This window comes from Chrysemys picta, chromosome 13 (genome assembly GCF_011386835.1).
Source record: "Chrysemys picta bellii isolate R12L10 chromosome 13, ASM1138683v2, whole genome shotgun sequence".
NCBI lineage: Eukaryota > Metazoa > Chordata > Testudines > Emydidae > Chrysemys > Chrysemys picta.
In genome coordinates this window covers 9,872,052-10,014,907 of record NC_088803.1, presented here as the reverse complement: position 1 = coordinate 10,014,907, position 142,856 = coordinate 9,872,052, and the positions used below count along the sequence as shown (strand labels likewise).

The following is a 142,856-nucleotide window of genomic DNA, read 5'->3' as shown; positions in this document are numbered from 1 at the left end:
TGAGGGTGCAATCCATGCCATCCTCCAGATCATTAATGAAGATGTTGAACAAAAAAAAGCTCCAGGACCAACCCCTGGGACACCCCACTTGATGCCGGCCCCCAACTAGACACTGAGCCATTGATCACTACCTGTTGAACCCAATGATCTAGCCACCTTATAGTCCGTTTATCCAATCCACACTTCTTTAACTTGCTTGCAAGAATAATGTTGAAGACTGTATCAAAATCTTTGCTAAAGTCAAGATATATCATGTCCACTGCTTTCCCCATATCCACAGAGCAAGTTGTCTCATCATAGAAGGCAATCATGTTGGTCAGGCATGACTTGGCCTTTGTAAATCCATGTTGACTGTTCCTGATCACCTTCCTCTCCTCCAAGTGCTTCAAAATGGATTCCTTGAGGACCTGCGTCATGATTTTTCCAGGCACTGAGATAAGGCTGTACCTTTCCGGTACCACTCCTTCTTCCCTTTTTAAAAGATGGGTACTATATTTGCGTTTTTCCAGTCGTCCAGGACATCCACCGATTGCCACGAGGTTTCAAAGATAATGGCCAATGGCTCTGCAATCACATCAGCCAACTCGCTCACCACCCTCGGATGCATTGCATCCGGCCCCATGGACTTGTACCTGTTCAGCTTTTCTAAATAGTCCTTAACCTGTTCTCTCACCACTGAGGGCTGCTCACCTCTTCCCCATACTGTGCTACCCAGTGCAGCAGTCTGGGGGCTGACCTTGTCTGTGAAGACCGAGGCAAAAAAGCATTGAGTACTTCAGCTATTTCTAAATCATCTGTCACTAGGTTGCCTCCCCCATTCAGGAAGGGTCACACACTTTTCCTGACCTTCTTCTTGCTAATATACCTGTAGAAACCCTTCTTGTTACCCTTCACATTCCTTGCAAGAGGCAACTCCAGTTCTGCTTTGGCCTTCCCGATTACACCCCTGCATGCTCGAGTAATATTTTTATACTCCTCCCCAGTCATCTGTCCAAGTTTCCATTTCTTGTAACTTCCTTTTGGTGTTTAAACTCACCAAAGATTTCTCTGTTAAGCCAAGCTGGTCGCCTGCCACATTTGCTACTCTTTCTGCACATCGGGATGTACTCACCAGTGCCAGGTAGATTGGGACAATTACCTCCGTGTCTTACATAGGACACTCCTATTAATACCCCCCAGAATGATACTAACCTTTTCCCCAACCACATCACACTGCTGACTCATATTCAATGTGTGATCCACTATAGCCTCCGGATCCTTTTCAGCACTACTAGCACCTAGCCAGAGATTCCCCATTTTGTAGCTCTGCATTTGATTTTTCCTTCCTAAGTGTAGCACTTTGCATCTGTCTTTATTGAATTTCATCTTATTGATTCCAGACCAATTCGCTAATCTGTCAACTTTGTTTCAATATCTAGTCCTGTAGTCGAAAGTATTTGTAGTCCCTCTCGACCTGATGTTATCTGCAAATATTATATTTATATTCTCTACTCCATAAGCTAAGCTATTAATGAAAATATTGCATAGTATGTGACTCAGGACTGACCCCTGCTGGACCCTACTAGAATCGTTCTCCCAGTTTGACACACTGACACCATTTCTCCCTGTAGTAATTCCCTTAGTTTATTCATGAGAATGTTTGGTGGCACTGTGTCAAAAGCCTGACTAAAATCAAGATACATCATGTCTACTGCGTCACCCCATCCACCATGCCAGTAACCGTGTTAGGGTATGTCTACACTATGAAATTAGGTCGAATTTATAGAAGCTGGTTTTATAGAAATCGGTTGTATACAGCCGATTGTGTGTGGCCGATGCTTTGTTATGCAATGATTCCAGACTACGTGCTACTGGCCTGGCGTGGTAAAGTGTCCTACCATGGCGGACGGGATAAGGAAGCCCTCCCCAGAAACCTTTTGCAAAGGCTTTGGGAGTACATGAAGGAGAGCTTCCTGGAGATGTCCCTGGAGGATTTCCGCTCCATCCCCATACACGTTAACAGACTTTTCCAGTAGCTCTACTAGCTGCGATTGCCCGTGCAAATTAATCGTTAATCATTAAACTCGTTTGCTTTTAAACCATGTGTGATATTTACAAAGGTACACTCACCAGAGGTCCCTTGTGTGCCCTCAGGGTCTGGGAGCACGCCTTGGGTGAGTTCGGGGGTTACTGGTTCCAGGTCCAGGGTGATAAACATATCCTGGCTGTTGGGGAAACCGGTTTCTCCGCTTCCTTGCTGTGAGCTATCTTCATTGTCTTCATCATCATCTTCCCCGTACCCCGAACCCGCTTCCCTGCTGCATGATTCTCCATTCATGGGGTCAAAGCACACGGTTGGGGTAGTGGTGGCTGCACCCCCTAGCATCGCATGCAGCTCCGCGTAGAAGCGGCATGTTTGCGGCTCTGCCCCAGACCTTCCGTCTGCCTCTCTGGCTTTGTGGTAGGCTTGCCTTAGATCCTTAATTTTCAGGCGGCACTGCTGTGCGTCCCTGTTATGGCCTCTGTCCTTCTTGGCCTTTGAGACTTTTTCTAATATTTTGCCATTTTGTTTACTGCTACAGAGTTTAGCTTGCACTGATTCATCTCCCCATATGGCGAGCAGATCCCACGTTCGGTCCTTGCGGGAGCTCTTTAGCAATCCCGGGACTCTATCATGCTTACCTGTGGTGATGAGCTCTGCGTGGTCACCTGTGCTCTCCACGCTGGGTAAACAGGAAATGAAATTCAAAAGTTTGCAGGGCTTTTCCTGTCTACCTGGTCAGTGCATCTGAGTTGAGAGTGCTGTCCAGAGCGGTCACAATGAAGCACTGTGGGATAGCTCCCAGAGGCCAATAACCTCGAATTCCATCCACACTACCCTAAATCTGACCCGCAAAGGCCGATTTCAGTGCTAATCCTCTCGTGGGGTAAAGAAACCGGTTTAAATGGCCCTTTAAGTCGAAAAAAAGGGCTTCGTCGTGTGGACGTGTCGAGGCTTAATTCGATTTAATGCTGCTAAATTCGACCTAAACTCGTAGTGTAGACCAGGCCATAAAGAAGGGGATTAGGTTGATTTGGCATGATTTGCTCTTGTCAAATCCATATTGGCTATTCCTTGTAACCCTATTATCCTCTAGGGGCTTCCTAAATGATTGTTTAATAATTTGATTCAGTATCTTTCCAAGTATCAAAGTTAGGCTGACTGGTTTACAATTCCCTGCATTCTCTTTGTTCCTCTTTTGAAAGATTAGTACAACTCTACCCCGATATAGCGCTGTCCTCGGGAACCAACAAATCTTACCGCATTATAGGTGAAACCGCGTTATATCAAACTTGCTTTGATCCGCCGGAGTGTGCAGCCCCGCCCCCCCGGAGCGCTGCTTTACTGCATTATATCCAAATTCATGTTATATTGGGTCGCGTTATATCACGGTACAGGTGTGGAATATTTTCCCTTCTCCAGTCCTCTGGGACCTCTCACCTGTCTCTTGCTAGGTCCCTTGAGAGATTAAACTCATTTTGTGCCCTAGCCTTTTCAATTTTGTTCCTACATGCTAGTCCTAGTCTTTTGGACTCCCCCTAAGTAATTTTTCAAATGTCCCATTTATGGATTTTCATGACATTAAAGAATTTCTGTTGCAGCCATATTGACCTCTTACTATTCTTCCCATCTTTGCTTTCAATAGGGATAGTTTGTAGTTGTGCCTTTAATATTGCCCCTTTCACAAACTGCCAGCTCTCCTGAACTACTTTAGCCCTTAGATTTTCTTCACATGGGACCTAACCTATTCTTTTCTGAACTGGTTAGTTTGTTTCTTGAAGTCCATTGTTCTGATTCTGCTGCTCTCACTCCTTCCTTTCCTTAGGATCAGGTATTTTATCATTTGAGGGTCACTTTAGCCTAAATTGCCTTGCACCTTCAGATTCACAACCAATTCCTCCCTGCTTGTCAGTTTCAAGTCTAAAATGCCCCTCCCTCTCGTTTTTTCCGGTTTTAATTTCACAGGCTGGCTTGTGTCCTCTGGAATCAACACAGAGTTTTATGGAATCCTGTCCCTGGGAGTGTTTCCTCCTCTCCCAGATCTCTGTCACCCAGGGCAGGGGAGCCCCAGTCACTGGCAGTCTGAGCTGCCTGTCTGACCAGAGCAGTTAGTTAAACAAATGACTAGGATCCAGCCACTCTCTATGCATTTCCTTCTGCTGTCAGTGGTGATGGGAAATGTGAGATGGGACCTTTTCTCTCTGAGGGGCACCAGCTCCGATCCCGCCCCAGGTCTGGACTGTGTGAACTGGTCTGTAGATGTGAATTGTAAAATGAGAAATTAGTGGTAATTTTTAGTGGTAATTTGTGTATGAATCATTTTTAAAGGCCATAATTACATTGGGATATGAGCTGCAGTGACCCAGTTTAACCCAGGAACATTTAGGTTTCGTAGCAGCGTTGGTGGAAAACATGACAGAGGCGGAGGAACCAGATAGAGCATTAGATGAAATCATCAAACTGACAGATACATGTTAGATAAGTTAGAGCGTGGTCTGGGAACAAAACAGGGCATATTGTACAAATAAAATGAATCATAGAATCATAGAATATCAGGATTGGAAGGGACCTCAGGAGGTTATCTAGTCAACCCCCCTGAAGATGCTTGTTGTAAATAAAATGTCAGTTGAAAATGTCAATGTGAAGAGTGTTTTTATGGAGCTCAAGGGTGGTGGTGGTTGTCAAAAGAGAAGTAGGTTGAACCCCTGGTATACTTGTAGTTAGGTTATAGTTTTTCAGCGACAAGAAATATATGGACGGCCTGTTCCTCTAACAAGGGCCCCTGGCTACTTGTGCATTTGGGATAGGCTGTTGGGGCATCTGGGCCATTGCAAAGTAGCTGCAGAAACCCTCTTAAACCATACCATCTTCTGCTTCAACTGTGCCATTTAATTTTCTTGCAGGCCCTCTGCATTAGAACTTTAGTGATCATGACACCTCTGTTTTCAGCAATGTCTCAGGTCTTTTATCTACTGGTGCATATTATTTAATGCTGTACAGCATCTAGGGTTACAGTTTGCATAAAAGCGTTTTATAAAAACATGACAAAAAATTCTCTAAGGTGTCGAGACAAGAAAATAATAATCACAATTGTAATTGTTGCTTTGCAGGCACCGCTACAATGTATCTTCAAGTATGTAATTCCTCTGTGTTTTTGTTAATATTATTTATGATCGGCTGTTGGACGGGGGAGATAATACCTCGTAGAGTGGGGAAGGGATTCTGAATGACAAATGCTCGCCTGTGCACAAGCATAACAACTCACCAAGAATGGCTGCCTACAAAACTGTGTCATTAAAAGAAATTTTTGTGAGTTACCAATATTCTCCTAAAACCTCAGGACAGCTCTCTTATCCCCATGCCCTGTTCTCTATGGCTGCGGCTTTTGTCTTTTTAATTGTTTTATTGTAAACCCTTCATTTGCCTGTGTGTGTGTGTGTGTGTGTGTGTGTGTGTGTGTGTGTGTGTGTGTGTGTGTGTGTGTGTTTGTGTGGATAGGCGGGAGGAGATTCTTAACCACACCCTTGACTTTTAAAGCTCTCTTTACAATTTACAAGTAGAGCGCTTTTTGTATTCTAAGCAATTTGTTTACCTAAAAGTTTTTAAAAAAACCTAAAACTATATTTTAAAGACTCTGCCTAACCATGTAGAAAGCTATAACATATCTTTACATTTTATTTTATTATTGTAAAACCCTTCTTTACATGAGGGTTTTGTATAATATTCCTGTCCCCCAGGAACTTATTTTTTCACAATTTACATTCCCGTATAACTTAATTTTACCAGACCGGGGGGAAGGGGGGGGGAAGAGAAGGAGAAAGGAGGTTTACCTTACCAGGTAAGTCGGTTGGACTAAGATCTTTGTTTTGCAGAGATTATCATTATTTATTTATGGAAATTGAGTAAACTTAGCATCTTTTTAGGCTTATGTTATTTAATTTTAAGCCTGTGTTTTTGCTGCAAAAGTTAAGAGCTTTTAAAAATATTTGCCACTTCAAATTGTCCTCACTGCATGCTAACTTCTTTTTTATTCAGTTGTTGTTTTGGTACTTTAAAAACGCTATTTTTCAACGGATAGGCTAGTGTAGTTTAAACTTTTTTGCATCACTGAACTTGTACAAAATATTCCTAAAAAAGACCTGGTCATGCTAGAGCTCATTCAATGCTGGGGTTTATGGTTTACTGAGGGCTTGTGTTTCTTCACATAACCAGCGTTAGTTGTTGTAAAATATAAGGTTTTCCTTTTTTATTTCAAAAAAGGAGATGATTTTTGTATAAGCTGCTTTCTTAGTGTCATTCACGGTAAGAACCTGCTAATATAGGTTCATTTGAACTTTTATTGTCCATGCTGGGAATAGGACTTTCAGACTTTACCAAGTTCACAGCTAAAGTCATTTTATGGCTTGGGGTCTTTCTGAGGGTTGGTGTTTTTAACCCTGGAGTTGTCGGTCATTGTCTTTATGTTAGATGAGGGGCCTCTGGTTGTAAAAGTTGTATAATTTCTTTAGAGAACTTTTCCTTGGGAAAAAGTTTAAAAAGCAAGCCAGTATTTTTTTGAGAGAAGGAGAACATGTTTTGTTAAAAGCTGTATCTTTGTATTCAGTGTTAGCCAAATAATTAAGATATGAGCTTATCTTCGTTAGAAGGGAGTTTTATCTACTTTCTCCAAACTGTTGTCTTCTAGGGAAATAAAGGAGGGGAGACCAGATGCTACATAATTTCTCTCCTTTCAACTTTATTGTCAGTGCTGGGGATAGGACATTCACTGTTTTGTATAAATCTAAAAGAAGTTGGTGTATTTCTTGAGGGAAGTTAAACAGGAAAAGAATTCCTGGACTTCACAAAAGTGTTAAATGAGCTTCATGTAGTTAACAGCTTCAAATATCAAGGGAGACTGTGGAGGTACTTAGTGTACTCCTTTACGCAGTTACACATTTCTTTTGAAATCTTCTTGGATATGACCTCCTCCCTTTATAAAGTTTAACAGCCGGGGGAGGATGGATGGATGGAGGGAGGGGGAGAACTCTTGCTTTAAAATCTTGTTAGGATATGATTGGTTCAGGAAGAATTCATGCTATGATATAGCTGTAGAACAGCTTGTGATTGGCAGCTAGTTGGCAGCCGGTATTAAGCGGAGTGCCACAAGGGTCGGTACTGGGGCCTGTTTTGTTCAATATCTTCATTAATGATCTGAAGGATGTCATGGATTGCTCCCTAAGCAAGTTTGCAGATGACACTAAACTGGGAGGAGTGCTAGATACGCTGCAGGGTAGGGATAGGGCACATAAGGACCTCGACAAATTACAGGATTGGGCCAAAATGAATCTGTTGAAGTTCAACAAGGACAAAGGCAGAGTCCTGCACTGAGGATGGAAGAATCCCATGCACTGCTACCAATTAGGGACCGAGTGGCTAGGCAGCAGTTCTGCAGAAAAGGACATAGGGGTCACAGTGGATGAAAAGCTGGATATGAGTCAACAGTTTGCCCTTGTTGCCAAGAAGACTAACAGCATTTTGATCTGTATAAGTAGGAGCATTGCCAGTAGATCGAGGGGCGTGATCATTCCCCTCTATTCAACATTGGTGAGGCCTCATCTGGAGTACTGTGTCCGGTCTTGTGCACCACACTACAAGAAGGATTTGGAAAAAATGGAAAGAGTACAGCAGAGGGCAAAAAAAATGATTAGGGGGCTGAGGCATATGATTTACGAGGAGAGGCTGAGGGAACTGGAATTATTTAGTCTGCAGAAGAGAAGAATGACGGGGGATTTGATAGCTGCTTTCAACTACCTGAAAGGGGGCTCCAAAGAGGATGGATCTAGACTGTTCTCAGTGCTACCAGATGAGAGAACAAGGAGTAATGGTCTCAAGTTGCAGTGGAGAAGGTTTAGGTTGGATATTAGGAAAAACTTTTTCACTTGGAGGGTGGTGTAGCACTGGAATGGATTACCTAGGGAGGTGGTGGAATCTCCTTCCTTAGAGGTTTTTAAGGTCAGGTTTGACAAAGCCCTGGCTGGGATGATTTAGTTGGGGGTTGGTCGTGCTTTGAGCAGGGGATTGGACTAGATGACCTCCTGAGGTCTCTTCCAACCCTGATATTCTAGGATTCTATGAGTGGTTAATCCAAGCGGCATGGTTTGCTCCTAAGGCTCCCTGCTCTAAAGAACTCTCATTTCACTATGGGCAGCCGGGGGTCAGGAGAAAGGCCGTGGGAAGCAGGACCAGGATCAAGAGCTGCATCGTCTGAACCATCCAGGGATATGAACGGAGACTATCCATCAGCCCTGGGGTTATATGGACCAGGCTGGGGGAAGGGAGGGAAGTCCTGCCAACTACAGGGGCACATATCCTGCTGCCTGGAAACTCCCATCCCAGTTGAGCCAGGAGCAGAGACACCCATTGGGAAATTGTCAGGTCACAGCCACACCCACAATGCGGGGGGAGGGTTTCCTCTCTGCTCTGTTGCCTAAATAAACTGGCTGGGGGCACTGGCTAATGATGCCCCCCCATACCCCTGGCTGAGGATGTGGTTAGCATTGCTCCCCCTCCAGCTACCAGTGCAAGGAAACCCCTGGACTATTCTGCACCTATATTCCCAGACCCATAGATTTCAAAGCCAGGAGGGGCAATGCTGACCTTCCAGATGTACCCACCTAGAAAACCCGTAGCCAGAACCCACCCAGTGTCTCTGCCCTCCAGCCCAGCACTGCAGGCAGAGCTAGGGCAGATCTCTAGAGAGCTGACATCTGGAGACCCTGCCTGGCAGGGAGAGCTCCAACGAGAGCAATCCCCTAAGACTATTGGAGGCAAAGAGGAGACTCAGCCCCTGTCTGTAGGAACCTCCATGGGGAGGGGGTTTCTAGAGCAGGGGCTCTTCAACCTCTCTGGACAAGGCAGGACAAGATGCAACACCCGGGAGCTGGGAGTCAGCAAAGACCTGGCAGGGCCAAAGGTGCAAACATAGGACACAGAGCCAGAGGAACAACTGACCTGGAGCCACATTGGTGGGTGGACTCTGGCTCTGGGGTGCCCAGAGATTCAGGTTGGAAGGTCACCATGGTGTCTCCTGACCTTGAAATATATGGGTCTGGTAATCTATGAGTAGAAAACCCAGGGGCATTTCTGACACTGGTAATAGGCAGGAGGAAGTATTAGTCATGTGACGTTGGCGGGCCAGATGGTAGCTCTTACCCAGGGTGCAGGCATTAGCTAAGAACTGACTACCCTGTAGCTGAAGACCAGACCATCTCATCTGTATGGTAGTTTTGTTCAAAATACATATGAGTTTTATAAGAATGTGTGTAGTGCTTTGACTCTCTGAAATGCTTGGAAATCTCATGTTCAGTGTTGGTATTTCAGGCTATAAGAACATATGTAAGTCTTGTTTTGTAACTTTGAAAATGTTGCCTAAAATTTGTGAACTCAGACCTGGGAATCATCCCTCGCCTCACCCATTCAGAAAGAATATCAAAATCAGATGGGCCATTAAAAATCATCTGAATACAAATCAGGTTAATGGCCCTATTGCACCTGGGAAATGCTACGAGCAAGGAAGCCGAACCTGTGGGCTTGGAAGCTGAATGGTGGAAATTAAACAAGGTCACAGGAAATTTTTCCATCTTTTTGGATGCTTGAATTCTTAAGGTCCAGAGATGCTCAACTGAAGCCAGAGAACCCCAGGTGCTATGTCCTGGGGCTGCCCTGAAAGATACCTTGAATGGACAGATCACTACAGCTCTGTCACTGTTTGGAGATAGATGGTAACTCACTGGTGTGTATATGTTTGCTCGCTTCAACCTGTAATTAACTGTCATTTCTTTTTCCTAGTTAATAAAACTTTGGAGAGGTGAGGTTTGCAAGCAGGTGGCTGAGAAATACAGGAGAGAATTGCTCCAAATAACTCATAATTGTCCATTCACAGGACCTTTTTGAGCGGAACGACCCTATGACAGGCAGCAACGGATTTTCTATTGGCCTCACATGTTCGATGCAGTAACAGATTCCTGTAAGAGTTGTGACTTAAGTCAGAAGCGTAAGGATTAAAGGGGCCCTGTAAAGAACCATTGCATCCTGTCCCCATTATTAAAGAGGTGTTTGCCAGAGTGTCTGTGGATACTCTGGGACCTCACACTAAACCTTCCGGGAAGGGAAAGAGACATTCTTGTTGTGTTGGATTCTGCCACAAGGACCCTGAAGCCACAGCATTATCTAATACTGAACAGTGGCTACAGCTTTATTCACCATTTACAGCAGAGTAGGTAGGAGAAATCTTGATGCAACATAGTGCAAATTTCATGGCTGTAGTCTTTTAAAAGTTATGTGAATTATAGTAAAGCTGTATTGGTCCCTCACTCTCAAGTGTTGAGGGAGGCCACTCTGCCTCTCTGTGTCAGGCAATAGCAGTGGGGTTTGGGTCCCACTGGTGGGGCCAAGCCATGAGGAGTCTATAGTTCTGTAGCCACCTAGCAGATGCAAACAAGCAGTAACAGTCTGATGCTCTAGCCCCCTCAGGAGGGGCAGAGCAGTGAGCAGTCTTTTGCCCACAGCCTCCTGCCTGGGGCTGGCAGTAATTAAGTCCAAGGCTCTGGCCCTTTGAGCAGGGCAGAGCAGGGAGCAGGTTTTAGCCTAAGCCTCCCGGCTAAGGCAGCCAGCAAACACTCAGTCTAGGGCTCTCTGTCTCCTGATGGGGGAAGCCACAAGCCAAGCACAGGCCTTCTGGCCTAGGGGTGCAAAGGCCACCACCCCAAGGTTGGGGTTGCCGGTAGGGGGACTTGGGCCCAACTGTCTACATTGGGTCCTAGCCCAAGGCCCTAACAATGGCAGAGTGTTTCACCACTGCATTTGTGGGGAATCCAACCACAACATGCTGAGCCCTTCTCTGGCAACCAAACCGCACTAAAGTCTGGCTTCCCTTGACTATTTCCAACCACAGTCTGGAGAGGGGGTTCCGTAGTCCAAGGGTCCTCTCTCTTCTCAGGGTACACTGCATACAGGACTCCCAGCAACTCTCCTCCAAGATCTGTCTCCACTCATTTTAAGGAGGATTTACAGTGTATGATGGATTTAGTGCAAAAGAACCTTAAAAGAAGTCAAGAAACCCAGAAGGGTCGGTGCTGCTGGCATAGAGTATTTGATATTGGTGATTCGGTGTTACTGCTGATCCGAGTGAGGAAAGACAGTATTCAGGATTATTGGGAAGGTCCTTTTGAGGGGATAGAAAGAGTGAATGAAGCCACATATGATGTAAGGAAAACCCCAGGGCAGGGGAGCTGTGCAGGCAGTGCATGTCAATAGGTTAAAAGCTTACCATGAAAGGGAGATGGCAGCGAATATGATTTGTTGTGCTGAGGAAGGAATGTTTAATGTTCCTTTGTTTGATTTGGTCAGGGAGAGCAAGGACAAAACTCCTCTGGAGAGCATTGAGTTTGGGGAGGGTTTGGATCCAACCCCAAAGCAGGAAATGCTGGCGCATTTCAAGCACCACAAACAGGTATTTTCCAACCCACCCAGTTAAACTGACATTCCATTGAAACTACAGGGCCCTGCCCTGCTCCTAGGAAGACACATTGGGCTAAAGTGGAAATCCAGAAGCAGATCCAGGTGGTGGTAGATAGCACGCTGGAGATGTGGTAATTATTAAATCAGAAAGCCCTGGGCATCTCCTATTGTGATGGTAACTAACAACGATAAAACCATGAAGTTTATGGGAACTTTAGGGAACTAAATGATAAGACCCAACCTCACTCATACCCCACGCTCTGAATAAATGACCTACTGGATCTATTGGGGGGGTGCAAAATTCATAAGCCCCATGGATTTGACTCGTGGATCCTGGAAATTCCCTTTGATACCGATGCCAAAGAAAAATCTTCTTTTGTAGTGGAATCGGCTTATATAAATTTAAGGTTCTGCCTTTTGAATTAATCAACGCAAGAGTTACCTTTCAGAGGCTTGTCAATGAGGTGCTGCAGGGGTTACCAACCTTTGCCAGGGCCTAACTAGATGACTTGGGCCATTTGAGTCATGTGAGAATTGTGTTATAAAGACTTAAAAAAGCCAACGTCACTGTCAAGGTCTCCAACTGCAGAATGGGAGCTGCAGAGGTATCTTATATAGAGCACAGGGAGGGCACTAGGTTTTTTTGCCCCAACTCTTTACATTAGAACCTAATAGGAGTTGTCCTGCTCCATGAACAAAGAAGCAGGTCCAATCCTTTATTGATCTTGCCAAGTACCACTGGAGGTTTGTGAAGGGGTTAGCAACATTGTGGCCCCCACAACAGATCTTACAAAAAAGGGAAACCAGGCCAGGTGATATTGACAGAGATCTGTGAAAAAGGCTTTCAGAATATAAAAGAAGGTGATGGGATTTCTAATATTGGGTTAGGTGCAGTGTTATAGTAGGATGGCAAAGGAAACAAAAGGGATCCCATTGTCTTCTTTAGTAAAAATGAACCGCGACTGACCTGAACCAAGCGGCCATCCAGTGCGAATTCTATGCCACCATCTGGGCTGTAAACCTTATTTGTGTAATAAAACAATTCAGGTTTTGACAGATCATTCTCCCCTTAGACAGCTGCACTGAGCTAAGGGGACAAGTTCTAAATTATTGCGTTGGGGTCTTACTCCACAAGAATTTCACATGGAAATAATTCATGTCAAGGGGGAGGAAAAGGTAGTGACTGGGGCCTTATCAAGAACAGGGTGACCCTCAGGCATGTTCCGGAGCACTGACAACAGCCCTTCCTACACCAGTTTTGCGTTGGGAGAGGGACGGTGGTAAGCCAAGTGCCAGCTCTGGAAAATGCCTAGGTGTCAGCTGAGAACTGACAAACTCACAGCTGGAAGCCAGACCAGCTCACTTGTGTGTTAGTATTGTTCTGAGTGGCAAGATAGACGGGAGCGTCTAAAGGAACTACCTGTGACTCCGTTACAAGACGACTGCAGTATTTTGGGAGTTAACATTTGTTACTGAGTTGGTGAAATCTAATTATCGAACATACCACCAGTCTGGGGTGGCTGCCCTGCTTTTGACAGTCTGCCCTGAGGTAGACACTCATGGTCGGGAGCCTCTCCAGACAGAGTGACACCATATATCCAGGCATCCATCCAAGTATGCATCCATCCATCCCAGCCAACTGTACGTTCATCCACCTCCATAGACATTCTTCTAGCCATATATCCATGCATCCATTCATGTATCCAACTGTCCATCCATCCTAGCTATCTGGACCTCCATCCAACCCCATACAAACTCCTTCATACAATCCATCCCCATACACACCCCTTATATCCCCACCCCTTTATCCCTCCATTCCTCCATCCACATACCCACCCCTGTAGCCACAATCACACACCCTTCTTCTATCCCGCCCTCCATCTCCATGCACCACCAGTCCCAGCTGGGGTCACGGTGAGCTCCATAGGCCAGAGAGTTGCTTATTTCCATTGCCAGTCTCCATGCAATTACACCTCATCCAGGTGACAATAGTTACACCTTGAAAGGGTTAATCAGCCCCTCCCGTCCCATGCTCTACCCTGAACCTGCTCAGCCTACTAGATGCAGCAACTGCTCCACATTTTGAGGCTCAGGGAGTTCATTACATCCCCCCAAAGCGACACATTCTCTTTTGGTTTTTGTCTTTGTAACTTCTTTTTTATTCATTGCAAGTCTAGACAGCAGAAAGCCAAATAAATGAGCTGGAGCAGGGGGATTGGGGTGGAGGAGAAATGACTGAGCATCTGAATGCCCAGCATTTGGTTCCAGTGCCTCGCTGGTTAATAGCTCAGTGCACAAGCAAGCTGGCAGCTCGGCAGGACACCAGCTATGGGAGCCTCTCTGTCCCTATCTAGGGGTGGATTATGTACAGAGCAGGCCTGCTTGTCCTTTTCTGACAAGCTGTCATTTCGAAAATAGGGCTGAATCAAAAATGGGGCTGGAAAACATCTAGCAAAATGGAAGGAAGTGAAAATTTGTGTTTGATTTCAACATGAAATTTTCATTTAGTTTCTAATTGAAAATTTTGTTTTGTTGCATTTCAAATTAAATTGGCCATTTCATATCGAGGTGAGGCTTTTGTTTATGGTTCGACCTGAAGTTTTCATTTCATGGTAGACTTGGATTTGAAAATGTAATTTAGGTCAAATTCTCATTTCATTTCTTATTGCAATATTGTTTCCTTTCTCAATGAAATTCCCATTTGGACTGTAATTGAAACAGTACGTGACGGGGTAAGAAACATAGTTGGTTTGAAGATGGGGATTATAATACATGATTGCTTGGCCTGGATTGGATGATGTTGTATGATTCTATATTGTATGAAATATTTGTTTAGTTTTGTATTGAAATGTTGTGTGTTTTCTAACGTAAATGTCATTTCCTTTCTAAATGAAGTACCACTTTGAATTCTCATTGGAAGTTTTCTTCAGTTTCTTATGGGAATTTCCATGTTTCTAATGTAAAGATCTAGGATGATGAAGAGTTGGACTCCAAGTGTCAAGAATGGGGCTATGACATGTTAGATCACAGAAACCCCCTTGGGAGCTGCCACCCAATGTGCCAAGACTACTTCTGCCCCCTGCTTTCCCTGCCAGCTCGGGACCCCAGCACCCTGTGTATGCTGAGCCAGATACTCCCGTCTACTTCAACAAAGACCCAGGGTCTGAATTACTTGCCCCAAAGCTGCAGGTTTACCTGAAAGCAGCTACCAGAAATGTGCTTGTCTTTAACTCCTGAATGCCCAACTCCCAATGGGGTCTAAACCGAAATAAATCCGTTTTACCCTGTATAAAGCTTATACAGCGTAAACTCATAAATTGTTCACCCACTATAACACTGAGAGAGACATATGCACAGTTGTTTTCTCCCCCAGGTATTAATACATACTCTGAGTTAATTAATAAGTAAAAAGTGATTTTATTAAAGACAGAAAATAGGATTTAAGTGGTTCCAAGTAGTAACAGACAGAACAAAGTAAGTCACCAAGCAAAATAAAATAAAATGCGCAAATCTATGTCTAATCAAACTGAATATAGATAACATCCTCACCAGTTCCGGAATGCTCCCTTTTACAGACTAATCTCCTTTTAGCCTGGGTCCAGCAATCACTCACACCTCTTGTTCCAGTTTCTTCCAAGTATCCTGTGGGGTGGGGAGGCTCTCTCTTTCATCAGCTGAAGACAAAATGGAGGGGTCTCCCACGGGTTTAAATAGACTTTCTCTTGTGGGTGGAGACCTCCCTCCTCACTCCTATGCAAAGTCCAACTCCAAGATGGAGTTCTGGAGTCATCTGGGCAAGTCACATGTCCATGCATGACTCACAGTCTTTACAGGCAGAAGCCATTGTCCACATGGTATCTTGTGTGTTTCCAGGAAGACTTCTTATGTGGATTGGAGCATTCCAAGATGCATTGTTCCCCAAGTGCTTCCTGATCGGGTATTTAACCTTGCAAATTCCTTCCTAAAGAAGCTGACCAAATGCCTCACAAAGCTTACTTAGAAATGAAGCAAGTATACAGGCAATATTCTTAACCTCAAGTACAGAATGATATATGTGTACAAATGGGATGACTAGACATAGTAGACCGTAACCTTTACAGAGATATGTTACATGGCACAGGCAGCACAAAACATATTCCAGTTATGTCATATTCCCATAAAGCATTATGGGGTACAGCATCACAGGGGCGATTCCAGGACATGAGGAGAATTCCAGCGGGTCCAAGGCTTGTAGATTTCACATTGTTGCCTTTTTCCAGGGGATGAGCTCAGAGATCTGTGTGTACATTTGAGGGGGTGAAGCATCAATAGGACCAAAGGAAACAATATCCTGGGCCACCCTCCCACACACCAGGAGCCCCCCAGAATTCCCCTGTGAAATGAAACCAGAAGTTAAATGAATCACATCTGTCAGGGTTCCCTCCCCACTCTGAACTCTGGGGTACAGATGTGGGGACCCGCATTAAAGACCCGCTATGCTTATTTCTACCAGCTTAGGTAAAATGGGACCCTAAATGCATAAAGCCCCCTGGCCTTCTCATGCGTTCCACTCCCTCAGGATGCCCTAATACAACAGAGACAGCACCCACAGAGCATGAGAACCCTCTATTCTCTCCCAGAGTACGTCCTCCAATACCCCACGAGCGGCTTCTTTATGGCTCATCTGAAGAGGGGGCAGCACTTCTGCCTGGGCCTAGAGGGGTTGCAGCCCCAGCTGGGTGGGGACAGGAAACCTCAGGGTCAGGGTCCCAGTGCGTAGGTGGGTGCCAGGCAGACCTGCGGCATGTACACCCAGCCACATGGCAGGGGGAATGGACAGGCCCCAAACATCTCGGCTTGCCCAGCACCTTGGGCCCTGCACAGTTGGGGCTGTGTCCGATCTGTGCCCTGGGATCAATTGATCCCTCCCATCTGTAGCAGGCTGTCAGCCCTGAGGCCTGACTGACAAGCTGAGCGTCTGAGCAGGGACATCTCCCCATCCCCCTGGCACTGAAAGGTGCATCCCCACGCATGGCCGTCTCACGACTGGAAACAGTTCTCAGAGCCAGACATTGGGGAGAACAAGCGGAGTTGTCTGAGGCTGTGAGTCCAGGAATGGGAAGGGGGGCGTTGGAGGTCAGGATTGAGAGTCACTGCCCCACTGCCTCCGGCCCACACTGGAACGACAATTAAAAGTCTACATCTTTGAGTGCAAATTTGTCATCTCTCCAGTCCTCATCTGCTGAATCGTTTCCTTTTACTCCTGGTTCTCAGAAACTTTTCAAGACCAGCTTTGTTTTCTCTGTGTGATATTTCATATCTGCCTGCCCCCCTGCCCAGCTGGGCTCCAGATAACAGGCAAGGGAGGGGAAGGAAGCTCAGAGGATTTAATCTCAGAAGACATTTCATAGAGTAGAATCATCGAAATATCAGGCTGGAAGGGGTCTCATGAGGACACCTGGTTCAGGCCCCTGTTCCGAGGCAGGAACATGTCAACCTAGACTAGGGACTGGCAACCTTTGGCACGCGGCTACAAGCTCACTCTCTTCTGGCTCCCAGGGCTGTTGTAGCCCCCTTGGCCTCTGCATCGGCCAGATTATTCCCTTTCCTTAGAGGTCCTGTTTTCTTGTGTGTCTTCACCTTTACCACATTGATCCGTGTAAACCGGTGACTGAGCTCCTCCACTCGCTTCCACCAGTTAGCACGCTTGATTGTGAAGCCGTCTGTTGCCCTGAAACGATTATCTGCCCCCCATCTCCGCATTAATGTGACCCCACGAAATACATAATCTGAATCTACCACCACACAACATTCTGGCTCAAATTTGGGATCCACTTCATTTAAAGCTGCTAGCAAGGCTGCCAGTTCTGCCTCCGGAGCTGACCTTGCTTCTAGTGAGAAACCAATGGTGCGGACTGTCTCATTTCCTCTGACTCCCACAACAGCTAAGCCTGCAGTTTTCTGTCCCCCCGATACCTACAACTTCCATCCAAAAAACATACCAGCGTCCCCTCCTTCACCGGATTGGGGTTAGCCGCCCGAAAGACCTGATGTTGGGTTTTACCTGGGCTGGCTTCACATTGGTATGTGGTGCCAGCCAGATGTAATCCGGCTACCCAGACTATGGGTTCCTTTAACACTTCTGCTTTCATGTTTTCTGCCTGTAGAGCCAGCATCCATTTGGCAATATGCTGCCCACTCACTTGTCCCTGTAAGAATGTATGTATATACTAACAAGGAGGAGGGATAGCTCAGTGGTTTGAGCATTGGCTTGCTGACGCCAGGGTTGTGAATTCAATCTTTGAGGAGGCCACTTAGGAATCTGGGGCAAAATCAGTACTTAGTCTTGCTAGTCAGGGGGCTGGACTCAATGACCTTTTGGGGTCCCTTCCAGTTCTATGAGATAGGTATATCTCCATATATTCATATTTAATAGCCACAAGGGGTCATGATGAGATTGGACTATTAGTTTCTGCATCCCCATGAGGTATTTGAATTTCCCTACCCCCCAGTAGGTGCACAACAGCACCTTTTCACACCATCCAGACATCAGTTCCACAGCACTCAAAAGTCGAATGGCAAAGGCCACAGGTCAGTCCTTTGCTTCATACTCCTGTGTTAATGCACCACTCATGGTGGTGTCAGATACCAAAGGGTACAGATAAAAGAGTTTCTCCCCATCCGGGGAGGCCAGCGCTGGAGCACTGGCCAGGTTTTCCTTTTGTACTTTCACTGCCTCAGTACACTCTTCTGATCATTCCCAAGTTGAGGCGCAGGTTAGGTCAAATAGAGGCTGGGCTATTTCTGCATAATTGGCCACAAATTGATATTGATAAGTGAGTTCTTACCAGGCAGAAAACTATCAAACTAAATCTCCTTTTACGTGTTCTGGGCTCTTTCCTTTTTCTGGAGATGATAGATTGGATCATCTTCCTAACAGCCCCAGATTGCCTTATTTCAATATGACGAAACAGGGCCTCAGACAGTCACAGTGAGAGAAGGCCATTATACCAGCAGACAGTGAATTTGATTCTTTCTTTTATACCTCTATCACTAGCATTCAGCCACTCTTGCTGTATCTGCCTCTGCTGTCAGTGGTGATGGGGAATGCGAGATGGTTCCTTTCCCCTCTGGGGGACACCAGTTCTGATGAGGACTCAGGTCTGGGGGACTGACTGGCTCAGGGGGGCAGGGAATGCTACTGCATCTCACCTGGGGCCTGGAATCCATAGACCCAGGCCTGCACTAATTCGCTCTTTGTAAATCCACATCTGCAACACCATCCTGAGCTGTGTCCGCTCCCCCTCGTGTGAATGAGGAGGCTGATGTGTCACCTGAACTGGAGAGCATTTGCCACATTGACCAACAGACCAGCGTGGGGGTGGAGGGACCTCCCATGGGCTGCAGAGCTGCCTGGGCTCAGATCTATGTAGGCTGGGCTCCAGCTGTGCATGGCTCCAGCTGTGCAGCACTCCAGGATCTGGGCCATTCCTCACCAAGTGGCCTTATCCCGGCATCTTGAATTTGAGAGATAAGGGGCCACAGCGCTTCCATGGTGAACCTGAGGTTTCTAAGTATCTCATGCAGAAGCCACATCTGTCTCGCACAGGCCTGTGCATGTCATCTGGGCTTTCTGAGGGGTGCAACCTCATATCACAGAATATCCGGGTTGGAAAGGACCTCAGGAGGTCATCTAGTCAAACCTGCTACTCAAAGCAGGACCAATCCCAAGACAGATTCTTGCCCCAGATCTCTAAATGGCCCACTCAAGGATTGAACTCACAACCCTGGGTTTAGCAGGCCAATGCTCAAGCTTCTGCCTAGAGAGGGGGAGGCATCACCCCAGATGGACCTGATTCAGCCCCACTGTGCAGGAGCTAATCTGTGACAAGCAGACCCAAATGCCGGGCCTCACATGATTCTGAGCAAGACACATCTGGGCCAAGCCAAGCCACTGCCCCTAGCTCTGGAGCTCCCAAGGCAGGCTCCGGGGCCAGGCCTGCCGCTGGGCACCTTTCCCAGGGTCATGGGATGCTGCACTCCAGCTGCCCTGGATCAGTGCTGCGACCTCAGCAAACACCTCCCATCACTGTTCAGGGTGTGCCAGGAGCTGCCATGAACCCAGCCTCCCATCTGGAAACAATTCAGGTCACCTGTCTGCAGGACAGAGGAATTGAGACCAGAGCAGATGCAGAGAAGGGCTGTGAGGGCGCTCAAGGGATCAGCAGGTCTGAAGAGAGGAGAGTGAATGTGCTGGGCTGGATTAGCCTAAAAGAGCAGCCTGAGAAGGGGTCTGATTAGTCTCTATGTTGCTGGGGTGGAGGGTGGACAGACTGTGGGGAGAGGGGGCTGTAGAGCTTGGATGGCCTTCACCTCAGGAGAAGGGGACCAATCTCCATGGGGACCGGCCAGCTAGAGGAGTCAAGGGAGGGATAAACTAATAGGCAAAGGGAAGGGTAAAAAGGGAGAAGAAATGAGCTCTCAGCAAAAATCAAGAACAAAATTAATCCAGGAACCCCAATTAAATGAAGAGAAGAAATTCTTGGCTTGCCCCTGCACCAGTGCGAGGAGTCTGGGGAACAAACACGAGGAATTGGAATTGCTCCTCTGGGAGCATCAGTTTGGTGTAGCAGGTGTGACTAGGACCTTCTGGGTTGATTCCCACGACTGGACAGTTAAAATCCCTGATTACCAGCTGGTCAGGAAGGATCAAGTGGACAAATGGGGAGGGGACGTGCACTCAGTGTCAAAAATGTGAAGTGTCCTAGGCCCCAGCCTAGCGCATTGACCACAAGCCCAACCTTCCCCTGTAGGAGTTAATTCCCTCCTGGCCCTGGCAGATGCAGCCGCTGCTCTGGATTTCACAGCTCGGGTTGATCGCTCAGTACCTGAAACACTTTTTTTTGTAACTTCATTTTTATTCATTGCTGGCAATGGAGCAGTGAGCGAAATGCAGCAGGCCGCGTGGCAGGGTGGGGCAGGGGAGGTGGGAAGGAGGGATCAGCATCGGGGATTGATCTGCAATCAGTTCAGTGCAGCCTTCACTGTGTTCCCTTCCCTCTGGCCTCACTGTCATTGGGAACAGGTGTGTTTGGAACGGGCGGTGGCCAGCCTGATAAACTAACCCAGGGGATAGGCCCAGTGAGGACAGGGCAGGCTGCAGTTTTCACAGGAGTTAGCAGGTCAGGTAACAATGAAGATCCCCAATAAATGATCACTCGATCAGCTGACATGGGGGAGAGCTACAAACCGCCGGGTCTTCCTCAAGGTTTGGCTCATGTCCGTTACCCCAGGGGAAATAAACCAGCTGTTTCCCTAGCTAAGAGGCAGCCTGAGGATCTGCGTTGGGATTGACAAGGGAGCCGATGGGAGCTGGTTTTAAACTTTGTTCCTAACTCCCCTAGGCCCAGTGCCTTGATGCTCATTGGTTGGGTGTTGCCTGAGTGGAGCAATGGGGGGGGCTATCCTGAGGAGAGGGGGGCTCAGCCAATCTGCAAAGCGGGCCCTACATCAGGGCATCACCAAAGGACAAAAGCGATGCAGCTCCGGCCCTGCAGCTATTCCCGGCTTGGCTCAGGGCTGCAGCCTCTTCATCGTCTCCCGTATCCAGGGGATGAAGGTGGAGACTTTCGTGTACACCCCGGGAGGGGCGCGAAGCCCCCAGGAGACGATGCCCTGGGCTGTTTTTCCGCACACTAAGGGGCCCCCAGAATCGCCCTGTGAAATAAAACAAGCCACAGATGGAGAACAGCTCAGTGAGTCATTCCCGCTGATGCACAGCTCAGTGACAGCCCCCTATGTCCACCTGGTCTCTGCTTCGCTCCCCCCGAGGCCCAGCTGGTATCAGTCCCCTCACCCCCACCCCTACCCCTAGAGCTGGCCTCTGCCTCCCGTGGGAGAAAACCAGATATTTTCCCATTCATTTGTACAGCACCAAGCACAGTGGGGCCAGATCGCTGTCCACCACTCGTATGCCGGACTGCAACACCAACAGCCTCATTAATAATAACGATTTATCAAGGATGCTTGAAGCCAGGAGGAGAATCACCTCCCAAGAGTCTTTCCCCGTCTTTGGATCCCCCACACACATCATGGTGGACGATTTATAGTCGCTGTATGGCCCATTAGGGTTCCTCGGACATGCAGCATCCGGCATCACCACCACGTCCACCTCCCGGAGCGTGTCCGGGGTTGATTCACTCTCTGTGCTAGTGCCTCCCCAGCCGGCGACACTGCAGATGGTCCCTGGCTTTACTCTCTCGCTGGCACTGGGCAGGGCGATGGTATCCACCCATCTGTTCAGCTTCGCTCTCTCTGCCAGCTGAGATACAAGAACGATGAAGATCAATGTGAGGGTTGCACTCAAGGACACAGAGACACACCCCAATACCCAGAAACACTCAAACCCATGCCTGAGAGGTCACTGGGGATCGGAGGATGGGATAGGGGCAGTACTTGAAGCTGTGTGAAGTCACTGGGGGTGGGGTGATGGAATGGGAGGGTACCTGCAGCAGCATGATGTCATTGTTGAAGGTTGTCTTGTTGTACTGCGGATGGGGGATCCGGTGGCGCACGGAGAGTTTCTGTTGGCTCTGTTCCCGTTCTCTAATGTTATGGGCTCCCAGCTGGACAGATATCTCACTGTGAAAGCCAAGAGGAATACATGGGGCATTAGGGGCAGGAGCATATGTGAGATGGGGGAGGGGCACATGGGGGTTTGACTTATGAGCAGTGATATGGGGAGGACAGGGCTCTTCTGTGCCGGGAAATAGCACAGGGGACTTTTCCCCTCTAGGAGGCCTGGCTGCAGCACAGAGACTTACCCAGTGGCATTGGGGTCCCAGCCTGTGTCTCTACCAGCCCTTTGTGTTGTTCCTCTGAGCTCCTTCACGCCCCGCAGTCCTCCTGCCCTCTGGGTATCAGCTCCTTCCCACCCCCGGCTAGATCCAGACAGGGGAATATGCCAGCTCCTCCCAGCCCAGAGACCAGCAGAGCTGTCCTGGGGCTGTGACTATCTCCCTGCCCCGATCAGGTCAAAGGGACAGACTCCAGCTGGTGTTGATGGTTGTAGCTCCATTGATTTACCCAGCGCTTGATCTGGACCATGGTTTGCAGAGGCCCCTAAAGACACACTGACACCCCCGACCAGATCATATCCCTGGGCTCTGCTCTCTCAGCCTGTAGCTCCTTTTCTGGAGCCTATGATGGCACCAGAGCTCCCGGCTCCCCCATCACCCACTATCCCCGACCTGCCCCAACATCCCCAGCACAGAGGCTCTTACTCTCCATTGCAGTGAGCGGCCGTCAGCACAAAGTTCTCCGACACCAGGAACCCTCCGCAGATACAGGTGTCCCCTTCGCATTGTATTTTCAGATATGCCATGTAGGGTCTGGAGTGGGGCTTGGCTTCCCAGCCCCCAATGATCTCACCTGGGGAGAGACCAGCGTCACAGAAAGAGCCCCATGATCTCCCTGGGATGGGCTGGGACCGAGCTCCTGATCCCAAAGGGGAATCCTCACAACCTCATCCCACCCGCTCTGATGCTCTCTGTGGGGGATCCCTGTTCCTGGAACTCTGCCACCTCCTCACCTCTCCCCCAGACTGGACACCCCATGGGGCCGGAGGGTAAATCTAAAGCTCTGTCCTCGCTGTGTGGAGAATCGGTGCCAAATGCACCAGGAGTAGGTCAGTAACTGCACTGCCCGGAGTTAAAAACTTTGGGGGTCAGTCTCACCCAGAATGCCACAGACACGTCCCCTGCTGAAGTTTCACCTTTTCAATCGACCCCCAGTGACAAGCCAGGGCTGCTTCAAAGCTGCCCCTCCAAACTGTATTTGTACAGAAAATCAGATTTTCTAGACAAGGAAAAGTTTCCCAGAAAGCGTCGCCTCACCTCAAACATTTTGGCTTTTTTCTTGGAAAACTGATTATTTCCCTGAAGTTTTCAGCACTTTTCAGCTGAAAATGTTTTACTCACCAAAACAATTTTAATTTTGGTCACACTACAGACTAAGATGGAGTGGCGAGGTATGCAAGGGAAACATGCCGCCCCCCATCTGTTTAGCACTGCTGCCTTCGCTGCCCTTCACTCATTACTGCTTTTGTTTCTGCAAATGTTACCCAGATTGCCAGGATCGATGGCAACATTATGCACAGCTGGCCAGCAAATTTGAACTAAACACTGATGCCCTAAAAAAGCATTGGGAGGAGAAACTAGGCCAATAATTTTCTGCTAACCAGATGGAAGCAAATTGTAGCCAGTTCTCTGAACTGCTCCTTGGACCTACATTTCAGATTAATTCCACAGGAATCATATGGAAGATGCATTGGACCCCTCTTCAATGTACAATGCAGGTGCTGCTAAGTCAGCTGTGACTAGCATGTGCTGACTTAACACATATGCTCATAGACCGGTCGGCTTTGGGCGGAATTGAAGGGGACAGTGGTTTTTTTCCCTATCAAATAAAATTAACCATGTAATTTTCAACCTAGTGGGTGTTAACTGGAAGCAGAATAAATCAGAAATACTTTGGCTAAGCAGAGCACTAACATCAGTGGAAAGACAAGTACCACCAAAACGGAAATCCAAAAAGCAACAAACAATCGAAGATTAGAGCATAGACATCCCAAGCTTGGCTACCAGGAAAGAGCTTCCCAAGAAAAGTTGTTAGAGATGTGAGATGCTCTCCTGGAAGTATCTGATGATCCTATCAAATGCATGAGTCCACCTTAACCCCTCTCTTCCCTAGCCACTTCCTTCCGCTCCCTGTATCTATCCCTCTCATTTGAATTTTGCTTCTAGACTTTATCTTACTTATAATTTTTATTTAACTAACTGGATTTTTATAAAGCATATTTTGTTTGTAAATTGTGGAATACAATAAGGGATTGATATTCTAACCATTCACACTACAGATAACTAAATGTTTCAAGCCTAGCTACGGTGAGGTCGCAAATACTTAATATCTTATGAGGTGTTTATGCATTATGAGTAGTTTATGTATATTTTGCTGTTTGTTTTCTCACTCTCTATGTATCTTTTAAAAATTAATAAAAAGTTATTAGAAAAACAAATTACTTTGGGGGTTTTCAATGAAAAGTCGAAATTTCCCAGGGAAAAACTTTTCAAACCAACTCTGAACACGTCTCAGCTCAGGTGGATGAAGTCAAAGCCAGACAATCAGTGTAAAGACATCAGGGTGGAGGGGACAGGATGGGGAAGAGCTGGTGAAGCTGAAGGACAATGTAGGCAAAAGAACAAATGGGAATAAACTGGGCAGGGATAGATGGAGGTGGAAGTGAAAAGGTCTCTAACCATCAGAGAGATGTAGGACTTAGGAATTGCTAGACTGCATGGTTTGTTTTAAGCCTGTGCAAATGCATGTTTGAGGCACTTGTATGGGTTGAAGGCTGGTTCTCTGAAGTTAACTGGCCCCTGGCATTGGCCAGGTTTAAATCAATATCAGGGCAGCCACAGGCAGAGCTGAACCAGTTGAACTACAGATGTGGTTTAAAATCAGGATAATTAAAGCAATACAAGTTTGTGCGCAGCTCACATCTGTATGTTTTAACAGACGACTCATGGCTGTTAGTTTGACGTCCATATGAACGAGGCTTTTTTAACAGTCTGGTGCTGTTATTTGCATATGGTGCCACCAACCCAGATGAGAGCCCCGTTGTGCCGGGTGCTGCACAGACCCTCAGGGAAAGTCAGTCCCTTCCCTAAAGAGCGTCAATTTAAAATGACATCACACACAAAGGAAGAAGGAGCTAGAACGCAGGAGTCCTGACTACCATCCCCGAGCTCCACTCTAATCACTAGACACCACTCCCAAGCAGGGAATAGAACCCAGGAGTCTTGGCTTCTAGCTTCTAGTTAAGATACGCTCTGTCTCTCTCCTGCTCTCAAGCTCTCTATGTATCTCTCGGGGGCTTTATTTCAACACCAGCTCCACCACCCAACTCCTTCACCGCCACCTCCAAACTCTTCCCTAGCTGCGTCCTGGGAGCCAGAAATCACCCTGGGAGACGCATCTTACTCTGGGGAGGATCCAGGATTTGCAAACAGCCCAGTGAGCTCCTGGCTCCACTCCCCAGGATCCCTCATCCCCCCACACTCACCAGCCCCAGCCCCGGGGGGCAGGAGAAAGGCCACAGGTACCAGGATCAGGATCAGCATCGTCACCGTCTGGGGAAAGTGACAGTGCTTGTGCCTCAGTACTGGGGGATTTATAGAGTCAGCAGGAAACCACAGATCACGTTCGCTCTCCCCTCGTGGGGAGCTGGGACCACACAGGCGCCCTCAGAAACGTCAGCATCACGCCGCTCACACATGGGGGGCACGAGGGAGGGAGCTGGTGGCTGGAAAAAACCTCTCTCTGGAGGAAGGAGCTCAGGGGAAAGTCCCTCTGGGACGGGGCATCTCTCCTCCCCTCCCCCCAGATCATCTGGGAGCAGGGCCCCTTGGGGCCTGCCTGGAGCCCAGCACACCTGGCACTGGGCTCATCTGGAGCTCACCCGTCTCCTCTGCTCCAGCAGCTCATCTGGTGGGGAGTGCGGCCGACGCTGAGTCACTGGCTGGCTTGGCTCAGCTCCCTGCTTCTGCCCCAGTGTGCATCTCAGAGCAGTAAGAAGGGGATGGGGGCCCTGCTGTGACTTCCTGTAGCACAGCCACAGAGCCCACGACAGAAATTCTCCCAGAAGATGGGGAGCACGTAGACCACGTTGGACGTGGAGGAGCACTGATACCATGGTGATGGGTGATGGGGAAGGCCCTAAACAGACGGTGCTGGAGCCGTGTTCCTCTGGGCCTGCCCCATGGCTGGCATGGTTGAGTAAAGAGCAAACGTCCCCACACAATAGGTGTGACCACTTGGAAATGTGACCCTGGCTGTCCAGCCACTTGAACATCTCACGCGCCCAAAATTCTGGGCCCCCAAAAGTGGCTCCAGCATCAGGAGTCATGGGATCACCTGCAAATATTGGCTTCTCTTGTGGTAAATGGGATGTTTTCAGCCCATGAAGTTCTGGAGAAGCGCTTGAAGACATGAACCATAAATGCATAAATCTCCCTGGTCTTCTCCTCATCTGTGCCACTCCTTCAGGGTGCCCTAATACGACTGAGACAGCACCCACAGAGCATGAGAACCCCGTATTCATTCCCAGCTGACGTCTTCCCATCCCCATGAGCGTCATCTTCATGGACTGTCTGAGGAGCGGGCAGCCCTTCTGACTGGGACCACAGGGGCTACAGCCCCAAATTGGTGGGGTCAGGAAACCTCAGTGTCAGGTTCCCAGTGCGTAGGTGGGTGCTAGACTTTACTCGGGCATGTACACCCAGCCACATGGCAGGGAGAAAGGATGGGCCCCCAACATGTGCAGACACTCAGCATCTTGGGCTCTGCACAGCTGGGGCTGTGTCCAGTCTGGTGCGTACCCAGGGATCAATTGACTCGGCCTCTGAAACTGGCTGCAGTGGGGTTTTTTTGTGGTGTTGATGAACCACCAGTGTTCAGGGCCTGGACGGTAAAACCCTCCCATCTGTAGCAGGCTATCATCCCTGAGGCCTGACTGTCAAGCTGAACATCTGAGCAGGGACATCTCCCCATCCCCCTGGCAGTGAAAGTGCATGCCCACACACAGCCGTGTCACGAACGGAAACATTGGGGAGCACAAATGAAGCTCTGACGTTTTTGTCTTATCTGGGTTTAAAAACCTTCAGTGACCGGGATTCCACAACCTCCCTTGGGATCCTATTCCAGAGATTTACTTCATTTAGGGGTAGAAAGTTTTTTCCTATGACTAACCACAATCTCCCTTTCTGCAGATGAAGCCCATTACTTGTTGTCGTAGCGTCAGCGGACATGGAGAACAGTTGACCCTCATACTTTTTAGAACAGCTCTTTGTATACAGGAAGACTGTTTTCAGGTTCCCCCTTAGCCTCCTCTTCTTTAGACTAAACATACCCTGTTTTTTTCACCTTTCCTACTAGATCAGGTTTTCTAAACCTTTGACTATTTTTGTGGCTTTCCTCAGGACGCTCTCCAGTTTTTCTGCCTCTCTCATAAAGTGTGGCATCCAGAACTGGATACAGAAGAATCATAGAATCATAGAAGATTAAGGTTGGAAGAGACCTCAGGAGGTCATCTAGTCCAACTCCCTGCTCAAAGAAGAATCAACACCAACTAAATCATCCCAGCCAGGGCTTTGTCAAGCCAGGCCTTAAAAACCTCTAAGGAAGGAGATTCCACCACCTCCCTAGGGAACCCATTCCAGTGCTTCACCACCCTCCTAGTGAAATAGTTTTCCCTAATATCCAACCTATACTTCCCCCACATCAATTTGAGAGTCTTTCTTCTTGTTCTGGCATCTGCCACCACTGAGAACAGCCGGTCTCCTTCCTCTTTGGAACCCCCTTCAGGGAGTTGAAGGCTGCTATCAAATCCCCTCTCACTCTTCTCTTCTGCAGACTAAATAAGCCCAGTTCCATCAGTCTCCTCTCATAAGTGCCCCAGTCTCCTAATAATTTTTTTACCCTCCGCTGGACTCTCTCCAATTTGTCCACATGCTTTCTGTAGTGTGCGGCACAAAACTGGACACAATATTCCAGATGTGGCCTCACCAATGCCAAAGAGAGGGGAATAATCACTTCCCTCGATCTGCTGGCAATGCTCCTTCTAATGCAGTTCAATATTCCATTAGCCTTCTTGGCAACAAGGGCACACTGTTGACTCATATCCAGCTTTTTATCCACAGTAATCCCCAGGTCCTTTTCTGCACAACTGCCGCTTAGTCTGATGGTCCCCAGCCTGTAACGGTGAATGGGATTCTTCCATCCTAAGTGCAGGACTCTGCACTTCTCCTTGTCAAACCTCATCAGATTTCTTTTGGCCCAATTCTTCAATTTGTTTAGGTCACTGTGGACCCTATCCCTACCTTCCAGCATATATACCTCTCCCCCAAGCTTAGTGTCATCCGCGAACTTGCTGAGGGTGCAATCCATGCCATCCTCCAGATCATTAATGAAGATGTTGAAAAAAACCAGCTCCAGGACCAACCCCTGGGACACCCCACTTGATGCCGGCTGCCAACTAGAGACTGAGCCGTTGATCACTACCTGTTGAACCCAATGATCTAGCCACCTTATAGTCCGTTTATCCAATCCACACTTCTTTAACTTGCTTGCAAGAATAATGTTGAAGACTGTATCAAAATCTTTGCTAAAGTCAAGATATATCATGTCCACTGCTTTCCCCATATCCACAGAGCAAGTTGTCTCATCATAGAAGGCAATCATGTTGGTCAGGCATGACTTGGCCCTTGTAAATTCATATTGACTGTTCCTGATCACCTTTCTCTCCGCCAAGTGCTTCAAAATGGATTCCTTGAGGACCTGCGTCATGATTTTTCCAGGCACTGAGATAAGGCTATACCTTTCCGGTACCACTCCTTCTTCCCTTTATAAAAGATGGGTACTATATTTGCGTTTTTCCAGTCGTCCAGGACATCCACCGATTGCCGCGAGGTTTCAAAGATAATGGCCAATGGCTCTGCAATCACATCAGCCAACTCCCTCACCACCCTCGGATGCATTTCATCCGGCCCCATGGACTTGTACCTGTTCAGCTTTTCTAAATAGTCCTTAACCTGTTCTCTCACCACTGAGGGCTGCTCACCTCCTCCCCATACTGTGCTACCCAGTGCAGCAGTCTGGGGGCTGACTTTGTCTGTGAAGACCGAGGCAAAAAAGCATTGAGTACTTCAGCTAATTCTAAATCATCTGTCACTAGGTTGCCTCCCCCATTCAGTAAGGGTCACACACTTTTCCTGACCTTCTTCTCCTTGCTAACATGCCTGTAGAAACCCTTCTTGTTACCCTTCACATCCCTTGCAAGAGACAACTCCAGTTCTGCTTTGGCCTTCCCGATTACACCCCTACATGCTCGAGCAATATTTTTATACTCCTCCCCAGTCATCTGTCCAAGTTTCCACTTCTTGTAAGCTTCCTTTTGGTGTTTAAACTAACCAAAGATTTCTCCGTTAAGCCAAGCTGGTCGCCTGCCACATTTGCTAATCTTTCTGCACATTGGGATGTACTCACCAGTGCCAGGTAGAGTGGGACAATTACCTCCGTGTCTTACATAGGACACTCCTATTAATACCCCCCAGAATGATACTAACCTTTTCCCCAACCGCATCACACTGCCGACTCATATTCAATGTGTGATCCACTATAGCCTCCGGATCCTTTTCAGCACTACTAGCACCTAGCCAGAGATTCCCCATTTTGTAGCTGTGCATTTGATTTTTCCTTCCTAAGTGTAGCACTTTGCATTTGTCCTTATTGAATTTCATCTTATTGATTCCAGATCAAGTTGCTAATTTGTCAACTTTGTTTCAATATCTAGTCCTGTATTTGAAAGTATTTGTAGTTCCTCTCAACCTGATGTCATCTGCAAATATTATATTTATATTCTCCACTCCATAAGCTAAGCCATTAATGAAAATATTGCATAGTACGTGACTCAGGACTCACCCCTGCTGGACCCCACTAGAATCGTTCTCCCAGTTTGACACACAACCATTGATAGTTTTTGAGTAGTCTTTTGACCATTTCTTCCTGTAGTAATTCCCTTAGTTTATTCATGAAAATGTTTGGTGGCACTGTGTCAAAAGCCTGACTAAAATCAAGATACATCATGTCTACTGTGTCACCCCATCCACCATGCCAGTAACCGTGTTAGGGTATGTCTACACTATGAAATTAGGTCGAATTTATAGAAGCCGGTTTTATAGAAATCCGTTTTATAAAGTCGATTGTGTGTGTCCCCACATAAAATGCTCTAAGTGGATTAAGTCGGTGGACCGCGTCCACAGTACCGAGGCTAGCGTCGACTTCCGGAGCGTTGCACTATCGGTAGCTATCCCACAGTTCCCTCAGTATCCGCCGGCCATTGGAATTCTGGGTTGAGATCCCAATGCCTGATGATGCAAAAACAGTATCGTGGGGGGTTCTGGGTACATGTTGTCAGGCCCCTCCCGCTCCATCAGAGCAATAGCAGAGAGTTGATTCGCTCCTTTTTACCTGGGTTACCTGTGCAGACAACATACCACGGCAAGCATGGAGCCCGCTCATCTCAGCTCACCATCACCATATGTCATCTGGGTGCCGGCAGACGTGGTACTGCATTGCTACACAGCAGCACCTAATTGACTTTTGGAAGTAGACGGTGCAGTATGACTGGTAGCCGTCATCGGCGATCTGGGTGCTGGCAGACGTGGGGCTGCATTGCTATACAGCAGCAGCTCCTTGCCTTTTAGCAGTAGAGGGTGTATTAGAATTGGTATCCATCATCGTCGTACTCCTCGGTGAGTTTGGTCAGAGGCACCTCGACAGACATGTTTTGTCTCCTGGAGACTCAGTCCTGCCGGCAGTCCTATTGAACCGGCTTGACGATGATGGCTAGCAATTGTAATACAGCATCTTCTGCCAACCACCCAGAAGATGCCAATGGCTATCAGTCATTCTACACCGTCTGCTGCCAGCCTAAGATGTAAAAGATAGATGGACCAGATTTGTTCTGTATTCATTTGCTTCCCCCTCCCTCCGTGAAATCAACAGCCTGCTAAACCCAGGGTTTTGAGTTCAATCTTTGGGGGGGGCATTCTGTGTGACAGTTGTTTGTGTTTCTCCCTGATGCACAGCCACATTTGTTGATTTTAATTCCCTGTAAGCCATGTCATCACTCTCCCCTCCCTCCCTCCGTCAGACAATAGTTTCGCGCCTTTTTTCAGCCCAGACGCCATAGCACTGGGATCATGGAGCCCACTCAGATCACCGCGGCAATTATGAGCACTATGAACACCACGGACATGGTCCTGAAGAGAGCCAGAACATGGCAAAGTAAAACCAGGTGAGGAGGCGATTGCAGCGATTGCAGTGTGGCTACGAGAGTGATGAGGAAATTGACATGGACATAGACCTCTCACAAAGTACAGGCCCCAGCAATGTGCAAATCATAGTGTTACTGGGGGAGGTTCATGCCGTGGAACGCCGATTCTGGGCCCGGGAAACAAGCACAGACTGCTGGGACCGCATTGTGTTGCAGGTGTGGGACGATTCCCAGTGGCTGCAAAACTTTCGCATGCATAAGGGCACTTTCATGGAACTTTGTGACTTGCTTTCCCCTGCCCTGAAGTGCCAGAATACCAGGATGAGAGCAGCCCTCACAGTTGAGAAGCGAGTGGCAATAGCCCTGTGGAAGCTTGCAACGCCAGACAGCTACCGGTTAGTCGGGAATCAATTTAGAGCGGGCAAATCTACTGTGGGGGCTGCTGTGATCCAAGTAGCCAATGCAATCAAAGACCTGCTGATATCAAGGGTAGTGACTCTGGGAAATGTGCAGGTCATAGTGGATGGCTTTGCTGCAATGGGATTACCAAACTGTGGTAGGGCGATAGACGGAACCCATATCCCTATCTTGGCACTGGAGAACCAAGCCACCAAGTACATAAACCGCAAGGGATACTTTTCAATGCTGCTGCAAGCCCTGGTGGATCACAAGGGACATTTCGCTAACGTCAACATGGGACGGCCGGGAAAGGTACATGATGCTCGCGTCTTCAGGGATGTTGAAATGCCTATAGTTATTCTTGGGGACCCAGCCTACACCTTAATGCCATGGCTCATGAAGCCGTACACAGGCAGCCTGGACAGTAGTCAGGACCTGTTCAACCAGAGGCTGAGCAAGTGCAGAATGGTGGTGGAATGTGCATTTGGACGTTTAAAAGCGCGCTGGCGCAGTTTACTGACTCAGAGAGACCTCAGTGAAGCCAATATTCCAATTGTTATTGCTGCTTGCTGTGCGCTCCACAATATCTGTGAGAGTAAGGGGGAGACATTTATGGCGGGGTGGGAGGTTTAGGCAAATCACCTGGCCGCTGATTAGGTGCAGCCAGACACCAGGGCGGTTAGAAGAGTACAGCAGGGCGCGGTGCGCATCAGAGAAGCTTTGAAAATGAGTTTTGTGACTGGCCAGGCTACGGTGTGAAACTTCTGTTTGTTTCTCCTTGATGAACCCCCCCTGCCCCCGATTCACTCTACTTTCCTGTAAACTAACAACCCTCCCCTCCCGCCTTCAAGCACCACTTGCAGAGTCAATAAAGTCATTGTTACTTCACATTCATGTATTCTTTATTAATTCATCACACAACTAGGGGGATAACTGCCAAGGTAGCCCAGGAGGGGTGGGGGAGGAGGGAATGAAAAGGACATACTGCAGTTTAAAACTTTAAAACTTTAACACTTATTGAAGGCCAGCCTTCTGATGCTTGGGCAATCATCTGGGGTGGAGTGACTGGGTGGCCGGAGGCCCCCCCACCGTGTTCTTGGGCGTCTGGGTGAGGAGGCTATGGGACTTGGGGAGGGGGGCTGTTGGTTACACAGGGGCTGTAGCGGCAGTCTCTGCTCCTGATGCCTTTCCTGCAGCTCAACCATATGCTGGAGCATATCAGTTTGATGCTCCAGCAGCCAGAGCATCGACTCTAGCCTTCTGTCTGCAAGCTGACACCACCTATCCTCTTCAGCCCACCACTTGCTGTCTTCAGCCCGCGATTCAGCCCGCCACCTCTCCTCTCGTTCATACTGTGCTTTTTTGCACTCTGACATTGATTGCCTCCACGCATTCTGCTGTGCTCTGTCAGCATTTGAAGACATCTGGAGCTCCAAGAACATATCTTCCCAAGTCCGCTGTTTTCTCCTTCTAATCTTCACTAGCCTCTGCAAAGGAGAAACCTTTGCAGCTGGTGGAGGACAAGGGAGAGGTGGTTAAAAAAGACACATTTTAGAGAACAATGGGTACACTCTTTCACGTTAAATTTTGCTTTTCACATTACACAGCACTTGTGCTTTTGTTACAAGGTCACATTTTTCCTCTTATATTGAGGGCCTGCCGGTTTGGTGTGAGAGAGATCACTCACGCAGTGCCAGGCAACAGAATTTGGCTTGCAGGCAGACACGATAAGCCACAGTCTTTTGGCTTTTTTAACCTTCATAACACGTGGGAATGGTTTCAAACAGCAGTGCCCTTATTTCCCGTACCAAGCACCCGTTAGGTTGGCAATTTAAAATGGGTTAGCAGTGTAAAAGGAGGGGCTGCGGTTTCTGTGTTAACATGCAGCACAAACCCAACTACCCCCTCCCACACACACACACTCAATTCTCTGGGATGATCACTTCACCCCTCCTCCCCACTGCGTGGCTAACAGCGGGGAACATTTCTGTTCAGCCGAGCAGGAACGGGCACCTCTGAATGTCCCCTTAATAAAATCACCCCATTTCAACTAGGTGACCGTGAATGATATCACTCTCCTGAGGATAAGAAAGAGAGATAAGGAATGGATGTTGTCTGCATGCCAGCAAACACTGGGACCATACGTGGCCATGGTTTGTTATGCAATGATTCCAGACTACATGCTACTGGCCTGGCGTGGTAAAGTGTCCTACCATGGCGGACGGGATAAGGCAGCCCTCCCCAGAAACCTTTTGCAAAGGCTTTGGGAGTACATGAAGGAGAGCTTTCTGGAGATGTCCCTGGAGGATTTCCGCTCCATCCCCATACACGTTAACAGACTTTTCCAGTAGCTCTACTGGCTGCGATTGCCTGGGCAAATTAATCATTATTCTTTAAACTCACTTGCTTTTAAACCATGTGTGATATTTACAAAGGTACACTCACCGGAGGTCCCTTGTGTGCCCTCAGGGTCTGGAAGCACGCCTTGGGTGAGTTCGGGGGTTACTGGTTCCAGGTCCAGGGTGATAAACATATCCTGGCTGTTGGGGAAACCGGTTTCTCCGCTTTCTTGCTGTGAGCTATCTTCATCATCATCTTCCCCGTACCCCGAACCCGCTTCCCTGCTGCATGATTCTCCATTCATGGGGTCAAAGCACACGGTTGGGGTAGTGGTGGCTGCACCCCCTAGCATGGCATGCAGCTCCGCGTAGAAGCGGCATGTTTGCGGCTCTGCCCCAGACCTTCCGTTTGCTTCTCTGGCTTTGTGGTAGTCTTGCCTTAGCTCCTTAATTTTCACGCGGCACTGCTGTGCGTCCCTTTTATGGCCTCTGTCCTTCTTGGCCTTTGAGACTTTTTCTAATATTTTGCCATTTTGTTTACTGCTACAGAGTTTAGCCTGCAGTGATTCATCTCCCCATATGGCGAGCAGATCCCACGTTCGGTCCTTGCGGGAGCTCTTTAGCAATCCCAGGACTCTATCATGGTTACCTGTGCTGACGAGCTCAGTGTGGTCACTTGTGCTCTCCACTCTGGGTAAACAGGAAATGAAATTCAAAAGTTCGCAGGGCTTTTCCTGTCTACCTGGTCAGTGCATCTGAGTTGAGAGTGCTGTCCAGAGCGGTCACAATGAAGCACTGTGGGATAGCTACCGGAGGCCAATAACATCGAATTCCATCCACACTACCCCAAATCTAACCCGCAAAGGCCGATTTCAGCGCTAATCCCCTCTTGGAGTAAAGAAACCGGTTTAAATGGCCCTTTAAGTAAAAAAAAAGGGCTTCGTCGTGTGGACGTGTCAAGGCTTAATTCGATTTAATGCTGCTAAATTCGACCTAAACTCGTAGTGTAGACCAGGCCATAAAGAAGGGGATTAGGTTGATTTGGCATGATTTGCTCTTGTCAAATCCATATTGGCTATTCCTTGTAACCCTATTATCCTCTAGGGGCTTCCTAAATGATTGTTTAATAATTTGATCCAGTATCTTTCCAGGTATCAAAGTTAGGCTGACTGGTTTACAATTCCCTGCATTCTCTTTGTTCCTCTTTTGAAAGATAAGTACAACTCTACCCCGATATAGCGCTGTTCTCGGGAGCCAACAAATCTTACCGCATTATAGGTGAAACCGCATTATATCAAACTTGCTTTGATCTCCCGGAGTGTGCAGCCCCACCCCCCCGGAGTGCTGCTTTATTGCGTTATATCCGAATTCGTGTTCTATTGGGTCGCGTTATATCAGGGTAGAGGTGTGGTATATTTTCCCTTCTCCAGTCCTCTGGGACCTCTCACCTGTCCCTTGCTAGGTCCCTTGAGAGATGAAACTCATTTTTTGCCCTAGCCTTTCCAATTTTGTACCTACATGTTAGTCCTAGTCTTTTGGACTCCCCCTAAGTAATTTTTCAAATGTCCCCTTTATGGATTTTCACAACATTAAAGAATTTCTGTTGCAGCCATATTGACCTCTTACTATTCTTCCCATCTTTGCTTTCAATAGGGATAGTTTGTAGTTGTGCCTTTAATATTGCCCCTTTCACAAACTGCCAGCTCTCCTGAACTACTTTAGCCCTTAGATTTTCTTCACATGGGACCTAACCTATCCTTTTCTGAACTGGTTAGTCTGTTTTTGGAAGTCCATTGTTCTGATTCTGCTGCTCTCACTCCTTCCTTTCCTTAGGATCAGGTATTTTATCATTTGAGGGTCACTTTAGACTAAATTGCCTTGCACCTTCAGATTCACAACCAATTCCTCCCTGCTTGTCAGATTCAAGTCTAAAATGCCCCTCCCTCTCGGTTTTTCCGCCACCTTCTGAAACAAAAAGTTGTCCCCAAGACTTTCCAGGCACTTATGGGAAATCTTGTGTCTTGTTGTATTACTTTTCCAGGAAATCACTGGGTAGTTAAAGTCCCCTTCCCTCCCCGCCATCTGCCCTCTTTACTTGTTAGTTTCACAGGCTGGCTTGTGTCCTCTGGAATCAACACAGAGTTTTATGGAATCCTGTCCCTGGGAGTGTTTCCTTCTCTCCCGGATCTCTGTCACCCAGGGCAGGGGAGCCCCAGTCACTGGCAGTCTGAGCTGCCTGTCTGACCAGAGCAGTTAGTTAAACAAATGACTAGGATCCAGCCACTCTCTATGCATTTCCTTCTGCTGTCAATGGTGATGGGAAATGGGAGATGGGACCTTTTCTCTCTGCGGGGCACCAGCTCCGATCCCGCCCCAGGTCTGGTCTGTGTGAACTGGTCTCTAGATGTGAATTGTAAAATGAGAAATTAGTGGTAATTTTTAGTGGTAATTTGTGTATGAATTGTTTTTTAAATGCCATAATTACATTGGGATATGAGCTGCAGTGACCCAGTTTAACCCAGGAACATTTAGGTTTCGTAGCAGCGTTGGTGGAAAACATGACAGAGGCGGAGGAACCAGATAGAGCGTTAGATGAAATCATCAAACTGACAGATACATGTTAGATAAGTTAGAGCGTGGTCTGGGAACAAAACAGGGCATATTGTACAAATAAAATGAATCATAGAATCATAGAATATCAGGATTGGAAGGGACCTCAGGAGGTAATCTAGTCAACCCCCCTGAAGATGCTTGTTGTAAATAAAATGTCAGTTGAAAATGTCAATGTGAAGAGTGTTTTTATGGAGCTCAAGGGTGGTGGTGGTTGTCAAAAGAGAAGTAGGTTGAACTCCGGGTATACTTGTAGTTAGGTTATAGTTTTTCAACGACAAGAAATATATGGACAGCCTGTTCCTCTAACAAGGGCTCCGGGCTACTTGTGCATGAGGGATAGGCTGTTGGGGCATCTGGGCCATTGGAAAGTAGCTGCAGAAACCCTCTTAAACCATACCATCTTCTGCTTCAACTGTGCCTTTTAATTTTCTTGCAGGCCCTCTGCATTAGGAGTTTGGTGATCATGACACCTCTGTTTTCAGCAATGTCTCAGATCTTTCATCTACTGGTGCATATTATTTAATGCTGTACAACATCTAGGGTTACAGTTTGCATAAAAGTGTTTTATAAAAACATGACAAAAAATTCTCTAAGGTGTCGAGACAAGAAAATAATAATCAAAATTGTAATTGTTGCTTTGCAGGCACCGCTACAATGTATCTTCAAGTATGTAATTCCTCTGTGTTTTTGTTAATATTATTTATGATCGGCTGTTGGACGGGGAAGATAATACCTCGTAGAGTGGGGAAGGGATTCTGAATGACAAATGCTCGCCTGTGCAAAAGTATAACAACTCACCAAGAATGGCTGCCTACAAAACTGTGTCATTAAAAGAGATTTTTGTGAGTTATCCATATTCTCCTAAAACCTCAGGACAGCTCTCTTATCCCCATGCCCTGTTCTCTATGGCTGTGGCTTTTGCCTTTTTAATTATTTTATCGTAAACCCTTCATTTGCCTCTGTGTGTGTGTGTGTGTGTGTGTGTGTGTGTGTGTGTGTGTGTGTGTGTGTGTGTGTGTGTGTGTGTGTGTGTGTGTGTGTGTGTGTGTGTGGTGTTGGGGGATAGGTAGGGTGACCAGACAGCAAATGTGAAAAATCGGGATGAGGGTGGGGGGTAATAGGAGCCTATGGAAGAAAAAGACCCCAAAATCGGGACTGTCCCTATAAAATCAGGACATCTGGTCACCCTAGGGATAGACGGGAGGAGATTCTTAACCACGCCCTTGACTTTTAAAGCTCTCTTTACAATTTACAAGTAGAGCGCTTTCTGTATTCTAGGCAATTTGTTTACACAAAAGTTTAAAAAAAACCCTAAAATTATATTTTAAAGACCCTGCCTAACCATGTAGAAAGCTATAACATATCTTTAGATTTTATTTTATTATTGTAAAACCCTTCTTTACATGAGGGTTTTGTATAATATTCCTGTCCCCCAGGAATTTATTTTTTTCACAATTTACATTCCAGTATAACCTAATTTTACCAGGCCGGGGGCGGGGGGGGGGGGGGGAGAGAAAGAGAAGGAGATTTACCTTACCAGGTAAGTCATTTGGACTAAGATCTTTGTGTTGCAGAGATGATCATTATTTAGTTATGGAAATTGAGTAAAATTAGCATCTTTTTAGGCTTATGTTATTTAATTTTAAGCCAGTGGTTTTGCTGCAAAATTTAAGAGCTTTTAAAAATATTTGCCACTTCAAAATGTCCTCACTGCATGCTAACTTCTTTTTTTATTGAAATACCTATGTAAACTCCCCTTACTTGTGACAGTTCTTATATTCTATTCAGTTGTTGTTTTGGTATTTTAAAAACGCTATTTTTCAAAGGATGGGCTAGTGTAGCTTAAACTTTTTTGTATCACTGAACTTGTACAAAATATTCCTAAAAAAGACCTTGTTATGTTAGAGCTCATTCAATGCTGGGGTTTATGGTTTACTGAGGGCTTGTGTTTCTTCAGATAACCAGCGTTATTTGTTGTAAGGTTTTACTTTTTTATTTGAAAAAAGGAACTGATTTTTGTATAAGGTGCTTTCTTAGTGTCATCCACTGTAAGAACCTGCTAATATAGGTTCATTTGAACTTTTATTGTCCATGCTGGGAATAGGACTTTCAGACTTTACAAAGCTTACAGCTAAAGTCATTTTATGGCTTGGGGTCTTTCTGAGGGTTGGTGTTTTTAACCCTGGAGTTGTCGGTCATTGTCTTTATGTTAGATGAGGGGCCTCTGGTTGTAAAAGTTGTATAATTTCTTTAGAGAACTTTTCCTTTGGGAAAAAGTTTAAAAAGCAAGCCAGTGTTTTTTTGAGAGAAGGAGAACATGTTTTGTTAAAAGATGTATCTTTGTATTCAGTGTTAGCCAAATAATTAAGATATGAGCTTATCTTCGTTAGAAGGGAGTTTTATCTACTTTCTCCTAACTGTTGTCTTCTAGGGAAATAAAGGAGGGAAGACCAGATGCTACATAATTTCTCTCCTTTCAACTTTATTGTCAGTGCTGGGGATAGGACATTCACTGTTTTGTATAAATCTAAAAAAAGTTGGTGTATTTCTTGAGGGAAGTTAAACAGGAAAAGAATTCCTGGACTTCACAAAAGTGTTAAATGGAGGAAGGGGCCTGGGGTGCTTCAGATAGACAATCTCTGAGCTTCATGTAGTGAACAGCTTCAAATACCAAGGGAGAATGTGGGGGTACTTAGCGTACTCCTTCACGCAGTTACACATTTCTTTTGAAATCTTCTTGGATATGACATCCTCCCTTTATAAAGTTTAACAGCCGGGGGAGGATGGATGGATGGAGGGAGGGAGGGGGAGAGCTCTTGTTTTAAAATCTTGTTAGGATATGATTGGTTCAGGAAGAATTCATGCTATGATGTAGCTGTGGAACAGCTTGGATTGGCAGCTAGTTGGCAGCCGGTATTAAGCAGAGTGCCACAAGGGTTGGTCCTGGGGCCTGTTTTGTTCAATATCTTCATTAATGATCTGGAGGATGTCGTGGATTGCTCCCTAAGCAAGTTTGCGGATGACACTAAACTGGGAGGAGTGGTAGATACGCTGCAGGGTAGGGATAGGGCACATAAGGACCTAGACAAATTACAGGATTGGGCCAAAATGAATCTGATGAAGTTCAACAAGGACAAAGGCAGAGTCCTGCACTGAGGATGGAAGAATCCCATGCACTGCTACCAAGTAGGGACCGAGTGGCTAGGCAGCAGCTCTGCAGAAAAGGACATAGGGGTCACAGTGGATGAAAAGCTGGATATGAGTCAACAGTTTGCCCTTGTTGCCAAGAAGACTAACAGCATTTTGGTCTGTATAAGTAGGAGCATTGCCAGCAGATCGAGGGGCGTGATCATTCCCCTCTATTCAACATTGGTGAGGCCTCATCTGGAGTATTGTGTCCGGTCTTGGGCACCACACTACAAGAAGGATGTGGAAAAAATGGAAAGAGTACAGCAGAGGGCAAAAAAAATGATTAGGGGGCTGGGGCATATGATTTACGAGGAAAGGCTGAGGGAACTGGAATTATTTAGTCTGCAGAAGAGAAGAGTGAGGGGGGATTTGATAGCTGCTTTCAACTATCTGAAAGGGGGTTCCAAAGAGGATGGATCAAGACTGTTCTCAGTGCTACCAGATGACAGAACAAGGAGTAATGGTCTCAAGTTGCAGTGGGGAAGGTTTAGGTTGGATATTAGGAAAAACTTTTTCACTAGGAGCGTGGTGAAGCACTGGAATGGGTTGCCTACGGAGGTGGAGGAATCTCCTTCCTTGGAGGTTTTCAAAGGTCAGGCTTGACAAAGCCCTGGCTGGGATGATTTAGTTGGGATTGGTCCTGCTTTGAGCAGGGGGTTGGACTAGATACCTCCTGAGGTCTCTTCCAACCCTGATATTCTAGGATTCTATGAGTGGTTGATCCAAGAGGCATGGTTTGCTCCTAAGGCTCCCTGCTCTAAACAACTCTCATTTCACTATGGGCAGCCGGGGGATAGGAGAAAGGCCATGGGAAGGAGGACCAGGATCAAGAGCTGCATCGTCTGAACCATCCAGGGATATGAACGGAGACTCTCCATCAGCCCTGGGGTTATATGGACCAGGCTGGGGGAAGGGAGGGAAGTCTTGCCAACTACAGGGGCACATATCCTGCTGCCTGGAAACTCCCATCCCAGTTGAGCCAGGAGCAGACACACCCATTGGGAAATTTTGAGGTCACAGCCACACCCACAATGTGGGGGGGAGGGTTTCCTCTCTGCTCCGTTGCCTAAATAAACTGGTTGGGGGCAGTGGCTAATGATGCCCCCCCATACCCGTGGCTGAGGATGTGGCTAACACTGCTCCCCCTCCAGCTACCAGTGAAAGGACCCCCCTGGACTATTCTGCACCTAGATTCCCAGACCCATAGATTTCAAACCCAGGAGGGGCAATGGTAACTCACTGGTGTGTATAGGTTTGCTTGCTTCAACCTGTAATTAACTGTCATTTCTTTTTCCTAGTTAATAAAACTTTGGGGAGGCGAGGTTTGCAAGCAGGTGGCTGAGAAATACAGGAGAGAATTGCTCCAAATAACTCATGATTGTCCATTCACAGGAGTTTTTTGAGCGGAAAGACCCTGTGACAGGCAACGGATTTTCTATTGGACTCACATGTTCGATGCAGTAACAGATTCCTCAAAAAGAAGAACAGGAGTACTTGTGGCACCTTAGAGACTAACAAATTTATTAGAGCATAAGCTTTCGTGGACTACAGCCCAGGGAGCCCAAAAACGAATTTTAGGTATACTGCCTCCGCCATGGTCAGTGTCCAAGTCTCTGGCAGTAAGTTCAGGAGGAGGGTGTGACGTTGTGCAGTCTATATGGTTTTATAAAAACTTGATAATAAGTCAATATAATGTAACTGAGATAGTTTTAGAGAAAATACGGTAATAAGTGAATGTAACGTAACTGGGATATGCTTCATGCAAAAGGTCTCTTGTAAGGTATCATTACAAAGCTTATAATCTACTGAGTATGATCATCTGATTTGTATAAATGTACCACTCTTGTATCTAAAACTAGAAATATAAAATGTAACTCTGAGGGCCTATTGTAATTGTGTAAAGTGTGGACCATTAATGATGGTTTGGAATCTTGATGACTCCCATTGTCTGCAGATGGCTGTATTTACCTGTGAGTCTTCCTGTATATGTGTGTGCTGGCAAGTGAGTAATGAAGTCTTGCAGTGACATGTGATCATGTCACCTGAACTGGAATCCATCTTTAACCTGGTGCTTTTCCAGTGAGGGGGGGTGGAAACCCAGAGAGACAAAGGGTTCCCGTCTTATGCAAAAGATATATAAAGGGGGGAAGAGAACAGAGAGAGAGAGGAGCCATCATGAAGAATCCCCTAGCTACCACCTGAGCTGTAACAAGAGCTGTACCAGGGGAAAGAATTGTGCCCAGGCCTGGAAGGTGTCCACTCTGAGAAAAAACTTACTGAAGCATCTCTGAGGGTGAGATTATCTGTATTCAGTTTGATTAGGCATAGATTTGCGCATTTTATTTTATTTTGCTTGGTGACTTACTTTGTTCTGTCTGTTACTACTTGGAACCACTTAAATCCTTCTGTCTGTATTTAATAAAATCACTTTCTATTTAGTAATTCACTCAGAGTATGTATTAAAACCTGGGGGAGCAAACAACTGTGCATATCTCTCTATCAGTGTTATAGAGGGTGAACAATTTATGAGTTTGCCCTGCATAAGCTTTATGCAGGGTAAAACGGATTTATTTGGGTTTAGACTCCATTGGGAGTTGAGCATCTGAGTGCTAAAGACAAGCTCACTTCTGTAAGCTGTTTTCAGGTAACTTGCAGCTTTGGGACAGGAGATTCAGACCCTGGATCTGTGTCTGGAGCCAGACAGGAGTGTCTGGCTCAGCAAGACAGGGTGCTGGAGTCCTGAGCTGGCAGGGAAAACAGAACCAGGGGTAGTCTTTTCACATTGGGTGGCAGCTCCCAAGGGGGTTTCTGTGATCTAACCCGTCACAGTGCTACTCTGAAACCTAACAGATTCCTGTAAGAGTTGTGATTTAAGTCAGAAGCGTAAGGATTAAAGGGACCCTGTAAAGAACCATTGCATCCTGTCCCCATTATTAAAGAGGTGTTTGCCAGAGATACCCTGGGACCTCACACTAAACCTTCCGGGAAGGGAAAGAGACATTCTTGTTGTGTTGGATTCTGCCACAGGGACCCTGAAGCCACAGCATTATCTAATACTGAACAGTGGCTACAGCTTTATTCACTGTTTACAGCAGAATAGGTAGGAGAAATCTTGATGCAACATAGTGAAAATTTCATGGCTGTAGTCTTTTAAAAGTTATGTGAATTATAGTAAAGCTGTAGTGGTCCCTCACTCTCAAGTGTTGAGGGAGGCCACTCTGCCTCTCTGTGTCAGGCAATAGCAGTGGGGTTTGGGTCCCAATGGTGGGGCCAAGCCATAAGGAGTCTATAGTTCTGTAGCCACCTAGCAGATGCAAACCAGCAGTAACAGTCTGATGCTGTAGTCCCCTCAGGCAGGGCAGAGCAGTGACCAGTCTTTTGCCCACAGCCTCCTGCCTGGGGCTGGCAGTAATTAAGTCCAAGGCTCTGGCCCTTTGAGCAGGGCAGAGCAGGGAGCAGGCTTTAGTCTAAGCCAGCCAGCAAACACTCAGTCTAGGGCTCTCTGTCTCCTGATGGGGGAAGCCACAAGCCAAGCACAGGCCTTCTGGCCTAGGGGTGCAAAGGCCACCACCCCAAGGTTGGGGTTGCCGATAGGGGGACTTGGGCCCAACTGTCTACATTGGGTCCTAGCCCAAGGCCCTAACAATGGCAGAGTGTTTCACCACTGCATTTGTGGGGAATCCAACCAGAGCCCTTCTCTGGCAACCAAACCGGACTAAAGTCTGGCTTCCCTTGACTATTTCCAACCACAGTCTGGAGAGGGGGTTCTGTAGTCCAAGGGTCCTCTCTCTTCTCAGGGTACACTGCATACAGGACTCCCCGGAACTCTCCTCCAAGGTCTGTCTCCACTCATTTTAAGGAGGATTTACAGTGTATGATGGATTTAGTGCAAAAGAACCTTAAAAGACGTCAAGAAACCCTGAAGGGTTGGTGCTTCTGGCATAGAGTATTTGATATTGGTGATATGGTGTTAGTGCTGATCCGAGTGAGGAAAGACAGTATTCAGGATTATTGGGAAGGTCCTTTTGAGGGGATAGAAAGAGTGAATGAAGCCACATATGATGTAAGGAAAACCCCAGGGCTGGGGAGCTGTGCAGACAGTGCCTGTCAATAGGTTAAAAGCTTACCATGAAAGGAAGATGGCAACGGATATGATAAAAATGAACCTCGACTGACCTGAACCAAGCGGCCATCCAGTGTGAATTCTATGCCACCATCTGGGCTGTAAAGCAACTTAAACCTTATCTGTGTAATAAAACAATTCAGTTTTTGACAGATCATTCTCCCCTTAGACAGCTGCACTGAGGTAAGGGGACAAGTTTTAAATTATTGTCTTGAGGTCTTACTCCACAAGAACTTCACATGGAAATAATTCATGTCAAGGGGGAGGAAAAGGTAGTGACTGGGGCCTTATCAAGAACAGGTGACCCTGAGGCATGTTCCGGAGCACTGACAACAGCCCTTCCTGCACCAGTTTTGCGTTGGGAGAGGGACGGTGGTAAGCCAAGTGCCAGCTCTGGCCAAGGCCTAGGTGTCAGCTGAGAACTGACAAACTCACAGCTGGAAGCCAGACCAGCTCACTTGTGTGTTAGTATTGTTCTGGGTGGCAAGATAAACGGGAGCGTCTAAAGGAACTGCCTGTGACTCCGTTACAAGACGACTGCAGTATTTTGGGAGTTAACATTTGTTACTGAGTTGGTGAAATCTAATGATAGAACATACCACCAGTCTGGGGTGGCTGCCCTGCTTTTGACAGTCTGCCCTGAGGTAGACACTCATGGTCGGGAGCCTCTCCAGACAGAGTGACACCATATATCCAGGCATCCATCTAAGTATGCATCCACACAGCCCAGTCAACTGTACGTTCATCCACCTCCATAGACATTCTTCTAGCAATATATCCATGCAACCATCCATGCATCCAACTGTCCATCCATCCTAGAAATCTGGACCTCCATCCAACCCCATACAAACTCCTCCATACAATCCATCCCCATACACACCCCTTATATCCCCACCCTTTTTATCCCTCCATTCCTCCATCCACAGACCCACCCCTGTATCCACAAACACACACCCTTCTTCTATCCCGCCCTCCATCTCCATGCACCACCAGTCCCAGCTGGGATCACGGTGAGCTCCATAGGCCAGAGAGTTGCTTATTTCCATTGCCAGTCTCCATGCAATTACACCTCATCCAGGTCACAATAGTTACACGTTGAAAGGGTTAATCAGCCCCTCCCATCCCATGCTCTACCCTGCACCTGCTCAGCCTACTAGATGCAGCAACTGCTCCACATTTTGAGGCTCAGGGAGTTCATTACATTCCCCCAAAGCGACACATTCTCTTTTGGTTTTTGTCTTTGTAACTTCTTTTTTATTCATTGCAAGTCTAGACAGCAGAAAGCCAAATAAATGAGCTGGAGCCGGGGGATTGGGGTGGAGGAGAAATGACTGAACATCTGAATGCCCAGCATTTGGTTCCAGCGCCTCGCTGGTTAATAGCTCAGTGCACAAGCAAGCTGGCAGCTCGGCAGGACACCAGCTATGGGAGCCTCTCTGTCCCTATCTAGGGGTGGATTATGGACAGAGCAGGCCTGCTTGTCCTTTTCTGACAATCTGTCATTTCGAAAATAGGGCTGAATCAAAAATGGGGCTGGAAAACATCTAGCAAAATGAAAGGAAGTGAAAATTTGTGTTTGATTTCAACATGAAATTTTCATTTAGTTTCTAATTGAAAATTTTGTTTTGTTGCATTTCAAATTAAATTGGCCATTTCATATCGAGGTGATGCTTTTGTTTATGGTTCGACCTGAAATTTTCATTTTGTACCAACTTGAGATTTTCACTTCGCTTCTAATTAAAACTCCCCTTTTGTCTCACAGTGAAAGCTTTGTTTCTTTTCCTTCTGGAATTCCAATTTTCCTTTGAAATTCAATTTTATTTTCTTTCATTTCAAACTGATATTTTCAATTTTTAGCCAATGTAATTGTTCATTTTCTATCTGACTGAAATTTTGGTACACTTGGATTTGAAAATGTAATTTAGGTCAAATTCTCATTTCATTTCTTATTGCAATATTGTTTCCTTTCTCAATGAAATTCCCATTTGGATTGTAATTGAAACAATACATGAGGGGGTAAGAAACCTAGCTGGTTTGAAGATGGGGATTATAATACATGATTGCATGGCCTGGATTGGATGATGTTGTATGATTCTATATTGTATGAAATATTTGTTTAGTTTTGTATTGAAATGTTGTGTGTTTTCTAACGTAAATGTCATTTCCTTTCTAAATGAAGTACCACTTTGAATTCTCATTGGAAGTTTTCTTCAGTTTCTTATGGGAATTTCCATGTTTCTAATGTAAAGGTGTAGGATGATGAAGAGTTGGACTCCAAGTGTCAAGAATGGGGCTATGACATGTTAGATCACAGAAACCCCCTTGGGAGCTGCCACCCAATGTGCCAAGACTACTTCTGCCCCCTGCTTTCCCTGCCAGCTCGGGACCCCAGCACCCTGTGTATGCTGAGCCAGACACTCCCGTCTACTCCAACAAAGACCCAGGGTCTGAATTACTTGCCCCAAAGCTGCAGATTTACCTGAAAGCAGCTACCAGAAATGTGCTTGTCTTTAACTCCTGAATGTCCAAATCCCAATGGGGTCTAAACCCAAATAAATCCGTTTTACCCTGTATAAAGCTTATACAGCGTAAACTCATAAATTGTTCACCCACTATAACACTGAGAGAGACATATGCATAGTTGTTTGCTCCCCCAGGTATTAATACATACTCTGAGTTAATTAATAAGTAAAAAGTGATTTTATTAAAGACAGAAAATAGGATTTAAGTGGTTCCAAGTAGTAACAGACAGAACAAAGTAAGTCACCAAGCAAAATAAAATAAAATGCGCAAATCTATGTCTAATCAAACTGAATATAGATAAGATCCTCACCAGTTCCGGAATGCTCCCTTTTACAGACTAATCTCCTTTTAGCCTGGGTCCAGCAATCACTCACATCTCCTGTTCCAGTTTCTTCCAAGTATCCTGTGGGGTGGGGAGGCTCTCTCTTTCGTCAGCTGAAGACAAAATGGAGGGGTCTCCCACGGGTTTAAATAGACTTTCTCTTGTGGGTGAAGACCCCCCTCCTCACTCCTATGCAAAGTCCAACTCCAAGATGGAGTTCTGGAGTCATCTGGGCAAGTCAATGTCCATGCATGACTCACAGTCTTTACAGGCAGAAGCCATTGTCCACATGGTATCTTGTGTGTCTCTAGGAAGACTTCTTATGTGGATTGGAGCATTCCAAGATGCATTGTTCCCCAAGTGCTTCCTGATCGGGTATTTAACCTTGCAAATTCCTTCCTAAAGAAGCTGACCAAATGCCTCACAAGGCTTACTTAGAAATTAAGCAAGTATACAACCAATATTCTTAACCTCAAGTACAGAATGATATATGTGTACAAATAGGATGACTAGACATAGTAGACCGTAACCTTTACAGAGATATGTTACATGGCACAGGCAGCACAAAACATATTCCAGTTATGTCATATTCCCATAAAGCATTATGGGGTACAGCATCACAGGGGCGATTCCAGGACATGAGGAGAATTCCAGCGGGTCCAAGGCTTGTAGATTTCACATTGTTGCCTTTTTCCAGGGGATGAGCTCAGAGATCTGTGTGTACATTTGAGGGGGTGAAGCATCAATAGGACCAAAGGAGACAATATCCTGGGCCACCCTCCCACATACCAGGAGCCCCCCAGAATTGCCCTGTGAAATGAAACCAGAAGTGAAATGAATCGCATCTGTCAGGGTTCCCTCCCTACTCTGAACTCTGGGGTACAGATGTTGGGACCCACATTAAAGACTCACTACGCTTATTTCTACCAGCTTAGGTAAAATGGGACCCCTAAATGCATAAAGCCCCCTGGCCTTCTCATCCATTCCACTCCCTCAGGATGCCCTAATACAACAGAGACAGCACCCACAGAGCATGAGAACCCTCTCTTCTCTCCCAAAGGACGTCCTCCAACCCCCATGAGCGGCTTCTTTATGGCTCATCTGAGGAGGGGGCAGCACTTCTGCCTGGGCCTAGAGGGGTTGCAGCCCCAGCTGGGTGGGGACAGGAAACCTCAGGGTCAGGTTCCCAGTGCGTAGGTGGGTGCCAGGCAGACCTGCGGCATGTACACCCAGCCACATGGCAGGGGGAATGGACGGGCCCCAAACATCTCGGCTTGCCCAGCATCTTGGGCCCTGCACAGCTGGGCCTGTGTCCGAGCTGTGCCCTGGGATCAATTGACTTAGCCTCTGAAACTTGCTGCCATGGTGTTTTTTTGGAGTTGTTAACTCCCATGGAGTGACCATGGCCTGGAGGGTAAGACCTTCCCATCTGTAGCAGGCTGTCAGCCCTGAGGCCTGACTGACAAGCTGAGCGTCTGAGCAGGGACATCTCCCCATCCCCCTGTCATGAAAGGTGCATCCCCATGCACGGCCGTGTCACGAATGGAAACAGTTCTCAGAGCCAGACACTGGGGAGAACAAGGGGAGCTGTCTGAGGGTCTGAGTCCAGGAATGGGAAGGGAGGTGCTGCAGGTCAGGATTGAGAGTCACCGGCAGAGATGACCCATGCCCAACAATAATAGGAGAGCAGAGTGAGGGCAGCTGGCTTCAGACATGTTACTGAGCATGCTCAGTCCATGTGAGCATGCCCAGTAAAAGCCATGCAGGAAATTGGCGCGGGGGGGAGCATCTGACCCCATATGCCCCCCGCCACACCGCCTCTGGCCCACACTGGAAAGACTATTAAAAGTCTACATCTTTGAATGCAAATTTGTCATGTCTCCAGTCCCCATCTGCTAAGTCATTTCCTTTCCCTCCTGGTTCTCAGAAACTTTTCAAGACCTGCTTTGTTTTCTCTGTGTGATATTTCATATCTGCCTGGCCCCCCGCCCAGCTGGGCTCCAGATAACGGGCAATGCAGGGAAGGAAGCTCAGAGGATTTAATCTCAGAAGACATTTCATAGAGTAGAATCATTGAAATATCAGGCTGGAAGGGACCTCATGAGGTCACCTGGTTCAGGCCCCTGTTCTGAGGCAGGAACATGTCAACCTAGACCAGGGATCAGCAACCTTTGGCACACGGCTACAGACACACTCTCTTCTGGCTCCCAGGGCCATGGGGGTGCATGTTGCAGCCTGCTTGGCCTCTGCATCAGCCAAATTATTCCCTTTGCTTAGGGGTCCTGTTTTCTTGTGTGCCTTTACCTTTACCACATTGATCCGTGTAAACCGGTGACTGAGCTCCTCCACTCGCTTCCACCAGTTAGCATGCTTGATTGTGAAGCCGTCTGTTGCCCTGAAAGGATTATCTGCCCCCCATCTCCGCATTAATGTGGCCCCACGAAATACATAATCTGAATCTACCACCACACAACATTCTAGCTCAAATTTGGGATCCACTTCATTTCAAGCTGCTAGCAAGGCTGCCAGTTCTGCCTCCGGAGCTGACCTTGCTTCTAGTGAGAAACCAATGGTACGGACTGTCCCATTTCCTCTGACTCCCACAACAGCTAAGCCTGCAGTTTTCTGTCCCCCCTGATACCTACAACTTCCATCCAAAATCCATACCAGTGTCCCCTCCTTCACCGGATTGGGGTTAGCCGCCTGAAACACCTGATGTTGGGTTTTACCTGGGCTGGCTTCACATTGGTGTGGGGTGCCAGCCAGATGTAATCCGGCTACCCAGACTATGGGTTCCTTTAACACTTCCTGCTTTCATGTTTTCTGCCTGTAGAGCCAGCATCCATTTGGCAATATGCTGCCCACTCACTTGTCCCTGTAAGATAGTATGCATGTTTAACAGCCGCAGGGGGTCATGATGAGATCGGACTATTAGTTTCTGCATCCCCATGAGGTATTTGAATTTCCCTACCCCCCAGTAGGTGCACAACAGCATCTTTTCACACCATCCAGACTTCAGTTCCACAGCACTCAAAAGTCTAGAGGCAAAGGCAACAGGTTGGTCTTTTGCTCCATACTCCTGTGTTAAGGCACAACCAATGGTAGTGTCAGATACCAAAGGGTACAGATAAAAGAGTTTCTCCCCATCCAGGGGGCCAACACTGGAGCACTGGCCAGGTTTTCCTTTAGTACTCTCACTGCCTCTGTACACTTTTCTGACCATTCCCCAAGTTGAGGCTCAGGTTAGGTCAAATAGAGGTTGGGCTATTTCTGTATAATTGGCCACAAAATCCCTGCAAAATCCAGTTAGACCCAGAAAACTTTGCAGGCTTTAAACATCCGTAGGCAGTGGCAGGGACTGGATCAGTTGCACCTGTTCCTTATCGATTTCCCTTCCAGTCTATGACACTTCCACTCCTAAGTAGGTCATTCTTGTCTGCCCCATCTGAGCCTTTTTCCCATTCACCTTCAACCCTGCTCTTGCCAAACCTTGCAGGACCTGCTCAGTTAGTTCCCTGTCTTCCTCCTCTGTCTGTGACATTAGCAACAGGTCGTCTACATATTGTACACACCTTGCTGAATCCACCCCTCCAGAGCCTGTCTCATGTATCTGTGAAAAATTACAGGGGAGTCCCGATATCCCTGGAGTAGGACTGTCTAGCAGAATTGTCTGCTCTCCCATGTGAATGCAGTTTTATACTGACATGAGGTAGCTAGTGGCAGAGACCAAAATCCATTCGCTATGTCCAAAACAGTGAACATTCGGAATTGGGGTCCAATACGGGCTAGCATTTCAGGGTATGCTGCCACTACTGACGCTGGTGAATTGGCCAGAGCATTTAGTGCCCTGTAATTCAAAGTGAGCTGCCAGGTAGCATTTGGCTTTCTCAATGGCCACATAGCAGCATTACAAGGGGAGGCAACCGCTCTAATCAGTCCCCTCTGTTCCAGTTCCCCAATAGTTGCCCCCACCTCTGCCAATGCCTCCCGAGGAATAGAATGCCGCTTCTGTGGGAGAGGGTCCCCACCTTCTAACAGTACCTCAATACTGCCTCTACCACAATCCAGGTTATCCTTAGCCCCCACAGGAATGTGTTCCCTCCCTGCCGGGGGTGGTGGAGGGCACGTGCTGCTTTAATGGTCATGGTGGCTATCCCCATAGGAATAGTATAGCCCTGATCGTCCTGTGTCTGCCCAATAAACACACCCAATTGGCTAAATCCAGTACAAGTCCCAGTTTGTGTAAATCTCCTGCCTCCAATAGATTAAGCATATCATTACAACCCCACATAATCTCCCCTTCCCCCCACATTCCTTTGCTCTGTCCCCGCCTCAGGGTTAACTGTGTCTCCCCTCCCGTTGCCCCTACAATTGTCACAGTTATTTCTGAGGGCCTCCCCTGCCCCCGTGTCATTAAGCTGATGGCTGCTCCAGTGTCTATCAAAAAATCCCTCATGGGACTCCCTTCAATCGCCCCCTGGAGCATGGGGCGACCAGTTGCGTGCTATCCTAAACTGAGAACATGGACGCCTCAGGGCACCCCTAAGTCACAGCACTCACCTCTGGCCCTCCCACTGGTTCACGGGGGTGGGGGAGTCCTGGCACCGAACACATTTCTGTCTCCAAAAAAATTGTGTCTGTCATTTTAGTCAGTTCCAGTCCCCTGGCCTCTGGGGCCACGTTCCCCCTGATCTGGTAAGATCCTGGGTAGTCAGTTTAGCCTGCAGTCTCTGGATCTGTTGCTCTATAGTTGCCTGCTCATCCCTGACTACGCCCCCAAATGCACGACCTCGCCCCCTACCTTCTCCCCTCCGGGCTGACCCACTCCTTTCCACCTTGTACTGATCCCCTTCAGTAATAACATGGACCGGCTCTCCCGCCCGATGCATCTGCCTCCACACATCTGCCTGTTCCAGAAACTGGGGTAGCTGATTGGGAGCAAGTTCAGGGTGCTGCAACCGTAAATGCCCCACGAACTGAGTATTGCTCAGCTCCAACTATTTCTCCAGCAATTCCACACCCCTACCATGCTCCACACCCCCACCAGGTCCTGGTGCCCCAGTCTGGGGTATCACCCATGGACCGTTCAGGGGATCCACCCAGCACCGTGCCCATGCCTGTATGCAATTAAGTGCATCCCGCCCTGTTTTCCCAGGGATTCGCTTTATCTTATTCATCCCCGCAGTACGAGAGTACACCCCAAACAACTGCTTTGCCTCCTGTCCAGGGATTAGAAATGGGTGTGCCACTCCCGCCACATCAATTCCCAAGGTGCCCCATCCCAGAAGACTAAACCATATGATCACCTGGTCCTCACGAGTTAGACCCTCCATCTCCCTGCCCACCTCCACTAGCCACAGCACAAACTGATCCCAATCCTCCCTGGGTACCTTTCCCAAACGGCCCAGTACTGCCTCCCGGTCCTTCAGGGACAAGGGGCGGATTTCTGCCTGTTCTACTACTTGTGGGGCATGATCCCCCCACCCTGCAACCGGGGCCACTATTCCTGCCTCCTGTAGTTCCTCCTGGGTAGCCTCTCTCGCAGGGGCTGTAACTGTGGATCGCCGGCTTACAACATCCACTGGCAGTGGTGGGTACATTGTTTTTTCAGGGTAGGGTGGTGGAGGTGTCTCCTTCAGCTCCATTAGTGGGGCGGATGGTCTGGGGTCCCCAAGTCCATTGCTCCCATGTTTACACTGATACAATTCCTCCTCTAAATCTCCTACTCTCCCCAGCAGTTCATCCCTCTCTCCGGATTGCCTCACAAGACTCCTCTGTCCGTGCAGCATCCCGTGCCTTCAAATCCGCTACCTCTACCGCTAACACGGATTTTTCTGTTCAAATCCGTTGCTGATCCACAATCCCCTCCAAATCCTTAATGTGTTGGAGGAGATCGGCTTCCCTTTTTACCCAGTATGCCATCACAGCACACAAACCTTGTAATACCAGTCCTTTTTTCCTACATTCCTTTCCCTTCGGGTCTCCCAAAACCTCCCCCATCTCCTTCTCAATCTCATCCCAGGTGGATCCCTGCACCTGGTATGGGCCCTGATTCTTCTTTATCCATTTGTTCAAAAAATACGTTACCCAAGCTTGCCAGAACCCGCAACTACCATCACGAGAGTTCGCCAGACCCCCTCCAAGCAGCTGCGCGGACTGTTGGGGAGGGTGACTTACAGGCTGCCACTCACCTATCCCATGCGATGTATCTGAGTTACGGCACCAAGATGTTAGAGAGCTTATTCCTTCACTCTCCCACTTCCCAGATCCTTCTCGCATGAACAGAGAGCAACAATACCCGAAGTCCGAAGGTGCGAACAATTCGATGTTTATTGGGGTGAACTTCCAGCAAGCTTAAATCCAAGTTCCTTTTTCCTTATTTTCAAATCCCATCTTACTTCCTGTTTGCCCCTAATTTATATAGGAATATTCTTAGCTATACCTTAACCAATCATTCTACTAAAATTTACCTAACCGATCCTAACATATTGTAACATGATTAGCTAACCAATTATATCCCACCACCTTAATTAGTTTACACCCAGCAAAATTAATTATACAGCAGACAGAAACAATCACAGAACCAGCCAGAGACCAGGCAAATATACATACAAAACTATACAGAAGTGATGATTGCACAACTACATCTATACAGACAAGGGTTTTCCAGCTGTGTCTATTGATAAGTGAGTTCTTACCAGACAGAAAACTATCAAACTAAATTTCCTTTTACATGTTCTGGGCTCTTTCCTTTCTCTGGAGGTGATAGATCGGATCACCTTCCTAACAGCCCCAGATTGCCTTATTTCAATATGACTGAACAGGGCCTCAGACTGTCACAGTGAGAGAAGGCCCTTACACCAGCAGACAGTGATTTTGATTCTTTCTTTTATACCTCTATAACTAGCTAAGTGATAAGAATACACCTAGATTCTTAAAGTACAGGCCTTTGCAGGCAGGCTTGAATATCTATATCCTAATATTATGATCCACTACAGCCTCCAGATCCTTTTTGCAGTGCTACCACCTAGCCAGTTATTCCCCATTTTGTAGTTGTGCATTTGATTTTTCCTTCCTGTTGCCAGCACAGAGTGCCCGAGGCAAAGCAACAGCGGGTTCGTTGCCCGGTGTGCTTCGCGCCAATAAACACACCAGGGGGAGAAGCAAACAAAGTTTATTTGGGATCCCAAAGCGGTGCTAGGAGACAGGCACACTAACAGAAACAGTTTTTCTTCTTTTATACATTTTGCAGTTAAGCCTCACCCCCCCCCCCTTTCCCCTCTAGCCCTCCCTTTCTCCCCCCCCCATTCCTCCCTTTACCCCTCCCATCCCTGGTAATAGTTACTAAGCAAATAACGATTACATTTAAGCAGTTAAGTCATTCTTGGCAGCTATAAGCCTAGCTTGTTAGTAACTTCTTTAAACCGTTATCTTGTCCTTTTTCCTTCAGCCAGAAACATGCAGGCCTCATTATTACCGCTTGAGCAGGAGGTTGCACACAGATAACTGGTTGCTTACATATTCCAATTGCACCTGGCTTTTGAGGTTGATTAGAGTTTAAACATGGAAGGATAGAGTTTGGTTCACTTAGGCCTAGTGCAGGAAGGCTTCATTGACACTTAGTGGCCTTCCACCCTCCCGAGTTACCTAGGGTGAGGCCTAGTGACGTCAACATTCCTAAGTGAAGTACTTTGCACATACCTTTATTAAATTTCATGTTGGTGATTCCAGACCAAACCTCTAATTTATCAAATATATTTCAAAACCTAATGTTGTTCTTCAAAGTGTTTACAGCCCCTCTCAGATTGGTGTCATCTTCGCTTCATCATCCAAGCCATTAATGAAAAGATTGCAAAATACCAGACCCAGGATTGATCCCTGCGGGACTCAACTAGAATCATTTTCCCAGTTTGACACACAACCAATGATAGTTTTTGAGTACCGTCTTTCAACCCATTCTGCCATCAACTTATGCTAATTTCCCTAGTTTACTTATGAGAATGTCTTGTGGCACAGTGTCAAAAGCCTTCCTAAAATCAAGATATGTCATGTCTACTGCTCCCCCCGCCCCATCCACTAGGCCAGGATCCCAATTTAAGAAGGAAATTCGGTTGATTTGGCATGATTTGTTCTTGCTGGCCATTCCTGTAATTCTATTATCCTCTAGGCACTTCCAAATTGATTGTTTATAATGTGCTCCAATATCTTTCCAGGTATCAAAGTTAGGCGGACTGGTCTACAATTCCTTGCATTCTCTTTGTTCCTCTTTTTAAAGATAAGTACTATGTTTGCCCTTCTCCAGGTCTCTGGGACTTCACCTGTCCTCCAGAGGTTCTCAAAGACACGTCCTAATAGTTCCGTGATTGCTTCAGCCAATTCCGTATGTATCCAATTATTAATTTAATCAGGCTCTGCTAACTTGAATACATCTAACCTAACTAAATGTTCTGTAACCTGTTCTTTCCCAATTTTGGCTTGTGTTCCTTCCCCCTCGCTAGTATTAATTGTGAAGAGTATCTGTTCACCATTAACCTTTTTAGTAAGTCTGAGGCAAAAACGACATTAAACACCTTTTTTAATTTTGTTTGTTAGTTCTCCTTCCCGGCTATGTAGTGAACCTACACTTTCCTGAATCTTTCTCTTGCTCCTAATGCATTTCAAGGACCTCTTCTTTTATGTCCCTTGCTAAGTGAAACTCTTTTGTGCCTTAGCCTCTCTGATTGTGTTCCTACATGCTAGTCCTGTTCTTTTATACCCCTCCTTAGCAATTTTTCCAAGTTTCCCCTTTTTTTAGGATTCTTCTTTGATTATCAGGTCATTAAAGAACTTCTGTGGAGCCATATTGGGCTCTTACTATCCCTTGTGTCTTTCCTTTGCATAGGAATAGTTTGCAGTTGTGCCTTTAATATTGTCCTCTTCAGAAACTGACAGCTCTTCTGAACTCTTTTGCCCTTAGACCTTCCTCACATGGGAGCTGACCAATAATTTTCTGAATGGGTTAGTCTGCTTTTATGAAGTCCATTGTCCTTATTCTATTGCTCTCCCTCCTTCCTTTTGTTCGGATTGGGAATTCTATCATTTCAGGATAACTTTCACATAAATTGCCTTTAGAATTGCAACCAATTCCTTCTTGTTGGTCAGAATCAAGTCCAAAATGCCCCCCTGGTTTCTTCCTCCACCTTCTGACACAAAAAGTTATCCCCAAGACATTCCAGGCACTTAGGGTGACAAGATCACTGACCGGAAATATCGGGACGCGGGGGCGGGGGGGTTGGGATATCGGGACGCACGGGGGGGCGGAGCAAAAAAAAAAACCACCAAAAAAAAAAAGGACAAAAAAAACCAACCTGTTATGCAGGTGCCGGGGGAATTAGCAGGCCCCGGCCGCGCCGTGGCCGCTGCCACACCACCCCCAGGACCCCAGGCACATGCGGCACGTCCCGCCGCCCCGCGGGGAAGGAGCCACTGGAGTGAGAGGCGTGGGGCTCTGGACCCCGGCAGTGGCAGGGGAGAGCAGCTTAGGGCCGCGCGTGTGGGCACATAAAGTTTATCGGCTGGGGGGGAACCCCGGCCAGCTCCTCGCCCTGCCCTGTAGGGGGGTAGCATCCCCGACCCACGCCAGCATGTCTCGCCGGCCGCCGCAGGCCAGGTAAGGAGCCGAGTCCCTCCTCCCCCCTCGTCCTGGCTCCTCAGCTGAGCGGCATTCCTCCTCCCTCCCAGGCTTGCAGCTGGAATGCCGGCGCAAGCCTGGAGGGAGGGGGTGGTGGTCGGCTTCCAGTTCCTGCGGCTTGTGAGTACGGGCACCGTACGGGCAAAGGGGGCTGGCCAGGGGGCTGCTCCCCCAGGAGGGCGATGGGGGGGGGGGCTCAGCTGTGGAGCCAGGATGAGGGAGGAGGGGGCGACTCAGATCCTTACCTGGCCTGCAGCGGCCGGCACAACATGCTGGCACGGGGCGGGGACACTACCCCCCTACAGGGGTGAGGAGCCGGCCGGGTTCCCCTCCAAGCCGATAAACTTTACATGGCCACTTGTGCGGCCCCGAGCCGCTCTCCCTCGCTCCTGCCAGGGTCCGGAGCCCCCCCATCTACCTCCTGGGGGAGCAGCCCCCTTGCCAGCCCCCCTTGCCCGCCTGGTGCCCGTACTCAACAGCTCCAGGAACTGGAAGCCGGCCACCACCCACTCCCTCCAGGCTTGCCTCGCCATTACAGCAGCAAGCCTTGGAGGGAGGAGGAATGCCACATGCTTGGGGAAGAGGCGGGGCCAGGGCAGGGATTTGGGGAGGGAGCCAATGGGGGAAGGAGGGGGGCGAGAGCCCTTCCGGAAGGGCAAAATTGCTTGTTTGTCCAGTGTCCCAACCGCACATCTGTCGGGACGCAGGACAAACAAGCAAAAATCGGGACAGTCCCGATAAAATTGGGACGTCTGGTCACCCTACAGGCACTGATGGGAAATGTTGTGTCTTGCCGTATAACTTTTCCAGCAGATGTCTGGGTAGTTAAAGTCCCCTTCCCTCCCCACCATCTGCCCTTCGAACTTGTTAATTTCACAGGCTGATTTGTGTCCTCTGGAATCAACACAGAATTTATGAAATCCCATCCCTCTGAGTGTTTCCTTCCCTGCTGGATCTCTGTCATCCTGCTGAGGGGAGCCCCAGCCACGCAGCGGTTAAACCCGGCAGTCTGAGCTGTCTGTCAGACCAGGGCAAGAGGAAAAATAAATCACTAGCATTCAACCACTCTAGAAGCATCTCCCTCTGCTGTCAGTGGTGATGGGGAATGTGAGATGGTTCCTTTCCCCTCTGGGGGACACTGGCTCTGATGAGGACTCAGGTCTGGGGGACTGACTGGCTCAGGGGGGCAGGGAATGCTACTGCATCTCACCTGAGGCCTGGAATCCATAGGCCCAGGCCTGCACTAACTCGCTCTTTGTAAATGCCCACTGTATCTCCAGCCTGAGCTCTGTCCCCTCCCGCTCCAGTGAATGAGGGGGCTGATGTGCCACCTGAACTGGAGAGCATTTGCCACATTGACCAGCGTGGGGGTGGAGGGACCTCCCATGGGCTGCAGAGCTGCCTGAGCTCAGATCTATGTAGGCCGGGCTCCAGCTGTGCATGTCCCCAGCTCTGCAGCACTCCAGGCTGTGGGCCATTCCTCACCAAGTAGCCTTATCCCGGCATCTTGAATTTGAGAGAAAAGGAACCACAGTGCTTGCATGATGACCCTGAGGTTTCTGAGTGTCTCATGCAGAAGCCACATCTGTCCCCCACAGGCCTGTGCATGTCATCTGGGCTTTCTGAGGGGTGCAACCTCATATCCTAGAATATCAGCGTTGGAAGGGACCTCATCTAGTCAAACCTGCTGCTCAAAGCAGGACCAATCCCAAGACAGATTTTTGCCCCAGATCCCTAAATGGCACCCTCAAGGACTGAACTTACAACCCTGGATTTAGCAGGCCAATGCTCAAGCCTCTGCCTATAAAGGGGGAGGCATCAGCCTAGATGGACCTGATTCAGACCCACCGTGCAGGAACTAATCTGTGGTAAGCAGACCCAAATGCCGGCCTCACATGATTCTGAGCGAGACACATCTGGGCCAAGCCAAGCCACTGCCCCTAGATCTGGGGCTCCCAAGGCAGGCTCCGGGGCCAGGCCTGCCACTGGGCACCTTTCCCAGGGTCATGGGATGCTGCACTCCAGCTGCCCTGGACCAGTGCTGTGACCTCAGTAAACACCTCCCATCACTGTTCAGGGTGAGCCATGGGCTGCCATGAACCCAGCCTCCCATCTGGAACCAATTCAGGTCACCCATGTGCAGGACAGAGGAATTGAGACCAGAGCAGATGCAGAGAAGGTCTGTGAGGGCACTCAAGGGACCGGAGAGCAGGTCTAATGAGAGGAAAGTGAAAGAGCTGGGCTGGATTAGCCTAAAACACAGCCTGAGATGGGGGCTGATTACTCTCTATGTTGGTGTGGTGGAGGGTGGACAGATTGTGGGGAGAGGGGGCTGTAGAGTTTGGATGGCCTCCACCTCAGGAGAAGGGGACCAATCTCCATGGGGACCAGCCGGCTAGAGGAGTCAAGGGAGGGATAAACTAATCGGCAAAGGGAGGGTAAAGAGGGGAAAGAAATGAGCTCTCAACAAAAATCAAGAACAAAATTAATCCAGGAACCCCAATTAAATGAAGAGAAGAAATTCTTGACTTGCCCCTGCACCAGTGCGAGGAGTCTGGGGAACAAACACGAGGAATTGGAATTGCTCTTCTAGGAGCATCAGTTTGCTGTAGCAGGTGTGACTGGAACCTGCTGGGATGATTCCCATGAGTGGACGGTTAAAATCCATGGTTACCAGCTGGTCAGGAAGGATCAAGTGGACAAATAGGGAGGGGACGTGCACTCAGTGTCAAAAATGTGATGTGTCCTAGGTCCCAGCCTAGCGCATTAACCACAAGCCCTAACTTCCCCTATAGGGGTTAATTCCCTCCTGGCCCTGGTAGATGCAGCCGCTGCTCTGGATGTCACAGCTCGGGTTGATCGCTCAGTACCCGAAACACATTTTTTTGTAATTTCATTTTTATTCATTGCTGGAAGCGGAGCAGTGAGCGAAATGCAGCAGGGCGTGCGGCAGGGGAGGTGGGAAGGAGGCGATCAGCGCCGGGGATCGATCTGCAATCAGTTCAGTGCAGCCTTCACTGCGTTCCCTTCCCACTGGCCTCACCAGCACTGGGAACAGGTGTGTTTGGAACGGGCGGTGGCAGCCCAATGAACTAACACAGGGGATAGGCCCAGTGAGGACAGGGCAGGCTGCAGTTTTCACAGGCGTTAGCAGGTCAGGTAACAATGAAGATCCCCCAATAAATGATCACTGGACCAGATGACATGGGGGAGAGCTACAACCGCTAGGTCTGCCCCAAGGTTTGTCTTGTGTCCGTTACCCAGGGGAAATAAACCAGCTGTTTCCCTAGCAAAGAGGCAGCCTGAGGATCTGGGTTGGGATTGCCAAGGGAGCCGATGGGAGCCGGTCTTGAACCTGGTTCCTAACTCCTCTAGGCTCTGTGCTTTGATGCTCATTGGTTGGGCGTTGCCTGGGTGGAGCGATGGGTGGGGGGCTTAGCCAATCTGCAAAGCAGGCCCCACATCTGGGCATCACCAAAGGACAGAAGCGACACAGCTCCAGCCCCCACAGCTATTTCCGTCTCGGCTCAGGGTTGCAGCCTCCTCATCATTGCCCGTATCCAGGGGATGAAGGTGGAGACTTTCGTGTACACCCCGGGAGGGGTGGGAGACCCCCAGGAGACGATGCCCTGGGCTGTTTTCCCACACACTAGGGGGCCTCCAGAATCGCCCTGTGAAATAAAACAAGCCATAAATGGAGAACAGCTCAGTGAGTCATTCCCACTGATGCACAGCTCAGTGACAGCCCCCTACGTCAAGCTAGTCTCTGCTCGGCTCCCCCAAGGCCCAGCTGGTATCAGTCCCCTGCCCCCAGAGGTGGTCTCTGCCTCCCCGTGGAAGAAGACCCGATATTTTCCCTTTCATTTGTACAGCACCAAGCACAATTGGGCCTGATTGCTGACCACTGCTCGTAGGCCTGACTGCAACACCAACAGCCTCATTAATAATAAGGACTTATCAAGGATGCTTGAAGACAGGAGGAGAATCACCTTCCAAGAGTCTTTGCCCGTGTTTGGATCCCCCACACACATCATGCTGGAGGTGTTATAGGCACGATACGGCCCGTTAGGTTTCCTTGCACATGTGGCATCACCACCACATCTACCTCCTGGAGCATGGCCAGGGTCAGTTCACAATCTGTGCTAGTGCCGCCCCAGCCGGCAACACTGCACATGGCGCCTGCCTCTACTTTCTCGCTGGTGCGGGGCAGGGCGATGGTATCCACCCATCTGTTCAGCTTCGCTCTCTCTGCCAGCTGAGACACAAGAACAATGAACATCAATGTGAGGGTCGCACTCAAGGACACAGAGACACACCCCATACCTAGAAACATGCAAACCCATGCCTGTGAGGTCACTGGGGATTGGGGAATGGGTTAGGAGCAGTACCTGCAGCAGTGTGAGGTCACTGGGGGCGGGCTGATGGGATGGGGGCCTGTAATTAGACCCCTGCGGCGCCTCCTCCTAGTTGTCTTGGGAATTAGCTCACCAGTCATCAGAGCACCCTCTGCAGGCCAGGTGTCCTGTCTGTCATTGGCCCCATGTCCCTCCCGGACCCCGATGCCCCTTGGCTTGGGTGCTGCCCCCCGGCAGTACCCCACTCTCTCTCTCTGGGTGTCCCCACCCAGGGGAACCCCCACCCCTTATCCTAATGTCACCTCAGTCATGGCTACTGCCAGTCACCATCTAGCCCCCACACCCTGGGGCAGACTGCAGTCTATCAGCCAATCATCATAGGCAACAAGGGGTTTGGACTGACTGCCTTTACCCACCCTTAGGCTGCCCCTCTGCAACCCCAATACCTATGTGGGCCTAGAACTAGGCCCTGCAGCCTGGGGAGTTGCTGGCCTAGGGCTTCCCAGTCCCAAAGGCAGGCAGGCAGGCAGGCAGGCAGGCAGGCCTGCCTGCCTGCCTGCCTGCCTGCCTGCCTGCCTGCCTGCCTGCCTGCCTGCCTGCCTGCCTGCCTGCCTGCCTGCCTGCCTGCCTGCCTGCCTGCCTGCCTGCCTGCCTGCCTGCCTGCCTGCCTGCCTGCCTGCCTGCCTGCCTCTCCAGTCAGAGGGAGACTCCCAAGCGTCTCGCTACCCTGGCCTTCTTATAAGGCCTAGGTGCTCTGTTTGGGGCGTGTCCCCAGCTGCAGCCACTTCCCCAGTCAGCCGGGGTTTTGCTCCTTTACACAGACCCAGCCCTCTGCAGAGCTTTTCCAACCCCTTCAGGGCTGGAGTGGGCGTTCACCCCGCTACAGGGCCTTACCTGCAGAAGCATGATGTCATTGTTTGTTGTCTCTTTGTTGTACTGTTGGTGGGGGATCCGGTGGCACACGGAGATTTTCTGTTGGCTCTGTTCCTGTTCTCTAATGTTATGGGCTCCCAGCATGACAGAGATCTCGCTATGAAAGCCAAGAGCAATACATGGGGCGTTAGGGGCAGAAGCGTATGTGAGGAGGCGAAGGGGCACATGTGGGTCTGACTCATGAACAGTGATATGGGGAGGACAGGGCTCTTCAGGGCTGGGAAATAGCACAGGGGACTTTTCTCCTCTAGGAGGCCCTGGCTGCAGCACACAGACCCTGCCCAGTGGCGTTGGAGTCCCAGCCTGTGTCTCTACCAGCCCCTTGTGTTGTTCCTCTGAGCTCCTTCACGCCCCACAGTCCTCCTGCCCTCTGGGTCTCATCTCCTCCCCACCCCTGGCTAGATCCAGACAGGGGAATATGCCAGCTCCTCCGAGCCCAGAGCCCAGCAGAGCTGTCCTGGGGCTGTGACTTTCTCTCTGCCCTGATCAGGGCAATGTGTCAGACCCCAGCTGGTGTCAACGGCTGTAGCTCCATTGATTTACCCAGGGTTTGAACTGGACCATGGTTTGCAGAGGCCCCTAGAGACACGCCGACACCCCCGGAGCAGATCATATCCCTGGGTTCTGCTCTCCCAGCCTGTTGCACTCACTGCTCCTTCCCTGCAACCTACAACGGCGCCAGAGCTACCGTCTCTCCCATCACCTGCTAGTGCCCGACCTGCCCCAACATCCGCAGCACAGAGGCGCTTACTCTCCATTGCAGTGAGCGGCCGTCAGCATGAAGTTCTCTGACACCAGGAACCCTCCGCAGATACTGGTCTTCCCTTTGCGTTGTATTTTCAGATAGTTCATGTAGGGTCTGGAGTGGGGCTTGGCTTCCCAGCCCCCGATGATCTCACCTGGGGAGAGACCAGGTTCATAGAAAGAACCCCATCATCTCCCTGGGCTGGGCTGGGACCGAGCTCCCCATCCCAAAGGGGAGTCCCCACAACCTCATCCCACCCCCTCTCTCCCTGGGGGATTCCTGTGCCTGGAACTCTGCTCCCTCCTCACCTCTCCCCCAGACTGGACACCCCATGGGGCTGGAGGGTAAATCTAAAGCTCTGACTTCGCTGTGTGGAGAATCGGTGCCAAATGCACCAGGAGTGGGTCAGTAATTGCACTGCCTGGAGTTAACAGCTTTGGGGCTGAAGTCACCCCAGATTAAGCCAGGCAGCCCCTGGAAGGGCACAGACAGGTCCCTCCTGGATGCTGCTTCTCCATCAGCCCACAGTCACCAGCCAGGGCTACTCCCAGACTGACCCACCAAACTTTTTAGGAATGTCATTTTTTCTCAGAAAGCCTCGTCTCAAACCTGTCTGAATTATTGTGGTGAAACTGATTATTTCTCCCCAGTGTTGGGTGATATTTAGGTGAAAATTTAAAAGTACCACTTTTTTTCCCCTATGGAAAATAAAAAACGTTTTGTGATCACCTCTGAAGAAGTTTCCATCGGGGTGTGTTGGAAAAACAAATTGCTGTTATTTGCATGAGGGTGGCACATAGACCGAGATCCAGGCCCCTATTATACCAGGGGCTCTGCAGAAACTAACTGAGATCAGGGGCTCCCTTGCTCCAGGCCTTTCACTGACCCAGGCAGCGTCCTGACACAAGCTGAATTATTCTTCACTTTGTACAGATAGGGAATCTGAGGCCCAGGGAGATTGTTTGTAAACCTGCCTAAGGGATTTCAGTGACCATCCCCAATCCATACAAATCCCTGACCAAAGAGATCCTGGGCAGATCTGGAAAGTGGTCCCAGATTTCTTGGGTCCCAGCCCAGTGGCCTAGTCTCATGGCCAACCTCCCTGTCTGGGACACGGATTAACAGTGGGGTCATAGAATCATAGAATATCAGGGTTGGAAGGGACCTCAGGAGGTCATCTAGTCCCACCCCCTGCTCAAAGCAGGACCAACCCCCAACTAAATCATCCCAGCCAGGGCTTTGTCAAGCCTGACCTTAAAAACCTCTAAGGAAGGAGATTCCACCATCTCCCTAGGTAACCCATTCCAGTGCTTCACCACCCTCCTAGTAAAAAAGTTTTTCCTAATATCCAACCTTAACCTCCCCCACTGCAACTGGAGACCATTACTCCTTGTTCTGTCATCTGCTGCCACTGAGAACAGTCTAGATCCATCCTCTTTGGAACCCCCCTTCAGGTAGTTGAAAGCAGCTATCAAATCCCCCCTCACTCTTCTCTTCTGCAGACTAAACAATCTCAGTTCCCTCAGCCTCTCCTCATAAGTCATGTGCCCCAAGCACCCTAATCATTTTTGTTGCCTTTCCCTGGACTCTTTCCAAATCCTTCTTGTAGTGTGGGGCCCAAAACTGGACACAGTACTCCAGATGAGGCCTCACCAATGCCAAATAGAGGGGAATGATCACGTCCCTCGATCTGCTGGCAATGGTCTTACTTATGCAGCTCAAAATGCCGTTAGCCTTCTTGGCAACAAGGACATACTGTTGACTCATATTCAGCTTCTCATCCACTGTGACCCCTAGGCAGGGGCGGCTCTCGGCACCAGCAAAGCAAGCACGTGCTTGGGGCAGCCCATTTGCAGGGGCGGCAGGGATCCAGCCTGGGAGCTGAGAACCAACAGGGGGCCCTGGGAGCTGTAGTTCCTTGGTTAGCTCCCTGCCTATAGAGCCAGCCCTGGAGCAGAGAAAGAACTACAGTTCCCAGCATTCCCTTGGCCACTACCAACAGGAAAGAGGGGGAGGGAGTGAAGTAGCTGAGACCTCATGCTGCAGCGTGCTATGAATGGAGAGCTGCACTCTGAAGGTCAGCGATACCATATTTTAACATTCAAAAAATAGGACACTCCACAGGGAGGGAGGGTAGCCCCACCCTGCCCCCATCCACTCCCTCCGACTGCCCCCCACAGAAACCCCAACCCATCCAACCCCCCCTGCACCCTGTCCCCTGATCACCCCCTTCTGGGACCCCTGCCCCCCAGGACCCCACCGCCTATCTAAGCCTCCCTTCTCCTTGTCCCCAACTGCCCCCTCCTGAGACCGCCCCAACTTCCCCCCTAGGACCCCACCCCCTACCTGTCCCCTGACAAATCCCCGGGACTCCCATGCCTATCCAACCGCTGCCTGTCCCCTGACTGCCCCCCCAACCCTGACCCATCTAATCCCCCCTTCTCCCTGCCCCTGACTGCCCCCCTGAACCTCCGCCCCATCCAACCCCCCAACCCCCTTACCGTGCCACTCAGACCAGCATGTCTGGCTCCGCACAGCGCCAGACACGCTGCTGCATACATGCTGCCGTGCTCCCCTGTGGAGCCACAGCCCCCCCCCACCCCCCAGCACCTGCCTTCCAGATTTGAACACCTCAAAATTCAGGAGTGCTCAAGCTCAGTTTGGGCAGCTGTTACTTCCTTTCTCCCAAATCAAATCTACTGATCCACTGTAACTTGCTGTAGAAAAAGTAGAATAAATTGAGCAAGAAATGCTTCCCAGTGGTGATTAGGACTGGAATTGCTATTTTCAACAGCCATTGCCTTTTTGTTTGTTTGTTTGTTTGTTTAAAAGGAAGACAGTGATATTGCATTGGCAAATTCCCCATAGAAAGAAAGAGTGGAACAAGAGAATAATAAAGGCACCTCAACTTTTCCTCATTTATGTAGGACAATCTTATAATATGCATCCAGATATCCTCCAATCACACAAGCTGAAAATTGTTCCACTTTACTGCAGTTCTGTAACCATATGGGAACCAATCCTGTCTGTGTTCTGTGCACCTCTAAAATTCATGCTGAATGACCTGCCGTGGGAGCGAGTTACCGGTGACCCAGGGCTGCTGCGGACGGAGGGTGCAGGTGGGGGAGGGGGGAGAGAGCCCAGGGCTGGGGCGGCAGGAGATGTTTGTGGGGGGCAATGGTGGGGGGGAATGAGGGAGCCCAGAGCTGGGGCGGCAGGGGGCGTGGGTGGGTGGGTGGGGAGAGCCCAAGGCTGGGGCAGCACGGGGGTGCGGCGAGGAGCCCAGGGCTGGGCCAGGGGGCAGCCAACATTTTTTTTGCTTGGGGCAGCAAAAAACCTAGAGCCGGCCCTGCCCCTAGGTCCTTTTCTGCAGAACTGCTGCCTAGCCACTCGGTCCCTAGTCTGTAGCAGTGCATGGGATTCTTCCCTCCTATGTGCAGGACTCTGCATTTGTCCTTGTTGAACCTCATCAGATTTCTTATGGCCCAATCCTCTAATTTGTCTAGATCCATCTGTATCCTATCCCTACCCTGCAGTGTATCTACCACTGCTCCCAGTTTAGTGTTATCTGCAAACTTGCTGAGGGTGGAATCCATGCTATCCTCCAGATCATTAATGAAGATGTTGAACAAACTGGCCCCAGGACCGACCCTTGGGGCACTCCACTTGATACCAGCTGCCAACTAGACATGGAACCATTGATCACTATGTATTGAGCTTGATGATCTAGCCAGCTTTTTAGCCACCTTATAGTCCATTCATCCAGCCCATACTTTGCTAAAGCTTTGCTAAAGTCAAGGAATAACATGTCCACTGCTTTCCCCTCATCCACAGAGCCAGTTATCTCATCATAGAAGGGAATTTGGTTTGTCAGGCATGACTTGCCTTTGGTGAATACATGCTGACTGTTCCTGATCGCTTTCCCTTTCTGTAAGTGCTTCAGAATTGATTCCTTGAGGACCTGCTCCATGATTTTTCCAGGGTCCCAAAGGAGCCTTTGGGAGCTTTGCCACCCAACCCCTTGCGCTGCTGGGAGAGCCCCAGCCACACTCAGGAGAGGATACAGGGTTCAATACAGGTGCTTGGCCCCATCAGGAGCAAGGGGGAGACCCTAAATGCTGCCCACAGGTCCCCATATGGGGCAAGGGTCCCGCTCCCCGCAGGCCCTGATCCCACCCCAAATTTTCCAGCCTGAGACCCAGGGGGAAGGAGAAAGGCTACGGGAAGCAGGACCAAGATTAAGAGCTGCATCATCAGAGACATCCAGGGATGGGCACGGAGCCTCTTCCTGAGCCCCAGTGCTTATATGGACAAGACAGCGGGAGGGGTGGTCAGGGACTGGCAATCACAGGGATGTGTACCCTCCTGCCCGGAAACACCCACCCCGGATGGCCCAGGAGTGGAGTTGCTGATTGGCAAAGCCTCAAGCCACAGCTGTGACCACATCAGGGTGGGGGGTTTCCTCCCTGCTCTGGTGCCCGCTTGGCCTGGCTGCGGATGTGGTTAACCCTGCCCCCTTCCTACTACAGGTGTAAGATACACCCCTGGGCTTCTCTGCACCAAGATACCCTGACCCATAGATTTCAAGGGCAGGAGAGACCATTGTGACCTTCCAAGCTGACCCCCTGGTGGACACCCAGAGCCAGCAACTCCTGCCTCCACCACGGCCCTGGGTCAGTTGTTCCCATGGCTCCATGTTTAATGTTTGCATATTAGTCTCAACCAGACCTTTTCTGACTCCAGCTGCTGGCCATCGTGTCTTATCCTGCCTTGGCCAGAGAGGATGAAGACCCCCCCCTGCTCTCAGAAACCCCCTCCCCATGGAGGTTACTACAGAGGGGGCTGAATCCCCTTTTCGCATCCAAAACCCTCAGGGGGTCACTCTCCTTGGAGCTCTCCCCACAAAGCAGGGTCTCCAGATCTCAGCTTGTTCTTGTAGCTCTTTCCAATTTCACAACATCCAGCTGGAAGTATGGACACCAGAGCTGGACATAATCTCCAGTCATGGTCCCATAGGTGCCGTATCCAGAGGTGACCCCACCTCCTTGCTGCTACTCAATATCCCCTGGTTTATACACCCAAGGATGGTATCTGCCTGCTTAGCTCCTGCATTCCACTGAAATCTCTTATTTGGATTGGTTCCACCATGTTCCCTTTCAGAGTCCCTGCTCTCCAGGTCCTGCCAGCGTGAACAACATCCCTTGTCCCTCGATGTTTAACCTGGCATTTGGCTGGATTCATGTGCAGGTCTAATTGAGCCGAACTCACGAGGTGACCCTGGCAGCTCTGTAGCTTGGAGGCATCCCCTATCCCACTTTTCCTTGTGTTCTCTGCAGATTTTACCAGCAACAATTTTACATGAACTTCCAGATCATTGATACAGATACTGAATAACCTCAGGCCCAGAACAGATCTTTTCTGGGGCCACCAGAAACACAGATGTGGATGCTGATTCCCCTCTGAAGATCACATTTTGAAGAGGATCAGTTAGCCCATTTTGGAGCCATGTTGAGTTTTTTGAGAGCTAATTTCTCAATTCAAATGTTGTGTGGTACTTGGAAAAACTCCCCACGGGAATCCACATATATATTGCATTAGAACAGTCACCTTAAAGAACCACACTTTTAACGTTGCTCAGAAATGACAGAGTGGTTATTGGTTTCAGAGTGGTAGCCGTGTTAGTCTGTATCAGCAAAAACAACGAGGAGTCCTTGTGGCAGCTTAGAGACTAACTAATTTATTTGGGCATAAGCTTTTGTGGGCTAAAACCCACTTCATCAGATGCATGGCGTGGAAAATAGAGTAGGCAGGTATAAATACACAGCAATTGAAAAGATGGGAGTTGCCTTACCAAGTTAGGGGGTCAGTGCTAACAAGCCAATTCATTAAGGTAAAAGTGGCCTATTCTCAACAGTTGACAAGAAGGGTTGAATACCAAGGGAGGGAAAATCACTTTTGGAGTGCTAATGAGGTCAATGCAATCAACATAGCCTGGGGCTCAGCCTCTTTGGGGGCTGATAAACTCAGTGGGGCAGCAGGAGCAGGGGAGTTGTCTCTGACAATCTGTTGGGGTGGGGTCAGAGACACTTTGGGCATCAGATATAGAATGTCTGGGGTGGGGCGCTGGTATCAGGATGATCAGAGCCACCCGCCTCTATCTCACACACAGGGGGACAGGGGTGTGTTTTCTCACCCAGCACCGATACCGATCAGTGTTACCCACAGCCCACGCACACAGGAGAGCTGGGGAAGGGCAGAACTTGGTGCTTGGAACAGTGACAGCAGCACAGGGATGCCCTAGAGGGAAAATGCCCCACGTCTGATTAGGAACCCTCTCAACCAGCTAGTCCCCTGCTATGGGGCTGGCTCAGAGCAGGCACCCCCTATAGAGGAAGGGCCCCATGTTTATTCCCCACCCCCCTGAGCCAGTTTATCCCTAATCCTGGGGCTGGTATCAGTCTCACCAATGTTGCTTAGAGAGACAAAATCCCCTCCCTGCTCCTATTCTCCTGGTTTTACAGCCCAGGCTCTGGTCGGTTTTGCCCCAGCATTGCGTGGGGAACTCATGGCATTGCTTGTTCACTGTAAGCCCACCTAGATCCTTTGTAGAGCCCCAGTTCTCCAGTCCCAGCTCCGAGGAGGTGGCCAGGTCTCTTGGGCCGAGATGGAGAACATTGCATTGGCTGGATTCACACCCCTGGTGTATGACTGGGCTCAGCTCACCAAGCGCCCCAGCTTGATCCCTGTATCTTTCCCAACCTAGTCAGCATTTACCGCACTGCCCAGAGCTGTGACACCTGCAGATCTGATCGCAGCTTAAGCTGGTTTTGGGTGTCCAACCTGAGACTTCAGCGTGGCCGGGACTGTCAGAGTAGCAGGGCCCCATTGTGCTGGGTGCTGTACTGTGTTTATTATGTTTATCATGGTAGCGTCTAGAAGACAGGGGCTGTACATTATTTATTAGGTGCACTAGGGTAGCACCTATGTGCACCAGCCATGGCTCAGGACAGCAAATGGCAGGACAGGCAAACAGTGGGAGTTTGCCTGGGATTCTGCCTGGTGGGAGTTCCCACGGAGTTGTTTGCCTTTCAGGCTTCCGTGAGTAGTAAACACAACATCGGAAGAGGCTCTTAGAAGGAAGATAATATGGATAGTGAGTGATCAGCTGTTGTGACCTGCACAGGATGTTCCAAATTTGTCTTTCTCCCAGAAGATAGAAGTGACTTTGTCTGTACGGAGTGCCAGCTGGTCCCCATATTGGAAGAGAAGGTTAAAGGACTGGAGACCCAAGTATTAACCCAAGTATTAACTCTATTTGGTTTCTCCACAAGTCACGGGGGAGGTGCCTGGCGCTCGGGGTACAAGGACTTTCATGGGGAGACAAAGCTGATTGCTGGGGGCTCTTCAACCCTGCAGGGAAAGGCAGAACAAGATCCAACTGGAGAAACTGAAACCTGACCAAATCCAGCAGGAATAGAAGGCCCAGTGTGGGACAGTGCAGGGGATTGACCATGGGAACCAGCTCCCCAGAGCAGGGGGGTTTCTCCATCTCCGTGTTGTGTCAGACCCAGCCTGGCTGCCTTGCTGGGAGAGGCATTCACAGAACTCCAGTGATCAGGTTCAGTCCGGGGGAGCTGGGTGGGGCTCTCCGGCCGGGGTCACTCAGGAGGGCAGACAGGTCGGTTGAACGGACCCTGCTGGCCTGAACATCTGGGGATCCAGGTATCCAGGGGCAGAACAGACATGGGGGGATTCTGCCATCTGTAGCTGGGAGGCCTCAGCACTGGCCATGTCCGCAGCTGGGGGCAGGGAGGGCACCAGTGCAGGAAGGAAACTTCCCCCTCCCTCCCCGGGATGCGGGAGCAGATGTGGCTCAAGGTTTCCTCCCAGGGAATCCCCACCCCTGACACATCGCTGATGGGAAATTTCTTGGTAGCCGGCTACGTGACCCTGCACTTCCCGGGTCACCTCTTCCCAGCCTCCCCTCCCCGCTGCCCGCTGTATGTAAACCCCGGGGGCTGAGACAGAGCCACCAGCCCCAGCTCCTGGATGTGCACCAATGATGATGCTGCTGCTCCTGCTCTCCACGGTCTTTATCCCACTTCATAATGGTGAGTAGAGCCGAGCGACTGGTTATTTCCCGGCCCCGGGGGACTCACACTGGGAGTGGGGCTGAGCGAGTCACTGAGTTTTTGGTTCAGGGGCCGAATCGTAAAAACTGGGAAAAAGCTGGGTCCCTCCCCAAATTAGTTTGTTTATTTTTTCTCGCAGATGCCCTAAAAAGACATTGTTTCAAAACAAATGGGGGGGGGGATTGTTTGCTTTGTGGTGTCTCCTTCAACCTGAAGCATTTTTTTTTATTTTTGGCTTTATTATGGGACCTGTTTTTCACCCTTATTTTTAATTAGCTGAGTTTTGAACTGAAATGCAATTTTGAAACAAAAATGGATTGCTTTTGTTTTTACTTTTTCATTTGCTTTCAACTCAAAACAATTTTCGGGGGGTACTTTTTCATTTGATTTCAGGTCGCTTTAGAGGGGGTTTAATCACTTTTAACAAAATTAGTTTAAAAGAAGCCAATTTGCTCCATTTCTAAAGGAAGCACCATTTCAAACAGAAATTCAAGATGTTTCATTCCCCATTGCTTATAACAAAACTTTTCTACTGTTTCCTGGAAAAAAATAATCATTCCTTTGTAGCCAAAACAATCCACTGAATTCTACCTGAATTCACAGGTACTTTTTTTAAAGCAAATTTGCCAATTCCTTATAAATTTTTGCCCGGCTCTAGTGGTGAGAACGGGGAGATTGGGGCTGTGGGCAGCGCAACCCACACCAAGGGCAGGGGGATAGAATTAGCCATCGGGCTCAGTCAGGTGTCAGGAGATGGGACAATGAAGCTGAGGGGTGATAAGGAATTCCTGACCTAGTTCTCTGAGAGGGGAGATGGCTAGGGGGTGGCTCCACTTCCAGAATATGGATGGGCGTATATGGGATAAAGAATGGATGGAAGGATGGACAGGTCCACGTGGGAATAGGTAGATGTGCAGTGGGTACGTGTATGTATGGGATTTACCAGGCCGGTTGGGGAGAGGGGGTGACTTAGGGGCAGGCTGGGCTGGGGGGGGCCTAAGGTGCTGATCCAGGCCAAGAGGGGGCTGAGCTAAGGGATGAGGATCTGGGTTGCATTGGGCTCTTAGCAGGGCCGGTGCAACCCATTAGACGACCTAGGCGGTCGCCTAGGGCACTAGCATTTGCGGGGCGGCATTTTCTTCGGCGGCGGCCGGATCTTTGGCCGCCCCAGTCCTCGTCGGCATTTCGGCAGAGGGGGCTGGGGCATGGGGGCGCAGGGAGGGCTGCCTGCAGCAAGTAAAGGGGGGCGGCATACAGGGGAACCGCTCCCCGCCCCAGCTCACCTCTGCTCCACCTCCTCCCCTGAGCACACCGCCCCACTCTGCTTCCCTCCCTCCCAGGCTTGCGGTGCCAAACAGCTGATTGGTGCCGCAAGCCTGGGAGGTGGGAGAAGTGGAGCAGTGACGGCGTGCTCGGGGAGGAGGCGGAGCAGAGGTGAGCTGGGGCAGGGAGCTGCCACACGGCTCCCCGGGCCGGGGGGAGCTGCCGCAGAGGGGGGGGGCTACCGTAGGGGGGCGCCTCCAGGTGGAGGGGTGGAGAGCTGCCACGGGGGGCACCCTAGGGTGGGGGGGATGGAGAGCTGCCACGGGGCTCGGGGGGGGGGAGCACAAGGTGGAAGTTTCGCCTAGGGCGTGAAACATCCTTGCACCCACCCTGGCTCTTAGTCCCACTCTCCCGCTCCCTTTTGAACCCCTCCCTGTCTCCCTGCAGCTCGGGTCATCGGGGGCCAGGAACCCCCACTTGGCTCCAGACCCTACATGGCCTATGTGCAAATCGGGTCAACGGGAAGCTGTGGAGGGTTCCTGATCCAAGAGGATGTGGTGGTGACGGCGGCTCATTGTAACTGCAACCTGGGGTAAGAAATGCACCACCCCCCACACCTGAGCCAGACAGCCCCCCACCCTGGGGCTGGATCAGGGCTGGCGCTCCTGGAGGAGAAAGGCCCCTTGTCCCATTTCCCACTCCCTGAGCCAGCCAGTCTCCATCTCTGGGACGGGATTGGAGCTGGCAATATGTTGCCCCAAAGACTAGAAGCGTTTATGGGATGTGAAAATTATGAATATCTCTGGGTGCTTGCTAGATTTTAAAGCCCAAACCCACCAAACTAGACCTGCCCCACAGGGCAAACATCCTAGCTGATAAACGCAACAGAGGGTCCTGTGTCACCTTTAAGACTAACAGAAGTATTGGAGCATAAGCTTTCATGGGTGAATGCCCACTTCATCAGATGCAAGTCACGCACGAAAGCTTATGCTCCAATACTTCTGTTAGTCTTAAAGGTGCCACAGGACCCTCTGTTGCATTTTACAGATTCAGACTAACACGTCTACCCCTCTGATACTTGATCCCATCTGATGATTTTAGTCAGTTCAATAAGGACAACCCCCGTCACAGAGTTACTTCACTCAGTTGAAACCTAGCCTCTTTTCAAGCTTTTCCCTTGGCCATCGCTTCTCAAACCCAGACACTTGGCTGCTCTTAACCAATCAAGAAACCCTCCCATTGCCTTTGGGGATCTGAGCCCTACTGAAGAGAACAACCTTGTAGGCAATGGACATAGATCAGCGCTGGGGCTCAGCTGTTGTACCAGAGACTGATCCAATCCCCAGGATTTCCTACGACATTCATTTTCGATCATCAGCCATCAGTTCTTTCATGTTTGTAGCATGTTTCTTGGGGTCAAAAGAGGAACACCCAGACAGAGATTAAAGAAAGATGAGGAGATTCAATCTCTGCCATGAAGTCTCACCACTTTTTCTCATGTCCTGCTAACCCTGGAGGAGGGAAAGGCCTGTCCAGAGGGGCTGGACCAAGCATCCTGGTTCCCTTCTGCACTTCAACATCTTCTCTGATGGACTCAGCAGCCACTTATGTCCCACATTGTGATTTCTGTCCCCAGGGTCATTTCACAGGCAGATCTGGGCTTCCTGCTACTGCTGTCCATATCCAGTAGATGGCACCGGTGCATAACAAACTCTTTGATCATTTCTTATTTGCATGTTTCATTCATTCCAGCGACCTTATTTCTGTGTCGGCCCAGCCTAGGCATCTGGGATTTCCCCGCTTTAAACAAATTCTTTTAATATTTCAAAGTTGCGCCCAGGTTAGGGCCTTACACCTTCCCAAATAATTCCTTTGGATCTACAGCAGATCTTTTAAAAAAATCCAATCTTGATTAAAAATTGCCAATGTTGAAGAATCCACAATTAACTTTGGTAAGTGGTTCCAACATTAGTTAAAGTTCCTGCTAAAAACTCATACCACAAAACAATCACTGAAAAATAAATCAAACAGAATCCTTTATATTCCCTCTGAATTTGAAACCAATTGAGCTTGAGTTTCTCAGTATATGGTGTGTTTTCCAATCTTTTGAACATTCTTGTGGCTCTTCTCTGACCCCTCTCCAATTTATCAACATCTTTCTTGAACTGTGCAGACAAGAACTAGACAATGGGTCACCCTGCATAAGAGAACAGTCCATTGCTCAGTCTTTTGGTTCTCTTTAGCCAACCAGAATGGAGAAGGAGGAAGTCCATCCACATGTAGGTGCATAAGATGGTCTTTGTTACTCAGTCACACAACTGAAAAAATCTGCACAGGCCAGGATCTGGACTGATGTCCCTTCCGGAGGGTCTGTGATGGCCACACCCCACTATCCAATGGGCACTAATGCCCACATATTTTCCCCTTGGCTTTTCCAGAAACATCTATGTCTACCTGGGAGTCCAGGACTTCATGAAGCCGGGACAGAACTGGCAACGGATCCGGGCCCGTCGCTGGATCCAGCACCCCGACTTCAACAATGAGAACTTTCACAATGACATCATGCTGCTCAAGGTACTGCCCCCATCCCATCACCTGCCCCCAGTGACCCCACACTCACTTCCCGGACTTACATCCATGCTTTGGACAGGTGGTGCTGCCCCTTGCCACCTCCGATAACTGTGCTGATCTGGGTCCATTCTCTCTCCTTCCCATGGCAGCTGTGGCACAGTGTGGAGCTGACCGAATGGGTGGGGCTTGTCCCCCTGCCGGAGGCTGATCACCTCGTCAGCCCAGGCTCCGAGTGCAGCGTGGCCGGGTGGGGTCGGACCGGACTGAACACCACCACTGACAAGCTGCAGGAGGCAGAGCAGGAGGTGGTGTCGGATGGCCTGTGCAGAGAGCGGTACCGTCATTATGACCCTATCACCATGCTCTGCGCCGGCAGCCCCCACACCAAGAAATCAGCCTTCCAGGTAAATATCTCCCTGCCCAAAGCCACTGGGGGTACAGGAAGCTGCTCCAGAGGAAGGAGCCGATAGAAACCACCATGGATATGCCCCTCCCATGCTCCATTGCCACAAGACGGGAGCCCATCGTGCACCATGGGAGATGCATCCCAGCTGGGGAGCCCAGCACATAGGATAACTGCAGAGTGGTATCTTCAGTGTTACTGCCCTTGTGCAAAGTGCTGGTGGAAACGGGCTGAAATTTAACATGGGCTCATGCACATAGTGACAAGAAAAAAGAATTTCTTCTCTGAGCCAGGGGATCATCAGCTGGAAGTGTCAGATGGGGAGGGAGAAATGGGTGTGTCAACCAATCACAAGATGACCATGGGCCACCATCGGGATGTGGCCAGAAGAAAGGCCCATGTGGTCCTGGGATGAAGCAGCCCAGGTGTCTCCAGTAGAGAGGGGGGGTTTAATGCCAGCAGAGAAGGTTCTGGGCATTACTCAGCTGGAATCCGGTGCAGACTTCTGGGCAGCCCTGTCCCAGAAAGAGGAATCTCAGCTGGAGCAGGTGTTGCGAAGGGGTGATGGGGACGATCAGGGGAATGGAAAGCCGCTCTGATGAGAAAGGAATAAAATACCTGGGCTAGCTTAGCATAGAACACAGGCTGAGAGGGGTCTGATTGCTCTATAAATACATCGGGGGGGGGAGGACATTAGGGAGGGAGACGAGCTGTTGAAGCTAAAGGACTAATCAAATGGGGATAAAAGTGGCAGGGATCAATGAGGCTGGAGACGAGGATGTTTCTAACCATCAGAGGGAGGAGGTTCTGGAACAACATCCAACAGGAGCATGGGGGGGAGGGGAGAACAACCTAACAAAGATAAAGACAGAGCTTGATAAGTTTATGGATGGGATGATATGACAGGGCTGCCTGTAATAGCAGAAATTGGACTTTATGACCCAGTAGGGCCCTTCCAGTCCTGTGTTCTCATAAGAGCATGAGGCACCTGAAATACAACTCCTATGATTACACATAGTTAGGCCTTGAGTTTTAACAAAATGTTCCAGGAAAAGTGTTGATGGAAAAAGGGAAACCCGCTCCCCCTTCCCTACCACATGTTCTGACCATCTCTACTCTTCACCTTCATTGGAGGATCTACTGGTTAACTCAACCCTGAGGCTATCCAACAGATAGGACCCTGGGTGAAATCCTGACCCCATACATGTGAATGGGAGCTTTGCTGATGATGTCCATAGGACCAGGTTGGCATTGGAGCTGAGGGAGAATCAGCATTCCCGTCTAACAGGAAATGGCAACATTCCAATCTTAGTTTTCTAAGAAAAGTTGAGATGTCAACATTTTTGGCAGAATGGAAATTGCAAAAGCAGGTTTGACTCAGAAATTTCAAAATGTTTCATTGAAACATTTTCAATCAAAATGAAACATGGTGAGATGTGAACAGATTTAAATGTTTCCTTCCATGTGAACAAACTGGAGATAGTCCTTTGGAGAGAAACAAGAACAAAAAAATATGATCAGAGATTTAGAAAACCTTATGTAGGAGGAAAGACTAAAAGAATTGGGCATGTTTAGGCAGAGAAGATGAGGCTGAAGGGGCTGCAGTTCCTTATCAGGCCTCTATTTTCCCTTATGTAGCCCCTGCCTGCACTACATCTCCCACAATGCACTTTGACATGTGATTCCCATGATGCCCCAAACAGCTCAGTCAGAAGCAAATCCGAGTTGCATTATGGGAGATGTACTGCTCCAGGGAGCCAAGTCCTTAGGAGAGAATGAAGACCTGAAGGACAACTCCCATAAACCAATGCATGGTTAGGAGAAAAGCAGTTTAACATCTTTTGAACTGATTCCAAATTAAATGTTTCAGGACATTTTAAAAAAGTAAAATATTCTGATTCAGGTGGAACTGACCCAAAATGAAGTATTTCCTTTCAATTTTCCTAAAGCAAAAATTGAAAATTGATTGTTTTCTGTGGAAAATTTCAATTTTGTAGAAACTGCTTTTTCTACATTCTGTGCAGCTCTAGATTTCTCTCTCTGCCGACCCATTTCCAGGCTGGTTCTGTTTGGCAGGAGGGGCTCATCCTTCAGCTGCAGAGAACACCTGTCCTACATGAAATCTGAGATCTCCAGAGAACAGGCCGGGCTGAGTTATGTCAGTCACTGACATTATTCTCCTTATTGGCAGGGCGATTCCGGCGGGCCCCTGGTGTGCGACGGGATGGTCCAGGGCATCATCTCCAATGGAGATCCAGATGGGCGCCCCCCCAGCGTATACACGAGAATCTCCAAATTCATCCCCTGGATCAACGAAACTCTGCAGAAGCTGAGTTAAAGGAGACACCACCCTTTAAAGGGCCAATTTGGCCATACTGGGCAATGTGCCTGTGTGGAATCCCCAGGTGCTTTAGATCAGAGTATTTCTTTCTAGTGATAGAGAAATTCTTCGAGTGGCTCAGTCCTGAAATCCTTTTGTGGCTAGAAATACCCCATCGATGTTTGAAATTTTGTTATATTGTCTCCCCAAGTGTCTAGTCAATGTTTGGGACCCTACGCGTGTTCCGGTTGGGAGCAGAAATTGACAATGGAGTCTGGTATTTCCTGTGATGTGATCTAATTTACAAGGAACATCCAAAGTCCTGTTTCCCTGAACACAGTCAGAATCAAACAGCAGCAGACAGCAACTCTGTTCTGTGTACAGAGCCTGCCTTTCCAGCCAAGACTGTGTGCCCAAAATGGTGCTCTTAGCTTTTTCTCAGGGCCTGTCATAACTATAAAGGGAAGGGCAACAGCCCTCCTGTGTACAATACTATAAAATCCCTCCTGGCCAGAGACTCCAAAATCCTTTTACCTGTAAAGGGTTAAGAAGCTCAGGTAACCTGGCTGACACCTGACCCAAAGGACCAATAAGGGGACAAGATACTTTCAAATCTTGGTGGGGGGAAGGCTTTTGTTTGTGCTTTTTGTTTTGGTGGTTGTTCGCTCTTGGGACTAAGAGGGACCAGACATCAATCCAGGCTCTCCACATCTTTCTGAACAAGTCTCTCGTATTTCAAACTTGTAAGTACAGCCAGGCAAGGCATGTTAGTTTTATCTTTGTTTTCTCAACTTGTAAATGTACCTTTTACTAGGGTGTTTACCTCTGTTTGCTGTAACTTTGAACCTAAGGCTAGAGGGGGGTCCTCTGGGCTCTTTAAGTTTGATTACCCTGTAGAGTTATTTTCCATCCTGATTTTACAGAGATGATTTTTACCTTTTCCTTTAATTAAAAGCCTTCTTTTTAAGAACCTGATTGATTTTCCCTGTTTTTTAGATCCAAGGGGGTTGGATCTTGATCCACCAGGAGTTGGTGGGAGAGAGGGGGGGGTGGTTAATTTCTCCTTGTTTTAAGATCCAAGGGGTTTGAATCTGTATTCACCAGGGAATTGGTGAAACGTCTCTCAAGGCTACCCAGGGAAGGGAATTAGCACATTTGGGAGTGGTGGCAGCGGACCAGATCTAAGCTGGTAGTTAAGCTTAGAAGTTTTCATGCAGGCCCCCACATCTGTACCCTAAAGTTCAGAGTGGAGAAGGAGCCTTGACAGGGCCGCATTCCTGTGTTTCCAGGTTTTGTCTGCCTGGCTTTTACTTTGCGTCTTACTCGCTTCTGTCCCCAGAGCTCTCTGTTTATGTTGTGTCTGTCTGATCCACATGCCCCTTTACCCCAGAACAATATTCGGTGATGACCTTTCCTCCTGAGTCGTTAGAATTCCCACATGTGCACAGGGTTTTACATCAGCCTAGGGGATTCTGGAGCAAGGGTAGGATTTTCTCTGTTGAATTCTATAGGACCTCTACACATGCTGAACATTTTTATACCTAATCCATTCCTCAAGGGTTTTCCACCATCAAAATTCCTAGCTGCAGCGTGTCTCTGGCTGGCTTAAAAACATTCTTTCCCCCAACCGAAGAGCAGGAACGGGGCCATGTGGCTTTGGTGGCCAACCTATGACCACAAAGCGTGGCTAGTCAAATTAAACAGCCCATGACAATAGCACACTGAAATGATTGTGTGAAAAAAATTGAAATTTCAATGATTTTGTTTCACACATTTTGAGCCAGACCCAAATTTGTTTGTTTTCAGTATTTTCTTTTCTTTTTCCCTCTCCCACCCCACAAGTATTTAATTATTTATTATTTATTATTGTGATACTGACCGGAGGTTGGAAAAACCCAAAGGAAGGGAACCCAGAAAGCATCAGTGAGATACATTGGGGGGAAAAAAAGAATTGTCTATTTCCAAATATTTGGAAAATATTGAAAACGGACGCTTGTTTGAAAAACAAAAGGCACTTGAAGGGAAAAAAGCCATTTTTCTAAATAAAAAATGTTTTCTCGGAACAATTTGCGCTGCCTTTTCCATCACTGGCCTGTAGACTGGGCATTGCGTGTGTGGATGATGCAGGGTTGGGGGAGAATAATGGGGCGGTGAGCAGGATGCAGGTGATGGGCTGAGCCATAAACAAAATTGGTGCTAAACAAAAACATCGAGGCCCAGATCCTCAGAGGTGTCTGGGTGCCTAACTCCCATTGAAATCACCAGGAGCCTGAATAACTTTGGGGATCTGGGCTCCTAGCTCTTCCCTCCAGGAGATCTCAAAGTGCTTTACAAAGGGTGTTCAGGATCATTAGCCCCAAATGGGCAAACTGAGGCACAGAAAGGGGCCGGGACTTGCTGAAGGTCATGCAACAGCAAAGCCAGGAACAGAACACAGGGATCCTGAGGGGCAGACCTTTGCTCTGGCTACTTGGCCACACAGCTTCCCGTCTGACAACAGCTCAGTCAGGCCGTCCCATGCACCATGGCCCCACAGCCCATCAACCACACTGTTTGTTAATTTCAATTCCCATCTTGTGTTCTCTGGAATCAGTACAGATCTGATACAAACTTCTCCAGCTCTGAATTCCCGCCTGACCCATGTCGTCTGGGGCAGGCTCTAGGTCCACCAGGGCAGGGGAGGTCTCAGGTTACAGGGTGTGAGGATGTAATATCTGCAGGGCTGGAATTATGCCCACCCACAAATCCAGTGGCTGTGGAGCAAACACAGACAGTATCGATCTGTGTGTCTCCACACTCTCCTCATAGAATCATAGAATATCAGGGTTGGAAGGGACCTCAGGAGGTATCTAGTCCAATCCCTTGCTCAAAGCAGGACCAATCCCCAACTAAATCATCCCAGCCAGGACTTTGTCAAGCCTGACCTTAAAAACCTCTAAGGAAGGAGATTCCACCACCCCCCTAGGTAACCCAGTCCAGTGCTTCACCACCCTCCTAGTGAAATAGTGTTTCCTAATATCCAACTTAGACCTCCCCCCCCACAACCTGAGACTATTGCTTCTTGTCCCTCCATCTGGCTCTCTCTGTCTGGGGTGGTTTGGCCAGCGCTCCCCAGTACCGGGAGACGCCGCACTGTATGTGGGGTGGGGGCAAAGGAGATGGTCTGATGGTCTCTGCTGGCCGTCACCTCTCCAGCTCTACGAACAGCTCAGCATTGATGTGACAGAAACCTTCCTACCTTCACGGTGTTTCCTTCTCTGTATTCAGGGCAATTCCTGTTAAACAGAGTCTGTCTCTGGTCGTGTAACAAACACCGTGGGGTTCTCCCACCACTTGGGAGGGGCGACCCCTAACCGCTGACAGTTACACTGCGAGTTATTGCACTGCTATGCCCCACTGACCCCAGCTGGGATCTGGCCCCATTGACTCCAATGGAGCTATGTCCCATTGACCCCAGCTGGTATCTGGCCCCATTGACCCCAATGGAGCTATGTCCCATTGACCCCAGCTGGGATCTGGCCCCATTGACACCAATCGAGTCATGGCTGATTGATAATAGCTGGGGATCTGCCCTATTGACTCCAGTGTAGCTGCAGCCCATTGACCCTAGCTTGGTGACCGGCCAGGGAATGGGACATAAGGCCTTTCCCCTCTAGAGGACACTGGGTCCCATGTGGCCCAAGGGAAGAGAACTGGCTGGCTCAGTGGGTTGTATTTTCCCAGCCTCAGCACGGTAAGTGTGAGAGGCCCTTCTATCACCATCGCCTTGAAGTGCAGCATTTGGTCTCTCTGACCTCAGCCCCTCCCCCTGTCTCTCTCATGGTGCAAGGAGACGTGAGAAGGATCAAAGGCTTGGGTTCCCATCTGCAGCTGAGATGAGTTCAGATTAACCACAGCCCCCACTACAATAGGGAGGGAGAGACTCTAGTGTCTCTACTGTTAGCAGTGAACTCACATCCCCCAGCTCAGCATCAGATGTGCATGGAGACAGAGGCTGCAGGACCCCAGCTGGGCAAAATGGGGCATGGGCCAGCCCCAGCTGTGCAGGGCTCCAGGCACTCAGCATCCCCAGAAGATGCCCAGCTGTGCAGACTCAGCAGTGCCTGACCCTCCCCCCAGCCTACGTGATTTATGGGACGGGTGTTGCAAGGACAGGCAGGGTCTGGAAAGACCAAAACCCCCATGACCAGGGGGCAGATCTGACCTGAGACATGTGGGGAGGGTTTCAAGAGAGCTCCACAACCACCTGCCTCAATGGGATTCTCTATGAACTCAATGTGGTGGGAGGAGATTGTCAGTGATCTCCACTTTAGCTGGGTCACAGCGGTAAGGAGGCGGGGCTACGAGCTGCAGCCGAGCAGCGGGAGCTCAGGTCCCGCTGGAGCCATGGTGCTGCAGTGCTGTCCAGGGCCACTCCTGGACGCAGCACGCTGAGGCTCCAGGAGAGGCAGGAGGTGGGGATAAGCGGCATGGTAAGGGGTCTGGGGAGGTTGGATAAGGGGCAGGGAGTCCCGGGGACAGTCAGGGGACAGAGAGGGGGCAGAGGTTCTGGGGGGGCAGTCAGGGGACAGGGAATGGGGGGTTGGATCGTGGGCATTCCATGGGTCTGTCAGGACTCGGCGAGGGGGTGGATAGGGGTCGGGCAGTCAGCAGACAGGGAGCAGGGGAGGTTCGTGGGGGGTGCAGTCCTGGGGTGGTGGTTGGGAGGGTCTCGGGGGGGGCAATCAGGGGACAAGGAGCAGGATGGGTTGGGGATTCTGAGGGGGGCAGTCGGGGGGCAGGAAGTGGGTGGGGGTCAGATAGGGGGCAGGACCAGGCTGTTCGGGGAGGCACAGCCTTCCCTACCCTAAAGCTCATTCAGCAGTTTGAGGCTTGCAGACAGCTATTTAACACAAAGAGCCAAGCTGTTATCTTTTCCCTTAGGGCTACCATCCCTTTCACTTCTCAAATGCCAAATTATAGTCTACATTTCATTTCAGTGCCATAGGGAGATTCATGTCAGGGGAGGGGAGCTTCATTTCAAATTAGCCACTTTAGATTAACAGTGATAGAGCCAAGAGAGCCATGGGGGAGGGATCACATGAGAAGAGCAATATCCTACACCACCTACCTCCTTCCCAACCCTACCAAGGGAGACCCCCCCCCTGCATTCCCCGAGGCTCCAGAGGGGTTAATTCAGTGGTTCTCAAACTTTTGTACTGGTGACCCCTTTCACATAGCAAACCTCTGAGTGTGACCCCCCCCCTTATAAATTAAAAACACTTTTTTATATATTTAACACTATTATATATGCTGGAGGCAAAGCAGGGTTTGAGGTGGAGGCTGACAGCTCGCGACCCCAAGTAATAATCTCGTTACCCCCTGAGGGGTCCTGACCCCCAGTTTGAGACCCCCCTGGGTTAATTTAATTTTAGCACCCTGTGTCCATTCACATGCATGTGCTATTTCACAACATAGGCTCATCCCAGATTCTGGAACAAGCTCAAATGCTCAGTTCATGGAGTATGTACATAAGCTATACTAAAGACAAACCCACAGTAACCGTCTCCCGTTTGTGAGGGACCCCATGGAACCAGTCTCTAGGAAACAGATAAATTCATGGAGGTTAAGTCCAATAATGGCTATTAGCCAGGATGGGTAAGGAATGGTGTCCCTAGCCTCTGTCAGAGGGTGGATGGAGATGGATGGCAGGAGAGAGATCACTTGATCATTACCTGTTAGGTTCACTCCCTCTGGGGCACCTGGCATTAGCTACTGTCAGAAGACAGGATACTGGGCTGGTTGGACCTTTGGTCTGACCCGGTATGGCCGTTCTTATGTTCTAACCTAAATGAACCAAAAATTGTGGAGACAGATACGAGTCAAGGAAGCCAGCAGAGTATCAGAAACCTGGAAAAATCTCTGACTGGATGGGCTCAGGCGTTCGGTCACAAGCTGAGGTGGTTCAAAAGTTTTGGATTTTTTTTAAGCAGAATTTTTGTATTGTTTCTTTAAACAATCAAACACAGCAAGCAGCAAATATTTGGCCACACACTTCTGAAACCCCAAACTACGTTCAGGTTTTGGCAGACTAATTTCAGCTTTTCAATTAAAAAAAAACACAACAAATTTTGAAGGAAAGCAGACATTGTCCGTGATTTTTTCTGCTTTTTCAAAACCCCTAGTTTTTGATCAAAAAAAAGTTTTGATGGAAAATATTTGTCCAACTCTTTTAATGAGCTTTAGTGCCTTTTAGCACTAGCTGATGCTGAGAACCAGTGATACCTTGTAAAGGTGACTTGAAAATAAGTTTTCTCAAAACTGGGTTTGTGCCGAGATGCAGAAGGTTTTTAAATGTTTATTTTTCCCAGGGCCGCCCGGGGGGGGGGGGGGGGGGAGGGGGGGGCAAGTGGGGCAATTTGCCCCAGGCCCCACAGGGGCCCCCACAAGAATATAGTATTGTATAGTATTGCAACTTTTTTTTATGGAAGAAGCCCCTGAAATTGCTTTGCCCAGGCCCCCTGAATCCTCTGGGAGGCCCTGTCAATGCAGATGTGTGAATACCTGACTAACTCTATTTACATTCATTCTAGATTCATTTAAGTTGATGCAATTCCATTCTAGATCTATCCAATCCGAATAGCTACATGTGGGTCCATTTTAGATCCATCCACACTCATACAGATCTCTTCTAGTTTCATTTAGAGCCCCGTACATCCATTCTAGACCCATCTCCCCACCCTGCCAGTGCTCGACCCACCTGACTTGGATACAAGGCTATTGGGGATGTTGGCTGGAAGCATCCGGGACTGGCCCTGGGGGAGGCGGGATGCAGGAATGGCTTGACCAGTGATGCTCCTGGCTCTGTGTGTGTGAATACCCCCAGGTAGATGGCACCTCCCCAGACAGGGCAGGGACCCCACAGACAGAGGACAGGGCTGAGCCCCCTTTGTGGATTGATAGACCCAATGGGGCAGCAGAAGCCGAGGAGGTGTCTGGCTCTGACAATGTGTTTATGCAGGAGGAAGTCAAAGACACTCTGTGCATCATGTACACACTGTCCGGTGGGAGCTGGCATCAGGGTGATCAGAACCGCACCCTTGTCTATCTCACACACAGGGAGGATCAGGGCATGTTGTTTCACCCAGCACTGATAGCAATCAGTGTAACCCACAGACTACACCCAGGGCTCCTTGGTCCGAGTGGTGCAATAGCTGGAAAAAAACCTGTAGCCCCTGGCGTTGGCAGATGAAGGCAGCTCTATCGTTTCCTGGCTGTTCTTTGTGTGTTTCTAATGGGATTGGGCTGGAGGGCCCAGGGCGCCTTTCCCAGCTCTGTCTTTGGTGTTTCCAGCCGGGCGCTGCCCACGATAACAGTTATAGCACCCAGCTCTTTGGGACTGTCCGTCGTGCATAGGCCTGACAGCACAGGTGTCATTCTTCCCATGGGGCACGGGAGAAACTGAGACACAAGAAGGGATAGGAGATGCTCACAGCCCCCCAGCAGGCCAGGGTCAGAGTCTTTTCAACAGGCTCTTTGGCGCCACCCTACGACCCTTAGCAGGGAGTACTCAGCTGGGTCCACAAGCCCTACAAAAGGTTTTCAGGTTTGCAGATTTCTCTCCATGCAGGGGAGGAATGTGGAGATCCTTGTGTGTAGATCCCATTGGTATCTCCTATGGAGACGATGCCCTGGGCCGCACCGTCACACACGAGAATTGCCCTTTCAGTAACCAGAGCCAGGAGGCTATTGACCATTTCTTCACTGCAGCCTTTTCACCAAAGATCTCAGGTTACTTGGTTTATGAATTCAGGCCGGACGTTTTCCAGACTGTTCCCTGTAGTGCTCACACGTCCATGGCTGGGCCACCTGTGCCCTGCATCTGCAGGCTCTGCTAGGCTGGATCAATCACCCCTGCTCAGCACCACGCAGGGGCACTGCCATGGTCAATAATTAGTCTCAGGCTGAATTTTACCCTGCCTGGGGCTTTACCTGTGGTGGCCCATGGGTGGCCTGGGACAGGGAGTCCTGGGTGGTGCTGGGGGCCAGTGCTCTCCAGCAGATCAGCTTAGATGACCTACTGGTCCCTTCCAATTGATGGTGTTACACATCTGGGGGGAAGGGGCAGGAAATTGACCATTCCTCCATCTTCAGCTGCAGCAAACTCTGCCATGAAGCATGTCCCTGTGGCAGTCTGTACCACTATAGTCACCCCTTTCATAGAGTTATGATAAATCTCGTACAAAGTAGACCTTGTGAGGAATCATTTGAAAACTCATAATTTGCTGATCATTATTGTCCTTGTAAAATATGTGTGGCAACACTGTATGTGGAGTTATAAGATTCTACAGTGTGATAATTGGGGATTGGTCCTACTTTGAGCAGGGAGTTGGACTAGATGACCTCCTGAGGTCCCTTCCAACCCTGATATTCTATGATTCTGTGATAATACTGGGACATGTTCCAACATGTTCTGGAGGGTGGTCACAAACCAGTTCCCCAGAGCTGAAAGGCTAGCCAATGCCTCAGCCAAGTGTCAACAAGATTAAATGGATTGTCACCTGGTTAAGTGGCCATTCTTTGGAGGGGGTGGGAGGTATGGACAAAGTATCTACATTTTGACAAAGCAGCAGCTTGAGGTTCCTGGCCACACAGACTTTCTGTGTCTCGTTGACAGCAGCTGGAGATGGTCCTTGCGCAAGAGAAAGGGTTCTAAGAGGAGAAAGCAAGAGCCCCAGATCTCTCCCTCCCTTTCTTTATACCAACAGCATCAACGACACTTGAAGAAGAAAGGAAGCAACACGGGGCTGGGGGAAGATCCTGACTGAAGCATGCAGCCAGTAACACTGTTGGATGCATGGTGAGAGAGACCGTTGCTTTGAATTCACTTAGCTTGTTAAGTTAGGTATTAGCTGTGTTTTACCTCTTCTTTCTTTGTAACCAAATCTGACTTTTATGTCACATTACTTGGAATCACTTAAAATTGCTCTTTCTATAGTCAATACACTTGTTTTATTGTTGTATCTAAATCAGTGTGTTTGGATTCACATTGTTTGTAAAGCTCCATTTGAGATCACGGGATTTGTGCAGATCATTTTCAATTAATGAAATGACAGACTTTCAATGAACTTGTAAGGTCCAGAAGGAGGTGCTGGGCAGTACAAGATGCACATTTCTGGGGGCAAGTCTGGGACTGGGAGTTTGCTGGTGTTGCCCTGCAGTGTAAGTGAGGAGTGGCTGCCCATAGGACTCACACACCAGAGCTGGGAGTAACTAACATGCTGGAGGCTGGGTGTGAGCAGGCCGGGAGTGGTGACTCTCAGAGTGAAGCAGTGTAAATGGCACCCCAGGTTGCAGAATTGAGGGAACACACTGTCCAACAGGCCAGATTGTAGCCTGGGGAATGTCACAGGCCCATCCCCCACAGCAGTGGGGTCCTCCCCGGCCTGAGCTCTGGGCTTGTCTGCCATAGGAGACCAGGCCCAGGAGGTACCAGCTTTTCCCCCAGGCAGTCAGAGTCTGTCCCAGCCCCTCTGGCCCCTCTGCCCTGGTCCGTTATTAACACCTCTGGGCTCAAAGCCTGTCCAGCACATCTGGGGCTCCACACTCTGAGCGATGCCAGTATCAACTCAGCCCCCGTCACAGGGGCAGGCTGGGGCTGAGGGGCCAGGCTGGTCGTTGATGTCAACTCCCCTGCCATAGGTGCCCTCCAGGTTGTTTATTCTCCTCCCCACTGAATTGCCACCTGCTCCATCCCCTCCCCTGTTTGCCTCTTGGGGATCTTATCTGTGGGGTCCATCTCCCCGTGGTGCTCCCCCCGAGCTAGGCTGGGGCTTCTGGCCACCGAGCAGCATGTTGGCAAGAGGATCTGCCAGAGGGAAGCGCTGCTCTAGGGCTGGGTAGAAATGGAGCAGACCCTGCCCAACGAGGGGCTCAACGCCAACCCAGGACACTAAGAAACTGGGGGTGATGTCGGGTGCAGAAGGGAGTAGGGGGAAGGGCAGACTAGGCCTAAGGGCAGACTAGGGGAATCGTGGGAAGGCATTGGAGAAGCACCAGCCCTGAGTGATCCAGCCTGGCTCCAAAGTCGGTGAGTTAGAGCCCAAGATCAAGCAGAGGGGTTCTAGCTGACACCACCAGTCAGGACACCTAGCCCTGGTCCAAAGCACCTCCAGGGGTTTGTGTGTGGACTGTAGCAACTTAGGGCTCAGCCTATCTATCTATCTATCTATCTATCTATCTATCTATCTATCTATCTTATTTGTCTTCTGATTTAGCAAGGTGCATAATCAGGTGTCTGACTTTAAGCACTTGCATATTCTGATTGGATGCAAAGGGGCTACTCATGGGCTGCAATGTCGGAATGTGCTCAGTGCCTGGCTGAATTGGGGCCTTTCTCCCTTCTCCCCACAAGTCCCCTTTAACTGTAGTTTCACACCCCACAACCCCCACACCCAAACCACCACTCAGAGGGACACTGGGCTGTGTGAGGGGGTCGGGCAGCCCACCTCTCACAATCAGCAAAACACTCAGGAGTCCAGATACCAACAGCAGCTGCTGCAAAAAGCCATTTAGTGCATCACAAGCTGTATCTGTGACCCACAGAGCAGGGAACGTTGCATATTTTCCTCAGTGCTTTAAAGAGACTATCCAGGATACAAGCTGAAAGGAACGTGGTATGTGGTCTCTCTAGGGGGTGGCAGCTCCAGTCCGGCCCCAGGGTGGAGGACTGGCTGGCTCAAAGGGGTGGGGAATGGGACCCGGGCCTTTCCCCATTACAGGGCACCATCTCTGATCTGGCCACAAGGACTATGTTGACCATAAATCAATGAGCAGCTGGGCCCAGACTAACGGGGAAGTCTGATCACATGTTTCCAGGAGCAGGTTGCGTAGCAGAAGGCTGTGGCTGGCCATGGGCTCTGTGTTGCTAGATTCCTCTCATGGTGTCAGTGATCCAAGGCATGAAGTGGGAAATCCGCGTGTACACAGCAGGAGGAGCGGTGCTGTTCTTGATGACCTTGGAGACGATGCCCTCGGCTACTCCACAGCACACAAGCGGGCCTCCAGAATCGCCCTGCCCCAGAATAAACAAGGAGATGAGTTTTAATGCACTGATCATACCCAGGACTCCAGGGCTGTTTGGGTCATTAAAGCCAGAGCATCCTCAAAAAAGAAATGAATTAACACTGAAAAGCCCAAGATGGGGGATTCATAGAATCTAAGACCAGAAGCACCATTGTGATTATCTAGTCTGACCTCCTGTGTGATGCTGTATAAAAAGAAAGATGATTAGTTGCAATAATTCAGTCGCCATTGTTACAAAATTGCAATCAATCTTGTATGGAGCATGTCGTGTAAGGTATCCTTGTAAAGGTTATAATCTGTTAAGTGTGATTATCCTGTTTACATTCACGTATCATGGTTGTGTCTGAAGTTATGAATACTGACTAGGTGTATCTCAAATACGTTTTGCTCTTGGGTGACACACACCAGGCAGATTTACATCAGGACTAGCCAGCCATGTGTTGATGGCCCATTAAGATATCAATGGACCCCTTCAGAGGGCTCCCGAAAGGGCATATGGACAATGGAGTCCCAGTGACTCAGCAAGGCATGTAAGGACATAGGATAAAGACTTATGACCTAAGACTCCATCTTTTACCAGTAACTTTCCATGTGCTTGGGCTGAAAGGATAAAAGTGGTGTAGGTGGTGGGGGTTGGTCTGAAACCTGCAAAGTGGCCAGGGCTGAGGATTGGACGCTGGCTGGTGCTCTGAGGTGATGGAGAGGATTCTGCCTTTCAGGAGCTTGCTCACAGGCCAGGGTTTGAGTGATGGACACGTTGTGGGCTGGGAAGGAATCTTCCCCCCAGGTCAGAGTGGTGGGGACCTTGCGGGGGGTCACCTTCCTCTGGGGCATGAGTCACCTGTTGCAACCACCTGGGCACATCTCTCCTAATCCATTTCCTGCCATTGTGGGGTCTCGGGCATTGGTTGCCCCTCAATCCCTCCTGTTCTCTGCCTGTCTCCAGTGAGCAGCGCTTAATTTGTGCCAGGGCCGAGCCCCAGCATCGCTAGACTTGGCGGTTCATAGCCCCGGCACCTCTGGTCTTGCTGCATCAGGTGTGAATGTAATAAATTGCTTGAGCCCCGGCAACTAATTGCTGAAGTCCTGACACCTCTTTTATTAAAAGTGAAGCCCTGCCTGGGGGCCGTGATGCCTTGGTCACATTTTGGCTGTTGGTTCTAGTGTGCGGATGCTGGGCAGAGTTGGTGGCCTATGAGCTACAGATTTTCAGACTGGATGATCTGGTCTGTTCTGGCCATGCCATGACTCCTAGGAGGGGCTCGTCTAGGATTTGAAAGATTGAAAGAGCCAGCTTGGGGTTGTCACCAGCTGTAGTGCACAGGAATTGGGTGGTGTCCCTGTCAACAGCGTGGGAGCCCTCCAGTGGGGCTCACAGTGTCCTATGTCCCCTACATTACCAGAACCCGAGCACAGCAGCCGTGGGCTGGGAGCCAGGCCTCATGGGTTGTGCATGATTAATGAATGTCATTATTTGGACCCTGCCACCCTGTGTCATTCTTTCCACACTCCCGCGGCATGTAAATCGGGCAGGGAGCTGCTGCATGATACCCCTAGCCAATGTGTGACAATAAGGAGGTGAAGGTGTCAGTGTACGACCTGGGTGGAAGGCTCTGCAGTAGGCTAGGCATGGTACCATGGTCTAGTCATTTAGGGCTAGATAATCAGCAGGGTTCAGGTCCCACTGCACTTGCCAGGCCCCTGTCAGCCCTGGCTGACCCCACAAAGCGGCTGAGAAAGGACAACCAGCAGCAGGAGCCCAAGCCAATCAGCCACTTACAGAATAAATTGACTTCTGGTCGTCAGGGTCCCCTGCACACAGCATGCTGGAGGGGTAATAGTAATGGTACCGGTTGTAACAGGTCTTATCGCTTATCACTGACAGGTTCACTTCCTGAAGGGTGTTGGTTGTATCGGTCAAGCTGGTCTTCCCCCAGCCAGCCACGCTGCACATGGTCCCTGGGCTCACTCTGCGATGAGCAGAAGTCAAATCAATCAATCCCACCTCCTTGGTCAGACGGGCCTTGTGATGCAGCTGTTGGGGCAAAGAGGGGAGGGGAATGACACAGCCCATGAAGTGCAGTCAGAGGGTGTGTGTGTGTGATGAAAAGAACTCAAAAACTCAAGACTCAAGGGACGGGGTGATGGGATGGGGGTGGTACCTGCAGCAGTGTGAGGTCACTGGGGGCAGGGTGATGGGATGGGGGCAGTACCTGTAGCAGTGTGATGTCACTGGGGGTGGAATGATGAGATGGGGGCGGTACCTGCAGCAGTGTGAGGTCACTGGGGGCAGGGTGATGGGATGGGGGCAGTACCTGTAGCAGTGTGAGGTCAGTGGGGGTGGAATGATGGGATGGGGGCGGTACCTGCAGCAGTGTGAGGTCACTGGAGGTATGGTGATGGGAGGGGGGCTAGGTTCCCTCTAAATTGCATGCCTGTGCGGCCATGCAGGAGGCCACCAAGGGCCGCACAGGTGTGCACACGGCACTCACGGGCATGGGGTGAGGTGGAGGTGGTGATGGAGGAGCTTGGGGCCTGCGGGGCTGCAGTGACCCCCCCCAGCACCAGGGCTGTGGTGTGTCCGGGAGAGACGCCTCTCCCCTCTGCCCAATCCTGGGGGTGCCACAGGGGGAGAGGACTCCCCCAGCCCTGGAGCTGCTGCAGCTGGGAGAGACACTCTCCCCCAGCCCAGGTGCTTCCTCAGGGAAAGAGGGCTGGGGGGAGTCCTCTCTCTCCACTGCAGCCCTGGGGCAGCCGGCACCCCAAACCCCTCATCCCTGGCCCCACCTCAGAGCCCCCTCCCCCAGCTGGAGCCCTCACTCCCACGCCTCAACCCTCTGCCCCAGCCCTGAGCCCCCTCCCACGCTCCGAACCCCTCAGCCCCACCCCCGCCACACATCACCTCCATATTGGTGCACATAACAATATTCATTCTGCACATGGATGGTAATAATCAGAGAGAACATTGGGTGGGGCCAGTAACTGCAGCAGTGTGAGGTCACTGGGGGCAGCGTGATGGGATGGAGGCCGTACCTGCAGCAGCATGATGTCATTGCTAATGCTCTCTCTGTTGTACCGCGGGTGCCGGATCTGCCGCCTCACAGGTATTTTCTGTTGGCTCCGTTCCTGTTCACTAATGCGATGGGCTCCCAGCGTGACAGTGATCTCACTGTAAAACCCAGGAGCAATACATGGGGTGTTAGGGGCAGGAGCGTATGTCAGGTGCAGACGGGCATATGAGGGTCTGACTCATGAACAGTGATACGGAGGGGACAGGGCAGCCTGGAGCTCTCAGGCCGAGATCTCAGACTCAGCTTCTGCCAGCAAAAAAGTCCATACCACTGTACACATTGCCAGCTCCGATCCAGCTCCGTTGCTGGGGATTGGCTGGCTCGGAGGTGGGGGGGGGGGGAGCAGATCTGGGCAATGGGTCAGACCCCAGCTGGTGTCAATGGCCCTATCCCCATTGGTTTACCCAGTGCTGGATCTAGACCATGGTTTGCAGAGGCCCCTAGAGACACGCCGAGGCCCCCTGATAAGATCAGACCCCTGGGCTCTGCTCTCCCAGCCTGTCCTACTAACTGCTCCTTCCCTGCAACCTACAACGGAACCAGAGCTCCCGGCTCCCCCATCACCAGCTAAAGCCCGACCTGCCCCGACATCCCCAGCACAGAGGCGCTTACTCTCCATTGCAGTGAGCAGCCGTCAGCACGAAGTTCTCCGCCACCAGGAACCCTCCGCAGCGAGACCTCTTGTTTCCGCGTTGTATTTTCAGATAGGCCATGTAGGGTCTGGAGTGGGGCTTGGCTTCCTGTCCCCCGATGATCTCCCCTGGGGAGAGACCAGGTTCATAGAAAGAGCCCCATCATCTCCCTGGGACGGGCTGGGACCCAGCTCCCCATCCCAAAGAGGAGTCTCCACAACATCATCCCATCCCCTCTGATACTCTCCTTGGAGGATCCCTGTGCCTGGAACTCTGCCCCCCCTCATCTCTCCCCCAGACTGGACACCCCATGGGGCTGGAGGGTAAATCTAAAGCTCTGTCCTCGCTGTGTGGACAATCGGTGCCAAACGCACCAGGAGTGGGTCAGTAACTGCACTGCCTGGAGTTAACAGCTTTGGGGGCCGAAGTCACCCCAGATTAAGCCAGGCAGCACCTGGAAGGGCACAAACAGGTCCCTTGTGGATGCTTTTTCTCCACCATCCCACAGTGACCAGCCAGGGCTGCTCCCAGACTGACCCACCAAACATTTTAGGAACATCATTTTTTTCTCAGAAAGCCTCGTCTCAAAAATGTCTGAATTATTGTGGTGAAACAGATTCTTTCCCCCCAGTGTTGCATAATATTTAGGTGAAAAATTAAAAGTTCCACTTTGGGGTTTTTTTCCCATGGAAAATAAAAAATGTTTTGTGATCACCTCTGAAGAAGTTTCCACTGGGGTGGGTGGGTGTGTTGGAAAATCTCACCGTAAACAAATTGCTGTTATTTGCATGAGGGTGGCAGATAGACCGAGAACCAAGCCCCTATTATGCCAGGGGTTGCGCAGAAACTAACTGAGATCAGGGGCTCCCTTGCTCCAGGCCTTTCACTGACCCAGGCAGCATCCTGACACAAGCTGAATTATTCTTCACATTGTACAGAGAGGGAAACTGAGGCCCAGGGAAATTGTTTGTAAACCTGCCTAAGGGATTACAGTGACCATCCTCAATCCATATAAATCCCTGTCCACAGAGATCCTGGGCAGATCTGAGAATGGTCCCAGATTTGTTGGGTCCCAGCCCAGTGGCCTAGCCCCATGGCCAATCTCCCTGTCTGGGACATGGATTGGCAGTGGGGTCCCAAAGGAGCCTGTGGGGGCTTGGCCACCCGACCCCTAGTGCTGCTGAGAGAGCCCCAGCCACACTCAGGAGAGGATGCAGGGTTCAATACAGGCGCTTGTCCCCAGCAGGAGCAAGGGGGAGACCCTAAACACTGCCCACAGCTCCCCATATGGGAGGGTCACGCTCCCCACGTCACCAGCCTGAGACCCAGAGAGAAGGAGAAAGGCCACGGGAAGCAGGACGAGGATCAAGAGCTGCATTGTCAGAGACATCCAGCGATGGGCTCGGAGCCTCTGCCTGAGCCCCGGGGCTTATATGGATCAGGCGTGGGGAGCGGAGGGGAGGGGAGGGCAGGGCCTGGCAACCACAGGACCTGTACCCTGCTGCCCGGAAACTCCCACCCCGGATGGCCCAGAGGTGGAGACGCCAATTGGAGAAGCCTCCAGCCACAGCTGTGCCCACATCAGGGTGGGGGGTTTCCTCCCTGCTCTGGTGCCGACCCAGCCTGGCTGCAGATGTGGTTAACCCTCCCCCCTCCCTACTACAGTTGTAAGAAACACCCCTGGGCTTCTCTGCACATAGATACTCAGACTCATATATTTCAAGGGCAGGAGGGACCATTGTGACCTTCCAACCTGACCCCCTGTTGGACACCCAGAGCCAGAACCCACCCAGCAACTCCTGTCTCCACCACGGCCCTGGGTCAGTTGTTCCCATGGCTCCATGTTTAATATTTGCATATTAGTCTCAGCCAGACCTTTTCTAACTCCAGCTCCTGGACATTGGGTCTTGTCCTGCCTTGGCCACATAGGCTGAAGAGACCCTGCTGTCAAAACCCCCACCCCATGGAGTTTCCTACAGAGGGGCCAAGTCCCCTCTTCACCTCCCAAACCCTCAGGAGATCACTCTCCTTGAAGCGCTCCCCGCCAGCTTGTTGTTGTAGCTCTTTTCAATTTGTCAAAGTCCTGCTAGAGGAGTGGACATTAGAGCTGGACAAAATCTCCAGTCATGGTCCCACAAGGGCGCCTAATCCAGAGGTGACCCCAACTCCTTCCTGCTACTGAATATCCCCTGGTTTATACACCCAAGGATGGTATCTGCCTGCTTAGCTCCAGCATTCCACTGAAATCTCCTGTTTAGATGGGTTCCGCCATTGTCATAACTATAAAGGGAAGGGTAACAGCCCTCCTGTGTACAATACCATAAAATCTCTCCTGGCCAGAGACTCCAAAATCCTTTTACCTGTAAAGGGTTAAGAAGCTCAGGTAACCTGGCTGACACCTGACCCAAAGGACCAATAAGGGGACAAGATACTCTCAAATCTTGGGGGGGGAAGGCTTTTGTTTGTGTTCTTTGTTTTTTTTGGTGGTTGTTCGCTCTCGGGACTAAGAGGGACCAGACATCAATCCAGGCTCTCCACATCTTTCTGAACAAGTCTCTCGTATTTCAAACTTGTAAGTAAACAGCCCGGCAAAGTGTGTTAGTTTTATCTTTGTTTTCTCACTTGCAAATGTACCTTTTACTAGGGTGTTTACCTCTGTTTGCTGTAACTTTGAACCTGAGGCTAGAGGGGATTCCTCTGGGCTCTTTAAGTTTGATTACCCTGTAAAGTTATTTTCCATCCTGATTTTATAGAGATGATTTTTACCTTTTTCTTTAATTAAAAGCCTTCTTTTTAAGAACCTGATTGATTTTTCCTTGTTTTTAAATCCAAGGGGATTGGATCTTGATCCACCAGGAGTTGGTGTGAGAAAGGAGGGGGGATGGTTAATTTCTCCTTGTTTTAAGATCCAAGGGGTTTGGATCTGTATTCACCAGGGAATTGGTGAAGAGTCTCTCAAGGCTACCCAGGGAAGGGAATTAGCACATTGGGAGTGGTGGCAGTGGACTAGATCTAAACTGGTAGTTAAGCTTAGAAGTTTTCATGCAGGCCCCCACATTTGTACCCTAAAGTTCAGAGTGGGGAAGTAGCCTTGACAGCCGTGCTCCCTTTCAGAGCCCCTGCTCTCCAAGACACAGCTCCTGTCCTGCCAGCATGAACGACATCCCTTGTCCCTCGATGTTTGACCTTGCATTTGGCTGGATTCATGTGCAGGTCTAATTGCGCCTAACTCACCAGGTGACCCAGGTAGCTCTGTAGCTTGGAGACATCCTTCACGCCACCAATCTTTGTGTTCTCTGCAGACTTTCCCAACAACAATTTACATGAACTTCCAGATGATTGATACAGATACCGAATAACCTCAGGCCCAGAACAGGTCTTCGTCGGGCCCACCAGCAACACCCCAGTGGATGCTGATTCCCCAGTGAGAATCATATTTTGAGGAGAATCAGTTAGCCCATTTTGGAACCATGTTGAGTGTTTAGAGAGCTAATTTCTCAATATGAATGTTGTGTGGTAGTTGGGCACACTCCCTACGGGAATCCACGTATATATCACAACAGCACAGTCACCTTAAAGAACCAGACTTTTAAGCTTGCTCAGAAATGACAGCATGGTCATTGAACATGGACTGTTCTCCATGAACTCACGCTGACTGGCATTAACTCTGTTTCCATCCGTTAGTAGCTGCCTATTGGTAGATCCAATCTCAGCCCTTCCATTATTTGGCTCTGGATCCCTCTCTTGGAATTGCCACGTCTGATGAATGAGGGGTGGGATCTGTCCATCCAGATATCAGTGTCACTGTCGAACAGAGGTGGGCAAACTACGGCCCAGGGGCCACATCCAGCCCTCCAGACATTTTAATCCGGCCCTCGAGCTCCTGCCGGGAAGCGGGGTCTGGGGCTTGTCCCACTCCGGTTCTGCAGTCGGGGAGTGGGATCAGGGTCTTGCTCCACTCTGGACGGCTCCCGGGAGCAGCCTCCTGACTCCACTCCGGTCCTACGCATGGGGCAGCCAAGGGGCTCCGCATGCTGCCCTCACCCCAAGCGCCGCCCCTGCGGTTCCCATTGGCCAGGAACCACAGCCAATGGGAGCTGCAGGGGTGATGCCTACGCACAGGGCAGCGCACAGAGCCACCTGGCCGCGCTTCTGCATAGGAGCTGGAGGGGGGACATGCCTCTGTTTCTGGGAGCTGCTTGAGGTAAGTGCCACCTGGAGCCTGCCTCCCCGACCCCCTCCCATGCCCCAACCCCCCTGCCCCATCCCTGATCCCCCTCCTGCCCTCCAAACCCCTCGGTCCCAGCCTGGAGCATCCTCCTGCACCCCAAACGCCTCATCCCCAGCCTAACCCCAGAGCCCGCGCCCCCAGCCAGAGCCCTCACGCCCACCTGCACACCAACCACCAATTTCATGAGCATTCATGGCCCACCATACAATTTCCATACCCAGATGTGGCCCTTGGGCCAAAAATTTTGCCCACACCTGATCTAAAACAATTCCAGAACCTCTCTGAATCCATTCAACATCAATATACATGCATGAATACCAAACTCACTCCATTTAAATTCTTGCTAGATTCACTTCAATTGATGCTGTTCAGTCTAGATCTATCCATACCCACATAGCTACCTGTAGATCCCGTCTAGATTGGTGCACATCCCTATACATCCATTCTAGACCCATCATTTCACCCTACCAGTGCTGGACCGACCTGCTGTCTGGACCCTGCTGGTAGCTACAGGTGCTTGGAACAGTGACAGCAGCACAGATATGTCCAAGAGGGGAAAGGCCCCACATTTCACTGTGTACCCCTAGAACCAGCCAGTCCCCTCCTATGAGGTTGTATCGTAGCTGGCACCCCCTATAGGGGAAAGACCCGAAGTCCATTCCCCACTCCCCCAAACCAGCCTGTCCCCCATCCCAGGGCTGCTCTTACTCTCACCAGTGCTGCATAGAGAGGCAAAATCCCTTCCCTGATTTTACAGCCCAGGCTCTGGTCAGTTTTGTCCCAGAGGTGTGTGGGGAGCTCATGGCACTGCTTGTTCACTGTAAGCCCCCCTAGATCCTTTGTGGAGCATCAGTTCTCCAGGACTCAGTCCCGGACGTGGGGAGGTGTCTGCGTCCCTGGGGCTGGAGGGAGAACACTGCATCAGCTGGATTCTCACCACGGGGGTGTGACTGGGCCCAGCTCACCAAGCGCCCCAGCTTGCTCCCTGCACCTGCCCTGGCTCAGTCAGCATTGACCGCTCTGCCCGGTGCTGTGACACCTGCAGGTCTGATGGCAGCTTGAGCTGGGACCCTGGGGTGACTCTGGTTCCTGGCGTCCAACCTGAGACATGGAGCATGTCCGGGGCTCTCAGATGACCAGGGCTGCATTGTGCTGGCAGCTGTACGGTGTTTATTAGGTGTATTATGGTAGCACCTAGAAGACCCAGTCATGGCAAAGGATCCCATTGCCGCTGTACATGACTTGTTAGGTGTATCACTGTAGTACCTAGGTGGACTCCCAGCTATGGCCCAGGACCCCACTGTGCCAGGTGCTGTACAAACAAAAACACAGTGATGGGCCCTGTCCCCAGTAGCTCACAGTCTAGTTATCGGACAGGAGAAAACAAGTGGATACAGACAGGCTGATGGGGAAGAACCAGGGGAACAATGAGATGACACTAACAGGCATCAGTGGATGGTGCCATGTCCCAGTCTGAGATGTCTCTTCCCAGAGCATCAGAGCCGTGTCTGGTCCATTAATCCCTGCAGCACTGGGCTAGATTTGACATGTATTTTCTTTGCCCCCTGCCTGAATAGCCCCTGATTAGTGTCAGGCAGGCAGGGGGGACACACAAAGGCTGTTTGGGATCAGGCCTTGACATCTGGGCTGAGATGTCTGATGGAGGGGACTGGCCAGCCTGCTGTTTGTGACCCCTCTGTCCCCAGACAGATGCAGAGTGGAAGAGGAATGACGTATAAGGGAAACTAAGAATACCCTGGTACTGATTTCTCTTCCAGTGGGCCTAAAGTGCACTCCTGTTGTAAGCGAGCTGGACTAGGTGTCGGCGGTGGGATACCAGAGTCAGGAGAGCTGACAACAGACACAGTGATTTGCTTTTTCACCTGTGATTTCCCTTGTATTTTTAGCAGATCCAGCATGAATTACTCAAACCCAGGGGGTGAATTCCCCACGGGGCCCAAAACCCTGGTTACACCTGCTAGGTACAAGTTAGCTGGGAGTCCGAGGCTGGGGGCATTCATTCAATTCCCAGGAAGGCACCACTTCATTGTTTTGCAACTTCATTTTTATTCATTGCTGGGTAAGAGGCAGCAAGCGAAATGCACTAGGCCCTGCGGCAGGTCAGGTCAGGTCAGGTCAAGGGGGGGTTAGAAGGAGGTACTCAGAGCTGTCATTTCAGCTGAAATCAGTTCACTGCATAATTTTCTAATTTCTCTTCCCATGAACAAACACCCGCTCTCCTTGTCGGCACGGGGAACAGGTGTCTTTGGAAGGGGCAGTGGCTACCCCTGGGGAAATAGCAGGTGGAAAAGGCCCAGTGAGGACAGGGCAGGCTGCAGTTTTAATGAGAGTTAGCAGGTCAGATAATGACGAGGATCTCCACTAAAGGGTCACTCGATCGGCTGACATGGGGGACAGCTACAAACTGCCAGGTCTGCCCCAGGGTTTGGCCCGTGTCCGTTACCCCAGGGGAAATAAACCAGCTGTTTCCCTAGCAAAGATGCAGCCTAGGGGCCAGGGTTGGGATTGCCAAGGGAGCCGATGGGAGTTGGAATTGAACATGGCTCCTAACTCCCCCAGGTTCCCTGCCTTGATGCTCATGGGTTGGTCACTGCCTGAGAGCAGCGATGTCTGGGGTGAGGGAGATCAGCCTGGGACGCTCAGGCAGTGATCTCAGACTCCTTCATTTCCCTTGACCCCTGGCCCTCAGCTCCCCTCAGCCAGCTGACCCCTCCCAGCTAGATCCAGATGGGTCTATGCCCAGCTACCCCCTGTCCGGAGCCCTGCAGAGAAGTCCTGGGGATCTGAGCCCCTCCATTCCCCATGTCGGCAATGGGCCAGACCCCAGCTGGTGTCAATGGCCATAGCCACATTGATTTACCCAGCGTTGGATCTGGACCATGGTTTGCAGAGGCCCCTGGAGACATGCGACGCCCCCTGAGCAGATCAGACCCCTGGGCTCTGCTCTCCCAGCCTCTCCTACTAACTGCTCCTTCCCTGCAATCTATGATGGCGTCAGAGCTCCCGACTCCCCCATCACCTGCTAACCCCAATCTGCCCTGATGTCCCCAGCACAGAAGCACTTACTCTCCATTGCAGTGAGCGGCTGCCAACACAAAGTTTGTCTTCACCAGGAACTCTGCACATCGTATACACAGATAGGCCATGTAGGGTCTGGATTGGGGCTGGGCTTCCTGTTCCCCGATGATCTCACCTGGGGGCAGGGCCAGGGCCAGCCCCAGGCACCAGCGGAGGAAGCACGTGCCTGGGGCGGCACATGCTAAGGGGCGGCACAGTAAGGGCTTCTTTTTTTTTTTTTTGCTTGGGGTGGCAAAAATGGTAGAGTCGGCCCTGCCCGGGGGCAGACCAGGTTCATATTAAGAGCCCCATCATCTCCCTGGGCCAGGCAGGAACCGAGCTCCCCATCCCGAAGGGGAGTCTCCACAGTCTCAACCCATTCTCTCCTTGGGGGATCCCTGTGCCTGGAACCCTGCCCCCTCCTCAGCTCTGCCCCACACTGGATACCCCATGGGGCCGACAGGTAAATCTAAAGCTCTGACCTCACTGGGTGGAGAATCAGTGCCAAATGCACTGCCCGGAGTTAACAGCTTTGGGGTCAGTCTCACCCTGAACGACACTGACACGTCCCCTGCTGAAGTTTCACCTCTTCCATCAACCCCCAGTGACAAGCCAGGACTGCTCCAAAGCTGCCCCTCCAAACTGTTTTTGTACAGAAAATCGGATTTTTTAGACAATGAAAAGTTTCCCAGAAGGCGTCTTCTTGCCTCAAACATTTTGGCATTTTTCTTGTAAAACTGATTATTTCCCCCCAGTTTTCAGCACTTTTCAGCTGAAAATGTGTAAGTTTTTAGTCACCAAAACAATTTTAATTTTGGTCACACTACAGACTAAGATGGAGTGGCGAGGTATGCAAGGGAAACATGCCGCCCCCCATCTATTTAGCCCTGCTGCCTTCGCTGCCCTTCACTCATTTCTGCTTTTGCTTCTCTAAATGTGACCCAGATTGCCAGGATCGATGGCAACGTTATGCACAGCTGGCCAGCAAATTTGAACTAAACACTGATCCCCTAAAAAAGCATTGGGAGGAGAAACTAGACAATAATTTTCTGCTAACTAAATGGAAACAAATTGTAGCCAGTTCTCTGAACTGCTCCTTGGAGCTACATTTAACATTAATTCCACAGGAATCATATGGAAGATGCATTGGACCCCTCTTCAATGTACAATGCAGGCGCTGCTAAGTCAGCTGTGACTAGCATGTGCTGACTTAACCCATATGCTCATAGACCAGTCGGCTTTGGGCGGAATTGAAGGGGACAGTGGGTTTTTTCCCCATCAAATAAAATTAACCATGTCATTTTCAACCTAGTGAGTGTTATCTGGAAGCAGAATAAATCAGAAAGACTTTGGCTAAGCAGAGCACTAACACCATTGAAAAGACAAGTACCACCAAAACGGAAATCCAAAAAGCAACCAGCAGTCGAAGATTAGAGCATAGACATCCCAAGCTTGGCTACCATGGAAAGAGCTTCCCAAGAAAAGTTGTTAGAGATGTGAGATGCTCTCCTGGAAGTATCTGATGATCCTATCAAATGCATGTTCCCACCTCAACCCCCCTCTTCCCTAGCCACTTCCTTCCGCTCCCTGTATCTATCCCTCTCATTTGAATTTTGCTTCTAGCCATTATCTTACTTTAATAATTTTTCTTTAACTAGCTGGATTTTTATAAAGCATATTTTGTTTGTAAATTGTGGAATACAATAAGGGATTGATATTCTAACCATTCACATTTCAGATAACTAAATGTTTCAAGCCTAGCTAAGGTGAAGTAGCAAATACTTAATATCTTATGAGGTATTTATGCATTATGAGAAGTTTATGTATATTTTGCTCTTTGTTTTCTCACTCTCTCTATATATCTTTTAAAAATTAATAAAAAATTACTAGAAAACAAATTACTTTGGGGGTTTTCAATGAAAAGTTGAAATTTCCTAGGGAAAAACTTTTTAGACCAACTCTGAAACTTCTCAGCCCAGGTGGATGAAGTCAAAGCTAGACAATCAGTGTAAAGACATCAGGGTGGAGGGGACAGGAAGGGGGAAAGAGCTGGGGAAGCTGAAGGACAATGTAGATAGAAGAACAAATGGAGATAAACCGGGCAGGGATAGATGGAGGTGGAAGTGAGAAGGTCTCTAACCATCAGAGAGATGCAGGAATTAGGAATTGCCAGACTGCATGGTTTGTTTTAACCCTGTGCAAATGCACTTCTTGAGGCACTTCTATGGGATGAAGGCTGGTTCTCTGAGGTTAACTGGCCCCTGGGAAGTTTCCGACACTTTGGCCAAGTTTAAATCAATATCAGGGCAGCCACAGGCAGAGCTGAACCAGTTGAACTACAGATGAGATTTAAAATCAGGATAATTAAAGCAATACAAGTTTGTGTGCAGCTCACATCTGAATTTAACAGACGACTCATCGATGTTAGTTTGACGTCCATATGAACGAGGCTGTTTTAACAGTCTGGTGCTGTTATTTGCATATGGTGCCACCAACCCAGGTGAGATCCCCGTTGTGCCGAGTGCTGCACAGACCCTCAGGGAAAGTCAGTCCCTTCCCTAAAGAGCTTCAATTTAAAATGACACCACAGACAAAGGAAGAAGGAGCTAGAACCCAGGAGTCCTGACTACCATACCCGAGCTCCACTCTGATCACTACACACCACTCCCAAGCAGGGAATAGAACCCAGGAGTCTTGGCTCCTAGCTCCTAGTTAAGGTACCCCTGTGTCTCTCTCCTGTTCTCAGGCTCTCTATGTATCTCTCGGGAGCTTTATCTCAACACCAGCTCCACCACCCAACTCCTTCACCCCCACCTCCAAACTCTTCCCTAGCTGCGTCCTGGGAGCCAGAAATCACCCTGGTAGATGCATCTTACTCTGGGGAGGATCCAGAATTTGCAAACAGCCCAGCGAGCTCCTGGCTCCATTCCCCAGGATCCCTGACCCCTTCCCCCCACATACTCACCAGCCCCAGCCCCGGGGGGCAAGAGAAAGGCCATGGGCAACAGGATCAGGATCAGCATCGTCACCATCTGGGGAAAGTGACAGTGCTCGTGCCTCAGTACTGGGGGATTTATAGAGTCAGCAGGAAACCACAGATCACGTTTGCTCTCCCCTCGTGGGGAGCTGCAACCATGCAGGCGCCCTCAGAAACCTCAGCATTTCTCCACTGACACATGGGGGGCAAGAGGGAGGGATCTGGTGGCTGGAAAACAACCTCTCTCTGAAGGAAGGAGCTCAGGGGAAAATCCCTCTGGAACAGGACATCTCTTTCCCCCCCGCCCAACAACATCTGGGAGCAGGGCCCCCTGGGGCCTGCCTGGAGCCCAGCACACCTGGCGCTGGGCTCATCTGGAGCTCACCCGTCTCCTCTGCTGCAGCAGCTCCTTTGGCGGGGAGTGCGGCCGACGCTGAGTCACCCGCTGGCTTGGCTCAGCTCCCTGCTTCTGTCCCAGTGTGCGTCTCAGAGCAGTAAGAAGGGGATGGGGGCCCTGCTGTGACTTCCTGTAGCCCAGCCACAGAGCCCATGGCAGAAATTCTCCCAGAAGATGGGGAGCACGTAGACCACGTTGGACATGGAGGAGCACTGATACCATGGTGATGGGTGATGGGGAAGGCCTTAAACAGACGGTGCTGGAGCCGTGTTCCTCTGGGCCTGCCCCATGGCTGGCATGGTTGAGATAAGAGCAAACGTCCCCACACAACAGGGGTGTCCACTTGGAAATGTGACCCTGGCTGTCCAGACATTTGAACGTCTCACACGCCCACAATTCTGGGCCGCAGAAAGTGGCTTAAAATTGCACTGAGGCCCCGGCCCCATTTCTCCATCAAGGTCCAAACTCTCCTGAAATACCTTGGTATTTCGTAAAGCCCCAGCATCAGGAATCATGGGATCACCTGCAAATTTTACCTTCTCTTGTGGTAAATTAGGCGTTTTGAGCCCACAAAGCTGTGGAGAAGAGTTTGAAGACATGACCCATAAATGCATAAAACTCCCTGGTCTTCTCATCCGTGCCACTCCCTCAGGGTACCCTAATACGACTCAGACAGCACCCACAGAGCATGAGAACCCCTTATTCATTCCCAGATGATGTCTTCCCATCCCCCATGAGCAGCATCTTCATGGCCTGTCTGAGGAGGGGGCAGCCCTTCTGCCTGGGCCCAGAGGGGTTACAGCCCCAGCTGGGTGGGGATAGGCAACCTCAGGGTCAGGTTCCCAATGCGTAGGTGGGTGCTAGGCTGTCCTGGCGCATGTACACCCCACCACATGGCTTGGAGAAAGGACGGGCCCCCAACACGTGCAGACACTCAGCATCTTGGGCTCTGCACAGCTGGGGCTGTGTCCAGTCTGGTCCGCACCCAGGGATCAATTGACTCGGCCTCTGAAACTGGCTGCAGTGGGGTTTTTTTGTGGTGTTGATGAACCCCCAGTGTCCATGGCCTGAATGGTAAAACCCTTCCATCTGTAGCAGGCTATCATCCCTGAGGCCTGACTGTCAAGCTGAACATCTGAGCAGGGATATCTCCTTGTCTCCGTGGCAGTGAAAGGTGCATCCCCACGCACGGCCGTGTCATGAATGGAAACAGTTCTCAGAGTCAGACATTGGGGAGCACAAATGGAGCTCTCTGAGAGTCAGAGTTCTGGACTGGGATGGTGGGTCTACAGGTCGGGATTGATGGTCCCCGACAGAGATGACCCATGCCTGCCCATAGTGGGGGCGCAGAATGAGGGCAGCCGGTTTCAGCAGTACTACCCAGCATGCTCAGTCCATGTTAGCATGGTCAGTATAAGCTAAGTAGCTAATCTGGGGAGGGGCATTTGTGGTTGCAAACCGCCCACCCCCCACCGCACCGCCTGTGGCCTGCACCAGCAAGACTATTAAATGTCTACATCTTTCTCTGCAAATTTGTTATTTCTCCATTCCCCATGAGCTAAGTAATTTCCTTCTTCTCCTGGTTCTTAGAAAGCTTTCAAGACCAGCTTTATTTTCTCGGTGTAATGTTTCAGAACTCCCTGGACTCTGGCTAGCTGGTCGCCAGATAATGGACAATGGAGGGGAACAAAGCACAGGGGATTTCATCTCAGAAGACATTTCATAGAGTAGAATCATAGAAATATCACCCTGGAAGGGATATCAAGCAGTCACCTGGTCTATCCTCCTCTTGTGAGGCAGGACCATGTCAACTTAGAACATCCCTGACAGGTTTTTGTCTAATCTGGCTTTAAAAACCTTCAGTGATGGGGATTCTACAACCTCTCTTGCGATCCTATTCCAGAGATTAACTCCATTTAGGGTTAGAAAGTTTTTTCCTATGACTAACCACAATCTCCCTTGCTGCAGATGAAGCTCATTACTTGTTTTCCTAGCGTCAGCGGACATGGAGAACAATTGACCCCCATACTTTTTAGAACAGCTCTTAATATATTGGGAGATTGTTCTCAGGTTCCCCCTTAGCCTCCTCTTCTCTAGACTAAACATACCCTGTTTTTTTCACCTTTCCTTCTAGGTCAGGTTTTCCAAACCCTTAACTATTTTTGTGGCTGTCCTCCGGACCCTCTCCAGTTTTTCTACATCTCTCCTAAAGTGTGGCACCCAGAACTGGACACAGTAGAATCATAGAAGCATAGAATATTAGGGTTGGAAGAGACCTCAGGAGGTCATCTAGTCCAACCCTCTGCTCAAAGAAGGATCAACACCAACTAAATCATCCCAGCCAGGGTTTTGTCAAGCCGGGCCTTAAAAACCTCTAAGGAAGGAGATTTCACCACCTTCCTAGGTAACCCATTCCAGTGCTTCACCACCCTCCTAGTGAAATAGTTTTTCCTAATATCCAACCTAAACCTCCCCCACTGCAACTTGAGTCCATTGCTCCTTGTTCTGTCATCTGCCACCACTGAGAACAGGCGAGCTCCATCTTCTTTGGAACCCCCCTTCAGGTAGTTGAAAGCTGCTATCAAATCCCCCCTCACTCTTCTCTTCTGAAGACTAAATAAGCCCAGTTCCCCCATTCTCCCCTCATAAGTGCCCCAGCACCCTAATCATTTTTGTACCCTCCGCTGGACTCTCTCCAATTTGTCCACATCCTTTCTGTAGTGTGCGGCACAAAACTGGACACAATATTCCAGATATGGCCTGACCAATGCCAAATAGAGGGGAATAATCACTTCCCTCAATCTGCTGGCAATGCTCCTACTAATGCAGTTCAATATTCCATTAGTCTTCTTGGCAACAAGGGCACACTGTTGACTCATATCCAGCTTTTCATCCACAGTAATCCCCAGGTCCTTTTCTGCAGAACTGCTGCTTAGCCAGATGATCCCCAGCCTGTAACGGTGAATGGGATTCTTCCATCCTAAGTGCAGGACTCTGCACTTGTCCTTGTTGAACCTCATCAGATTTCTTTTGGCCCAATCCTCTAATTTGTCTAGGTCACTCTGGACCCTATCCCTACTTTCCAGCGTATGTACCTCCCCCACAAGCTTAATGTCATCCACGAATTTGCTGAGGGTGCAATCCATGCCATCCTCCAGATCATTAATGAAGATGCTGAATAAAACTGGCCCAAGGACCAACCCCTGGGGAACTCCACTTGATGCCAGCTGCCAATTAGACATTGAGCCGTTGATCACTACCTGTTGAGCCCGATGATCTAGCCACCTTGTAGTCCATTTATCCAATCCATAGTTCTTTAACTTGCTGGCAAGAATAATGTTGAAGACTGTATCAAAATCCACTGCTTTCCCCATATCTACAGAGCCAGTTATCTTATCACAGAAGGAAATCTAGTTGGTAAGGCATGACTTGGCCTTGGTGAATCCATGTTGACTGTTCCTGATCACCTTCCTGGCCTCCAAGTGCTTCAGAATGGATTCCTTGAGGACCTGCTTCATGATTTTTCCAGGCACTGAGATAAAGCTGTACCTTTCCAGATTCTCCTTCTTCCCTTTTTAAGAGAAGGGCACTATATTAGCCTTTTTCCAGTCGTCCAGGACATCCACCGATTGCCGTGAGTTTTCAAAGATAATGGCCAATGGCTCTGCAATCACATCAGCCAACTCCCTCACCACCCTCGGATGCATTGCATCCGGCCCCATGGGCTTGTGCCTGTCCAGCTTTTCTAAATAGCCGTTAACCTGTTCTCTCACCACTAAGGGCTGCTCACCTCCTCCCCATACTGTGCTACCCAGTGCAGCAGTCTGGGGGCTGACCCTGTCTGTGAAGACTGAGACAAAAAAAGCATTGAGTATTTCAGCTATTTCTAAATCATCTGTCACTAGGTTGCCTCCCCCATTCAGTAAGGGTCACACACTTTCCCTGACCTTCTTCTTCTTGATAACATACCTGTAGAAACCCTTCTTGTTACCCTTCACATCCCTTGCAAGATGCAACTCCAGTTGTGCTTTGGCCTTCCCGATTACACCCCTGCATGCTCGAGTAATATTTTTATACTCCTCACTAGTCATCTGTCCAAGTTTCCACTTCTTGTAACTTCCTTTTGGTGTTTAAACTCACCAAAGATTTCTCTGTTAAGCCAAGCTGGTCGCCTGCCATATTTGCTACTCTTTCTGCACATGAGATGTACTCACCAGTGCCAAGTAGAGTGGGACAATTACCTCAGTGTCTTACATAGGACACTCCTATTAATACCCCCCAGAATGATACTAACCTTTTCCCCAACCGCATCACACTACTGACTCATATTCAATGTGTGATCCACTATAGCTTCCGGATCATTTTCAGCACTACTAGCACCTAGCCAGAGATTCCCCATTTTGTAGCTCTGCATTTGATTTTTCCTTCCTAAGTGTAGCACTTTGCACTTGTCTTTATTGAATTTCATCTTATTGATTCCAGACCAATTTGCTAATTCGTCAACTTTGTTTCAATATCTAGTCCTGTACTCGAAAGTATTTGTAGTCCCTCTCGACCTGATGTCATCTGCAAATATTATATTTATATTCTCCACTCCATACTCTAAGCCATTAATGAAAATATTGCATAGTACGTGACTCAGGACTGACCCCTGCAGGACTCCACTAGAATCGTTCTCCCAGTTTGACACACAACCATTGATAGTTTTTGAGTACAAACTTTTGACTGTTTCTCCCAGCACCTTATAGTAATTCCCTTAGTTTATTCATGAGAATGTTTGGTGGCATTGTGTCAAAAGCCTGACTAAAATCAAGATACATCATGTCTACTGTGTCCCCCCATCCACCATGCCAGTAACTGTGTTAAAGAAGGACATTAGGTTGATTTGTCATGATTTGCTCTTGTCAAATCCATGTTGGCTATTCCTTGTAACCCTATTATCCTCTAGGCCGTGGCTTCCTAAATGATTGTTTAATAATTTGATCCAGTATCTTTCCAGGTATCAAAGTTAGGCTGACTAGTCTACAATTCCCTGCATTCTCTTTGTTCCTCTTTTGAAAGATATGTACTACATTTTCCCTTCTCCAGTCCTCTGGGACCTGTCACCGATCCCCTGGTAGGTCCCTTGTGAGGTGAAACTCATTTTCTGCCCTAGCCTTTCCAATTTTGTTTCTACATGCTAGTTCTAGTCTTTTGTACTCCCCCTTAGTAAGTTTTCAAATTTCCTCTTTATGGATTTTCACGACATTAAAGAATTTCTGTTGGAGCCATATTGACCATCTTTGCTTTGTATAGGGATAGTTTGTAGTTGTGCCTTTAATATTGCCCCTTTCAGAAACTGCCAGCTCTCCTGAACTACGTTAGCCCTTAGATTTTCTTCACCTGGGACGTCACCTATACTCTTCTGAACTGGTTAGTCTGTTTTTTGAAGTCCATTGTTCTGATTCTGCTCCTCTCACTCCTTCCTTTCGTTAGGATCAGGAATTCTATCATTTGAGGGTCACTTTAGCCTAAATTGCTTTCCACCTTCAGATTCACAACCAATTCCTTCCCGCAGATTCAAGTCTAAACCCTCTCGGTTTTTCCTCCACCTTCTGAAACAAAAAGTTGTCCCCAAGACATTCCAGGCACTTATGGGAAATCTTGTGTCTTGTTGTATTACTTTTCCAGCAGCTGTCTGGGTAGTTAAAGTCCCCTTCCCTCCCCGCCATCTGCCCTCTTTTCTTGTTAATTTCACAGGCTGGTTTGTGTCCTCTGGAATCAACACAGAGTTTTATGGAATCCTGTCCCTGGGAGTGTTTCCTTCTCTCCCGGGTCTCTGTCACCCAGGGCAGGGGAGCCCCAGTCACTGGCAGTCTGAGCTGTCTGTCCGACCAGGGCAGTTAGTTAAACAAATCACTAGAATCCAGCCACTCTCTATGCATTTCCTTCTGCTGCCAGTGGTGATGGGAAATGTGAGATGGGACCTTTCCTCTCTGAGGGGCACCAGCTCCGAACCCATCCCAGGTCTGTTCTGTGTAAACTGGTCTGTAGATGATGTGAATTGTAAAATTAAAGAAATTAGTGGTAATTTTTTGTGGTCATTTGTGTATGAATCATTTTTTAAATACCATCATTACATTGGGATGTGAGCTGCAGTGACCCAGTTTAACCCAGGAACATTTCGGTTTCATAGCAGCGTTGGTGGACAACATGACAGAGGTGGAGGAACCAGATAGAGCATTAGATGAAATCATCAAACTGACAGATACACGTTAGATAAAAGTCAGAGCGTGGTCTGGGAACAAAACACGGCATATTGTAAAAATAAAATGTCAGTTTAAAATGTCAGTGTGAAGCGTGTTTTTATGGAGCTCAAGGGTGGGGGTGGTTGTCAAAAGAGAAGTAGGTTGAACCCGTTGTATACTTGTAGTTAGGTTCTAGTTTTTCAATGACAAGAAATATATGGACGGCCTGTTCCTCTAACAAGGGCCCCTGGCTACTTGTGCGTGAGGGATAGGCTGTTGGAGCATCTGGGCCATTGCAAAGTAGCTCCAGAAACCCTCTTAAATGATACCATCTTCTGCTTTGGCTGTGCCTTTTAATTTTCCTGCAGGCCCTCTGCATTAGGACTTTAGTGATCATGACACCTCTGTTTTCAGCAATGTCTCAGGTCTTTCATCTACTGGTGCATATTATTTAATGCTGTACAGCATTTAGGGTTACAGTTTGCATAAAAGTGTTTTATAAAAACACAACAAAAAATTCTCTAAGTTGTCGAGACAAGATAATAATAATCAAAATTGTAATTGTTGCTTTGCAGGCACCGCTACAACATATCTTCAAGTATGTAATTCCTCTGTGTTTTTGTTAATATTATTTATGATCGGCTGTTGGACGGGGGAGATAATACCTCGTAGAGTGGGGAAGGGATTCTGAATGACAAATGCTCGCCTGTGCACAAGCATAACAACTCACAAAGAATGGCTGCCTACAAAACCGTCGCTAAAAGAGATTTCACTCAGTTATCAATATTCTCCTAAAACCGCAGAACAGCTCTCTTATCCTCATGCCCTGTTCTCTATGGCTGTGGCTTTTGTCTTTTTAATTGTTTTATTGTAAAACTCTTCATTTCCCTGTGTGTGTGTGTGTGTGTGTGTGTGTGTGTGTGTGTGTGTGTGTGTGTGTGTGTGTGTGTGTGTGTGTTGGGGGATAGGGAGAGGAGAGGAGATTCTTAACCACACCCTTGACTTTCAAAGCTATCTTTACGATTTACAAGTAGAGCGCTTTTGGTATTCTAGGCAATTTGTTTACACAAAAGTTTAAAAAACTAAATAACACTATATTTTAAAGACCCCACCTAACCATGTAGAAAGCTATAACCTGTCTTTCCATTTTATTTTATTATTGTAAAACCCTTCTTTACGTGAGGGTTTTGTATTATATTCCTGATCCTCCACGAACTTATTTCTTCACAATTTACATTCCCGTATAACCTAATTTTACTGGGTCTGGGGGGGCGGGGTGGAGAAGGAGGTTTACCTTACCAGGTAAGTCAGTTGGACTAAGATCTTTGTGTTGCAGAGATTACCATTATTTAGTTATGGAAATTGAGTAAACTTAGCATCTTTTTAGGCTTCTGTTATTTAATTTTAAGCAGGTGTTTTTCTTGCAAAATTTAAGAGTTTTTTAAAAAATATGCTGCTTCAAATTGTCCTCACTGCATGCTAACTTCTTTTTTTATTGAAACACATATGGAAACTCCCATCAATTGTGACAGTTTTCATATTCTACTTTGTTGTTGTTTTGGTACTTTAAAAACACTATTTTTCAAAGGATAGGCTAATGTATCTTTAACATTTTTATGTCACTGAACTTCTACAAAATATTCCTAAAGAAGACACCTTGTTACGTTACAGCTCATTCAATGCTGGGTTTTATGGTTTATTGAGGGCTTGTGTTTCTTCAGATAACCAGCGTGGGTGTTTATCTTAGGAGAGGTATCTCTTTGTTGTAAAATATAAGGTTTTCCTTTTTTATTTGAAAAAAGGAGCTGATTTTTGTATAAGCTGCTTTCTTAGTGTCATCCACTGTAAGAACCTGCTAATATAGGTTCTTTTGAAATTTATTGTCCATGCTGGGAATAGGACTTTCACCCTTTACAAACTTTACAGCTAAAGTCATTTTATGGCTTGGGGGCTTTCTGAGGGTCGGTGTTTTTAACCCTGGAGTTGTTGGTCATTATCTTTATCTTAGAAGAGGGGCCTCTGCTTGTAAAAGAAGTATAATTTCTTTACAGAACTTTCCTTTTGGAAAAAGTATAAAAAGCAAGCCAGTGTTTTTTGAGAGAAGGAGACCATCTTTTGTTAAAGATGTATCTTTGTATTCACTGTTAGCCAAAGAATTCAGAAATGAGCTTATCTTCAAAACAGTTAGAAGGGAGTTTTACAACCTCACTGTTGTCTTCTGGGGGGAAAAAAGAAGGCGGGCTGGATGATACATAATTTCTTTCCTTTACACTTTTATTGCCAGTGTTGGGGATAGGACATTCACTGCTTTGTATAAATCTAAAGCAAGTTGGTGTATTTTCTGAGGGAAGTTAAACATCTTTTGTTAAAAGGAGTATCTTTATTTTCACTAAAAAGAACAGGAGTACTTGTGGTACCTTAGAGACTAACACATTTATTTGAGCATAAGCTTTCATGGGCCCACTTCTTCGGATGCATAGAATGGAACATATATTGAGGAGATATATATATACACACATACAGAGAGCATGAAAAGGTGGGAGTTGTCTTACCAACTCTGAGAGGCCAATTAAGTAAGTGAAAAAACGTTTGAAGTGATAATCAAGCTAGCCCAGTACAGACAGTTTGATAAGAAGTGTGAGAATACTTACAAGGGGAGATAGATTCAATGTTTGTAATGGCTCAGCCATTCCCAATCTCTATTCAAGCCTAAGTTGATTGTATCTGGTTTGCATATCAATTCAAATTCATCAGTTTCTCATTGGAGTCTGTCTTTGAAGCTTTTCTGTTGCAAAATTGCCACCCGCAGGTCTGTTACTGAGTGACCAGACAGGTTAAAGTGTTCTCCTACTGGTTTTTGAATGTTATGATTCCTGATGTCAGATTTGTGTCCATTAATTGTTTGGCATAGAGACTGTCTGGTTTGGCCAATGTACAAGGCAGAGGGGCATTGCTGGCACATGATGGCATATATCACATTGGTAGATGTGCAGGTGAACGAACCCCTGATGGCATGACTGATGTGATTAGGTCCTATGATGATGTCACTTGAATAGATATGTGGACAGAGTTGGCATCGGGCTTTGTTGCAAGGATAGGTTCCTGGGTCAGTGTTTTTGTTCAGTGGTGTGTGGTTGCTGGTGAGTATTTGCTTCAGGTTGGGGGGTTGTCTGTAAGCGAGGGCAGGTCTGTCTCCCAAGATCTGTGAGAGTGAGGGATCATCTTTCAGGATAGGTTGTAGTTCTTTGATGATGCACTGGAGAGGTTTTAGTTGGGGGCTGAAGGTGACAGCAAGTGGTGTTCTGTTGTTTTCTTTGTTGGGCCTGTCTTGTAGGAGGTGACTTCTGGGTACTCGTCTGGCTCTGTCAATCTGTTTTTCACTTCAGCAGGTGGGTATTGTAGGTTTAAGAATGCTTGATAGAGATCTTGTAGGTGCTTGTCTCTGTCTGAGGGATTGGAGCAAATGCGGTTGTATCTTAGAGCTTGGCTGTAGACAATGGATCGTGTGGTGTGTCCTGGATGGAAGCTGGAGGCATGTAGGTAAATATAGCGGTCAGTAGGTTTCCGGTATAGGGTGGTAATTATGTGACCATTGCTTATCAGCACAGTAGTGTCCAGGAAATGGACCGCTTGTGTGGATTGATCTAGGCTGAGGTTGATGGTGGGATGGAAATTATTGAAATCATGGTGGAATTCCTCAAGGGCTTCTTTTCCATGGGTCCAGATGATGAAGATGTCATCAATGTAGCGCAAGTAGAGTAGGGGTGTTAGGGGACCAGAGCTAAGGAAGCGATGTTCTAAGTCAGCCATAAAAATGTTGGCATACTGTGGGGCCATGCGGGTACGCATAGCAGTGCCCCTGACTTGAAGGTATATGTTGTCCCCAAATGTGAAATAGTTGTGGGTGAGGACAAAGTCACAAAGTTCAGCCACCAGGTTAGTTGTGACATTATCGGGGATACTGTTCCTGATAGCTTGTAGTCCATATTTGTGTGGAATATTGGTGTAGAGGGCTTCTACGTCCATAGTGGCCAGGATGGTGTTTTCTGGAAGATCACTGATGGATTGTAGTTTCCTCAGGAAGTCAGTGGTGTCTCGAAGATAGCTGGGAGTGCTGGTAGCGTAGGGCCTGAGGAGAGAGTCCACATAGCTAGACAATCCTGATGTTAGGGTGCCAATACCTGAGATGATGGGACGTCCAGGATTTCCAGGTTTATGGATCTTTTGTAGCAAATAGAATACACCTGGTCGGGGTTCTAGGCATGTGTCTGTACAGATTTGTTCCTGTGCTTTGTCAGGGAGTTTTTTTAGCAGATGGTGTAGTTTCTTTAGGTAATCCTCAGTGGGATCAGAGGATAATGGGCTGTAGAATGTGGTGTTAGAGAGCTGTCTAGCAGCCTCTTGGTCATATTCCAATTTATTCATGATGACGACAGCACCTCTTTTGTCAACCTTTTTGATTATGATGTCAGAGTTGTTTCTGAGGCTGTAGATGGCATTGTGTTCTGCACGGCTGAGGTTATGGGACAACTGATGTTGCTTTTCCACAATTTCAGCCTTTGCATGTTGACAGAAGCAATCTATATAGAAGTCCAGTCTGTTGTTTCGACCGTCCGGAGGAGTCCACGCACAATCCTTTTTTTTTTTTTTGTAGTGTTGGTAGGGACGATTCTGTGGGTTAGTATGCTGTTCAGAGGTATGTTGGAAATATTCTTTGAGTCAGAGACGTCGAAAGTAGGATTCTAGGTCACCACAGAACTGTATCATGTTCGTGGGTCTGGAGGGACAAAAGGAGAGGCCCCAAGATAGGACAGACTCTTCTGCTGGGCTACGAGTATAGCTGGAAAGATTAACAATATTGCTGGGTGGGTTAAGGGAACTACTGTTGTGGCTGCTTATGGCATGTAGCAGTTTAGATAGTTTAGTGTCCTTTTTCCTTTGTAGAGAGGCAAAGTTTGTCTTGTAAATGGCTTGTCTAGTTTTCGTAAAGTCTATCCATGAGGAAGTTTATGTGGAAGGTTGTTTTTTTATGAGAGTATCCAGTTCTGAGAGCTCATTCTTAATCTTTCCCTGTTTGCTGTATAGGATGCTGATCAGATGGTTTCGCAGTTTCTTTGAGAGTGTGTGACACAGTCTCTCAGCATAGTCTGTGTGATATGTAGATTGTAATGGATTTTTTACCTTTAGTCCTTTTGCTATGATGTCCATCTGTTTGCATTTGGAAAGGAAGATGATGTCTGTCTGTATCTGTATGAGTTTTTTCATGAAGTTGATGGATTTCCACTCCATACGGCTAAATGCAGTGCCTTGCATAATGACAGGTTTCAGAGTAGCAGCTGTGTTAGTCTGTATCCGCAAAAAGAACAGGGGTACTTGTGGCACCTTAGAGACTAACAAATTTATTTGAGCATAAGCTTTCGTGGGCTACAGCCCACTTCATCAGATGCATGGCCCCACAGTATGCCAACATTTTTATGGCTGACTTAGAACAACGCTTCCTTAGCTCTCGTTCCCTAACGCCCCTACTCTACTTGTGCTACATTGATGACATCTTCATCATCTGGACCCATGGAAAAGAAGCCCTTGAGGAATTCTACTATGATTTCAATAATTTCCATCCCACCATCAACCTCAGCCTAGATCAATCCACACAAGCGGTTCATTTCCTGGACACTACTGTGCTAATAAGCGAAGGTCACATAAATACCACCCTATACCGGAAACCTACTAACCGCTATATTTACCTACATGCCTCCAGCTTCCATCCAGGACACACCACACGATCCATTGTCTACAGCCAAGCTCTAAGATACAACCGCATTTGCTCCAATCCCTCAGACAGAGACAAGCACCTACAAGATCTCTATCAAGCATTCTTAAACCTACAATACCCACCTGCTGAAGTGAAAAAACAGATTGACAGAGCCAGACGAGTACCCAGAAGTCACCTCTTACAAGACAGGCCCAACAAAGAAAACAACAGAACACCACTAGCCATCACCTTCAGCCCCCAACTAAAACCTCTCCAGCACATCATCAAAGATCTACAACCTATCCTGAAAGATGATCCTTCACTCTCACAGATCTTGGAAGACAGACCTGCCCTCGCTTACAGACAACCCCCCAACCTGAAGCAAATACTCACCAGCAACCACACACCACTGAACAAAAACACTTGACCCAGGAACCTATCCTTACAACAAAGCCCGATGCCAACTCTGTCCACATATCTATTCAAGTGACACCATCATAGGACCTAATCACATCAGCCATACCATCAGGGGCTCGTTCACCTGCACATCTACCAATGTGATATATGCCATCATGTGCCAGCAATGCCCCTCTGCCATGTACATTGGCCAAACCGGACAGTCTCTACGCAAAAGAATTAATGGACACAAATCTGACATCAGGAATCATAACATTCAAAAACCAGTAGGAGAACACTTTAACCTGTCTGGTCACTCAATAACAGACCTGAGGGTGGTAATTTTGCTACAGAAAGGCTTCAAAAACAGACTCCAATGAGAAACTGATGAATTTGAATTGATATGCAAACCAGATACAATCAACTTAGGCTTGAATAGAGACCAGGAATGGCTGAGCCATTACAAACATTGAATCTATCTCCCCTTGTAAGTATTCTCACACTTCTTATCAAACTGTCTGTACTGGGCTAGCTTGATTATCACTTCAAACGTTCTTTTTCCACTTACTTAATTGGCCTCTCAGAGTTGGTAAGACAACTCCCACCTGTCCATGCTCTCTGTATGTGTGTATATATATCTCCTCAATATATGTTCCATTCTATGAATCCGAAGAAATGGGCTGTAGCCCACGAAAGCTTATGCTCAAATAAATTTGTTAGTCTCTAAGGTACTCCTGCTCTTTTTTCAGTGGGTTGTATTTTCCCAGCCTCAGCACGGTAAGTGTGAGAGGCCCTTCTATCACCAACGCCTTGAAGTGCAGTATTTGGTCTCTTTGACTTCAGCCCCTCCCCCTGTCTCTCTCATGGTGCAAGGAGACGTGAGAAGGATCAAAGGGCTGGGTTCCCATATGCAGCTGATAAGAGTTCAGATTAACCACAGCTCCCACTACAATAGGCAGAGAGAGACTCTAGTGTCTCTAGTGTTAGCAACGAACTCACATCCCCCAGCTCAGCACCAGATGTGCATGGAGACAGAGGCTGCAGGGCCCCTGCTGGGCACAATGAGGCATGGGCCAGGCCCAGCTGTGCAGGGCTCAGGCACTGAGCATCCCCAGAAGATGCCCAGATGCACAGATTCAGCAGTGCCTGACCCGCCCCCCAGCCTACATGGGGAGGTGTCCAGAGAGCCACACAGCAGAGAGTTTGATGCTGAGGTTTCCTTCCCCCGCCCCCAGCTGTGTCTATAACGCCCCCCGCCCCCCGGGCTGCATGCGAAGCACCTTCTCCTTCCCTGCTCTGGTGCAGATGCTACTGCCGCTACTCCTGCTTCCCATGGCCGTTCTCCTGCCCCCCAGGGCTTGGGCTGGTGAGTATGGGGGGAGGGACCCCTTAGGGAGCAGAGCCTGCACATGGCTCAGTGGAAGGGCCTGAGGCTGCTTCCCCAATACAGCAATCCTGGGGGTATGGAAAGGAGGCAGCTTCTCCTCACCATCTCCCCTGCCCCCGTGTGGGGTGCCCCATGGCCGAGGCGTCTGCAGGCCAGTGGGATGGGGAGCAGAGGCGGGGAAGTTGTTTCCATAGATCTGAGGGGATCCAGTCTACACTAGGGAAGCTTCCCACCAAAGAACATCAGCCACCGATTATGGGTGTGACATGCCCTGGAGGCCACATGCAGGGTAACAACCTCCTAGTGCTGCCATCTAACAGCCTCACCCCTTTAGCTCAAGGACTGTGCTCCAGGGCTGGAGTCAACCACAGAGCCGGGAGGCCATTGCATCAGCACCTTTGGGAGCCCACCCAGATTTCCAGCTCTGGGTGGAGACTGGCTCTTCCTGCACCAGTAGCCAGCACAGCAGTGCTCCGAATGCAGCTGACTCCTCTGGCCATCTGTGCAGGACACAGCGACCTCGGGGCTGCCCTAACCTGTCTGTGCTCCAAGGGGCTATTCTGGTAGCTGGGCAGAGCTGGGCACCTCCATGGCCCTCAGGGAGGGCTTCTACCTGATTTATGAGGCAGGTGTTGCAAGGGCAGGCAGGGTCTGGAAAGACCAAAACCCCCATGACCAGTGGGCAGATCTGACCTGAGACATGTGGGGCAGGGTTTCAAGAGAGCCCCACAACCACAATGGGATTCTCTAGTGAACTCAATGTGGTGGGAGGAGATTGTCAGTGATCTCCATGTTACCTGGGTTGAGGGGACAATCCAGGAGGAGGGGGCAGGGAAACTTGGCTGGCTGGGTTGAGAGTCTGATCTGTGGCAGCAAAGGTTGAGGATGAGGGTAGGGATAGAATTGGGGTCCTTGGTCAAACTCTGGAGCCTCATGTTGTCCCAAAGCAGGTGAGTTTTACCCCCTCTCCCTCTCTCTGCCATTGGAGATCATCGGGGGAAGGAAAGCTGGATGTCACTCCAGACCCTACATGGCCTTCGTGAAGATAGAGACAGGAGGATGCTGCAGAAGGTTCCTGATCTGGAATGACATGGTGGTGACAGTGGCTCATTGTCACTGCAACCTTGGGCAAGAAATGTACCATCTGCCGTCCCTGAGCCAGCCAGTCCCTGTCCTGGGGCTTGCCTCTTGTCATTTTGAGCCACTAATGGCTTGGTGCACTGTTGTGCTGGGTGCAGAATGTGTCAACAACAGATACCCTGATCTGCTGCTCCAGGAATAGTATTGTTACCTTCCTTGGCCTGAGAAGTCAGTGAGGTCTTGCAGGAGGAGAAATTGCTGGTGGCATTAGGTCTATTCTTTCATGCAGTTCTGTTTATTTACAAAGTATGTTCAAAGTCCTGTTTCTCTGAATGCAGTCGGAATGAAACAACAAGTGACTGTTTCTTTACTCCGAGTCCCAAGCCTCTTTCAGCCAGCACTCTGCCCAAAAGCTCTCTCCTGCGGCTTAGTGCAGGGTAACAGTACCCATGCTTCTTTGGCTGTGGCTGGTGCCTTCTCTGGCTGCTTCACAGCTAAGTTTTAGTCCAGGCCTGTGTGATTGGTGACGATTCTAGTGATTCAGCTTTCTTGTTACCTAAACAAGCTTATAATGGCTTCTGTACATTGATCCTGAGAACAAGACCCACCCACTTTAAGGATGTTTATGGCCCATGACTGAATCCATTGTATTGGCCTGTCTGTGGCACCTGCATTCCCTTGTATTTCACAGCACCATCACTGTGTTGAAATAGATGAACTGGGGAGGCAGGAGATTGGGATACATCACCGAATCTCCCACCCAGAATACAATGATGAGACAGATGAAAATGACATCATGCTGCTGCAGGTACCACACCTTTGCATCTCCCAGTGATGTCAGACTGCTACAGGTACCATCACATCACCCCCGTGACCTCAGATTGCTGCAGGTACCTCCCCCATCCCATCATCATGCCCCCAAGACCTCACACTGCTGCCAATACTGCCCCATACCATCCCCCCCTCGCCCCAGAGAGCACATGGCATCACAGTATTGCACAGTTGTCATGGGGATGCCCCATCTGGCCCCATCCCCCCAGGACAGGATGCAGCCCCCACGAGGAGTTTGATTTCCCTTCTCTCCCCACCCTCACCCCCATCACAGCTGAGGGACAAAGCCAATCTGACCGAGACTGTGGGCACCATCCCCCTGCCCTAGTGAAGGTGAGGGAGGGGGCTGTGTGCAGCAGGCCGGCTGGGGCCAGACTGTATCATCTTCAGGGAGTGTGTTTAACTTGTATTGGGGGTGTTTACCTTGTATTAAGATGTTCTGGCACGATCCTTCTGAAATCTGTTTATGTTCATACACCCCTTCTATCCATCCCTCCCTCCCTCCCTCTCCATCCATATCCTTCTATCAATCTATCCTGCCATCTGTTCCTCACTCTCTCCCCATCCATCCCTCCCTCCCTCCCTCCCTCTCCATCCACATCCCTCTATCAATCTATCCTGCCATCTGTTCCTCACTCTCTCCCCATCCATCCCTCCCTTCCTCCCTCTCCATCCACATCCTTCTATCAATCTATCCTGCCATCTGTTCCTCACTCTCTCCCCATCCATCCCTCCCTCCCTCCCTCTCCATCCACATCCTTCTATCAATCTATCCTGCCATCTGTTCCTCACTCTCTCCCCATCCCTCCCTCCCTCCCTCCCTCTCCATCCACATCCTTCTATCAATCTATCCTGCCATCTGTTCCTCACTCTCTCCCCATCCCTCCCTCCCTCTCCATCCACATCCCTCTATCAATCTATCCTGCCATCTGTTCCTCACTCTCTCCCCATCCATCCCTCCCTCCCTCCCTCTCCATCCACATCCCTCTATCAATCTATCCTGCCATCTGTTCCTCACTCTCTCCCCATCCCTCCCTCCCTCCCTCTCCATCCACATCCTTCTATCAATCTATCCTGCCATCTGTTCCTCACTCTCTCCCCATCCATCCATCCCCTGACAGTGTTACCCATTGCTCTAGTATCTCAGCCCTGTTGGTGCCTTCAACTTCGTCGTGTTTGCTTGTTAATTTCACTCTGTCCTCTAGCTACCGGCATTGATGGAGTGTAGTGACATCCAGCCTTCATCAGTGTTTAATTCCTTCCGTGGCCTTTCGAGCTGGCCACCGCTATTGCACACAGCCAGGCTGGGATGTTCAATGCCACTTTCAGGAGTGAGGTGTCTAAATCCCATGGACTTTCAGTGGCTGTTGGGCCCCTAACACCCTGACCCCCCTTTACCATCTCCAGCTCATCCTGTCAAGTGCTGGAGCTCAATTCCACTCAGCACCCAGCATGGGGGACATGGGGAGATTTTCAGAAGCACTGAACAAGCAATGGGACATGGGGCCTTTCCCCTCTAAGGGGAGCTGGCTGCAACCAGACCCAGGGTGGGGAACTGGCTCAGGGAGGTGGGGAATGGGACATGGGGCCTTTCCCCTCTAGGGGGAGCTGGCTGCAACCAGACCCAGGGTGGGGGACTGGCTCAGGGAGGTGGGGAATGGGACATGGGGCCTTTCCCCTCTAGGGGGCACCAGCTCCCATCCAAGACTGGCTGGTTCAGGTGGGCTGAGAATCAGCTTCATTGTCTCTGTCCCCACCCCCAATGCGGGTGTCTGTGGGAAGCGGTGCTGTCACAGACTGGCCCGACCTGAGCTCCTTGACCCAGGTTCCTCTACCCCGGTCACACCCCCACGGCAGTTGAGAAGGATCAAGGGGCCGGGTTCCTCCCAGAAGCTGAGTTGAGTCTCAGTCAAACCACAGCTCCCACCGCAGTAGCACCCCACCTTGCCCAGCTCCACTCCAGATGTGCTCGGTACCCAGTGGTGCACAGCTGCCAGAGGCACAGGGGGGTCCCAACAAGGTGTGGCCCCAGCAGTACCTGGCCTCAGAGCGGGCAGCCCCCAGCTGGGCAAGGCTCTGGGGCCTCAACTCTGGGGTGGCTGTGATTCAGCTGGGCCTGATCCCCCCCCTCCCCAGCGGGACTGACCCTCTCCTGGATACTGCCCCGTGCAGCGCAGCAGAGCCTGAGAGAGAGCCTGACCGGGGAGGGGGCAGCAGCAGCTCGCTCCCTGCCCAGGCCCTGCTTCCAGGGACAGGCGCCCACTCTGAGCATGCCGGGGGCTGGGCTGGGGTGGGGGGCTCGGGCCTGCTTGGTCGCTGTCCCAGAAGCCAAGCCTGGGCTGGGGGCAGCCTACTGCTGCTGCAGCCAGGTGATCTCCCGGTCACGGTCATCCGCTGCGCTGCACCAGGCAGCTTGGCTGGAACAGGCATTGGCCCCGCCCCTTCTCCTCATGCTCTGGCCCCTCCCCTTCCGCTCCCCACCCCAGCTGGTTGTTGGGGGGAACTCAACTCTTCATGCCCCCCCACATGTCACCTACCTACTCAGTGGGGCTGCTGGGCACTGCCCAGGGTGAGCACAGCTCGGCATTCGGCAATGCCCATGGCCCCACCAAAATGGACTGATGGGCTGAGGGGCCCCGATGGCAACTCCCCTGCCCCCCAGCTGGTGTGGTGGGGGATCCAAGCGCTGAGATGGCAGGTCCCTCTCTGATGCCCCAGATGGGGTTGCCAACTTTCTACTTGCAGAAAATCGAACACCCGTGCCCTTCTCCGAGGCCCAACCACTGCTCACTTCTTCCCCCTCCCTTCCTCACTCACTCTCTCCCACCCACCCTCACTCACTCATTTTCACTGGTCTGGGGCAGGGGGATGAGCTGCAGGAAGGGGTGAAGTCTCCAGATGGGAGTGCTGGTTCTGGGGTGGGGCCAGAGATGAGGGGTTCAGGGTGCAGGAGGAGGTGCAGGGTGCAGGCTTTGGGCTGGGGCAGGGAGGTTGGGGTGCAGAAGGAGGTGCAGGGCGCAGGCTCTGTGAGGGAGTCTGGGTGTGGGAGGAGGTTCCAAACTGGGGAGGGGTTTGGGGTGTGGGAGGGGGTTTGGGTGCAGGTTCTGGGCGGTGCTGACCTCAGGCGGCTCATGGGAAGCGGCCAGAATGTCCCTCTGGCTTTTAGGTGGAGGGGCCAGGAGGCTCTGCACACTGGTGCCACCCCCCGCCCCGCCCCCCCCAGCTCCTATTGGGCTCACTTTCCAGCCAATAGGAGCTGCGGAGCTGGCACTCGGAGTGGTTCCTGTGGGCGGGGGCAGTACGTGGAGCCCCCCGGCTGCCCCTCCGCCTAGGAGCTGGAGGGACATTCCAGCTGCTTCCCGGGAGCCATTCAGAGCTGGGTACGGCGCCTGCCCACCCCGCTGGTGCTGCGTCCAACCAGATGTTTGGCAGCCTGGTCAGCTCTGCTGCCTGGAGCTGCCAGGGTTCCCTTTTCGACTGGGCATTCCAGTCGAACACTGGATGCCTGGTAAACCTAGCCCCAGAGCGCATGACCTTGAGGTTTCCTTGTATTCCCACTGCCCAGCCAGGCCTCTAGCACACCTCCCAGGCAGATGCGGCCCCCCCATGGGACCTGATGGTGCTGCTGCTGCTGCTCCCCAGAGCTCAAGATGCTGAGTAAGTGGGACATCAGGGCCCCAGATGTACCCAGCCCTAGCGAGGTACAGGGCCCCAAATGTGCACAGGCCCCAGGGACTGCAGGGCCCAAGATGTGCACATTGCCTGGACTCCAGGGCCCCAGATGTGCACACCCTTTGGGGTGGAGGGGCCCAGATGTGCACAGGCCCAGCAGATTGCTCTCTGCTAGCTCTGCAGGGCAGCTGGCTAGTGACTCACCCACGTGTGAACTCCTCCCCAGCAGGATAAAGGGACTGTGATTTGCCCCTTGTCACCTGGGGGAGGGGGAGGGGGCAACCCCTCCCAGCCAGGTCTATAAATAACCCCAGAGACAGCCACACCACCCCCTTCCGTGGACTGCCTCTGACAATGCAGCTTCTGCTTCTGCTCCTCATTGCCTTTCTCCTCCCCCCCCCCCCCCGTGGGGCTCAGGCTGGTGAGTACAGGAGTGGATAGACACCCCCCCAGCCCCATAGAGAGCAGAACATGGATCTATTAACATGGTCTGCAAACCCTGGCTACTCCCCAGAGTCAGATGCTTCCACCAGAACCATCAATGTGTCCCCAGCACCCGGCTGGAGTGCCGTGGGGCCCAGAGGGCTATCATGTTTGCCCAACTGGCGAGCCTCAGGGCAGTGGGGTCAGGGGATGGTTATCGGTGTGTGTGTGCCCAGAACAAAGCTGAGGTGCCCCAGAGCCATGGGGTCTGGGTGCATCGGTGTGTGCCCAAAACACAACTGGGGAGTTGTGGGGTCTGGAGGCAGGTGGGCAGGGAGCTAAAGGGGCAGGGGGAGCGGAGGGGATTGATGCTACCATAATAAGTGCCCTGAGAGGGAGATGACACAGAGAAGCTCAATAAGGGCTGATGAGAAGAGCGTGTATCAAGACAGGAAAGGCAGATCTGTGCAGCCTGTGTGGTTACAGCAGGGAGGCTGGGTTCATTTTGCAGTTCCACCACTCAATGTGCTGGAGGGAATCACTTTCTACCTTTGTGCTGGGATTTCCCAGGGTGTGAAATGGGAATGAGGAGCCATCCTTTAAACTCTCTGGAGCAGAGATTCTCACTCTGTTTCTGTGCAGCACTCAGAACAAAGGGGCCCTGAGGGTCTGTGCAGCACCCGACAGAATGGGGACTTGATCTTGGTTTGGGGTCTGTGCAGCACCTGGCACAACAGGGGCCCTGATCTCTGTCAGTGTCTATGCAGTGCCCGGCACAATGGGGCCCTGATCTCAGTCAGGGTGTGCACAGCCTGTGGCACAGGTGGGCCCTGATCTCAGTTGGGGTCTGTGCAGCACCCGGCACAGGTGGGCCCTGATCTTGGTCAGGGTCTGTGTAGCACCCGGCACAGCGGGGCCCCGGCTGGTGGACAGATACACGCGCTAGCTGTAGCGGGGGCCTGAACTAACTCCTTCTCTTGGGGACTTTGCCAGGGGAGATCATCGGGGGACAGGAAGCCGAGCCTCACTCCAGACCCTACATGGCTTTAGTGAAGATAGAGACAGAAAGAAAAGGAGGAAGAATGTGTGGAGGGTTCCTGATCCGGGATGATGTGGTGGTGACGGCAGCTCATTGTAACTGCAACTTTGGGTAAGAAATGCAAGATCCCCTGTCCCTGAGGCATCAATTCCCCTTCCCTGCTTCTAGGTCAAAGCCGGCACCCCCTGAAGGTGAAAAACGCTGGAGCGCTGGTTTCTGTACATTCATCCTGAGTGCCAGGCAGCGTCTACACACACCCACTTTAACGAGGTTAACGACCCATGACTGAATCCAGAGGGTTCACCTGTCCGCATCCCCTTGTATTTCCCAGCACCATCACTGTGCTCCTGGGGGCCCACAACATTTCTGTACATGAACCTGGGATCATGCAGGAGATCCGGGTACGTCATTGAATCTCCCACCCACAATACAACGGTGAAACAGATGAAAATGACATCATGCTGCTGCAGGGACCACCCTACTTACATCACCTGCCCCAATGAACCCACACTACTGCAGGTACCACCCCCATCTCATCACCCCGCCCCCAGTGACCTCACACTACTGCAGGTACCACCCCCATCTCATCACCCCGCCCCCAGTGACCTCACACTACTGCAGGTACCACCCCCATCTCATCACCCCGCCCCCAGTGACCTCACACTGCTGCAGGTACCACCCTCATCTCATCACCCCGCCCCCAGTGACCTCACACTACTGCAGGTACCACCCCCATCTCATCACCCCGCCCCCAGTGACCTCACACTGCTGCAGGTACCACCCCCATCTCATCACCCCGCCCCCAGTGACCTCACACTGCTGCAGGTACCACCCCCATCTCATCACCCCACCCCCAGTGACCTCACACTGCTGCAGGTACCACCCCCATCTCATCACCCCGCCCCCAGTGACCTCACACTGCTGCAGGTACCACCCTCATCTCATCACCCCGCCCCCAGTGACCTCACACTGCTGCAGGTACCATCCCCATCTCATCACCCCGCCCCCAGTGACCTCACACTACTGCAGGTACCGCCCCCATCCCATCACCCCGCCCCCAGTGACCTCACACTACTGCAGGTACCACCCCCATCTCATCACCCCGCCCCCAGTGACCTCACACTGCTGCAGGTACCACCCTCATCTCATCACCCCGCCCCCAGTGACCTCACACTACTGCAGGTACCGCCCCATCCCATCACCCCACCCCCAGTGACCTCACACTACTGAAGGTACTGCCTCCATCCCATCACCCCGCCCCCAGTGACCTCACACTACTGAAGGTACCGCCTCCATCTCATCACCCCGCCCCCAGTGACCTCACACTACTGAAGGTACCGCCTCCATCTCATCACCCCGCCCCCAGTGACCTCACAGTGCTGCAGGTACCGCCCTCATCCCACCCCCCTGCCCCCAGTGAGCACATGGCATCACAGTTTTGTGCAGTTTTCACAGGGATGCCCCATTTGGTCCCATCTGGCCCCATCCCCTGGGGGCAGATCCGTCCCCCAAGAGAAGTTTGATTTCCCTTTTCTCACCCCGATCACAGCTGAGGCGCAAAGCCAATCTGACCGAGACTGTGGACACCATCCTCTTACCCAGGAATAAGGTGAAACCGGGGACTGTGTGCAGTGTGGCCGGCTGGGGCCAGACTAGTAGCAAGGTAAATGCCCAGTCCTCCCAGACCCTGCAGGAGGTGGAACTGACAGTCATGAGCAAGGACATCTGTCTGTCCCGACCCTATCTGCGCTATGACCCGTCCGTGATGCTGTGCGTGGGGGATCCCAAGGAGAGGAAGGCATCCTTCTGGGTGAGTGTGGGATGGGGCACCTGGGGCCCGGGGCAAGGTGCTGCTATAACAGGAGACTGACAGAGCTGGGCAGAATGGGGAGAGCCAGGATCCATGGTGAACAGGCAGATCCTGGGAATGAGCGACTGGAATGGGCCAGATCCTGGGAATCATGGATGGAAGCTCGAAATCAGGGGCAAGAAACAGGCAGATCTTTTAAATGGGGAATAAATCCTAATAATTTGATACAGAAACTGGCAAGATCATAGAAATCAGGGACAGAAATCTGCTGCATGTTCAACAGGTTCTAGAATCAGGGACAAGAATCAGCCACATGGATCTTACTAGTGAGGGACAGATTCTGGAAATCAGGGCTGGGAATCAGCTGGATCCTAGGAGTCAGAGAGGGGAATTGCTGAATCAAGAACCTCAGGGGTGTATCTGAGAAATCAGCAGGAGGTCCTAGAAATCAAGGGCAGGTGTCAGCCAGATGCTGGAAATCAGGATTTGGAATCAGGGATGAGAGCTGAGCAGATTAAAGACATGAGGGATGGATGCTAGAAATCAGACGTATGAACTGGCCAGATCCTAGAAATCAGGGACAGGGGTAGATTGGATCCCTGGACCGGGGGGTGGGAGGCCTGGGTGTGTCCCAGGAGTGACTTAACCGTGAGTCCCCAGGCCGGTGGATACAGAGCTGGATTTCAGGACGATGAATACAGAATTCAGCCTGCCCTTCTCTTGGACTTCTGTAACCCCATGTCTGGTGTTTGCTTCTCAGGGTGACTCCGGGGGCCCCCTGGTCTGTAAAGGGAAGACCCAGGGCATAGTCTCCCATGGCAGCGCTGATGGGTCACCACCCAGGCTGTTCACCAAGGTCTTCAAATATGTCTCCTGGATCAAGAAAACTTTGCACAAGCTGAAGCCTTAGAGGGGATCATCCATCTCCTCTAGCATGATTGGAGAGATAGCTGGTATTGCAGAGCCATGGCTGGCTGGGTATTGCAGCTGGATGGATGGATGTGTAGCCAATGATTTTGATTTCTTGTCCATTTATTTTTGTTATGATTAACTAACATGTAATATCGTATACAGTCATTGTATGCTAAATAGAGTTAAATTGTTGGATTATAGAAGTATAAAACTGATCGGTAATAGAAGTGATAATTTGCTATTAGGTATCTAAATAAGGAAGTCTGAAACGCAAGGCCTGCAGGCTGAGGTCTGTACAATTTTAGCTTAGCCATACTACGCCATAGGCTTAAGAAATTCTTGACATAAGTAAGTGACCAAAGAATGACCCTGTCAAGGCTGATTCCCCACTCTGTCACTCCGAGTGCAGAAGGTGGGGCCTGCAAGGATTCTAAAAATTAATACTGGCCACTCCAGGCTTGTATTAAACTCCCAAGATTACAGCTTCTCTCTGACCTTGGCTTGGTAAACGCTGCCACCACCCAAATGCAAAAAAACCCTTTGACCCAGGAAGGAACACTTGGGAATTCCTCTCTGTGGGGTACCCTCAAGCCCTTTCACCCCCACCCCCAATCCCCAGGGGAAGCGCTGAGAAAGAAAACAAAGGAAATTAGCTGTTACCACCAGCTAATCAAACAGCATATGCACAAACCTCTTAGGACACCAAAAATCCAGTCCTGCTCTTTAAAAAGGTACATTTTATTAAAAACAAAAAGGAAGAAAATACATCTGGAACTTAGGCTTTTGCTAGATTTTAAAAAAGAGCAATTCAAAAAAAATTAAGCACCCAAAATAGCTTTCTTGGGGGTTCGTCTTAAAGGTTACAAGCAAACAAAAGCATCTGGGGTTAGCACAGAGGAGATCCACAAGCCAAAATAAAGAAATAAACCTGACTGTGTTTACCTAAACATTCCTTATCCAAACGGTTCCTTCTAGGTATGTGTCATAACTATAAAGGGAAGGGTAATAGCTGTCCTGTGTACAGTACTATAAAACCCCTCCTGGCCAGAGACTCCAAAATCTACAGTTTGTACCCTAAAGTTCAAAGTGGGGATCCAGCCTTGACAGTATGGAAGATATTTTTTCATACGTGGTTCAACCTTACACAGCATTGCTGCTTATAGCATTGCTGCTCCGTCTCTGCAGCCCAGAGAGAACAACAGACAAAGGGAAAGTTTCTTTCCCAATTTTAAAAAGTTCTAGCCTTCCCACTGGCTCTTTTGGTCAGGTGTCCACTTTTTTTTCCTTTACCTGGGGGACTTTTTAACCCTTTACAAGTAAAGCAGCAAGTAGAGAACAGCTACCAAGAGGGATTTTACTGCTAACTGGCTGGTTGGGTGTCCATCAAAGGGAGCTCCCCCCACACACTTTATTAATCACAGACCCTATGCCACAAGCTATTGGGAAAAGATGTACCCATGGGTGATATTGCAAAAAATTAACAGTAAGAGTAATTTTTTGCTTACAAGATTCCCAGTAGTGCTATTTTTCTAACACATACCCTAACCGCAGGCTGCAGTATATTCCTAAATGCTAATGAGGAAGTCGGAATCACATTATAAAAATAGGGTGCCCAGATTAGGAAAATTGAGTTCCCTATGGGAAACCCCAGCAGGAACCATCCCTCTACTGATGACCATTTGGCCAGCCAGCCATCAGACTTTAAGAATATCATTAAGAATCTGAGTGTAACTATATATGTAACATGTGCCTAGGTCTGTATAGAATTTCTACATGCTTGGGTAATCATAACTTTAACTGTAACTTTATAAAACTTCTAAAAGAGACTAGACCTTGTCCTTGTGAAATGTGTGTGTGGTCATGACCCTGGGTCTTTATGTGTTCCTAGAGACTCTAAATCTGAAGTAAGTATCAGAGGTGACTTTCACTCTGTGAGCTTGAAACTGTAGCCACTAGTGCCAAACCCACGGTGATGTAATACTACAGTACAAAATTCACTTTAAATAAAATAAAAAGGCTACAGATGGATGGCTATTGCAGAAGGGTGGATGGAGAGCTAGATGGATAGATATTGGGGATGGATGGATAGAAATGGTAGATGAGAAGACATAGGTATTGCAGAAGGATGGGTAGACAGATGATGGATAGATACTGCGGAACGATGGTGGATGGCAGACGAGAAGGAGGACAGATGGATATTGCAGAAGGATGGATGATGGATAGATATTGTAAAAGGAGGGATGGATCAATGATGGATAGATGTTGAAGCAGAATGGAAGGAGGGAGGGAGGGAGGGATGTGAGAGATGAAAAGACCAACAGCTGGATATTGCAAAGGAAAGATGGACAGAGAAATGAACAACCAGTCGAGCCTGCTTTGAGATCTCCCTCCAGGCAGAACTTACTCTTATTATTTTCCAGTGCTACAGTCTCTGTGAAGAAGCCCCAGACCCAGCTGTATTGCATGAATGCTCCCGGAGCCACTCATGAATCACACAGAGAAAGGCCACAGCCAGATCCCCCCAGAGCCTAGCACTGCACCTCAGGAACATACCGTCTTGCACTGCTCAAGATGAGCAATGCAGATTTATTAATTGGTTCAACACTTCATCAATGGAAAGTGGATATACACCAGCCTTTGCAAAATTGAGCAGATTTGCCCCACACTTCAGGCAAACTCACTGGTAAAGATAAACAGTTACATTTATTGACTACAAAAGATAGATTTTAACTGATATTAAGTAACAGGCAAAAAGTCAGAGTTAGTTACCAAAATAAAATAAAAAATAAGCACACAGTCTAAACCTTCATCCCTACTAGACTGGGCAACATCTAAATTAAGCCGTTTTTCTCACCCCACTAGATATTGCAGTTCATAGAGCACAGATTTCACCCATGAAATCTGGGCCAGCCTCCTCTGTTGGAGTCTGAAGTCTTCTTCTGAGTGTCTTTGTTGCTTGCAGCGTAGGTGGGTGAAGGAGAGAGGCCCAGCATGTGGCCACTGTGTCTGTTTTATACCCTCAGTCCATGTGCTTGGAAAACACAAGTCCAGGCGTGTCCGGGGGCATTGCGAGTCTCCAGGCTGGGCTGAGCAATTCCCCTGGTGTGGCCTCATGCAGGCGAGTCTTTGCATTGTAGCTCCGTTGCTGGACAATGGCTGTTGATGGGTTGTTTGACACCCCGCCCAGGCGTTGGTTACTTTCCTTGCTGTTGCCTCTGGGGAGCTAATATTGGACTGATCCCCCAACTTACAGCATGTTTTAGTGACAGCCATACAATGCAATTCTCATAACTGCTCATGCATAAATGATATACATATATGGATAGAGAAATGACTTTTGGCAGATCATAACCTTTCCCCTGATACCTTACAAGGCATGATTTATATATAAGATCACAATTATATAAAAATGAGGAGTGTGGGGGTTACAGGACGCTCCCCCAAGGTATAAAGTGTCACAATGGGGTTTCCAGGAATAGAGATGGCTGGGACCTCACCTGGCAGGTTGAAACATCACACTGGAAGTGTCCCTCCCACCCCCATCTCTGCTCCTACCTGGGCACCTGGAGGAAGAGGCCAGCAAAGCTGGTTCAGTGGATGTCTCAGCCCCACCACACACCTCATCTGCTGCCTGCACGGAGCAGGGCCGGGGAGCATCCAAACTGCATCAGGACTCAGCTCTGCCCCAGATGTGCACAGCTCCAGGCTGTACCAGTGCCCAGATGTGCCCCAGCCATGGTGGGCACCTAGACAAAGAGGAACATTCCTCCAGCTCCTTCACCTGGACGGGAAGCGAGAGGGGGTGGTGGTGGCGTTGCTTTGACGGACAGCAGGCAAGAGAGTCTGTGAGCCTGGGGCTTGTGAAGGTCCCAACCAGACACAGGAGCACTCCTGGTACAGAGAGACACTGAGATGAGGCCGGGTTTTCCACAACACAAGTCCCAACCTGGGCCCTTCCTCTTAGCGGCTGAGCCATTTCCCTCCATTCAGCAGGAATGGACTCAGGGGCTGATGGGCCCCAGATGGCAACTCCCCTTTTCCACACTCACCCCCCAGCTGGTATGATGTGGGGTCCAAGTACTTAGACGGCAGGTCCCCCACCCACGCCCTAGAGCCCATGGCCCTGAGGTTTCCTGCCTTGCATCCCCAGTGCCCAGCCATGCCTGTAACCCACCTCCCAGGCAGATGTTGTCCCCCATGGCCCCTGATAGTGCTGCTGCTCCTGCTGCTCCCCGGGGCTCAGGCTGGTGAGTAGGGGAGGCATCAGGGTCCCAGATGTGCACAGGCCCCAGGGCCCCAGATGTGCACAGCCCCTGGACTCCAGGGCCCCAGATGTGCACAGCCCTTCGTGTGCACGTCCCCAGATGTGCACAAGCCCAGCAGATTGCTCTCTGCTAGCTCTGCAGTGTGGCTGTTCAGTGACACCCCACGTGTGAACTCCTCCCCAGCAGGACTCGGGGGCTGTGGTTTACCTTGAGCCGAGTGTAACCTTGCGGCCCCTTCTTAGTCAGGTCTATACATGACCCCAGAGGCAGATGCATCACCCACATCCCTGGACTCCCTCTGACGATGCTGCTGCTGCTCCACATTGCCTTTCCCCTGCCCCCTGGGGCTCACGCTGGTGAGTACACAGGGAATACCCCCCCCCCCCAGCGCCTCATAGACAGCAGAGCCCGGATCTATTGGAGCTGTCTGCAAATCCTGGCTCCTCCCCAGTGTCAGATGCTTCTACCAGGGCCATTGGTGTGTCCCCAGCACCCAGCTGAGCTACCATGGGATTTGTGGGGGCTTTGGTGCCTGCTCAGGACCCACCTGGGGAGCCTGAGGGCCATGGAGTCTGGGGGCGGTTATCGGCGTGTGCCCAGGATTCAGCTGTAGAGCTGTGGGCAGGGAGCTAAGGGCACAGGGCGGAGGAGGGGGTTGATGCTATTGTAAAAAATCCCAAGTGGAAGGCGACCCAGAGAAACTTAATAGAGGCTGATATGAACAGACAGCTCCTAGACAGGAAAGGCAGAGCTGTGCAGGCTGTGTGGTTAGAGCGGGGGGAAGGGCTTGGAGCCAGGACTCCTGGGGTCAGTTTCCGGCGCTGGGAGGGGAGTGGGTTCTAGTGGTTGCAGAGGGGGAGGGGGCAGTGCTGGGCATTCTGGGTTCATTTTCCAGTTCTGCCACACTCTATGCCAGGGATCTGGAGTGAGTCACTTCCTCTTTGTGCCTGGATTTCCCAGTGTGTGAAATGAGATTGAGGATCTAAACTTTGTGTATGTAAACCCTCTGGAGCATGGATTCCCATGCTGTTTCTCTGCAGTGCCAAACACAATGGGGTCCTGATCTCGGTTGGAGTCTGTGCAGTGCTCAGGAGAATGGGAGTCTGTAGCAAAGCGAGGTCAAGACTTACCGGCACAGCACCTCCTGCTGGTCGTCCTGAGAATTAGTGCTTTCCAGCACACTGAGCGCCCTCTGCAGGCCGGCATCTCACCCGCCGCTGGCCCCGTGTCCCTCCCGGACCCTGGAGCCCTTTTCCTCAGGGTTCTGCCCCAGCAGTACCCCCTCACTCTGGGTCTCCCCTCCCAGGGGAACCCCCAGCCCTCTAAACCCACCTTGCCTCAGTGGCTACTGCCAGTCATCATCTAGCCCCGGCTCATTGGGGCAGACTGCAGTCTGTAAAAGCCACTCATCGCTGGCAAGGGGTTAGGACCAGCTGTCTCTGCCTATCCCTGGGCTGCCCCTCTGCAGCCCCAGTACCTTTCATAGGCCTTCAACAAGGCCTGCAGCCTGGGGGTTTACCTGGCTGGAGCTCCCCAGCTCCCTTTTACCCTTCCCCAGCACTGCTCTGCTCTGCTGTGCTTCAGGTACCTTGCCCCCAGGCAGCCAGCCCTTCCCACTCCAGGGCTAGAGTGAAACTCCTTCTTCAGGTCCTGGCCCACAGCCCTCTTATCAGGGCCAGCTGGGCCCTAATTGAGCTGGCCACCGCCATGGCTGTTTCCCCAACCAGCCTAGGTTTGCTGCTTTCACTCCTATTCCCCAGCCACAGCCCTCTCCAGGGCTGCTTTTAACCCCTGCTTCCTGGAGTGGGGCAGCCGCCCCACTATGGGGCCCTGATCTTGGTCAGAGGAGGGGTTCACCAGCTGGCTGAAGCGGGGGCCTGAACTAACTCCTTCACTTGCCAAGGGAGATCATCGGGGGACAGGAAGCCCGGCCTCACTCCAGATCCTACATGGCTTTCGTGAAGATAGAGAAAGGAGGAAATCAAAGAAGCAAGTGTGGAGGGTTCCTGATTCGGGAGGATGTGGTGGTAACGGCGGCTCATTGTAACTGCAACCTGGGGTAAGAAATGCAACATGCCTTGCCGCTGAGCCAGCCAGTTCCCCACCCTGAGGCCAAGTCAAAGCTGGCCCCTCCTACAGGGGAAAGTGCTGGCTTCTGTACATTCATCCTGAGTGCAAGGCAGTGTCTACACACACACACACATTTTAACATGGTTAACGACCCATGACTGAGTCCACTGTATTGGCCTGTCTGCAGCACTTGGATCCCCTTGGGTTTTACAGCGACATCATTGTGCTGTTGTGGGCCCACAATGTTGCCATACATGAACTGGGAAGGCAGGAGATCCTTGTACATCGTCAAATCCCCCACCCAGAATTCAATGACGCCACGTTTGAAAATGACCTCACACTGCTGCAGGTACCACCCCCATCCCATCCCCCCACCCCCAGTGACCTCACACTGCTGCAGGCACCGCCCCATCCCATCACCCTGCTCCCATTGACCTCATATTGCTGCTAGTACTGCCCCTGTTTCATCACCCCACCCCAGTGGGCACATGGAATCACAGTGTTGCACAGTATTCATGGGGATCCCCCACCTAGTCCCACCTAACCCCATCCCCCCAGGACAGGATCAATCCCCCAAGAGGCATTTGATTTCCCTTCTCTCTCTCCCCCCCCCCCATCACAGTTGAGGAAGAAGGCCAAGCTGACACAGACTGTGGGCACCATCCCCTTGGCCCAGAAGGGGGTGAGAGAGGGGGCTGTGTGCTCCGTGACCGGCTGGGGCCTGACTAGTACTGAGGCAAATACCCAGGCCTCCCCGACCCTGCAGGAGGTGGAACTGACGGTCATGGGCAAGGGCGTGTGTCTGTCTCAGCCGTATCTGCGCTATGCCCTGTCCAGGATGCTGTGCGTGGGGGATCCCCAGGAGAGGAAGGCATTGTTCTGGGTGAGTGTGGGACGGGGCACGGGGCAAGTGCCTGGGGCAAGGGCTGGGAATATTGGGGAGAGTCAAGATCCCTAGTGAGCCAGGCAGATCCTGGGAACCAGGAACCAGAACTGGACAGATCCTAGGATTCAAGGATGGAATCTAGAAATCAGGGACAAGAACTAGGTAGCTCTTTCCAATGAGAAATATATCCTAATAATTTGGGACAGGAACTAGCAAGGTTATAGAAAGCAGGGACAGACCTCAGCTGGATGTTCAACAGATTCTAGAAATCAGAGATGAGAATCAGCAACTTTCTGGAAATCAGGAAATCTTAATAGTGAGGGACAGATCCTAGAAATTAGGGTTGGGAATCAGCTGGATCCTAGAAGAGAGATGATGGGAATTCCTGAATCAAGAACTCAGGGATGGATTTGAGAAATCAGCATGAGATCCTAAAAAGAATAGGAGTACTTGTGGCACCTTAGAGACTAACAAATTTATTAGAGCATAAGCTTTTGTGGACTACAGCCCACTTCTTCGGATGCATATAGAGTGAAACATATATTGAGGAGATATATATACACATATACAGAGAGCATGAACAGGTGGGAGTTGTCTTACCAACTCTGAGAGGCCAATTAAGTAAGAGAAAAAAACTTTTGAAGTGATAATCAAGATAGCCCAGTACAGACAGTGTGATAAGAAGTGTGAGAATACTTACAAGGGGAGATAGATTCAATGTTTGTAATGGCTCAGCCATTCCCAGTCCTTATTCAATCCTGAGTTGATTGTATCTAGTTTGCATATCAATTCCAGCTCAGCAGTCTCTCCTTGGAGTCTGTTTTTGAAGTTTTTCTGTTGTAAAATAGCCACCCGCAGGTCTGTCACTGAATGACCAGACAGGTTAAAGTGTTCTCCCACTGGTTTTTGAGTATTATGATTCCTGATGTCAGATTTGTGTCCATTAATTCTTTTGCGGAGAGACTGTCCGGTTTGGCCAATGTACATGGCAGAGGGGCAATGCTGGCACATGATGGCATATGTCACATTGGTAGATGTGCAGGTGAATGAGCCCCTCATGGTATGGCTGATGTGATTAGGTCCTATGATGATGTCACTTGAATAGATATGTGGACAGAGTTGGCATCGGGCTTTGTTACAAGGATAGGTTCCTGGGTCAGTGTTTTTGTTCAGTGATGTGTGGTTGCTGGTGAGTATTTGCTTTAGGTTGGGGGGTTGTCTGTAAGCGAGGACAGGTCTGTCTCCCAAGATCTGTGAGAGTAAAGGATCATCTTTGAGGATAGGTTGTAGATCTCTGATGATGCGCTGGAGAGGTTTTAGTTGGGGGCTGAAGGTGACAGCTAGTGGTGTTCTGTTATTTTCTTTGTTGGGCCTGTCTTGTAGGAGGTGACTTCTAGGTACTCGTCTGGCTCTGTCAATCTGTTTTTTCACATCAGCAGGTGGGTATTATAGTTTTAAGAATGCTTGATAGAGATCTTGTAGATGCTTGTCTCTATCTGAGGGATTAGAGCAAATGCGGTTATATCTTAGATATATCCTATCAAATACTTTCTCTGCATCTAAAGATAAGTCTACGGAGGGTACATCTGACATCTGAGTTTGTTGGATCAAGTGAGCGATTTTTCTCATATTATCAGCAGCCTATCTTCCTTTAATGAAACCAAATTCATATGTGTGTATAATTCATGGGATACTGGTGTTGAGTTGTGTCGCTAACATTTTTGCAATTATTTTGCGATATGTGTTCCATAGAAATATGGAGTGGAAGTCACCATAGTTGAAACCATCTTTGTTCCTCTTTAATATTCAAGTAATGAATTAAAGCAGTTCTCATGTCATGAAACATTATTCCTTTTTGGAATGTTTCAGTGAGGACCTTTCTACTGGTAAGTGGCAAACTGGCAGACACAAAAATAGAGGAGACATGCGCTGGGGTGAGGGGCCAGGAGGAAACCTGCAATTCAGGGCATGGCCCAGCAATAAGGTAAGGGGGACCTGCTGCAACACAGAACCAGGGTCTGGGCCAGGCCCCCAAAACTACAGACTTAACTGAAACATCTCAGCAGGCTACCTGTTTCCAGCACCCAGACACACAGTTCCCAATGGGATCCAAACCTCAAATAAATCAGTTTTACTCTGTATAAAGCTTCACCCTCTATGTCACTGATAGAGAGACATGCACAGCTGTTTGCTCTCTCAGGTATTAATCACTTACTCTGGGTTTATTAATAAACTAAAGTGATTTTATTAAGTATGAAAAGTAGGATTTAAGTTTCAAGAAATAACAGGTTTAGGTTTCAAGTAATAACAGACAGAACAAAGTGAGTCACAAAGCAAAATAAAGCAAAAACATGCAAGTCTAAGCCCAATACATTAAGAAACTGATTACAGGTAATATCTCACCATCAGAGATGTTCCAATAAGGTTCTTTCACAGAATAGACTCCTTCGTAGTCTGGGCCCAATACTTTCCCCTTGTACAGTCTTTGTTAGATCCAGCAGACATCTCAGGTGGTAAGCAGGGGTTTTCTATTGACTGGCAGCCCCCTTTCTCCTGCTCCACCCCCTTTTATAACTTTGGCACAAGGCGGGAATCTTTTGTCTGTGCTTGGTCTCCACCCCCGCCTCATCAGTGGAAAAGTACAAGGGCTAAGATGGATTCCAGTATCATGTGACATGGTCACATGTCACTGTAAGACCCCTAGTCTCCATTCTTCCTGGATTGGCCCACACATACACAGGAAGGCTTGCAGGTAAATAAACCATTTACAACCAATTGTCCTAGTCAGTGAGAGCCATCAAGTTCCTAATGCTCCATTGACAGCCCTCACTGGTGTGACTACAACAGTGATACAAGTTTATATCTTATTCTCCTAACTCCACATATAGAAATAATACATGCAAACAAATATGATGAACACACTTAGTAGATTACAAGCTTCCTAAGGACACCATACAAGGGACCATTTGCATAAAACATATTCCATTTACATCATATTCACAGTCATAAGCATATTTCCATAAAACTTATGGACTGCAACGTCACACACCCCGCCCCGTACTTCAGGGATTTTGGCCTTATTCATTCCCCCCCCCACCCGCCGCCCCCTGCACCTCCCCTTTGCCAGGGATGGTCCATGTGGCTCCAGTCTGTGGTGATGGCCATTACACAGCTGTCTCCGTGTCTGGTCACTCGGTGGCATCCGGGAGAGAAGGTGCTGTGGACGAGGAGGCTCCTGCTGGCTTAGCGGTGGCTGGAGCAGAGTCGACAGGCTCTGGCTGTGTCTGTGCCGGATGATACGGCCCCTTCTGGGCCCCTGCAGGGGAAGCACAAACAACAATTGACTCATCTGGAGATCTTGCTGCCTGTGTGTGTGTGGGAACAATGGGGATCACAGCTGGGGGGCATCGTCCCACAGCCACTCCCCCATTATCCAGCCAGGGCTCAGCATGGAGCCCCTTGGACCTCATGCTAAGCGTGGCCAGGCTGGCTTGGTATGTGTCTGGGAGACCAAGCTCTGCAGGGTGGGGGCTCAGTAGGGAGCGCTCTCCCCCACCAGTCAGTGCTGACCCCATTACCCCAGTGTGGCTCTAGGGCAGTGGTTCCCAAACTGGGGTACATGAACCCTTGGTGTTCACAAAATGTTACAGGGGGTTCTCGGGAAAAAATTCCCTAATGGTGGACAGAGCTGTCCCTAGGGACCCCAGGCAGCAGAGATCAAAGCAAGCATATCTATCACACTGAGGAGATTTAAACTTCAAGACTCCTTATAAGAAATGGAAAGGGAAGGTGGATATTTTTTGCTGTTTTTAAAATTAAATAGGCAGCTAATATTGTTTTTAAAATTATCACGACAAACAAGTTTAAGCTTTGTTGTAACGTGCATTGTTTGCCTGGACTGCTCAAGACCTGAGTCCTTGTGTAGGAGGAACTCTGTGAGTTGGCTTCTTAAATAACTTCATGCTGTTTCACATCTAATACTCCTTGATGAAACATAGGAACCTTGTCCTATAACAGGCTTATTCAAAGTGATACAAGCTACGAAAGTGAGATATTGGAAGAGTTTTCATAATGTAATACAAATACTGTAATTATACATAATAATTAATAATAAATAGTGTGTAATAAGTATGTCATAAAAACAAATTTTATATTTCCAAGAGCACTGTTTTTTATAATTTATACTCAGGTAATTGAGAAAAATCCCTGGAAATATTCATTTTTAGATGGAAGGTTCACGAGACTTGACATTTTAGTGAAAGGGGTTCACAGGTTGTTAAAGTTTGGGAACCACTGCACTAGGGAACGCTGTGCTGCAGGGAAGGGTGGGGGCATCACTCACCTGGCCTCCTCCTCAGGTACCAGCCCAAGGCCCCGATTCCCAGCACAGCGAAGATGCAGCCAGCAACAATTCCCAGGATACCAGACTGGCCTGTGGCCTGGGAATCTGGAAATGCCCCGAGACAAACTGAGCCATAGCACCTCAAACCCTTTTGCCTCTCACTGCCCCTGCATCTGCCTGATATCTCTGGGCTAGTGCCTCCATCGCCTGGTTGAACTGGCCCTCCCAGCTACCCATCCCCGTTGTGTCTGCCCTGCATCTAGACAGACCCTTCTCTGCCTTCCCCTCCCAGTCTGTGAGCCCCCCTCTCTCATTTCCCCTCCCCTCTGTGCCCCACTAGAACCCCTTCTCTGCATGCCCTTCATTATTTGCCAGCTGCCCAAGGCCCCCCCTATGCTTTCCCCTCACCTCTGAGCCCCCCCCATTGTGCTCCTCTTCCTGCCCCTCCCCTTTGAACCCCCCAAAACACTTCTCTACCTACCCCTACCCCTAGTACCTCTCTCTGGCTACCCATATCCTGGTAACCCTAGGGTTACCATTCGTCCGGATTTACCCGGACATGTCCTCCTTTTTGTGCTAAAAATAGCGTCCGGGGGGAATTTGTAAAGCACTCACAATGTCCGGGATTTCCCCCGCAGGCAGAGCAGAGCGAGCGGCTGGGAGGGCTGCAGGGAAGTCCCGGGCTGGACTCCGGAGCAGCTGTAGAGGAGCCGGATCCGCCCTGCATTCTGAGCAAGTGTCTCAGCCCAAAGTGCAGCCCTCCCCTTTTGCAACTGGGAGCGGTTTCTGCCATGCAGCGTAGCAAAACGGGAGCGAGAGCACTTTGTGCTGATACAAGGGCAGCTCTCCCCTGCAACCCGGTCCGGACCAGGGACCGGGTTTTGTTGTGCAGGGCCAGGGACCGGGTTTTGTTGTGCTGGGGAGCTCAGCCACGTGTCCGGCTCGCACAGAGCTCAACACCCTGTTCTGAGCAGCAGGGTAAGGGGGGCAGGAGAAGGGGCAGGGAGGTTCTGGAGGGGGCAGTCAAGAAACGGGGGGGGGGGACTTTTTGGGGGGAGTGGAGAAAGTTTTGGGCAGTCAGGGTACAGGTAGGGGGTAGGGTCCTGGTGGGCAGTTGGGGGGGGGGTCTTAGGAGGGGGCAGTTAGGGGACAAGGAACAGGGAGTCTTAGGTAGGGGGTGGGGTTCTGGAGGGCAGTTAGGAGCAGGAGTCCCAGGAGGGGGCAGTCAGGGGACAAGGAGCGGGGGGGGTAGGGGGCTGAGAGTTCTGGGGGGGAGCTGTCAGGGGGCAGGAGTGGGGAGAGGGATCGGAGCAGTCAGGGGACAGGGAGCAGAGGGGTTTAGATGGGTTGGGAGTTTTGGGGGGGGCTGTCAGGGGGCAGTAGTGCGGAGAGGGATCGGAGCAGTCAGGGGACAGGGAGCAGAGGGGTTTAGATGGGTTGGGAGTTCTGGGGGGGGCTGTCAGGGGGTGGGGAGTGGTTGGATGGGGCGTGGGAGTCCCAGGGGTCTGTCTGGGGGTGGGGGTGTGGATAAAGGTTGGGGCAGTCAGGGGACAAGAGGCAGGGAGGCTTAGATAGTCCTGGGGGGCAGTTAGGGGCAGGGGTCCCAGGAGGGGGTAGTTAGGGGACAAGGAACGGGGGGAGGGTTGGGAGGTCAGGGGGGGCGGGAAGTGGGAGGGGCAGGGGCGGGGCTAGGGCGGGGCTCCTCCCGTCCTCTTTTTTGCTCGCTGAAATATGGTAACCCTAGGTAACCCCCAAAATGGAAAATTGTTCCATCAAACCATCTTCTCTTGTACTAGATTGGGGTGTATTTCTACTAGCCTTCTGAAATGTATTTACATAAATATCTAGTGTATTATTATTTTGCTAAATATTTTATATTACTCTAGTTCACAGCCTTTGGTTCAGGCCTCAGGCCCTGCACCAGGCCCCATGCTTCAAGTTTTCTCTCTCTCTACTGTATTTGGATGTGGAGGGTGTGGATGGGTGGCACAGGTATAGGGAGAAACGTTGTGGCTTTGGATGGAGTGTGGGTTGCAAATGAGAACAGGTGGCTGGCAAGCCTTCTTATGGGCTGTTTGTGAAAAATCTGTATTTTATTAGCTGATGTCAAGCCAGATGAATTTGTTGCTTTCACAGTCATGCAGCATGGAGGTTTGAAGCTGACTGCTGTGGAATAAGAAAAATGTGTACTTCCAGGGTTGCTAACTCGTGGATTCTGGCCAGTTCCTGGATCACAAGGTACCATAAGCTTGCAGGAGAGGAAGGAGTGGGCCATGAGAAGGGGATTTCTGACTACAAGCTGATCTGCGTGAAGAAAGGCGGCCTGCATTGGCATCACATTTTGCCCACCCTGCAGCATCTGAGTGGTTAGGTTGTGATCTATATATAAAAGAAGAGAGGGAACCAAAGGCCTCATGGTGCTGGCATCCTCCATCATCACGGATGCTTGGGGGACTGGAGGAGCGGGAAATGGTTGGGCGGATTTGTGTGTGTGTGTGTGAACTGGATGTCCCTTCAGAACAAGTCGGACACCTGGCCTATGCCGAGGTGGTACTGCCAGATGTAGAGGTTCTTTTGGGGCTCCAGGGTCACCTGGATTGACTCTTCTTCTTCTCGGGCTTTGTTCCAGTCCTTCTGCTCCATGTAGATGCTTCTCCTGCCGTAGGAGAACTGGGCCTGGGTGATGAGCTTGGTGAGCTCTCCAGCCCCAAGGGACATCTCAGATGAGATGCTCTAGTTGTGCTCGATGCAGGACATCTTCTGCTTGGCGTAGCCCACCTTGCGGATGACCTTGTTGGCCCAGATGATGGGGGAGTCAGAGTCGTTGTGCAGGGTCTTGATGCACTCCCAGCTGCTGGTTGAGATGCCCTTGGTGAGGGTCAAGCCCCCAGGGAAGAAGTTCAGCATGTTGGGGTGGATGGAGTAGAAGGAATCCAGCTTGTCAAATCTCATATCTGGGTACAGGAAGAACTGAGCCCCCCACTTCTCATCCATCTTGATCAGGGTTAGGAACTGATCAGTCCCGAAGTAGTAGAGCCTCTTGCAGTATTCAGGGGGCAGGAGAAAGTTATTTTCACCTTCATCTGTCCTCAAATTAGTCACACTGCGGATTACACCCTGGTTTTGGAAAATGATGAAGAAGGTCCAACAAACCCTCCCGTAGTTGTCCCTACTACAGCACCTGGGATGCAGCTCAAAGACCTGAGCTCCCTTATCTGTGCTTAGGTCCTTCACCACCCGGTAGCAGCTGCCCTTGATGATGTAGATATTGGATTCCTGCCTGCTGCCCATGTAGTGATCCCCAACCAGGCATTCAGGGTGCAGTCTCTGGATCTTAATGTTGCGCCCCTTCTCGAGGAATTCAGTCATCTGCAGGTAGCAGCCCAGGTCAGAGCGGACGATGCAGTCTCCATCGCTGTTGTGAAAGATGTCTGTGCCCGGGGAATCTTTCCGAGGGACCAGTGATCCCATGATTGGTCTGGAACCCTGGGGTGGGGACAAAGTGGAGGGAAGGGATCAAAGCAAAAGAATCAAAGCAGCTTGAGAAGACCATGTGCATGTGGGGTTGGATTGGGAGACACCAGGAGACTTCTCTGTTTCTATGAAAGGAAAAACTTTTCAGTGACACCAGGAGTGAATCTCTCAGAGCAACAACGACCCCTCTTCTCTCACCCCAGGGGAGCTATGGCTGATATACACCAGCTGGAGATCTGGCCCAGTGACACTAATGGAACTATTGCCAATATACAGCAGCTGGGGTCTGGCCCATTAAAATCTGCAGGGGATCTGGCCTACTGCTTCCAATGGAGCTGCAGCCCTTTGACATTAGCTCATCTGATCTTTTGTGAATCTTTCATGCTTTAAGACCCGCCCCGCCCAGTTCCAAGAGTGACCAGGCACCTGGGATAGGAATTGGGGAGTCCTGGGAGGTGTCTGCAGTGAAGACTCCTAGATGTGCCCTGGGCCTGCAACACTATCTCCAGGAGGTGAGATTGTCTTGAGAGAGGGAGGGGAGGGGAAAGTTCAGAGTCCTCCCTTGAGAGGATCCTGCCTTACACGGGATCCCACTTACCTCCCTTGATCTATCTGACTGGGCCATGTCTCCGCCGTCTCACCCAGTAAGTACAAAGCGCTGCCATGCGTGGGGATAGAGGTGAGGAAATAAGAACAAGTTCCTGACGTATAAGGAGCTCAAAAGAAAATAACGCATCAAAGTTTCCTCAATCTCAACGCACAGCCCCCTGCTATCCTAGTCCTTGGCTGCCCACTCTGCCGGTGCCCCTCAGTTCCTACCTTCAGCCGCCTGCTAGCCCAGCTCAGTGTTTTCCCCAGGAATTGAAATGAGAAGGGCTGTTCAAATTTACAGTGGAGTGAGGCCCAAGGGGTGAGATTGTGAGGGTGAAGATGGGCTGTATGGCACCATAGTAAAAGCAAAAAAAAATCATTTTTTTAAAGTGTATTTAATTTAAATTTACTTTTGAAAAATTAATTTTAATATAATAATAATGTTTTAGTACAGAAACTCCATGAGACAGTGATGATGCAAGATAACCTTGGCAAATAATGTTTTCTAAATATCTTGTCCTATTAGGAAATGTATATTTACGTATGTTTTCTAGTCATAAATCAAGCACTCTGGAGCAAAGTCACTAAAACATACTAATCTAGCTGTCCTAAGAATGAGAAATTGTATTAATTCCTTCTATATGTACATAAACTTTCAAAAAAATTCAATAAAAAAGGAGTTAAGTTTACTGTGGCTGCCCGGGTGCTATAAGCGAATTTCTTACGTTTTCATCCCTCAGAACAGTCCCCCAAAATGCTCTCTCACTGCTTCATCTCACCTAACCCTGCAATTGGGAAGAGCGGGACACGTGGCTTGTCCGTGTGTCTGGTCGCACTTCTGAGTTCTCCAACTTCATTGGTGGCTTCGATTAACTGTATGGTCCACCATGCTGGCCCCAGTGTATACATCCTCTTTTCGGGTTCGTTGGAGGACAGCAATCCTTTTGTATTGGACCTT

At 49.6% G+C, this 142,856-nt stretch overlaps 3 protein-coding genes and 3 pseudogenes across 3 annotated transcripts; 3 read left to right on the top strand and 3 right to left on the bottom strand.

Annotated features, from left to right (window-relative positions):
* Positions 1-20,920: 20,920 nt before the first annotated feature.
* Positions 20,921-25,722, bottom strand: LOC101948578 (granzyme H-like). Its single transcript, XM_065565407.1, has 5 exons — positions 25,620-25,722; positions 22,780-22,927; positions 22,003-22,138; positions 21,546-21,818; positions 20,921-21,214 (listed from the first exon to the last, which is right to left on the bottom strand). The coding sequence occupies exons 1-5, from the start codon at positions 25,675-25,677 to the stop codon at positions 21,071-21,073; spliced, it is 759 nt and encodes a 252-aa protein (XP_065421479.1). The 5' UTR covers positions 25,678-25,722; the 3' UTR covers positions 20,921-21,070.
* Positions 25,723-59,523: 33,801 nt separating this feature from the next.
* LOC135975109 (duodenase-1-like) lies at positions 59,524-66,856 on the bottom strand. Its single transcript, XM_065565151.1, has 4 exons — positions 66,667-66,856; positions 62,609-62,756; positions 61,819-61,954; positions 59,524-60,240 (listed from the first exon to the last, which is right to left on the bottom strand). The coding sequence occupies exons 1-4, from the start codon at positions 66,854-66,856 to the stop codon at positions 60,097-60,099; spliced, it is 618 nt and encodes a 205-aa protein (XP_065421223.1). The 3' UTR covers positions 59,524-60,096.
* A 3,585-nt stretch (positions 66,857-70,441) lies between these two features.
* On the top strand, positions 70,442-78,266 carry LOC101943927 (duodenase-1-like; annotated as a pseudogene).
* A 9,556-nt stretch (positions 78,267-87,822) lies between these two features.
* Positions 87,823-102,529, bottom strand: LOC101934972 (mast cell protease 1A-like; annotated as a pseudogene).
* A 19,911-nt stretch (positions 102,530-122,440) lies between these two features.
* LOC101935532 (mast cell protease 1A-like) lies at positions 122,441-127,244 on the top strand (annotated as a pseudogene).
* A 3,223-nt stretch (positions 127,245-130,467) lies between these two features.
* LOC135975108 (cathepsin G-like) lies at positions 130,468-135,294 on the top strand. Its single transcript, XM_065565150.1, has 6 exons — positions 130,468-130,517; positions 130,782-130,895; positions 132,439-132,594; positions 132,819-132,954; positions 133,228-133,488; positions 135,244-135,294. Exons 1-6 carry the CDS (start codon positions 130,468-130,470, stop codon positions 135,292-135,294), a joined length of 768 nt encoding a protein of 255 aa, XP_065421222.1.
* The last annotated feature ends 7,562 nt before the right edge of the window (positions 135,295-142,856 follow it).

Bases quoted from the DNA above. Each gene is read 5' to 3' on its own strand.
- LOC101948578 (XM_065565407.1), bottom strand. From the start codon at position 25,677: ATGCTGATCCTGATCCTGGTACCTGTGGCCTTTCTCCTGCCCCCCGGG. The intron at 22,139-22,779 runs GTAAGAGCCTCT...TGGCTTTCACAG, and splicing joins GCCGCTCACTGCAATGGAGA to TGAGATATCTGTCCAGCTGG. The intron at 21,819-22,002 runs GTACCCTCCCAT...CTTGTATCTCAG, and splicing joins ATGACATCATGCTGCTGCAG to CTGGCAGAGAGAGCGAAGCT.
- LOC135975109 (XM_065565151.1), bottom strand. From the start codon at position 66,856: ATGATGCAGCTCTTAATCTTGGTCCTGCTTCCCGTAGCCTTTCTCCTT. The intron at 62,757-66,666 runs GTATCCTCTCCT...GTCTCTCCCCAG, and splicing joins AAGCACCTGTATTGAACCCT to GTGAGATCATCGGGGGCTGG. The intron at 61,955-62,608 runs GTAAGCGCCTCT...TGGCTTTCATAG, and splicing joins GCCGCTCACTGCAATGGAGA to CGAGATCTCTGTCATGCTGG.
- LOC135975108 (XM_065565150.1), top strand. From the start codon at position 130,468: ATGGCCCCTGATAGTGCTGCTGCTCCTGCTGCTCCCCGGGGCTCAGGC. The intron at 130,518-130,781 runs GTGAGTAGGGGA...CTTCTTAGTCAG, and splicing joins GCTCCCCGGGGCTCAGGCTG to GTCTATACATGACCCCAGAG. The intron at 132,595-132,818 runs GTAAGAAATGCA...TGGGTTTTACAG, and splicing joins CATTGTAACTGCAACCTGGG to CGACATCATTGTGCTGTTGT.